This window comes from Thalassophryne amazonica, chromosome 3, assembly GCF_902500255.1.
Source record: "Thalassophryne amazonica chromosome 3, fThaAma1.1, whole genome shotgun sequence".
NCBI lineage: Eukaryota > Metazoa > Chordata > Actinopteri > Batrachoidiformes > Batrachoididae > Thalassophryne > Thalassophryne amazonica.
Window position 1 is genome coordinate 131,946,303 of NC_047105.1, and position 123,673 is coordinate 132,069,975.

Sequence of the window (123,673 nt, forward strand, 5' to 3'; positions counted from 1 at the left end):
TCAGCTGCTGTGGTCATAGGTCACGTAGGCACTTAGATTTACATGTATTCATTTCACTTAAACATACTGAGCTATTTTTCACAGCCGAAATAAGAATCAGCTAGAAAAGGCACAGATGTAGTTTATACAGTAGAAATTACAATCTGGCTTGAAGCAAAAAAGCATAAGATTATATTCAATACAAAAAAGTGCTTTCAAAGGTTTGAGAAGAACAATTAACAGAACAGAACAAGAAGAAGATGTATAATGTGGTATTTATTAAAGCATGGGTTGCTGTGGTGGATTCAAAGTCACAAGGTATAATAAGAGAGGTTTCCAGGGCGTGCTGTCAGGGACCACTGCAGTAATCTCTCTGCTTCCTTGTTAACTTACTGCTGGTGAACTAATGCCTTTGGTGCTGCTATCTCCAGCCAACTGATTCTGCTGTGTTTCTCTCCGTCTGTGTTACTGCCTCTGGGTTTCCAGAGGCTGGCGCTGCTCCCAGAGGAGCAGCAGACTACCCTGGCATTGGCATCTGATGTCTGCTATCAGAAGTGTTTAAGAGCTGAAACTCGAGACACTGCACTAAGATGGACCCTTTACAGTATATATTGAAAGCCAAGGCGGCTCTGTGTGTGTAACTTCTTCGATAAAACAGAAACTGGGGAGAACTAACAATTGGGTATGCTTATGTACTTTGGGTCAAGGATGAACGTCGCAAAAATGAAAAGTTGATAGGACTAATATTTTTGGAGAAATCAGGGATATTAGGTAACAACAGTGAACAATGGATGTTAATATCGCCACTCGTAGAGCGCAAAACTCCGCCAACACTAGTTTCCAATTCCACAAATTTTTACCATGGAAAAAAAATTCAAAGCTTAAGTCCTGTTAGAAATGACTTTTCATAAAATATAGATTAATGGACTGCATTTATACAACCCCTGGCAAAAATTATGGAATCACCGGCCTGTTCATTCAGTTGTTTAATTTTGTAGAAAAAAAGCAGATCACAGACATGACACAAAACTAAAGTCATTTCAAATGGCAACTTTCTGGCTTTAAGAAACACTATAAGAAATCAGGACAAAAAATTGTGGCGGTCAGTAACGGTTACTTTTTTAGACCAAGCAGAGGGGAAAAAAAATATGGAATCACTCAATTCTGAGGAATAAATTATGCAATCATGAAAAACAAAAGAACGCTCCAACACATCACTAGTATTTTGTTGCACCACCTCTGGCTTTTATAACAGCTTGCAGTCTTTGAGGCATGGACTTAATGAGTGACAAACAGTACTCTTCATCAATCTGGCTCCAACTTTCTCTGATTGCTGTTGCCAGATCAGCTTTGCAGGTTGGAGCGTTGTCATGGACCATTTTCTTCAACTTCCACCAAAGATTTTCAATTGGCTTAAGATCCGGACTATTTGCAGGCCATGACATTGACCCTATGTGTCTTTTTGCAAGGAATGCTTTCACAGTTTTTGCTCTATGGCAAGATGCATTATCATCTTGAAAAATGATTTCATCATCCCCAAACATCCTTTCAATTGATGGAATAAGAAAAGTGTCTAAAATATCAACGTAAACATCTGCATTTATTGATGATGTAATGACAGCCATTTCCCCAGTGCCTTTACCTGACATGCAGCCCCATATCATCAATGACTGTGGAAATTTACATGTTCTCTTCAGGCAGTCATCTTTATAAATCTCATTGGAACGGCACCAAACAAAAGTTCCAGCATCATCACCTTGCCCAATGCAGGTTTGAGATTCATCACTGAATATGACTTTCATCCAGTCATCCACAGTCCACGATTGCTTTTCCTTAGCCCATTTAACCTTGTTTTTTTCTGTTTAGGTGTTAATGATGGCTTTTGTTTAGCTTTTCTGTATGGAAATCCCTTTTCCTTTAGGCGGTTTCTTACAGTTCGGCCACAGACGTTGACTCCAGTTTCCTCCCATTCGTTCCTCATTTGTTTTGTTGTGCATTTTCGATTTTTGAGACATATTGCTTTAAGTTTTCTGTCTTGACGCTTTGATGTCTTCCTTGTCTACCAGTATGTTTGCCTTTAACAACCTTCCCATGTTGTTTGTATTTGGTCCAGAGTTTAGACACAGCTGACTGTGAACAACTAACATCTTTTGCAACATTGCGTGATGATTTACCCTCTTTTAAGAGTTTGATAATCCTCTCCTTTGTTTCAATTGACATCTTGTGTTGGAGCCATGATTCATGTCAGTCCACTTGGTGCAACAGCTCTCCAAGGTATGATCACTCCTTTTTAGATGCAGACTAATGAACAGATCTGATTTGATGCAGGTGTTAGTTTTGAGGATGAAAATTTACAGGGTGATTCCATAATTTATTCCTCAGAATTGAGTGATTCCATATTTTTTTCCCTCTGCTTGGTCTAAAAAAGTAACCGTTACTGACTGCCACAATTTTTTTTCTTGATTTCTTATAGTGTTTCTTAAAGCCAGAAAGTTGCCATTTGAAATGACTTTAGTTTTGTGTCATGTCTGTGAGCTGCTTTTTTTCTATAAAATTAAACAACTGAATGAACATCCTCTGAGGCCGGTGATTCCATAATTATTGCCAGGGGTTGTATAGCACTTTTCCATCTGCATCAGACGCTCAAAGCGATTTACAAATAATGCCTCACACTCACCCCAGTGTGAGGGTGCTGCCATACAAGGTGCTCACTACACACCAGGAGCAACTAGGGGATTAACGACCTTGCCCAAGAGCCTTTAGTAATTTTCCGGTCAGGCTGGGATTTGAACCAAGGATCCCCTGGTCTCAAGCCCAACGCTTAACCACTAGACCACCACTTCCCCCTGAGCTGACACTGAACCTCATGCAGTGACATCACCAGGGGCCCTGGTTGCCCTTTGACATTCACTCTATCCTTTTACATGTTCTTGGTGAATTCATCTCAGTCTGCTGCATAAATATTTCCTTTTTTGCTGTCAATCACCAAAGCTGATTGAGGGGGACGCTCCAGTGTACAGCCAGTCTTCTGGACAAGTGCTGAAGTAAGTAAGTAAGTAAGTAAACTTTATTTATATAGCACTTTTCACAGACCAGGGTCACAAAGTGCTTCACATGATAAAATCAATAAATACAAAATAACACATACAAACATTTAAAAGAAAATCAAGCTAAAATGCAATTTTAAAAAGGTGAGTCTTAAGTTGCTTTTTAAAAACATCGACAGAGTCTATCGAGCGAAGGGAGCAGGGAAGCTCATTCCAAAGGCGTGGCGCCACGGAAGTCTTTTGAAATAAATAGATATAATGGTCCATGATTACAAAATTTCAGCAATGTTGCAGATCAATGGCACATTCAACCAGGGTGATCCTGTCATGGAGTCAGGGAACAGACAGTGAAAGTGCAGACCGTCCCTGCTGTGAACATGTTGTTACAGTTGAGTTGGCCAAGGAGATAAAGTTGCATAACTCTGGGCTGGTATGGTTTGAGCACTGAACACTGATGGATCTGAGCTAAATCCACGTAAACAAAGGATCCACTGTTGCCCTGAAGTCGCGTGACCATATCAGGTTTTATGCAGTTTGAGTAACTGCTCTGCTCAAATGCACAGCAGAACTGAGATGAACAAAATCATTGCACAGGCAGCCAAAATGCTTCTTTTAATCGCGTGATGGTTGAACTGAGGAATCAAGGTGCAGTTCCCATATCTTACCTATTGGTGGCTTTAATGCACCACTTCTTTTATCAGCTGCCAATAAACCACATTAAAAGAAATATACAAAGTCCACTTTTCTTTGATAATCTTCATAGGGTCTTCTTTTCCTTGTTTCTTCAAAAATGCTTTTACATTCACCACTGTCCATCGCCAAACACCATCCAAACTCATCCTTGTGTCATCCATTTCCATCAGTTTTGTTGATCAACAAAATTCAGATTCAGATCAGGGGGGCTACTCCTCCCAGTGACTACCTTCCAAGTATCTCTATCATTGCTCACATGAGCACTGAAGTCTACCAATAGAATTAAAGAGTCCCCACCAGGAACCTTTTACAGGATCTCACTGAAAGTGTCTAAGAAGGCAGGGTACTCTGAACTGCTGTTTGCTGCATATGCACAAATAACAGATTCCTCACTGCAACATGAAGTTGCATTGAAGTAGCCCCCACGGTCACTGAGGAAAACTCCAAAATAACATTAAAACAGTCATGGGCTAAACAACTATACTGTTCTAGATGAGCAACCAAAGCAGGTGGATCCACCAACATGCGCACAGAGATCTAAAGAGAGGGTCGGAGCTTGCCCTTCTGTTTCCAGATCCAGATCTCCACTCGGACACGCAGCAGAGACACACCCCAATGCTGACTGTTGGAACATGGAGGAGGATGCAGACACTGGTCCAGCAGTAAGCAGATTTCAGCCTTGGAGAACACCAGGAGTACAGGTTGATACACTTTCCACCCAAAGTCCAAAAGACCTTTTTCATTTGTTTTTTGAAACTGACACTCTCACTCATTACTCACTCATTTTCAACCGCTGTCCTGGGTTCAGGTTGTGGGGGCAACAGCTCCAGCGACAGAAAGAACCAGCAGGGGACCCCAGACTTCCCTTTCCCAGTGCCACATTGACCACCTCTGACTGGGGGATCCTGAGGCATTCCCAGGCCAATGTGGAGATATAATCTCTCCACCTAGTCCTGGGTCTTCCCCAGGGTCTCCTCCCAGATGGACGTGCCTGGAACACCTCCCTTGGGAGGCACCCAGGAGGCATCCTTACCAGATGCCTGAACCACCTCAGCTGGCTCCTTTCAATGTGAAGGAGCAGCGACTCTACTCCGAGCTCCCTGCGGATGACCGAACTTCTCACCCTATCTCTATGGGAGACACCAGTCACCCTCCTGAGGAAGCCCATTTCGGCCACTTGTACCCACAATCTAGTTATTTCGGTCATGACCCAACCCTCATGACCATAGGTGAGAGTAGGAACGAAGATTGACCAGTAGATCGAGAGCTTCGCCTTTTGGGTCAGCTCCCTTTTCATCACAACAGTATGGTAGAGTGAATGCAATACCACCCCTGTTGCGCTGATTTTCCGGCCAATCTCATGCTCCATCGTACTCTCACTCATGAACAAGACCCCGAGGTACTTGAACTCCTTCACTTGGGGCAAGGCTGTATTCCCTACACGGAGTACCTGTGTAGGTCATTGTAACTGACACAATTAGAACAATTTGCACCAACACCAATAAAATTGCTGCAAAAAACAAGGCATTAAGGAAAAACAACTGGGCAGACACTGAAATGGAAGATCTGTACAAATTTTTTGGACTTCTGAAATATACATGGCATTGGTGTTACTGCCAAGTCTCCAGGACTACTAGAAACAAAATATTTTGTCTGTGCCCTTTCCAGCTAAAGTAATGTCCAGAGATTTAGATAGATATTCTGGAACATCCACCTAAGTGATCCAGATGAGGATGTAGAAAATGATAGAAAAAAGGGAGCAGCAGGTCATGACAAACTGTTTTGAGTCAGGCCTCTTTATGATGACATCCTCAGTGCCTGCCAGGCTTATTACCACTGGAGGAGGGAACTGGCAGTGGATGAAAGGATGGCGGGGACAAAGGCAAAAACTGGAATGACTCAATATTTGAAGGACAAGCCAACAAAATGGGGCATGAAACTTTTTGTGTTGGCTGTTTCAAGTAATGGCTACACACTTCACCATTTACAGTGGCAAGACTGTGACCACAAGTGAGCACGGGCTGTCGTACGATGTGGTCATGAACCTGATCCAGCCATCCTCGCTTGGTACTGGGTACCACATTTACATGGACAATTTTTACATGAGTCCCAAGATATTCATGGACCTGGCTAACATGAAGTTTGGGGAATGTGGCATATACAGGGAGAACAGACGACGATGCCCCAGAGGGAGGGCAAATGCTCTCACAAAAAAATGAAAGAGGCACTATAAGATGGATAAAAGAGGGGTCTCTGGTGTTTGTAAAGTGGATGCGTCATGAACAGTATAGTTGTTTAGCCCATCACGCGTTTTCATGTGAGACACTGCGGAGAAGGATGAAGGATGCAAAGGATGGACGCTGGACGGTGAAAGACATTCCCTGTCCTACCCCAGTACTGGCTTATAATAAAAACATGGGTGGAGTCGACCTTTGTGAACAGCTCATTCAGTATTACTCCACCCACTACTACACTGGTACAGCACAATGTTGCTGCACTTCCTTGACATTACATCATGAGATCAGCAGTGTCAAGCAAGTGCAGCCCATGACACACAAGGACTTTATGGTGGAGCTGGTGTGTCAACTGTGTGGCACAGACAAAACAGGTGTCCCACAGAACAGGAGCCAGAACCACGTTCCGGTGCCAATTGTGACAGGCACAGATCCTCACCAAAAGGCCACAAAGGCAGATTGAGGTGCCAACAGTGCCCTCATGTGGGCAACAAGAGAGTGACACACCGTGGAAGTGTCAGGGCTGTGATGTGCCCCTCTGTGTTGTGTTGGACAGGAATTGTTACCTCCGCCAAGGAGGTTATGTTTTCGGTCGCGTTTGTTTGATGGCTGTCGGCAGGATAACTCAAAAGGTTTTGAACGGATTTTGATGAAATTTTGTGGCGTGGTTGGAAATAACAAGAGGAACAAGTGATTAAATTTTAGTGGTGTTCCGGATCACGATCCGGATCCAGGAATTTTTTAAAGGATTCTTCACCATCTCTTTGCAGATGATACAAACCTGTTTTGCTCAGGAGAAAATCTCCAACAATTATTATCTGATTTAGGAACTGAAATGATAAAGTTAAAGAGATTGTTATATGGCTGGGGGGGGGGCCTGGCTGCCGGTTTGTTTGTCTTTTTGTTTTCCTCCCAGGTGGCGTGCATTTGGGACTGAGTGGCTGTGTTGCTGAGGCTGTCAGGACCTCACCCTGATCACCTGCGACTCGTCAGGACTCACAGCTGAGGTGCATCTGGATGGATTGGAACATGTTGGCATTTAAGACTGGAGTGCACAGTGTGTATTTGCCAGAGACTCGACCTTGTGACCAGACGGGTGAGATCGTCGTCTTGGGAGCCATCTCATCAGCAGCGGATGCTGAGAAACGTCCAGGTTTGATGCACGGTCTGTGAAAGAGGAGGGGGTGAGGTCTCATGCTCGTCAGCACACTTCCTGAGGTACGTTAGATTTTGTGACTAACAGTTATACAGTCAGTAAATGTGGTGTCCCTCACACCTTATTGTATTGAGCTGTTTGTTAGTCATGTATCAGCTTCCACTGCGGTGGAGTTTTATGAACTGGATGTTCCATGCCCGCAGGTTGGAAGCTGATCAGCAATCAAGCCAGGAAGTGTTTGCTGTTTGTACACCTTTAAGTGTTCTGTGTGTAGAGTGTGGACTCACATAATGGTTCCTTCTTTCACAGACTCGGTTGTTGCGGCCACCTGGGGGGTGTCGGCGGGGTCCTTGGGTCCGAAACAGCTTCTGGCTCCGGACCGTTAGCGCTGCTGGGAGCGCACCACGCCAGACCGCACCTTTTTGTATTATCACTGTTATGTATTAAATTCAGTTAGCCTTTGTACCGTGCTCTGCTTATTTCATACTGGGTCCTTCAAACGCTGGTCGGTTCTCCGAGCTGCGTCCGACACATAACAGAGATGGTTTGATATTAACAAATTATCATTAAATTTGTCTAAAATTAAATTATTTGGAAATTATAAAAAAGACATACAAATTCAGTTAAATATACAAGGGGTAAACATATAACATGTCAAAGAGAATAGGTTTTTAGGTGTCATTATTGATGAAAGAATTAATTTAAAAGCTCATATTCAACATATTCAAAACAAGGTATCAAAGAGTATTGCAGTATTAAATAAAGCAAAGCATGTTCTTGATTGCAGAGCACTCCATACTCTGTATTGTTCATTGGTTGCACCCTACCTGACTTACTGTGCTGACGTTTGGGCCAACAGTTATAAAACCACATTGCAACCATTATTCATTCTTCAAAAAAGAGCATTAAGAACAATTCATAATGCGGGTTATCGAGACCACACCAACCCATTGTTCATTAAATCTCAAATATTAAAACTACACAATATGATTTTGTTCAAGACTGTTCAATTAATGTACAAGATGAAAAATAAACAAGTGCCCTTTAGAATTCAAGAATTGTTTATGGAGAGAGTGGGAAAATATAATTTACGAGGCTTGTATCATTTTAAAATTGCTGGCGCTCAGACAACCGGGAAAGGTTTCTGTGTCTCCATGTGTGGCCCTCGAATATGGAATAACCTGACAGAAGAACTCAAACAATGTCCAAATATCAATCAGTTTAAAAACCAATATAAAGACATGATGTTCTCAAGATAAGTATCTGCTGAAGAAGGTTGAGTTTTGTGTGTTGCCAAATTGTAAATGTAAATTTGTTCGGTAGGATTCGGATTGTGTCCTTTAAGGTGACGAGATTGAAGTGGTTGAAAATGGGAGTGGGAATAGTTGGGTTTTTTACTTCCCCCCCACTCCTTTCAGACTAGATAATTTTATTTTTTGGTTAAAGGGGTAGGCGTTAGAAAGCTTTGCTTCTGCCTATATATACCCTTTCAGGCACACGTATGTATTGTTAATCCATTTTCTTCTTCATTGTTGTTTTTTGTTGTTTTGGACTGTGTGTGCTGAATAAATTTATTCATTCATTCATTCATCAGATCCAGATGGACCAGTGCATCTGGAGATCCTGGACACTTTCCTGCAGAAATGATCAACATTATTGAAGTCCCCCTTTTCCTGTCCTCAATTACACCTTCCACCTCCAAGAAAAAAAAATTGAAAAAAATTGAAATTTAATTTATTTATTTAAATAAAAAATAAATAAAAATTCATATCTAAATTTGCATCATAACCTGAAGTTAGTCTGGAAGCTTCACCACCCTAATCTGAAACCCGTGTGTAAAAGTTTTAAATGCCTAGAATGGAAAAATTAAAAGTCCATCAGAGTACATTTTTTAAGTTGGGTGCAGACCATAGAGTTGGATATAGTGAAGCTAGAGGGCGGAGTCATGCCTGGCCATGTGCTGACAAGGAGCATGGGCCGCCATTATTAAAGAGGGCAAAAAGCGATGTTTGAACATTGCTTTTCACATTGCTTGCTTTGAAGATTTTTACGATGATGGCGGCCACACCCCCATATAGGCACGGCAGCTTTACATTAGCGGCATAGGAATTGCACACTCTGGCTTCGCTATATTACACTCTATGGTGCAGACACAGAACTGATTAGGGTGCCATCTGGGAGGGGCAGGTGAGGTACAGTGCATCAAGAAAGTATTCACAGCAATTCACTTTTCCACATTTTATGTTACAGTCTTATTCCAAAATGGAGTAAATTATTTTTTCCCTCAAAATTCTACTCACAACACCCCATAATGTCAACATAAAAGTTTTTTTTTTTTGCAAATTTATTAAAATAAAATACAAAGAAATCACATTTACATAGGCATTCACACCCTTTGCTCAATACTTTGTTGATGCACCTATTTGCAGCCTCATGTCTTCTTGAATATGCTGCCACAAGCTTGGTGCACCAATCTTTGGGCAGTGTTGCCAATTGGTCTTTGCAGCACCTCTCAGCTCCATCAGGTTGGATGTGGAGCGTCTGTGCACAGCCATTTTCAGATCTCTCCAGAGATGTTTAATTGGATTCAGGTCTGGGCTCTGGCTGGGTCACTCAAGGACATTCACAGAGTTGTCCTGAAGCCACTCCTTTGATATCTTGACTGTGTGGTTAGGGTCATTACCATGCTGAATGATGAACCATCGCCCCAGTCTGAGGTCAAGAGTGCTCTGGAGCAGGTTTTCATCCACGATGTCTCTGTACACTGCTGCATTCATCTTTCCCTCAATCCTGACTAGTCTCCCAGTTCTTGCTGCTGAAAAACATCCCCACAGCATGATGCTGCCACCACCATGCTTCACTGTAGGGATGGTGCCTGGTTTCTTCCAAACATGACACCTGGCATTCACGCCAAAGAGTTCAGAGGTCTACAGACAATTCATTTGACTTCATGCTTGGTTTGTTTCTAACATGCACTGTCAACTGTGGGACCTTATATGCAGACAGGTGTGTGTCTTTCCAAATCATGTCCAAACAACTGAATTTACCCCAGGTGTACTGCAATTCAGCAACATCTGAAGGATGATCAGTGGAAACAGGATGTACCTGAGCTCAATTTTGAGCTTGATAGCAAAGACTGTGAATACTTATGTACATGTGATTTGAGTTTTTTTTCTCAATTTTTAATAAATTTGCAAACATAAAAAAAAGTTTTTCACATTGTCATTATGGGGTATTGTGTGTAGAATTTTGAGTAGAAAAAAAAAAGATTTCATCCATTTTGGAATAAGGCCATAACATAAAATGTGGAAAAAGTGAAGTGCTGTGAATACTTTCTGGATGCATTGCAACTACCAAGTACTGTTTTCTTTGTAACACCATCATTCTTATCTCAGTGTACTCCCTCTCCTTACAGACGGGAAAAAAATGGACAGCGTTATGTTCCAGATGGTTTGTGCTTATCTGCAGCTGATTTCAAATGGAATCCAACATGAAACGCTGACATGGCATCTCGCTGGAGTTTGGATGCACAGGCTCTGTATAACTGATTAACACTGCTGGCAGAGAAACAGACGGGTTAACTCATCCATCAACCACGGGCGCCGTTGCCAGGGTTACGACCTCATGCCCTTTAAACTCTCCTTTACTGATCACATTTGGAGTGCTTTTAGTCTCATCGCTGAAGATAAAACTTTATTTGAATCAACATAACATCAGTTGGTTTCTCTTCAGACTGAACTAAACTGTTAATGTGGGAAGAAGAGACAACCAAATAAAAATGAAGACAAATAAAACCAGCCTTCAAAGTGACGCGTGTTCAGCCTGCACATTTCAACCTTTGTTAAAAGACGCTCAGATCTCGTTCACACCTTCACCATAGTGCCAAACTAATTCTTCACATGCTGAATATGTGAGAAAACAGTGCACAGACCCCCTGCTAAACTGGATGTAAAGAAAGATCATTTCTACACTCAAGATGAACCACTTCTCAGCTCATCTGACACGACATTTACAGCTTGTATTCAATAAATGCATTTTCACTTTCAATGTTTCAAAGAACCAGATGATACAATATCAACAACTATATTAAAATATACGTACATCAAAATATTAAGCAACACAACAAATCTGCTTGTCCTTCTGAGATACCCTGTTGACTGACAAACAGGAGAGAAGACGTTGGCCTGCTCAACGGAAGTATAACCAAATAAATGAATATATTATTTTGCAGCAACATCCAGGTGAGAGTTCCACTTGTCTGCATTTAGCATCAATCAACAAAGTAGCAAAGCAACAACACTCAGCGTTGGAGCTTCAGACAACCGACCATGATCACTGGAATAGTTTACTTGTATATCATTATGTCCTCTCATCTAAAGTAAGAAGCTTGAAAAATAAAGTCCCACCTTTCTAAAAATGATTCCCTTCATATGGCCCTTTGGGGGCTCCACAGCAAAGTAATCTCAGAAGCTGGGAATAATTAATTTTTGAAGAGTGCATGCAAGGTTTTTGCATTGAAAAAAAAAATGAAGATTAAAATGAACCTGACTCTTGCTGCATTCAATATGTACTAACAAACTGATGAAATATTAAAACCAATGTAAATTAACCAGTGGTATTTGTTGAAAACCCACCTTTAAATAGTGTCATGACTTTAACATAAACCTTTGTGTCCTGTTATTAAACAGATGGTATGGGGTTATGACCCCATACCCACCTTTTGACAATTTTTTTTAAAGCCGAATTTGGTCCATTCTTCATATCATTTGACCTGTAGTGCAGCAAATAACAGAATATTTACAGGGGAATCCTTCAAATGGTGATACAAGCACAAAATTTGGCAAAAGTACACCTTAGATATTACTCTTGAGAAAAACAAAGGGCCACTTGAATTTTCAATAGGCGACCACGTAGGGGTCAATTGAAGAATTACATAGGGGTCAAAATATACAAATGCTCCAGTCATATTGAAAATTATACCACATTATTTGTTTGATTGCAAAAATTCCAAAAAGGTATAGTCTGGACTATCTATGACTGAATTCTATAGAGTTATGGTGTAAACACAACAAGAATGGTGGCAAAGTTCAGTTTCAGTTTGTACAGTTGTCAAAAGTTAGAGTTGCTCCAATTTTGTTCAAAGGTGATGCAAATTATTGGTTGCGTTAATGGGGTAGCAAAAAGGAATAGTTTGCACCATGTATCATGCTTAGTTATCACATTAGGGGGAAACATATGTCACATGTGGAGTTCCACAAGGTTCTGTGCTAGGACCAATTTTATTCACTTTATACATGCTTCCCTTAGGCAGTATTATTAGACGGCATTGCTTAAATTTTCATTGTTACGCAGATGATACCCAGCTTTATCTATCCATGAGGCCAAAGGACACACACCAATTAGCTAAACTGCAGGATTGTTTTACAGACATAAAGACATGGATGACCTCTAATTTCCTGCTTTTAAACTCAGATAAAACTGAAGTTATTGTACTTGCCCCCCCACAAATCTTAGAAACATGGTGTCTAACCAGATCCTTACTCTGGATGGCATTACCCTGACCTCTACTAATACTGTGAGAAATCTTGGAGTCATTTTTGATCAGGATATGTCATTCAAAGCGCATATTAAACAAATATGTAGGACTGCTTTTTTGTATTTACGCAATATCTCTAAAATTAGAAAGGTCTTGTCTCAGAGTGATGCTGAAAAACTAATTCATGCATTTATTTCCTCTAGGCTGGACTATTGTAATTCATTATTATCAGGTTGTCCTAAAAGTTCCCTGAAAAGCCTTCAGTTAATTCAAAATGCTGCAGCTAGAGTACTAACGGGGACTAGAAGGAGAGAGCATATCTCACCTATATTGGCCTCTCGTCATTGGCTTCCTGTTAATTCTAGTATAGAATTTAAAATTCTTCTTCTTACTTATAAGGTTTTGAATAATCAGGTCCCATCTTATCTTAGGGACCTCATAGTACCATATCACCCCAATAGAGCGCTTCGCTCTCAGACTGCAGGCTTACTTGTAGTTCCTAGGGTTTGTACAACCCCTGGCAAAAATTATGGAATCACCGGCCTCAGAGGATGTTCATTCAGTTGTTTAATTTTGTAGAAAAAAAGCAGATCACAGACATGACACAAAACTAAAGTCATTTCAAATGGCAACTTTCTGGCTTTAAGAAACACTATAAGAAATCAAGAAAAAAGATTGTGGCAGTCAGTAACGGTTACTTTTTTAGACCAAGCAGAGGAAAAAAATATGGAATCACTCAATTCTGAGGAAAAAATTATGGAATCACCCTGTAAATTCTCATCCCCCAAATTAACACCTGCATCAAATCAGATCTGCTCATTGACATTGACCCTATGTGTCTTTTTGCAAGGAATGTTTTTGCAGTTTTTGCTCTATCTTGAAAAATGATTTCATCATCCCCAAACATCCTTTCAATTGTCCAAAATATCAACATAAACTTGTGCATTTATTGATGATGTAATGACAGCCATCTCCCCAGTGCCTTTACCTGACATGCAGCCCCATATCATCAATGACTGTGGAAATTTACATGTTCTCTTCAGGCAGTCATCTTTATAAATCTCATTGGAAAGGCACCAAACAAAAGTTCCAGCATCATCACCTTGCCCAATGCAGATTTGAGATTCATCACTGAATATGACTTTCATCCAGTCATCCACAGTCCACAATTGCTTTTCCTTAGCCCATTGTAACCTTGTTTTTTTCTGTTTAGGTGTTAATGATGCCTTTCGTTTAGCTTTTCTGTATGTAAATCCCATTTCCTTTAGGCGGTTTCTTACAGTTCGGTCACAGACATTGACTCGTTTCCTCCCATTCGTTCCTCATTTGTTTTGTTGTACATTTTTCAATTTTTGAGACATATTGCTTTAAGTTTTCTGTCTTGACGCTTTGTCTTCCTTGGTCTACCAGTATGTTTGCCTTTAACAACCTTCCCATGTTGTTTGTATTTGGTCCAGAGTTTAGACACAGCTGACTGTGAACAACCAACATCTTTTGCAACATTGCGTGATGATTTACTCTCTTTTAAGAGTTTGATAATCCTCTCCTTTGTTTCAATTGACATCTCTCGTGTTGGAGCCATGATTCATGTCAGTCCACTTGGTGCAACAGCTCTCCAAGGTGTGTTCACTCCTTTTTAGATGCAGACTAACAAGCAGATCTGATATGATGCAGGTGTTAGTTTTGAGTGATTCCATATTTTTTTCCTCTGCTTGGTCTAAAAAAGTAACCGTTACTGACTGCCACAATCTTTTTTTCTTGATTTCTTATAGTGTTTCTTAAAGTTAGAAAGTTGCCATTTGAAATGACTTTAGTTTTGTGTCATGTCTGTGATCTGCTTTTTTTCTACAAAATTAAACAACTGAATGAACATCCTCTGAGGCCGGTGATTCCATAATTTTTGCCAGGGGTTGTAAGAGTAGAATGGGAGGCAGAGCCTTCAGCTTTCAGGCTCCTCTCCTGTGGAACCAGCTCCCAATTCAGATCAGGGAGACAGACACCCTCTCTACTTTTAAGATTAGGCTTAAAACTTTCCTTTTTGCTAAAGCTTATAGTTAGGGCTGGATCAGGTGACCCTGAACCATCCCTTAGTTATGCTGCTATAGACTTAGACTGCTGGGGGGTTCCCATGATGCACTGTTTCTTTCTCTTTTTGCTCTGTATGCACCACTCTGCATTTAATCATTAGTGATTGATCTCTGCTCCCCTCCACAGCATGTTTTTTTCCTGATTCTTTCCCCTCAGCCCCAACCAGTCCCAGCAGAAGACTGCCCCTCCCTGAGCCTGGTTCTGCTGGAGGTTTCTTCCTGTTAAAAGGGAGTTTTTCCTTCCCACTGTCGCCAAGTGCTTGTTCACAGGGGGTCGTTTTGACCGTTGGGGTTTTTCCGTAATTATTGTATGGCCTTGCCTTACAATATAAGGCGCCTTGGGGCAACTGTTTGTTGTGATTTGGCGCTATATAAATAAAATTGATTGATTGATTGACATGTCATGGAATTCAATGGATGTCAACATTTGACCTTTACTTTAGAGACCAAGCATTCAACTCAGTCAAACCTATTCTATTTATTAATCGAAGTAGCTCAATCAACAATTTGCACCATTTTTTACTAACATTGGAGCAACTGTAACTTTTGACCCCTGTAAAAACTGAAATTGACCCTTGTCATTATTCTTGTTGTTTTTACCCCATAACTCCATAACATTCAGTTATAGATAGTCCAAACTACACCTTTTTGGAATCTTTATTATCAGACAAATTTCAATATGATTGAAGCATTTTCATATTTTAACCCCTGTGTAATTTTTCAATTGGCCCCTACATGGCCACCTATTGAAAATTCAAGTGGCCCGTTGGTTTTTTTTTTTCAAAAGAGCAATGTCTAAAGAGAATTTGTGCTGGATTTGGTGCTTGTATCACCATGTGAAGTATTGTTTCAGTTATTTGCTGAATTACTGGTTATTAAGGCCCAGAATGTCCCATAGGTTGTGTTCACCTTTTCATGAATGTGAATTTGTTTTGGCACATAACACACCATTTGAAAGTCAAATGAAATGACATCACGGACTTCTCAAGTTTTTAAATGACACATATATTCAATTTTTTTTAACCTTACCCTATTATAAACTTTAATTAGAAACGCACTGCATATGACGCCCCAATGCTCTCGATGGTTGTTTCACCGCCAGAAGTTTAGCATGCGTGACGCCCTCTAGAGTCTAGTCCAGCAACACAAATTACAGCCTCCAAAATGACATGAAAATTTAATACCTTCCTCAAACACATTCAATAAAAAAAAGAGAAACATGACTATCCTAATAAAGTGTATTGTGTTTTATTTTTTGTTTTTTTACACCACTGTTGTAATATACTGCATTAGGTTCAAGTGTACCTATTAAATTAAAATCATTAAAAACATTTCCAGTGTATGTGTCAGAGTGGTTCAATTTCACTCTGTTTAGATTTTCCAGTGTCTGGTTTTTGCAGATCACTGTGGTCGGTACTGATCACTCACTCACATGGCAAAATCATTTGTTTTACACCTAGTTGCTGAGGCGTCCAGTCCAGCGTGTACCCTGCCTCTCACCCCGTGACTGCTGGGATAGGCTCCAGCCTGTGTGAGGCAGGTTCTTAGTGCAAACAGACACCTGAGTTCCTGAATTCACCTGGATTAATGTGAACAGAGGAAATGTGTGTTTTTTTTTTTTTTTTTTTTTTTTTGCCAAGCTCTGGTGACAGATATCCTGAGGTCGAATTTAAGCTTTCGTCAAACAAACAGGTGAACGCTCTATGTGCAGCACTGTAACAGGCAAACATAAACAAAAGAAAAACACCCTCTGGTCAAAACGTCAAGCGTACACATCTTTATCCATCACTTCAGCTTTGCCTCCAGGAAGTTCTGGATCTGCTGTAAGTTCTCATCCTGCTGGCCCAGAGTCTCCAGCAACATGCCCATAGGTGACCTCTTCAGTCCAGCACATTCCAGCTTGCTCTCCAGTTTGTTCTTCATGTTCCGAAGGCGGAATGACGCGTGTGCAAATATCACTGAAACAAAGGGAATACTGTGTTGGCAAACTACATGCAAAACAAGCTCAGACAGATAATTAAACTATAAAAACACGACTCCAACAATCTTAAGTGATTCATTCTGTGACATGTGTCAAGGGATTAATTTTGTAACACTTCAAATTTCCTGATCCCACTCTCAAAGACTTTTATTAGGTCAGAAAAGTTACAGATGTGTATCAGCACTTCACCTATATTAGGGAAATAGTTTTTTTTTTTTCCTTTTTTTTTGAAAATGCATGTATGAAAAATATTTCTGCTGTCATCATCACTTCTCGTTCTACTCAATGACAACATGTCACTGTAGAAGGTTGTATGCTCTATGGCCATGAGGCAAGCTTAAACACTTGTTTCTCTCAGGTTCATCTCGTCAGGGTCCCACCGCAAAATGTTCCACATCCAGTCAACAACCAAAGAACTGAGGAAAAAAAAAAAAAAAAAAACTACAGGTGCTTCTTCAAGATCAGTTTTCTAAAATGCTCTTTGATGCTGCCTGAAACGTGCTGGGTATCACCACATAAGCGTCCTACAAGTGTCACAGGACATCAACCTCATGCTACATGCTACAAGCTAATTGACTTCATGTTTCTAAGCTACAACATCCTGAGGCCACCGGGATGTGACCTGTGACCTCTGTTGCACCTCTTCTAGCCTCATCTCTACAACCCCAAATCAGAAAAAGTTAAAATGATGTGGGAAAACAAACACAGTGATCCTAACATCTACTTTGACTTCTATTTCACTGTACACAGCTGTTTTATGATTGGCTGGTGGAGCTCTAAACAGCTATGATGTCTGTCCCCGTGTTTATATATTGCATTGAAATGTCAAAAGTGTTTGTTACTTTGAGGTATTAGTTTGTTTATGGACTCCAATAAATGAAAACAAACTAGGGAGATTTTTATGTTGTTGTTTTTCATTTAGTTGCCTGGACAGAAAACGTGCCACACGGTCAAAATGTCTGAGCTGACATTTCCTCACAAGGCAACTGATTCCTCATTGCAACTCATCTGTCTGCTGAAAGGACGGCTCATTTAACACAACACCAATTCCAAACTGGATCAAAAACTCATCACGTTCTCTCTTGCTCACACACACACACACAAATGTATTTGGTAAATGTAAAAATAAATAAATATAATAATAATTATATATATATAAAATGGCTGAGTGGATCCTTGTCATTTGATTGGTCGCTTGTATATGTCACGTGACATGGATTATTTGCACCATTTGCCATTGTGTTTCATTTACTGTGCAATAGCTCTTTTTTAGCGTGCAATTTTGGTGCTATATGAAATGTGCTATTGCACGCCCCGACCACCGTGCATGCTCACACTACCGAGGGCGGCGTTTAGCTAAATGTGGCAGCGTTCGTTTTGCTGGCAGACGGTGATTTGAAGGAGCAAATTGACACTGCTAATTTCTCTAACACACACAAACAAAAACAAATTCACCACACCATAAGCCGTCTGGAGGCATGAAAAACTGTTAGGATTAAAAGCTGGACAAATTTCTGACACGATTTTTGGCTGGAGTTAGGAAAGCAGACGGCAGTCGGCATCACGGACTACATCGTCAGAGTTGTTTTTTGTAGGTTGACTCATAAATTTTGGACTCCTATTTAAAGTTTGTGTTGGAGTCTTGATGTCAAAGCACCAGTGATGCATACCAAAATGTAAGTCCCTTTTCTGTTGTTTATAAATGAATAAAATATCAAATGACAAGAATCTATTTTAGGTGTTATATAAAACAAATAATGAATGCATTCTTTCAATGGAACACGTGTTCCATTGAACTCAAACATTCATTATTTGTAGAATATAGACAGATAGGTACAAAATTAATATTTGTGTGAATTAAGTTGAAACTGTGGCCATTTATACAAGTAGCTCAAACAGTATTTTACAGTGCCAAAGCTGGTGGATGTCTGAACATTACTGTGGATGTGTCAAATTCTGTGAAAGGATTAAAGTTATCATGATTTCACTGCTAAAATGTGACCTTGCAGTGTTTTGAACTTACAGGTCAGAGTGACTGCTGACACGAACACTGTGACACTCCCCAGCACAGAAAGCAACACATAGCCAGCCGCCACCACACCGATCGCACACACTGTGGGCCTCTGCCTGTTAAAGGTGCAAATTACTGTCCTGGTCTCACTGGCGCACAGTGATCCCGCGTAGATGCCCAATACCAGAGACAAGGCTGTGAACATCCTCACAGGGTTCAGGAAGCTGCAAGACATCAGGCAGCTACTTTAATCATGACTCACTGGCCCCACCAAGTGGCTTCATGCCCTCTGTACAACAACACAAACATCATCATGGACAATTTTAAAGGACAAACTTTATTAATCCCGAAGGAAATTGTTTTGCCAGAGTGCAGAAACAGTAAACACTACTTTTTTTGTTTTCTTTTTGAACAGTGATAACAATGCGTCCAACATGTTTATGCAAAATGACTGAAAGACACTTGCACAAGATGTTGACAGTACTGCACATAGCTCTGAGCAACTGAATAACTGATCGTTGTGTATCCATCCTGCAGAATACAGTCTGATTGCTACAGGTAGGAAGAACCTCCTGTGGTGTTCTGCGGTGCACCTCAGTGGCCTCAGTCTTTGGCTGAAGGTGCTCTGACAGGACATCTGTGTGGTGTGCAGGGGGCGGAGGTGTTATCCTGGATGGTGAGCAGTTTTTTCACCATCCTTCTCTCCAACACCTCCATCCATCACAGACTCCAGCTCCCCCCGAGGACAGAGCCAGCCCTCCTAATGAGCTTGTTAAGTTTGTTTGAATTTGAATTGAATTCATTTATTGATCCGGTACACAGATGAGCAACAACAAAGACAATAACAAAACATAAAAGGAATAATGTACGGAGAACCCATGTGACCGAAAGGGTGAAAGCAGAAGCAAAGCTTATAAGCACCCTCCCCTTATACCATTAAAAATAAAGAATATATACATATAGGTATATACTCATGCCAACTATACAAAAAAAAAAAAAAGAAAAAGAAAAAGAAAGAACTTAATCAATCACTGAAATTTCAAAGCAACCAAACAAGTAATAGTGAACAATGACAAAAATGGTAAACCTAATCCTTCAAACTATAACAAGTAAATACACGTATGTTCTTTTTTTAAAAGCCTTTTAAAACCAACCAATGTACCAAGTATTTTAATATTATCAGGACAATTATTCCAAATATTAACACCCCTGATGGAAACACAATGACTTAACAGTAGTATGGATCTTCAATTTCTCAAATAATAATGTTCATCTCAAACTGTAGCTGGAATCCCTAATTTTAAACAGATCCTGGACATGTAGAGGCAAAAGCTTATTTTTGATTTTATACGTAATCTGTATTGTAATCAACCAAGTCCCAGAATTTTTAAATTTGCAGACAAGCAAATAACGGATTTGTTGGCTCTTGATATGGTTTATTACTGATAATTCTTAGAGCTTTCTTTTGTAACAGAAAAACTGGTTTAGTATTAGTTCTATATGTATTTCCCCAAATCTTGACACAATATTTCATATATGGAACAAGGAATGGATAATACAAAGTAGTTAATGTATGTTGGGAGAGGAAGTCCTGGGTTTTATGCAGAATTGCAATGGCTTTTGACATTTTAGATTTAACATAATTAATATGTGTTTTCCAACTTAATCTATCGTCAATATAAACACAAAGAAATTTTGTATCTGTTACAATTTCAGTTTCAATATCATGTAATAATAGATTTTTGCTTAAGTTCCTGGACTTATTCCCAAATATGATACACTTAGTTTTACTAAAATGGAGCAATAATTTATTTAAATTGAACCATTGTTTAAATTTATGTAATTCGTTCTCCATCTTGTCCAGGAGCTTTCCCAAATGATCCCCACTACAAAACATAGTCGTATCAACCACAAATAAAATACAACTTACGGACTTGCAAACCAAACATATATCATAATATACAAAAGAAACACCAATGGCCCAAGGACTGAACCCTAGGGCACCCCACAAGTAATCTTCAAGAACTCGGAATTTGTCCCACCAATGTGGACACACTGATACCTATTGTCTAAGTAGCTTGCTATCCAGTCAATTGCAAATCCCCTGATACCATACTTCTGTAATTTGTCCAGTAGCAAGGTATGATCTATAGTATCAAATGCTTTCTGTAAATAAAATAAAATAAAATAAACCTACAGTATATTGCTTATTTTCAATCACGTTGGAAATTTGATCGACAAAATCCATTACAGCCAATGAAGTAGTACAATTCTTTCTAAAACCGTATTGCTGCTCGGTAAGGACATGATGTTTAGTTAAAAAAAAATAATTTAACCTAATTACTAAATTATTATTTAGTATAAGACCACAGAGCTGTGGTCTTATACACCTCTCTGCAGCTTCTCTCCCCCTGCCATCCCCTCATTACCCCATCCCCGTAGAGACGGTGCCTGCTCCCAGACCACCAATAACCAGCAAAAATCTATTTAAGCAAAAAAATTCAAAAAGAAAAAATAATATAGCACCTTCAACTGCACCACAGACTAAAACAGTTAAATGTGGTCTATTAAACATTAGGTCTCTCTCTTCTAAGTCCCTGTTGGTAAATTATATAATAATTGATCAATGTATTGATTTATTCTGCCTAACAGAAACCTGGTTACAGCAGGATGAATATGTTAGTTTAAATGAGTCAACACCCCCGAGTCACACTAACTGTCAGAATGCTCGTAGTACGGGCCGGGGTGGAGGATTAGCAGCAATCTTCCATTCCATCTTATTAATTAATCAAAAACCTAGACAGAGCTTAATTCATTTGAAAGCTTGTCTCTTAGTCTTTTCCATCCAAATTGGAAGTCCCAAAAACCAGTTTTATTTGTTATTATCTATCGTCCACCTGGTCGTTACTGTGAGTTTCTCTGTGAATTTTCAGACCTTTTGTCTGACTTAGTGCTTAGCTCAGATAAGATAATTATAGTGGGCGATTTTTAACATCCACACAGATGCTGAGAATGACAGCCTCAACACTGCATTTAATCTATTATTAGACTCTATTGGCTTTGCTCAAAAAGTAAATGAGTCCACCCACCACTTTAATCATATCATAGATCTTGTTTTGACTTATGGTATGGAAATAGAAGATTTAACAGTATTCCCTGAAAACTCCCTTCTGTCTAATCATTTTTTAATAACATTTACATTTACCCTGATGGACTACCCTGCAGTGGGGAATAAGTTTCATTACACTAGAAGTCTTTCAGAAAGCGCTGTAACTAGGTTTAAGGATATGATTCCTTCTTTATGTTCTCTAATGTCATATACCAACACAGAGCAGAGTAGCTACCTAAACTCTGTAAGTGAGTTAGAGTATCTCGTCAATAGTTTTACATCCTCATTGAAGACAACTTTGGATGCTGTAGCTCCTCTGAAAAAGAGAGCTTTAAATCAGAAGTGTCTGACTCCGTGGTATAACTCACAAACTCGTAGCTTAAAGCAGATAACCCGTAAGTTGGAGAGGAAATGGCGTCTCACTAATTTAGAAGATCTTCACTTAGCCTGGAAAAAGAGTTTGTTGCTCTATAAAAAAGCCCTCCGTAAAGCTAGGACATCTTTCTACTCATCACTAATTGAAGAAAATAAGAACAACCCCAGGTTTCTTTTCAGCACTGTAGCCAGGCTGACAAGAGTCAGAGCTCTATTGAGCTGAGTATTCCATTAACTTTAACTAGTAATGACTTCATGACTTTCTTTGCTAACAAATTTTGACTATTAGAGAAAAAATTACTCATAACCATCCCAAAGATGTATCGTTATCTTTGGCTGCTTTCAGTGATGCCGGTATTTGGTTAGACTCTTTCTCTCCGATTGTTCTGTCTGAGTTATTTTCATTAGTTACTTCTTCCAAACCATCAACATGTTTATTAGACCCCATTCCTGCCAGGCTGCTCAAGGAAGTCCTACCATTATTTAATGCTTCAATCTTAAATATGATCAACTTATCTTTGTTAGTTGGCTATGTACCACAGGCTTTTAAGGTGGCAGTAATTAAACCATTACTTAAAAAGCCATCACTTGACCCAGCTATCTTAGCTAATTATAGGCCAATCTCCAACCTTCCTTTTCTCTCAAAGATTCTTGAGAGGGTAGTTGTAAAACAGCTAACTGATCACCTGCAGAGGAATGGTCTATTTGAAGAGGTTCAGTCAGGTTTTAGAATTCATCATAGTACAGAAACAGCATTAGTGAAGGTTACAAATGATCATCTTATGGCTTCGGACAGTGGACTTATCTCTGTGCTTGTTCTGTTGGACCTCAGTGCTGCTTTTGATACTGTTGACCATAAAATTTTATTACAGAGATTAGAGCATGTCATAGGTATTAAAGGCACTGCGCTGCGGTGGTTTGAATCATATTTGTCTAATAGATTACAGTTTGTTCATGTAAATGGGGAATCTTCTTCACAGACTAAAGTTAATTATGGAGTTCCACAAGGTTCTGTGCTAGGACCAATTTTATTCACTTTATACATGCTTCCCTTAGGCAGTATTATTAGACGGTATTGCTTAAATTTTCATTGTTACGCAGATGATACCCAGCTTTATCTATCCATGAAGCCAGAGGACACACACAAATTAGCTAAACTGCAGGATTGTCTTACAGACATAAAGACATGGATGACCTCAAATTTCCTGCTTTTAAACTCAGATAAAACTGAAGTTATTGTACTTGGCCCCACAAATCTTAGAAGCATGGTGTCTAACCAGATCTTTACTCTGGATGGCATTTCCCTGACCTCTAGTGATACTGTGAGAAATCTTGGAGTCATTTTTGATCAGGATATGTCATTCAAAGCGCATATTAAACAAATATGTAGGACTGCCTTTTGCATTTACGCAATATCTCTAAAATCAGAAAGGTCTTGTCTCAGAGTGATGCTGAAAAACTAATTTATGCATTTATTTCCTCTAGGCTGGACTATTGTAATTCATTATTATCAGGTTGTCCTAAAAGTTCCCTAAAAAGCCTTCAGTTAATTCAAAATGCTGCAGCTAGAGTACTGACTGGGACTAGCAGGAGAGAGCATATCTCACCCGTGTTGGCCTCTCTTCATTGGCTTCCTGTTAATTCTAGAATAGAATTTAAAATTCTTCTTCTTACTTATAAGGTTTTGAATAATCAGGTCCCATCTTATCTTAGGGACCTCGTAGTACCATATTACCCCATTAGAGCGCTTCGCTCTCAGACTGCAGGCTTACTTGTAGTTCCTAGGGTTTGTAAGAGTAGAATGGGAGGCAGAGCCTTCAGCTTTCAGGCTCCTCTCCTGTGGAACCAGCTCCCAATTCAGATCAGGGAGACAGATACCCTCTCTACTTTTAAGATTAGGCTTAAAACTTTCCTTTTCGCTAAGGCTTATAGTTAGGGCTGGATCAGGTGACCCTGGACTATCCCTTAGTTATGCTGCTTTAGACGTAGACTGCGGGGGGGTTCCCATGGTGCACTGTTTCTTTCTCTTTTGCTCTTTATGCATCACTCCGCATTTAATCATTAGTGATCGATCTCTGCCCCCCTCCACAGCATGTCTTTTTCCTGGTTCTTTCCCTCAGCCCCAACCAGTCTCAGCAGAAGACTGCCCCTCCCTGAGCCTGGTTCTGCTGGAGGTTTCTTCCTGTTAAAAGGGAGTTTTTCCTTCCCACTGTAGCCAAGTGCTTGCTCACAGGGGGTCGTTTTGACCGTTGGGGTTTTTCATAATTGTTGTATGGCCTTGCCTTATAATATAAAGCGCCTTGGGGCAACTGTTTGTTGTGATTTGGCGCTATATAAAAATAAAGTTGATTGATTGATTGATTATTAAATACCTTTTCCAAAATTTTAGAAAACTGTGGTAAGAACGAGATTGGCCTATAATCATGGCCTGTTCATGCCAGCTGCCTTCAGTCTGCTGCCCCAGCACACTACAGCATAGAAAGATGATGCTGGAGACCACCACATCATACTAGAATCTGAAGCACTCTGCCAATAAAAACACTTGGAGAAACGTAAAGATATTTGTTTCTCAAATGTGAGGAAATGCTGGTTTCCTTGACCTCCAAAGCAGGCCTGTATAAAATTCTGAAATTTAGAATTGTAATTCTGCCTCCTGTTGCTACCTCAGTTCAAAGATCAAATGAAAATCAAGGACTGAATTGAAATTCAAGAGTCATTTTCAGTTCAGTTTTGAATTTTGAGCAGCCCTGCTCTAAAGACGCGACATGTTCATTGGCTTTCAGCACAATTCCTCAAACTAATGAGAATCGGATTCTTTCATGAGATATCGTTTCCTGTGAGGTTTACTATTCAGAAGTGTACATTAAAGTCATAATAACACAATCAAAACTAAGACACCCCCCCCCCCCAAGATTAATTAAAGGAAAAAGGGGGAACTATAACTATGAGGACAAACCCTTTTATCAACCAAAAATAAAGCAACTTTTTTTGTCTGTTTAATCTCCTGTAGATTTGTCTGCCACCTGTTGGATGGTTGGTGGATGCTGGATTGATGATTGATTAGTTGAAGCTGTGCTTGAATGTCAGACTGTTTCAGCACAGAAATGTACAAATTCAAAGAAACAAACCCTTGTTTTCTGATTAATTCACAGCTCTTACATTCTAAAACTCAAAACGGTCAAACCACCACACGAGCCAGCAGAAAGAACATCCTGAATCCAAAACCAAAAATCAGCACTAACTGCAGCAATACTCACTTGAAATTTAATGCAGACTTACTGAAATGTGATGAATACTGAAGCTTAATCAAGGATTTCGTTTTCAAGATTAAATCCATTTTAAGAATTGGGAGTCGCTGCAACAGATGGGAATTTTAAGGTTCGGCAAATTTCAATTACATTTGGGGAAAAAGATAAAAAATAATCCAAGACCTAAGAGACCAGGAACTTAGACTGGTACAAGATGGTGATGAATGCTGTAAGGAAACAGCAATGTCTGAATCAGACGAGAGCAACGTTCATCAACCTTCAGTCCAAATGAGATGAGCTGTGCTTGAGGAGAGCTGTGGAGGCGCCATAAGACCGAGTGTCAAATGAAAGCAGGTGAAAGAAACACTGTTTCTGTGGCTTACAAGTAAGAAGACAAGAAATTTATGTTTTAAATGTATTTATGATTAATAATACAGAACCATAAATTAATAATTGAAGAACTTCATCGATTTCATAAAGATTTTCATTCTGCCTCTTACTCTAAAAAGGAGTCTGCTGCATTATTTGAGAATATAAAACCTTACATTCCATCTCTCAGCACAGACTTTGAGATGTATGAACTGGATACTGCAAGCAAACTTATTTCAGGAAAGAGTTCACTGAAAAATTACAGACAGATATATTGAATCTATCCTTTTGCTCTAAAATGCTTTTAAAAAGTGGTTTCATGGCAGCTTGTGGATTTTCTTGCAGGAAATAACCTCTTTGAGTTTCTGCAATCCACATTTAGAATGCACCACTCCACAGAGACAGCACTTACTAAAGTGATTAATGATCTTCTGCTTGCAATAGTCTCAGATACTGCCACAGTGATGTTATTGTTAGATCTTAGTGCTGTGTTAAAATTTGGGCTGATCATCACACATTGTATTATTGGACAGAACTGAAAATTATTTTGGGATTACTGACAATGTTCTCATGTGGTTGTCATCTTATCTTGTCATGATCAGTGTGCCTTGTATAAAAATGTACTTAAAATCTTGTTTAAATAAAATATTGGGTACTGTCAGATACTGGGACATTTTGGAATTACTTTTCATTGCCATGCTGATGACACTCAATTGTACATGCCAGTAAGTGCTAATAATCTCACACATACTGAGACTTTAGAGGACTGCCTGGCTTCAGTGAAAACTGGATGTCTTAGTGCAGCAGATAAGAGAATATTTAGAGTGGAATCCTGCAAATGGTGATAAAAGCATCAAATTCGTCAAAAATACTCCTCAGACAATCCTCTTTTGAAAAAAACGATTGGCCACTTGAATTTTCAATCGGTGGTCAGGTAGGGATCAATTGATGAATTACACAGAGGTCAAAATTAAAAGATGCTCCAATCATATTGAAAAATATTCCACATTATTTGCCTGATCATAAAGATTCCAAAAATGTATAGTTTGGACTATCTGAGACTGAATTCTATGGTGTTACGAGATAAAAATAGCAAGAATGGTGACAAAGGTCAGTTTAATTTTGTACAGGGGTCAAAGTTAAAGTTGCTCTAATTCTGGTAAAAAGTGATGCAAATTACTAATTGAGTTAACACGGTTTTAAAAAAGAATAGTTTGGACCATGTATCATCCTTACTTATCACGTTACAGGGTAACATATGTCACATGTCATAGAATCCAATAGACGTAGACCTTGTTTGAACTTTACTTTGGAGACCAAGCATTCAACACTGTCAACACTATTCCATTTATTAATCCTATTAGCTCAACCAAAAATTTGCATCACTTTTTACCAAAATTGGAGCAACTTTAACTTTTGACCCCTGTACAAAATGAAACTGACCTTTGTCACCATTATTGCTGTTTTTATCCCGTAACTCAATAGAATTCAGTCACAGATAGTCCAAACTATACCTTTTTGGAATCTTTATGATCAGGCAAATAATGTGGAATATTTTTCAATATGATTGGAGCATCTTTTAATTTTGACATCTGTGTAATTCTTCAATTGACCCCCACCTGACCACCGATTGAAAAGACAAGTGGCCAATCGTTTTTTTTCAAAAGAGGCGTGTTTAAGGAGTATTTATGCCGAATTTGATGCTTTTATCACCATTTGCATGATTGTTTCCGTTATTTGCTGCACTATCTAGCAACTTCTTAATTTTAAATTCTGACAAGACCAAGATGATGGTCATTGGTCCTGTGAGACACAGGTATTAGTATGACCAGCTAACTTTAACCTTGGACTCATGTGTTACATCGCAGCAATAAACTGAAAAATCTTGGGGGTGACATTGATCTAGATGTCCTTTGCCCTACATATTAGAGAAATCACTAAGACTGCTTTCTATCACCTCCTTAATATTACGAGGATTTCACCTGTTCTGCCTATTGCTGATGCAGAGACATTGATTCAGATCAGATTAGATTACTGCAAAGTCTATTTCCGTTTACTGCAGTCCAGCATCTGACTCCAACTGGTTCAGAATGCTGCTGCTGGGGTTCTGACTAGGAACAGAAAGTTTGACCATATTACCCCAATTCTGGCCTCCCTTCACTGGCTTCCTGTCCATGTGAGGTGAGATTTTTAAGATTTTGTTCCGAATATACAAAATCCTCCATAGACTAACACCTCCCTGCATGGCCAAGCTAATTAAACCTTATGTAGCGGCCCACACTCTGCATTCTCATGAGGCAGGATTACTGTGTGTTACAAAGGTTAAAAAGAAGTCAGCAGGCCACAGAGCTTTCTAGAATCATGCACCTTTTCTGTGCAAGAATCTGCCTGCTGAAATAAAACAGTCAATCACTGGAGACATTCAAATCAAGATTCGGCTCATCTGTTTTCTCTTTCATAGGAATAAGATAACTAGCATTGTTCTGAAGTAATTTTTCCCTCTCCATCCTAATTTTGTTCCTAATAACAGAGCAGGTCTCAGTCTCATCATATCTACATTCTGGGACTATTAGTGAAGTAAAGGACGAGCTGACGACAATCATATTAGCATCCTGTCTGCAATTCTTTTGGTTTCCTGCTGAAAAAAAAAGTGTTTTGTGTATCATTAATTCCGGCTGATTGATTTTGTTCACTCCTTCTCTGTTTGAGGTGCGATCATTGGACCCTTTTGTGGATGGACAGAATCAACCTTAGTGATGATTTAGCCAGCAGATTCTGACTGTATTAAAAATGCTTGCCTACACTGGTGTACACCTAATAAATTACGCAGCTGTCACACCTTGACGATTTAGTCAGCGTATATGGACAGCCCCTTTTCCATCAAGCAGTCCGGGTCGGTACTCCACAGTATGGTACGGGTTGTAACAGTTAGTCTGGCTTAGTTTGCATTTCCACCACTAGCAGAACCCTTTTGCTTGGCGGGTGGAACACTTAAATTTTGACAAGCTCATCATCCAGCATGCCTACACTGTCGCGCGGCATCTCTTCTCCACACAGAGGCAAAATAGAGTAATTTAACATTATTTTATTTTTGTTTTGGTGGATCATGGGATTTTTTTTTCATTGGGTGCAGAATGCTGATGAGTCGACTGATGTCTGTGGTAAACGCTGCCGTGAATGAATGAGGCACTGTGATTCTTTCAACTTTTAAAGCATCCCGTCCGATCAGACCACGACAGATTGGTCCCCCAACTCCCCCCATGTGGTCTGAACAGATGGGGAGACCGATCAGACCCAACATCCTCAGGCTGAAAAACACACCTGGAGCAGAAAAACCACTGAGGGACTTGCTTTAAAATGCTACGTTTCTTTAGCCACAACAAGGAATTAAAGTATTTTCAGACATTGTTTTCCAAAATCAGGATACTTTATGTGGATAAGTTTTCATCAGGCTGTGATGATGAATCTGACTGAAATGAACAGGTAAGATTAAGACTTCATATTTACTCAGTGTGTGAATGGTTTTAATATTTGAAGCAGTCTGTTTGCATGAGGACTGCAGCTTTCAGCCAATCAATGGACAGCATCAATGGACGTATTTCAACTTATGAGTAAATTACAAAAAATGTGTGTCACATACAACTTATGTATGGCATGTGTGGAATGTATGAGCCATACTCTGGCATATGTCGAAAAATATTGCGCATGCTCAAAATTTTTTGAGGTACTCACCGTATATCAGCATGTTTCAATGGGCTCTTAACTTATACAAACGTATGCCAGCGTTTTCAATACAGTTGGCATACACTGGATAAATCGTCATGGTGTGACGGGGTGTTTGGATGGTAATTGCTGAAGGCCTATAATATTTCTGTTTGTGTTTTGCATGTTTGAAAAGTCTTTATCATACTTTGTTTATTTGATCTTTGTTATTGTTACTATGGCCGGAGCAGCTGGTCATCCCCCCCCCCCCCCCCTCCCCGTCTGGTCTGCTTGAGGTTTCTTTAGCAAATTACACCGGAGAGAGAGTTTTTCCTCTGTTGCCTATGTGCTTGCTCAGGGGGTTTGGTAAGGTTAACTGTACACTTGTAAAGTGCCTTGGGGCGACTTATGTTGTGAGTGGGTGCTATATAAATAACGTGAATTGAATTGAAAGCTCCTGGACAGGGTAGTCAAACTTTTACAAATTCTTTAGAAAGATCTTCAATTCAGTTTTCAATTTATTTCATTTATACAGCACTAAATCACAACAAAGTTGCCTCAAGGTGCTTCACACAAGTAAAGTCTAACCTTACCAACCCCTAGACCAAGAACACAAGCGACAGTGGTAAGGAAAAACTTCCTCTGATGATATTGAGGAAGAAACCTATAGCAGACCAGACTCAGAGGGGTGACCACTGCTTAGGGCCATTCTAACAATTACAAGGTCTGCAAGTTTTACAAAGCTGAAGAAACAGAAAATCAAACAAATAATAAGATAAAGAAGATGAGAAGTCCATGCAGGTGTTAGCACCACAGGCAGGGGTCATCCAGCGTTCCTCACGCCGTCAGTGTAGTGGGCCTGTTCCCGCGACAGTCACTTTAAGATGCAGACTGCAGCATCTGCTTCAGGTATTGTATCTCATGATCAGCCCGGCCCCTCGCGGTTTGGATCCGTCAATCCTGCAATCCTATGTGACATCGCCTGTACCTCGGAAAGAGAGAAAAAGAGCTTAAGGAATTATTTAACTATTTTTTCAGAAAGAATGATCTCTTTTTTAGAGTTGTCTCAGAATGCAAATATCTTTATGAATACTTGTCTTGTCTACCATTTAATTTGACCCCAGACAGAAGACAGAATAGAACTGCCTCATTTATTTATTTGACTTTTCTCATTTTTTCCCCTTCTTGACTTTCATTGTTACCCCTCTATTAGTACAAAGGGGCACAATGAGCCCTTATTAAATCACTATTATTGTTTGTTCTGTACTATACTGTGCCTTTTGACAGAACTGCTCATTCTCAAATTGTATTTTTCTGAAGAATTTTTATGCTTGGAATTTTTAATTTCGTTTTGTAAAACAAACAAACAAACCGCACCAAACTAAACACCGAACATTTCGTGTACTTGCCTGGCAATAAAGAAAGCAACGACAGCCGCTGTCAGATAGTTGGTCTGATAGTAAAGAAGATTACTGACGACTCTCTTATTCCATCTGGACAAATCGTTCATATCAGGTCTGGAAAATCTTTGGAATCCTGAAAAAAAAATCGCTCCATGACCTAAGAGGCGTCAACTCCACTTGAACCATCGGCCTCCTGCTCCGCTAAAGACACGAGCGTCCAAACACAGTCTGTGTTTGTTTGTTTGTCTGTCTCTGTTTGTGTTCCGCTTTAACCAGCTGACTCCTGATCCGTGTCATGTGACCTGACCGCAGCGTTTGAAAAAACGCGAGAGCGGACATCATCATCACGAAACCAGCCAGTCGCTCCGGTCGCCATCTTGGGACAGGAATCGGCTTACCTTCATTCAGAGAGATTGTTTGTTTTAAATCGTTATTGATCAAAAATAACTCCGAAATATTTACATAAAAAAGTTCAAGGGGACCACACCAAACAGTATTTAATATGAGCCATTTATATACAGATGCAAAATTAAATAAAATACAATAAAATATTTAAATTTTGTTAAAATAAGTAGAACAAAACAACATCCTTCAGGAATAAATAAAAATGTTTATATACATGAGTGTTTTTCATTGTATCTCTATTTTGAGAGTTGTCAATGTGTTAAGATCGAAATTTAAGTCTGAAAGAAAAAAAAACTTAAATTTGGTTTCTTGTTGCTACGTATATATACATTTGTGGATATGTTGTAGTCTGTCTGTCTTCTGTCCTTGTCTTATGCTCTGCCTGTTGTTTGTTGTGTTTTCCTTTATTTCAAACTTAACCATTTCTTAACTATCAGTTTAGTTTTCATTCACTGGCCCTTGGTTTTGTACCCAGTCAGGTTTTTAGCTCTGTAATTACATCTGCCAAGGACGTAATAAAATTACCTGTTTATTTGTCTGTCTGTCTGTCTTTTAGCAGGATTACATCAAAAATACTGCACAGATTTTGACGAAATTTTCACCACAGATAGATATTAGACCATGTAAGAACCCTTTAAATTTTGGAGTTGATCCGGATCCAGATTGAAGGATCAAGTTTCACTTTCTATAAACTTTGAAGGATTACGTCAAAACTACTTCACGTATTCTCACCACATTTTCATCACAGATACATATTAGGCCATGGAAGACACCATTAAATTTTGGAGGTGATCTGGATTCTGTACCAAAATTTTACTTTATATACACGTTGAAGGATTACATCAAAACTACTTCACAGGTTCTCGCCAAATTTGTACCACAGATGGAAGACTCTATTGAATTTTGGACGTGATCCAGATCTGGATTCTGGATCAAGATTCACTTTATACAAGCTTTGAAGTATTACGTCAAAACTACTTCACAGATTTGCACCAAATTTTCACCATGGATACATATTAGGCCATGGAAGACTCCATTAAATGTTGGAGGTGATCCAGATCTGGATTCTGGATCAAGAATCACTGTATATACGCGTTGAAGGATTATGTCAAAACTGCATCACAGATTTTGATGAAATTTTCAACACAGATACATATTAGGCCATGGAAGACTCCATTAAATTTTGGAGGTGATCTCAATCCGGATCCGGATTCTAGATCAAGATTTCTCTTTATATAGGCTTTGAAGGATTATGTCAAATCTACTTCATGGATTCTTACCAAATTTGCACCACAAATAGATATTAGGGCATGGAAGACTCCATTAAATTTTGGAGGTGATCTGGATCGGCAGACGTTAGAAATCAAGAGATTGCTCTGGTTATTTATAGTTTTGTTTTAGGTACTGCTCACACCAGGGTTCTTTTTGGTTTGATGATTCACTGTGTTTGTCAGAGGGCCCCTGTCTGTATTTGTACAGGTGGTCCTCTCACCTGGTGTTCTTCACAGCTGTTCCTCATCACAGTCACCTCACCTGTTGTGTCTCATCTCATTACATGCCACAATTTAAGTTTGTCACTGGTCTCACTTATGGCCCCTTCACACATGGCACAAATGAGGCCGAATGGCACACAAAGAAGGATTCAAATGGTACTCGTGAAAAATTGTAGCCGCACTCGAATGTCTCGTACAGCAGTCATCACAACCATTCACCACAGCACATGCACCCCACATTCGCGTCACACTCGTGCTAGAAACCCATTCTAACGTTGGTCAAGATGAGGTTGTACTGTCATCTGACCATGGTTGCAACGTTTGTGTAACATGTCATACGCAGGTCGGACCACTCGGGCTGCAGTCGAGGGGCTGCACAATTGATCGGCCATGTCGAACTCTGGCTGAATGTCGTGATCGAGCCAGCCTTCACACCAGTGGCTGAATGAGGGCGAATAGCGGGTGCATGCCCATTCGACCCACACTCAGCCACAGTTGAGGTGCCACACACAAAATTCCAACAGCAGTCATGGGGGACTTAGAAAATGCGGGCCCATTTGCATGGCCAGCACAAATGTAGTGCCCATGGTCCCACTGTCGAGGTGCGGTCGAGGTGGCTGTAGGTAGCAAGTGTTTTTCTTGGAATGCTGTGTTCTTTTTCAGCCATACATATCGCCCCTTATTTTGTCCAAATAGCTCAATTTTAGTTTAATCAGTCCACAGCACCATATTCCAAAATGAAGTTGGCTTAAATAATTGGTTTAAATAATTATTGCACACTTTCTGTAAATCCTAGAAACTTCATTTCACTTCTCAAATATCATTGTGTTTGTCTGCTATATGACATCCATCCATCCATTTTCTTCCGCTTTATCTGGAGTCGGGTCGCGGGGGCAGCAGCTCAAGCAAAGCCGCCCAGACCTCCCGATCCACACACATCTCCCCCAGCTCCTCCGGGGGAACCCCAAGGCGTTCCAAAGCCAGCCAAGAGATGTAGTCCCTCCAGCGTGTCCTGGGTCTTCCCCGGGGTCTCCTCCCAATGGGACGTGCCCGGAACATCTCTCCAGCGAGGTGTCCAGGGGGCATCCTGAAAAGATGCCTGAGCCACCTCAACTGACTCCTTTCGACGTGGAGGAGCAGCGGCTCAACTCCGAGCTCCTCCCGAGTGACCGAGCTCCTCACCCTATCTCTAAGGGAGCGCCCAGCACCCTGCGGAGGAAACTCATCTCGGCCGCTTGTACTCGCGATCTCGTTCTTTCAGTCATGAGCCAAATCTCATAACCATAGGTGAGGAACGGAACGTAGATCGATCGGTAAATCGAGAGCTTTGCCCCCCTACTCAGCTCTCTCTTCACCACGACGGTCCGATACAGCGACCGCATCACTGCAGATGCTGCATCGATCCATCTATTGATCTCACGCTCCATCCATCTCTCACTCGTGAACAAGACCCCGAGATACTTAAACTCCTCCACTTGAGGCAAGGATGCTCCACCGACCTGAAGAAGGCAAAGCACCTTTTTCCGGTCGAGAACCATGGCTTCGGATTTGGAGGTGCTGATTTTCATCCCGGACGCTTCACACTCAGCTGCAAACCGCCCCAGTGCACGCTGAAGGTCCTGATTTGACGAAGCCAACAGAACCACATCGTCCGCAAACAGCAGAGACGAGATTCTGTGGTTCCCAAACCAGACCCCCTCTACACCCTGGCTGCGCCTAGAAATTCTGTCCATAAAAATAATGAACAGAACCGGTGACAAAGGGCAGCCCTGGTGGAGGCCAACGTGCACTGGAAACAGGTTTGACTTACTACCGGCAATGCGAACCAAGTTCCTGCTGCGGTCGTACAGGGACCGGATAGCCCTTAGCAAAGGACCCCGGACCCTGTACTCCCGGAGCACTCCCCACAGGGTGCCCCGAGGGACACGGTTGAACACCTTCTCCAGATCCACAAAACACGTGGACTGGTTGGGCGAATTCCCATGAACCCTCGAGCACCCGATGGAGCGTGTAGAGCTGGTCCAGTGTGCCGCAACCAGGACGAAAACCACACTGCTCCTCCTGAATCCGAGGTTCGACCATCGGTCAAATTCTCCTCTCCAGTACTCTGGAATAGACCTTACTGGGGAGGCTGAGGAGTGCGATCCCCCTATAGTTGGAACACACCCTCCGGTCCCCCTTCTTAAACAGAGGGACCACCACCCCGGTCTGCCAATCCAGAGGCACTGTCCCCGATCACCACGCGATGTTGCAGAGGCGTGTCAGCCAAGACAGTCCCACAACATCCAGAGACTTAAGGTACTCAGGACAGATTTCATCCACCCCAGGAGCCTTGCCACCGAGGAGCTTTCTAACCACCTCAGTGACTTCGGCCTGGGTAATGGATGAGTCCGCCTCTGAGTCCCCAGTTTCTGCTTCCTCTTCGGAAGACGTGACGATGGGATTGAGGAGATCCTCGTAGTACTCCTTCCACCTCCCGACAACATCCCCAGTCAGGGTCAACAGCTCCCCACCCGCACCATAAACAGTGCTGGTGGAGAGCTGCTTCCGCCTCCTGATGCGTCGGATGGTTTGCCAGAATCTCTTCGAGGCCGATCTCTTTGCATTGCTATATGATATATTTAACTTAAATTGCTGATCCAAACAACCAATGATTTATAAAGGAAAATCTTGGAAACTATCAGAGGTGCTCAAACTTTTGCATACAACTGTATGTCAAAAACGGCAAATCTCAGTGGAAATCCATAATGCACAAACTCCACGTGAGACAACACCATCCACAGGGGCTGCTGAAGCAGTAACAGAGAAAGATTTTTTCTTGTCACCTCTGTGGCCTGGGCACATTTTAAGCCATGCAACAGACATAGTAGAGAAGCTTGAATTCAGTTGTCCAGGAAACCACCTGGAAACATGCAACAGACTCCGGCAACAGGCTGCCCTCCTGTGTAAAGGGGGCCTGACTTTGGAAATGAGAGAAACTCAGAGGACCTGGAGATAACCCATGTGAAAACAGGAAGAACATGCAAACTCCACACAGAAAATATCAGGTGGGATGCGATCCCACAACCTTCTTCCTGTGAGGCAACAATGCCACCCACTGTTCAGTTCCATTAATATTTATTTTTTGTTTTTGCAACTCTGATGCTACAGAACAGAAAGAACTCCATAATAGAGTTGAAGAAATACTCAAAGAAAACACTGACCGTGACACAATTTTTCCAAGCTAAAATGACATTCCTTAAGCAAGTCACGTCCCACCTATATCATCGACCCAATCGACTTCATCTTTCCCAACTACTCCTCCTCCTTTGTGGTTGACTCCCCACAGTTTCTTCTGCCTGCCATGTCTCTGTCTCAGCTGTTAGTTCCAGAGTTACTCACAGTAACATTCCCAGACTTATCATCTACAGACCAATCGCAATGTACAGCGCAACAGATCCAGAAGGAAACATAAAACAACCACTCAAGAAACCTGCCCTAAGTCAGCAGCAGCACTTGACGTGCTCTCACTGGAGAAAGTTTCAGCTTTCGTGAGAGTACTGAAGGACACCACGACTGTGTCTTTGGTTCATGGTTCTGAGGGGCCGAGGATTAGTGCTCCCACTTTGTGCACTTCCTATTCCCAAGGGCTCACCTGGCCGCCCTCACAATGATGGTGTCCTGCTGGCCGCACAGCCATCCTTCAGACTTCTGATGTATGACTGTTGTTTTTGGTAGTTTATTTAGGTTTGTTTTAGGTGCTACTCACTCCAGGTTTTTTGTGGTTTGTGTTTCACACTATTAGTTAGTCCCTGTGTGTGTTTGTAAGTGTGGTCCTGTCACTTGGCGTTCCTCACAGCTATTTCTCATCACTGTTACCTCAAGTGTTACATGCCATCTCCTTATGTGTCACTATTTAAGTTTGTCAGTGTTTTGCATTAGTTTTGCTGGATTATTCTGCTTCTGTTTGTTTTTATTAATTCTGTGTTTGACCATCTGTCCTGTCCTGGTGCTGTGTTTTTTCTGACCACTGTCGCCTGTGTGCTTGCTCTGGGGGTTAGTAAGGTTAGACCTTACTTGTGTGAAGCACCTTGAGGTAACCTGTTGTGATTTGGTGCTATACAAATGAAATTAATTGAAATTAATTCAATTGAACTGACACAAAGTTAGTGGTGTGAGTTCTGTCAGTCACAGTCTCTCTGTGACATGAAAGAATTCTGCTGTTATGAATGAGGGTGAATGTTGATCTATTACTGTACTGGGGAGAGAGAGCACACAAAAAGAGGAGTCAAGGGTGCAATGTATTAAAATTTTACAAGTGCTTGAATACAATTGGAACTGCTGCTACTACTACTACTACTACTACTACTACCAATAATAATAAATACATAAATAAGATTAATAACAAGTACATATATTTATGTGACACTTTCCATCCATATATACAAGTCCCCCTTCAAACTGTAATGTCGTGCAGCATGTTAATGGAACCTGTGGTTTGGATTCTTGTTGCAGTTTGTATCCAGTGAATGTAGCTGATTGGTATCGACTTGGGTTGTGGCTCTTGGTGTTGCTGTGGATCTCAAAAGTGAACCAATTCTTCTCCCAAGGTGGTGGACAAAAGTACTGTGGAGAAGCTTTTGCATCTGCCCACACCCTTTCGGTCACAGAGGTTCACTGTGAAATTGTCCTATTTGCAAGTTATTTGTTATTGTTGAGTCTGTGTGCCGAATAAATTCATTCATTCATTCATTCATTCATTCATTCAAAGAGCTTGATATTCACTCTAGTAATTTTGTTCATATCTATGGCGTGGCTTCTTCTGCACAGACAGTTAGAGGTATCGATAAACAATACAGTGGTGAAGCACCACCACCAAGTGATAAAAACATGAACTTTTTTAAACTACATTTTAAATCAACAGGTCGTGGGTTCAAACCCCGGTCAGAACACACATCCAGTAAAGGGTCCCCAGGCTGGACATATGCTACTCCCACAGCCTAGCTTGAAATCATGAGCGAGAGACAAATAAATAAAGCCATATTGGCCCAGATGTTGCCTGGATTAACAAGATCTGTGTCAGTTGTTGAGGAACCAGGACACACTAATGGGAAATGGGTTACTGGACCAAGACATACAAGAACTGAGATAAGGAACTGATGGAATGCTACTATGACAGCAGACCAATACACACACACACACACACACACACACACACACACACACACACACACACACACACACACACACACACACACACACACACACACACACACACACACACACACACAATTTACACTGGGATACCAATAAAATAAAATAAAAGTACAACAAATTGAACAGAGAACAATAAGATCTCAATAAATTAAAATACATAGTAACTGTATCCCTGTAGAAGTGTAGATGATAACAAATTTAGCACCACGTTTTGGACAAGAAAATAATGGACTAGAAGATAATCTCATCTTTTGGACCAGAAATCACATTAAAAATAAATATAAATAAAAAGGTGGCGTTCCTCTTCCCTTAGCTGACTGAATAAACTTAACTTTAACTGTCTTTTAAAACTTGCTTTGTTGCTAATCGACTGCAAGATCTATATTTTATATAAGATATATTTTAGCTGAATAGTTCCAGATGTGGGATAAGTGGGTTATATCTTGATCTTTCAACCTAACCGGTAGTTTGCGAACCTTCACAGCAATAACAGCTCGGCACCGATGAAGCATTTTCATTGTGAGAACAGAGTGACTTTGTGAGCGATAATCTGGGCAGCTACAAAATGTAAGTGTAGCGGGCACTTGGGGACTCACTAGATAATATTAATGAGTTATTAATATAAGGTTTGACAGAAAGATGAAGTTGGGCTATCAGAAGACTAAGTTCAACTTTGGCAGCTGGTGAACAGTGATTAAAGACAATACACAAATAATTTAGATTGGTGCAATTACCGTGTATTGTGAAAAGAAATTACAAAGCATTAGAGGGAGGAGAAAAAAAAAGAAATATTTACAACTGCAGAAGCTGAACCAGGTTTATGATCTAAGTGCACTTTAAGTATTTCTCGAGTTGAACGTGATGCCAAGCAACATTGAATGGTCACACAAAATAATAATCCCAGAAGGTTCTACAAGTCCGTCCGAGTGCAAACCCACGGGGGTTAAGTGAGCAAGTTGAGTTTATGAATTGTCCATGTTATTGTCCACAGGGAAAGGTTGTGAATGGATAAGCGCTCAGATGGGTTGAGAATAGTGGGGGGGGGGGGGGGGGGGGCTATGACAGCCCCTACCAGACCATTGGCAAAGATGCTGCTTGTTAAGAAGTCCTAGGCTCCCAGCTGTTGTTTCTTCAGCTCACCATCCTTCTCCAAAGAGAACCACCTGGTCAGTTCCTCAGGCAAACCACACACGATGGCGGCACGGACTCTCTGCAGTGCAGTAGACATGTCTGTACAAGCTGTCGACCCGGCCTCCCATCCCATCCCCCCATCTGATGGGAAGCTTGTGAGGGTAAATAGACTGCATTTATATAGCGCTTTTCCATCTGCATCAGATGCTAAAAGCGCTTTACAATAATGCCTCACATTCACCCCGATGCAAGGTTGCTGCCATACAAGGTGCTCACTACACACTGGGAGCAACTAGGGGATTAAGGACCTTGCCCAAGGGCCCTTAGTGATTTTCCAGTCAGGCTGGGATTTGAAGCAAGGATTCTCTGGTCTGACGCCCTATGCTCAACCACTAGACCCCCCCCCAGTACAAAGTAACATGAGCTAAGAAACTGAAATGTGTTTCATTTAGCAAAACACTTCAGTTTATATGTTGAACAGATGTTCTGAGCATAAGAATAACTGTACTGGAACGTCACAGTCATAACTGATTTTCAAAAAAGACAACTTGAAAAGTCACAAATGCAATTAGGAATTTTTAAACTACAAGTTATTTTTACAGAATGACATTCTCTTTGTTCTAGCTAAAGGAAAGAATAAGGAATTGTAATGTGTTCTACTGTAAATTTTGTGTCTGCATGTGATTTTTAATTATGTAACATTATAGAAGTGCATTTCATTTAGTGCTGCAGCTTTTCTTATTGCTGCTGTGTGCAGTAACCATGAAATAAAGAACCATATGGGATCCATGTGTAGCTATTCATCATTTCTAATGCTACTTCCCAATACAACATGTTAAGCTGTAGCGAACTGGTATGGGTCTTGAGTGGGAGTTATAAATGACATGATGTAACTTCTAAGTCGTTTTCAAAACACTTCAACACCGGTGTGAGTGCAGCACGCCGGTAGTCACTGAAACTGACTATGGGGGATTTCTTGGGTAGAAGGACTATGGTGGAGGTATTCAGGCATGAACGGACAGCAGTCTGTATCAGGGGCCAGTTTGAAGATTTTGGTTAAAATGCCAGTAAGCTGGTCTGAACAGTCTTTCATCACCCGTCACGAAGCGCCGTCTGTGGGCAGGTTAAGTACAGGCTGTCCAGTGCGCAATTGGTCAAGCATGGTCATGTGACTGACGCTGCATGAGCACGTAGGGCGTTACTCATGTAAAAGGTGTTACAGAGGGTGAATTAATATGATGTTTATAATTATTTTTATAGAGAAAGAATGATTAGTATTAATATTAGTGAAGATAGAAATAATATAGCAATAATTGTAGTTTTCTCTGGGCCCCTCCCCAATCGGACCGGGAGTGACATGTTTAGCCGCATGTTCTCCTTGAATTGCTGGCTGTCTGAGTGGTGTCCAAAAAATGAGGTGGGCTTCATAGATAATTGGCAAAGCTTCTGGGGAAAACCTGGTCTTGTTAGGAGAGACGGCATCCATCCCACTTTGGATGGAGCAGCTCTCATTTCTAGAAATCTGGCCAATTTTCTTAAATCTTCCAAACCGTGACTATCCAGGGTTGGGACCAGGAAGCAGAGTTGTAGTCTTACACACCTCTCTGCAGCTTCTCTCCCCCTGCCATCCCCTCATTACCCCATCCCTGTAGAGATGGTGCCTGCTCCCAGACCACCAATAACCAGCAAAAATCTATTTAAGCATAAAAATTCAAAAAGAAAAAATAATATAGCACCTTCAACTGCACCACAGACTAAAACAGTTAAATGTGGTCTATTAAACATTAGGTCTCTCTCTTCTAAGTCCCTGTTAGTAAATGATATAATAATTGATCAACATATTGATTTATTCTGCCTTACAGAAACCTGGTTACAGCAGGATGAATATGTTAGTTTAAATGAGTCAACACCCCCGAGTCACACTAACTGCCAGAACGCTCGTAGCACGGGCCGAGGCGGAGGATTAGCAGCAATCTTCCATTCCAGCTTATTAATTAATCAAAAACCCAGACAGAGCTTTAATTCATTTGAAAGCTTGACTCTTAGTCTTGTCCATCCAAATTGGAAGCATCAAAAACCAGTTTTATTTGTTATTATCTATCGTCCTGCTGGTCGTTACTGTGAGTTTCTCTGTGAATTTTCAGAACTTTTGTCTGACTTAGTGCTTAGCTCAGATAAGATAATTATAGTGGGCGATTTTAACATCCACACAGATGCTGAGAATGACAGCCTCAACACTGCATTTAATCTATTATTAGACTCAACTGGCTTTGCTCAAAATGTAAATGAGTCCACCCACCACTTTAGTCATATCCTAGATCTTGTTCTGACTTATGCTATGGAAATTGAAGACTTAACAGTATTCCCTGAAAACTCCCTTCTGTCTGATCATTTCTTAATAACATTTACATTTACTCTGATGGACTACCCAGCAGTGGGGAATAAGTTTCATTACACTAGAAGTCTTTCAGAAAGTGCTGTAACTAGGTTTAAGGATATGATTCCTTCTTTATGTTCTCTAATGCCATATACCAACACAGTGCAGAGTAGCTACCTAAACTCTGTGAGATAGAGTATCAATCAATCAATTTTTTATATAGCGCCAAATCACAACAAACAGTTGCCCCAAGGCGCTTTATATTGTAAGGCAAGGCCATACAATAATTATGTAAAACCCCAACGGTCAAAACGACCCCCTGTGAGCAAGCACTTGGCTACAGTGGGAAGGAAAAACTCCCTTTTAACAGGAAGAAACCTCCAGCAGAACCAGGCTCAGGGAGGGGCAGTCTTCTGCTGGGACGGGTTGGGGCTGAGGGAGAGAACCAGGAAAAAGACATGCTGTGGAGGAGAGCAGAGATCAATCACTAATGATTAAATGCAGAGTGGTGCATACAGAGCAAAAAGAGAAAGAAACAGTGCATCATGGGAACCCCCCAGCAGTCTAAGTCTATAGCAGCATAACTAAGGGATGGTTCAGGGTCACCTGATCCAGCCCTAACTATAAGCTTTAGCAAAAAGGAAAGTTTTAAGCCTAATCTTAAAAGTAGAGAGGGTGTCTGTCTCCCTGATCTGAATTGGGAGCTGGTTCCACAGGAGAGGAGCCTGAAAGCTGAAGGCTCTGCCTCCCATTCTACTCTTACAAACCCTAGGAACTACAAGTAAGCCTGCAGTCTGAGAGCGAAGCGCTCTATTGGGGTGATATGGTACTACGAGGTCCCTAAGATAAGATGGGACCTGATTATTCAAGACCTTATAAGTAAGAAGAAGAATTTTAATTTCTATTCTAGAATTAACAGGAAGCCAATGAAGAGAGGCCAATATGGGTGAGATATGCTCTCTCCTTCTAGTCCCCGTCAGTACTCTAGCTGCAGCATTTTGAATTAACTGAAGGCTTTTTAGGGAACTTTTAGGACAACCTGATAATAATGAATTACAGTAGTCCAGCCTAGAGGAAATAAATGCATGAATTAGTTTTTCAGCATCACTCTGAGACAAGACCTTTCTGATTTTAGAGATATTGCGTAAATGCAAAAAAGCAGTCCTACATATTTGTTTAATATGCGCTTTGAATGACATATCCTGATCAAAAATGACTCCAAGATTTCTCACAGTATTACTAGAGGTCAGGGTAATGCCATCCAGAGTAAGGATCTGGTTAGACACCATGTTTCTAAGATTTGTGGGGCCAAGTACAATAACTTCAGTTTTATCTGAGTTTAAAAGCAGGAAATTAGAGGTCATCCATGTCTTTATGTCTGTAAGACAATCCTGCAGTTTAGCTAATTGGTGTGTGTCCTCTGGCTTCATGGATAGATAAAGCTGGGTATCATCTGCGTAACAATGAAAATTTAAGCAATACCGTCTAATAATACTGCCTAAGGGAAGCATGTATAAAGTGAATAAAATTGGTCCTAGCACAGAACCTTGTGGAACTCCATAATTAACTTTAGTCTGTGAAGAAGATTCCCCATTTACATGAACAAATTGTAATCTATTAGACAAATATGATTCAAACCACCGCAGCGCAGTGCCTTTAATACCTATGGCATGCTCTAATCTCTGTAATAAAATTTTATGGTCAACAGTATCAAAAGCAGCACTGAGGTCTAACAGAACAAGCACAGAGATGAGTCCACTGTCCGAGGCCATAAGAAGATCATTTGTAACCTTCACTAATGCTGTTTCTGTACTATGATGAATTCTAAAACCTGACTGAAACTCTTCAAATAGACCATTAGTATCTCGTCAATAGTTTTACATCCTCATTGAAGACAACTTTGGATGCTGTAGCTCCTCTGAAAAAGAGAGCTTTAAATCAGAAGTGCCTGACTCCGTGGTATAACTCACAAACTCGCAGCTTAAAGCAGATAACCTGTAAGTTGGAGAAGAAATGGCGTCTCACTAATTTAGAAGATCTTCACTTAGCCTGGAAAAAGAGTCTGTTGCTCTATAAAAAAGCCCTCCGTAAAGCTAGGACATCTTACTACTCATCACTAATTGAAGAAAATAAGAACAACCCCAGGTTTCTTTTCAGCACTGTAGCCAGGCTGACAAAGAGTCAGAGGTCTACTGAGCCTTTAACTTCCTTTAACTTTAACTAGTAATGACTTCATGACTTTCTTTGCTAATAAAATTTTAACTATTAGAGAAAAAATTACTCATAACCATCCCAAAGACGTATCGTTATCTTTGGCTGCTTTCAGTGATGCCGGTATTTGGTTAGACTCTTTCTCTCAGTGCTGCTTTTGATACTGTTGACCATAAAATTTTATTACAGAGATTAGAGCATGCCATAGGTATTAAAGGCACTGCGCTGCGGTGGTTTGAATCATATTTATCTAATAGATTACAATTTGTTCATGTAAATGGGGAATCTTCTTCACAGACTAAGGTTAATTATGGAGTTCCACAAGGTTCTGTGCTAGGACCAATTTTATTCACTTTATACATGCTTCCCTTAGGCAGTATTATTAGATGGCATTGCTTAAATTTTCATTGTTACGCAGATGATACCCAGCTTTATCTATCCATGAAGCCAGAGGACACACACCAATTAGCTAAACTGCAGGATTGTCTTACAGACATAAGGACATGGATGACCTCTAATTTCCTGCTTTTAAACTCAGATAAAACTGAAGTTATTGTACTTGGCCCCACAAATCTTAGAAACATGGTGTCTAACCAGATCCTTACTCTGGATGGCATTACCCTGACCTCTAGTAATACTGTGAGAAATCTTGGAGTCATTTTTGATCAGGATATGTCATTCAAAGCGCATATTAAACAAATATGTAAGACTGCTTTTTTGCATTTACGCAATATCTCTAAAATTAGAAAGGTCTTGTCTCAGAGTGATGCTGAAAAACTAATTCATGCATTTATTTCCTCTAGGCTGGACTATTGTAATTCATTATTATCAGGTTGTCCTAAAAGTTCCCTGAAAAGCCTTCAGTTAATTCAAAATGCTGCAGCTAGAGTACTGACGGGGACTAGAAGGAGAGAGCATATCTCACCCATATTGGCCTCTCTTCATTGGCTTCCTGTTAATTCTAGAATAGAATTTAAAATTCTTCTTCTTACTTATAAGGTTTTGAATAATCAGGTCCCATCTTATCTTAGGGACCTCATAGTACCATATCACCCCAATAGAGCGCTTCGCTCTCAGACTGCAGGCTTACTTGTAGTTCCTAGGGTTTGTAAGAGTAGAATGGGAGGCAGAGCCTTCAGCTTTCAGGCTCCTCTCCTGTGGAACCAGCTCCCAGTTCAGATCAGGGAGACAGACACCCTCTCTACTTTTAAGATTAGGCTTAAAACTTTCCTTTTTGCTAAAGCTTATAGTTAGGGCTGGATCAGGTGACCCTGAACCATCCCTTAGTTATGCTGCTATAGGCTTAGACTGCAGGAGGGTTCCCATGATGCACTGAGTGTTTCTTTCTCTTTTTGCTCTGTATGCACCACTCTGAATTTAATCATTAGTGATTGATCTCTGCTTCCCTCCACAGCATGTCTTTTTCCTGGTTCTCTCCCTCAGCCCCAACCCGTCCCAGCAGAAGACTGCCCCTCCCTGAGCCTGGTTCTGCTGGAGGTTTCTTCCTGTTAAAAGGGAGTTTTCCTTCCCACTGTCGCCAAGTGCTTGCTCACAGGGGGTCGTTTTGACCATTGGGGTTTTTACGTAATTATTGTATGGCCTTGCCTTACAATATAAAGCGCCTTGGGGCAACTGTTTTGGCGCTATATAAATAAAATTGATTGAAAATTGATTGATAATTACTATTGAATATATTTATATTTTTAATTATACATAAACACTGGAAATTTTAGGCTCGCTAAATTATTCAGATTAATTGATCAAAACCTTTAACCATATTTTGTGATGTTCGATATTGTTGATTCCCAGCAGAATACTGGAGTTTATAATACCTGTGAATGAAGCGCTGGCTGCAGAGCAAAAGACCGGAAATGAAGAACCCCTAGTCCTCTCGCGCATGTCCAGCACAACCTCAGCCCCTAAGATCAGGAGTTGTCTTTGTCTGCGTAACATTTTGTCAAGAAGACCGCAATGCATTGTAAAAGCAAAACATTATTTTCACTGATTGAAACATAACTATTTTGCCTTCAAACATTAACTTAAGGTATGATTTAAAACAAGAAACTGGTGACTATGTGTAAGAATATCTTAATTCAGTGTTTTAATCATTTGTTCAGACTGTTAATGAATACAGGCCCGGATCCAGACTGGTTTGGACCGATGCAGTTGCATCGGTCAATTTTTTTTACGCATCGTTCATCATTGGTAAAAAATAAATAAAAAACTTGAATAATCCCGAATAGTGCCGAACATGTCCCTGCAGTGAACACAGCTTTGGTTTTCATGTCAACCTATAGTCCGTAAATTATACAAATTGTTCCCAGTTTTCCCAGTCATACGGACGTACAAATAAAGTCAGATATTCAGGGTTTGGTCTGTAATCAACCGTTTCTGCAGCACAACTCCACTTTGAAGCGTGAACCATTGAAGCAATGCTTCGATTCAATGGCTCATGGCTCTTTGATTTGCTGCTCTTCAGAAGCGGTAAGTCGGCTTCTTAACTCCTCTCAAAGCCATTAAAATACCGTGAGTCACTTTTGTGTGTATTAAAGTCACTAACTGGGACTCTTGTCTTGTTGCAGTCAAGAAACGAAAATAGTCCTCCGTTCTGTTGACACAGCTCCAAACGCTACGTGGCCGAGACAGAGTCCGCTCGGAATGAATAACTTCAAAAGGAATTGCCGCTTTAAATAAAATGACACCTCTTACAAACATTGTAATACAGACAAGAAATTACAATTGACTAAAACGTTTTTTTCCTCCCAAAATGAAACGTGCTGTACATCCTGACGTGCAGCACAGCAGCTGCAAGAGAATGAGCTCAGATATATGGAAAGACATTTATGCCAATAATGTCTGAAAGGAAATGCTTTTGACAAAAACTACAGATTTTGTTTATTCCTATTTATGTCCAGAGATCAAGGATCCACCATGTAGAGTTTATTATGTCCAGAGTTTAAAGATCCAGTGACCAATTTCATATTTATTTACTTTAAGACTCAATAAAATGTTGTTCAATTTCAATTTAATCAGCTCACAAAGTGCCAAATCACAACAAAATCTAAATATATGAAAACAAATACATCACAATTGTACACATATCGCAATTGTGACGTATTTGTTTTAGTATATTTAGTCATGGACATGATGAATATTGTTACCTGCTGGACTATTTTTAATGTTGAGTGGTATCATTGGAAAATGTCTTCTTTGAACTGTCTGTATCTCAATATATTATTATTAAGAATATATGCAATCATATTTTTATTGATTTTATCAACTGAAAAAAAAAATCATATATAGATTCAGGTATAAATGAAAGAATTTGGCAATAAATTTGATCCTGTTTACAGTCAATTTTTGTTATAGTGTTGTTTTTCATATTTATACAAATAAGAAGTGTTCACTATTGTCCATGAAGTATAATAAATATATTAAAAGAAGTGTGACAGTGTATGTTGCACACAAATAAAAGAATGAAGATTATTGAATAAAACGTGTACGATTTTTATTTTATCATTGGGCAAAAATGCATCTGTCAGATTTTCACTCTGGATCCAGCCCTGGAATATATTTGTTTTTTTATTAATGAACATGTGTAATCTGTAGAAGCTTAGTCTACGAAATAAACCTTTTTGATCAATTGAATATTTGTTTGTTTGTATGCGTTTTTGCACGTGGCTTGCATTGACATGTTTGTGGAGACGTTTGCAAAGAGTCATTTATTATAATATGTATATGTCACATACATGACCATATCATTTAGGTCCTTCAGACTTTTTTTGAGTAAATGATTCGGTGGAGCTTGAGCATGACTAAAATCTTTCTGGGCCCCTCCCCCCCAGAACCCCCACCTTTTATTTTATTTATTTATTTGCCATTCAACATCTGGGGGAGCTCTGCCCCCCAGACCCCCCGCCTTTTATATATATATATATATATATATATATATATATATATATATACTTTTTTTTTTGCCTTTCAGCTTCTGCCCTCCCAGAACCCCCCCTTTATTTTTTTGTTTTCCTTTCAGCTTCTAGACCCCCACCTTTTTAAGCATTTTCTTTTTTTTGCCTACAATATGACAAAATAATCATATTGTAATACTGTCATATCAATCAATCAATCAATCAATTTTTTTTTATATAGCGCCAAATCACAACAAACAGTTGCCCCAAGGCGCTTTATATTGTAAGGCAAGGCCATACAATAATTATGTAAAACCCCAACGGTCAAAACGACCCCCTGTGAGCAAGCACTTGGCTACAGTGGGAAGGAAAAACTCCCTTTTAACAGGAAGAAACCTCCAGCAGAACCAGGCTCAGGGAGGGGCAGTCTTCTGCTGAGACTGGTTGGGGCTGAGGGAGAGATCATATCAATATGATATACGATATGACTATGATTTCACACAAAGTGCAGCAACAGTGAAAATTAAACATTCTTAAACAAAACAGTAATAATACCATTTTTCACTCATCATAAGCTTAGGATACAGTTCCCTCCAAAAGTATTGGAACACTTGGTATTTCACACATATTATATTAGAAAGATTAAAAAAAGAAAATAAGATTATAAAATCAAACCTTCACTGTGCCTTGTGATAGTCACTACAATGATGTCTCAAAGATGGCGGCTGCATTTCTTGCGTCTCAGCAACCAATGCGGTCTACTCTTCTTTATAATGTCTATGTTCTTCCAAGATGGCGGTCTTATTGTGAGTCCTTTTGCAGTGCTGTCAGGGCAGCTGCTGAAAAATCTGTTCCAAAGAGGAAGCAGAGGAAAAAAAAGAAAATCATACCTTGGTGGAATAAAGCCTGTGCTGATGCTGTCACAGCACGCAATAACGCATATAGAAAACTTAGGAAGTACCCAACTGACCCTAATGTCATTGAGTTTCAAAGGTATAGAGCTAAGGCAAGAAGGGTCATTAAGCAGGCAAAGAAAGAGAGTTGGCAGAAGTACTGTGGTACCTTGGGATCCCAAACTTCAATTAAACAAGTGTGGGGCATGATCCATCGTATGGCCGGCATCAATAGAGGGGTATCTATCCCTGTTTTGAAAGAGGGAGCTGCAGTGGCCGTAGGGAACAATGAAAAGGCTGAGCTCCTAGGGAAGACTTTCCAAAGTGTGCACAGCAAAGATAATATCAGCGGTGAAGCTATGAGTATTAGGAATACTCGGCTGGCACAAGAAAGCTTTAAGTTAAATTATAGTGAAGATAACAGTGATCCTACTAACCTTTTCTTCTCTATGAAGGAGCTCACAAGGGCTAAAAGGAAAGGAAACCACACAGCACCTGGAAAGGATGGACTGGGGTATGAACTCTTTCAGCATTTGAATGATGACATGTTAGATGAGATGTTGTGTCTAATCAACACTGTGTGGGGGGACAGATGGCTTCCTCGGGACTGGAGGCATGCTGTGATTGTGCCCATCTTAAAGCCAGGTAAAGAGGCGAGTAATCCTCTGTCATACAGGCCTATTGCTTTAACTCCTGTTTTGTGTAAGATCATGGAGAGGATGGTAACGGATAGACTAGTTTATAAACTGGAAAAGGGAGGGTATTTTACTCCCGCCCAAAATGGCTTTAGGCAGGGCAAGGCCACTATGGACTCAGTGGTAGTCCTGGACAGTGAAATAAAAAAGGCATTAGCTAACCGGGAATCTGTTTTAGCTGTGTTTTTAGATATCGAAAAAGCATACGATATGCTCTGGAAAGAGGGACTTCTCTTTAAACTATTCGATGCAGGGGTTACTGGCAGAATGTTTAATTGGATCAAAAACTTCTTGAGTGAGCGCAGTATAGAGGTCTGTGTTGGGGGGTGTTTCTCCTCATCATTTAATGTGGACAATGGGACGCCACAGGGCAGTGTCATTAGCCCAGTTCTGTTCAATATCATGATCAATGATATGCTTGAAGCGGTGGGAGAGAGCTTTGGAAAGTCTCTGTTTGCAGACGATGGTGCTCTTTGGAAAAGAGGTAGAAATGTTAAATTCCTCTTCTGTCAGATACAGTCTGCATTGGATAAAGTACAATGCTGGGCAGTCAAGTGGGGCTTTAGACTGTCTGTGTCCAAGTCTAAATTTGTCATCTTTGGCAATCACAGCTTAAAAACTGTATGGTGAACTTATTGAGAGAGTGCAAGTGTTCAAATTTCTTGGTATATGGCTGGATGAAAAATTGACATATGGAGAGCATGTACAGAAAATAGTGGGTAAGTGTTGCAAGATTATAAATATTTTGAGATGTCTCACAGGCTCATCCTGGGATGCAGATAGGGAAATGCAGTTAATGATTTATCGGGCGATGATCCGTTCTATCTTTGACTACGGGTGTGTGGTGTATGGTTCTGCTGCTCAGTCAGTACTGGCAAAGTTAGATGTTGTCCAGGCTAGAGCCTTGAGACTTTGCACTGGGGCCATGAGGACAACACCAATTCCGGCTCTGTTAGTGGAGGCGGGAGAGATTCCTCTGAGCCTGCGTAGGAAAAAGTTGGCCTTTAATTATATTGTTAAATTAAAGGGGTCTGGTAGTTCACTCATCTCAACTACTGTGCTAAATGATTGTTGGGAATTTAGTCAGGGTGTGAGTAAGACTGTAAAGAAACCCTATTTGCATTGCGTAAAGAATCATATCCAGGAACTTCCCTTTTATAACAAGGGAATTGTGCCCCCTGTGCTCTGGCCCCAGATTCCTCCTTGGCTTTGGCGTGAGCCAAATATTGATCTGACAATAAGTCATTTGTTAAAGAATGGGTCCAAGGAAAGCTTGGCATCTCATGTGAGTCTCCATCTTGGAAATAATTGGAATGGTGTAATTAGAATATTCACAGATGATTCTAAGGACCCAAATAGTAACAAGGTTGGTTTTGGGTTTTATATGTTGTGTGGGCCGCCAGAAGAGGAGGTACTGCTGGCCCACCACCAGAGGGCGCCCTGCCTGAAGTGCGGGCTTCAGGCACGAGAGGGCGCTGCCGCCACGGACACAGCCGGGGGTGACAGCTGTCACTCATTATCTCTTGACAGCTGTCACCCATCTACACTTCATCATCCCACTCCATAAAGACCGGACGTCATCTCCACCTCGTTGCCGAGATATCGTCTACCTTAGGAGGTAACCTTCTCAGCCTGCATATCCAGATAAGTGGTTACTCAGCCACTGCATGAGTGTGTGTTAGAGGTGGAGGTGGAATTCCCACCGTTGTTGTTACTGGGTGTTCACACACCCACATCTGATTGTCTCTGCTCCTCGCCAGCAGTACCAGATCCGACACGCGGAGACAGTGGCCACCTGGGGTGTTCGGGATTTGGCGGCTCCAGTATTCTCCAGGTTCGGTGGCGGAGGAAATCGTGTGGTTCCGGTTCTTCTCAGGACAGACGTCCTCTATCCTCGAGCCTGCCCACACGTCACCTTTTCTAATTGACTATTGTACATATTCTGTAATCTGCTGTGTTTGGTTGTGCTTTTCACAACAGTAAAGTGTTCATATTTGACTCTTCCATTGTCCGTTCATTTACGCCCCCTGTTGTGGGTCCGTGTCACTACACTTTCACAACATTATGTACCCCATCTTGACCTTCAACAGAGTCACCGCCTTCCGGACGGCCTGTCTATCTTCTCAGCTGAATGAACTGCAATTTTGTGGGCGTTGTGGTGGCTTGAGGAAAGTGGAGTCAAGAGTGCAGTGATTTGCACTGACTCTTTGTCATCTATGATGGCCCTGGAAGGAGGTGAGGGTTGTAAAACTCGACCAGACATTATTGGTGAAATTTTGATTACAATATACAGGTTAGAGGTGGTGGGTTTTGACGTGGCTTTTCTGTGGGTGCCGGCTCATGTTGGAGTTGAAGGCAATGAAATTGCAGATGGCCTCGCTAAGGCAAGCTTAAAAGAAGTGAGTGTTCATTTTAAAGTGCCTTTTGGGAGAACTGAGTGTCGCTCTCTTGTTATGGATGCCATAGGAAAGCAGTGGCAGCAAATGTGGGATGCTGAAATTAGGGGAAGGAAGTCATATGGTATTGTTCCTTCAGTTAATGGCACCATTATAAGATCTGGCCTCTCTCGGCAGGATGATGTCAAGCTGACACGTCTCCGGCTGGGCCATTGTGGGTTGGCTAGTGGATTGTTTCTCATTGGAAAACACAAAGATGGCCTTTGTGAATTTTGTGATGTCCCTGAAACCGTGACTCATTTTATTTTGCATTGTCCTGCTTATGGAGAGCAAAGAAAAGATATGTTCTGTGTGCTTACATCATTGGGAATTAACACCTTTTCCCTAAGGACCATTCTAGGTCAAGGAGTTTCCCCTAAAGAGAGGGCAATGGCAGTGATAAACTTTCTGAGGAGCACAGGGTGCTATAATAAAGTGTAGGGCAGATAATTCATTGTGTTTTCTAGGTGCACATTCTGACAAGTGGGGGGCAGCAATGCACTAGCCGTGCCTAGTCTGCCGGAAATAAAAAGAAGAAGAAGAAGAAGATGGCGGTCGCATTTCTTGCGACTCGGCAACCAACGCGGCGTCTACTCCCTTTTGTAATGTCTATGTTCGTCTGCCGTCGGTTTGTGGCTTTTTAACGACAGTCCGGTTGGCGAATTTGCGAAACGTAGTATGGTAGGGGAAGGTTCCGCCCTTTTCGCCTCTGATTGACTAGAAGGTGAACAGCAGAAGAACCTACACCTATCATTGTACGTTTAGCAAATTCGCCCGCCGGTTTGTGGCCTTTTCTCCACAAGGGCTGAATTTTTGTGCCATTTCCGGTTTGTGCCTCCGTCTACCATACAGCGAGCTTCGTGCCGCTCCGCTCGTTAGCATCTGGTTAAGGACAGCAGAGGAAAATTAGTCACTGGGATAACTCTGGCTCTTTTATAGTTATTGTTGCTTTATCTGTTGATTAATGAGTGCCATCCCTATCAAATTATTAAAATAAATAATCACGTGTCTGTAATCAGAAGATTCTTTGCATCTATCAGGAGTGATATATCTTAGACGATCTTTGGCTGCGTTACTTCTTTAAACCCCGCCTCCTGTTGGTGACGAAGGGTCACGGTATTGGTCAGTAGCCGCGTGGTATCGAAGTACTTCCTGTGTGAAATCTACTGTGCGGAGTTCTGTGTTTTTGGTGAGCCGAGAAGAGGTTGTTGTGTGTACCGAGTTGTGTTCTGTGCCCGTATGTGGGTCAGAACTTTGTCTGCTGGAGTGTTCTGGAGAAGCGGAATCTCCTGGAGGAGCTTGTTCACCATGCGGCTGCAGTCCACCGAGTTCCAGTCCGTGTTCACCGACGGACTAAAAGCGCTGGCAGGTCAGAAACATTCTCACTCTGTAATCCATTTGTTTCCCTCTTCGCCTTTTGCACGTCATTTACAACTAAAAGGCGCGCGTAAGAGCCCGAGGCAGGTGAATTCAGTAAAATTTTCGGTCTGTTCCTGGCACTCTGCGGAACACTTCGCCACAGCGACATCTAGTGATTTGCAGCCAGTCTGCCCTGCGTCACCCTGATCCCATCAGGTCTCAGAAGTTACTGTGGGGCCCGGCTAGTACTTGGATGGGAGACCTCTTGGGAACGGCACATGACTCCCTGCCCCCCCCGGTACTTGTTCCTGGTTCCGGTGATCAATCAATCAATTTTTTTTATATAGCGCCAAATCACAACAAACAGTTGCCCCAAGGCGCCTTATATTGTAAGGCAAGGCCATACAATAATTATGTAAAACCCCAACGGTCAAAACGACCCCCTGTGAGCAAGCACTTGGCTACAGTGGGAAGGAAAAACTCCCTTTTAACAGGAAGAAACCTCCAGCAGAACCAGGCTCAGGGAGGGGCAGTCTTCTGCTGGGACTGGTTGGGGCTGAGGGAGAGAACCAGGAAAAAGACATGCTGTGGAGGGGAGCAGAGATCAGTCACTAATGATTAAATGCAGAGTGATGCATACAGAGCAAAAGAGAAAGAAACAGTGCATCGTGGGAACCCCCCAGCAGTCTACGTCTATAGCAGCATAACTAAGGGATGGTTCAGGGTCACTTGATCCAGCCCTAACTATAAGCTTTAGCAAAAAGGAAAGTTTTAAGCCTAATCTTAAAAGTAGAGAGGGTGTCTGTCTCCCTGATCTGAATTGGGAGCTGGTTCCACAGGAGAGGAGCCTGAAAGCTGAAGGCTCTGCCTCCCATTCTACTCTTACAAACCCTAGGAACTACAAGTAAGCCTGCAGTCTGAGAGCGAAGCGCTCTATTGGGGTGATATGGTACTACGAGGTCCCTAAGATAAGATGGGACCTGATTATTCAAAGCCTTATAAGTAAGAAGAAGAATTTTAAATTCTATTCTAGAATTAACAGGAAGCCAATGAAGAGAGGCCAATATGGGTGAGATATGCTCTCTCCTTCTAGTCCCCGTCAGTACTCTAGCTGCAGCATTTTGAATTAACTGAAGGCTTTTCAGGGAACTTTTAGGACAACCTGATAATAATGAATTACAAGAGGAAATAAATGCATGAATTAGTTTTTCAGCATCACTCTGAGACAAGACCTTTCTAATTTTAGAGATATTGCGTAAATGCAAAAAAGCAGTCTTACATATTTGTTTAATATGCGCTTTGAATGACATATCCTGATCAAAAATGACTCCAAGATTTCTCACAGTATTACTAGAGGTCAGGGTAATGCCATCCAGAGTAAGGATCTGGTTAGACACCATGTTTCTAAGATTTGTGGGGCCAAGTACAATAACTTCAGTTTTATCTGAGTTTAAAAGCAGGAAATTAGGTCATTCATGTCCTTATGTCTGTAAGACAATCCTGCAGTTTAGCTAATTGATGTGTGTCCTCTGGCTTCATGGATGGATAAAGCTGGGTATCATCTGCGTAACAATGAAAATTTAAGCAATGCCGTCTAATAATACTGCCTAAGGGAAGCATGTATAAAGTGAATAAAATTGGTCCTAGCACAGAACCTTGTGGAACTCCATAATTAATTTTAGTCTGTGAAGAAGATTCCCCATTTACATGAACAAATTGTAATCTATTAGATAAATATGATTCAAACCACCGCAGCGCAGTGCCTTTAATACCTATGGCATGCTCTAATCTCTGTAATAAAATTTTATGGTCAACAGTATCAAAAGCAGCACTGAGGTCTAACAGAACAAGCACAGAGATGAGTCCACTGTCTGAGGCCATAAGATGATCATTTGTAACCTTCACTAATGCTGTTTCTGTACTATGATGAATTCTAAAACCTGACTGAAACTCTTCAAATAGACCATTCCTCTGCAGATGATCAGTTAGCTGTTTTACAACTACCCTTTCAAGAATTTTTGATTAATTAATAAGCTGGAATGGAAGATTGCTGCTAATCCTCCGCCTCGGCCCGTGCTACGAGCGTTCTGGCAGTTAGTGTGACTCGGGGGTGTTGACTCATTTAAACTAACATATTCATCCTGCTGTAACCAGGTTTCTGTAAGGCAGAATAAATCAATATGTTGATCACTTATTATATCATTTACTAACAGGGACTTAGAAGAGAGAGACCTAATGTTTAATAGACCACATTTAACTGTTTTAGTCTGTGGTGCAGTTGAAGGTGCTATATTATTTTTTCTTTTTGAATTTTTATGCTTAAATAGATTTTTGCTGGTTATTGGTGGTCTGGGAGCAGGCACCGTCTCTACGGGGATGGGGTAATGAGGGGATGGCAGGGGGAGAGAAGCTGCAGAGAGGTGTGTAAGACTACAACTCTGCTTCCTTGTCCCAACCCTGGATAGTCACGGTTTGGAGGATTTAAGAAAATTGGCCAGATTTCTAGAAATGAGAGCTGCTCCATCCAAAGTGGGAAGTATGTCGTCTCTCCTAACAAGACCAGGTTTTCCCCAGAAGCTTTGCCAATTATCTATGAAGCCCACCTCATTTTTTGGACACCACTCAGACAGCCAGCAATTCAGGGAGAACATGCGGCTAAACATGTCACTCCCGGTCCGATTGGGGAGGGGCCCAGAGAAAACTACAGAGTCCGACATTGTTTTTGCAAAGTTACACACCGATTCAATGTTAATTTTAGTGACCTCCGATTGGCGTAACCAGGTGTCATTACTGCTGACGTGAATTACAATCTTACCAAATTTATGCTTAGCCTTAGCCAGCAGTTTCAAATTTCCTTCAGTGTCGCCTGCTCTGGCCCCCGGAAGACAATTGACTATGGTTGCTGGTGTCGCTAACTTCACATTTCTCAAAACAGAGTCGCCAATAACCAGAGTTTGATCCTCGGCGGGTGTGTCGTCGAGTGGGGAAAAATGGTTACAAATGTGAACGGGTTGGCGGTGTACACGGGGCTTCTGTTTAGAGCTACGTTTCCTCCTCACAGTCACCCAGTCGGCCTGCTTTCCCGGCTGCTCGGGATCTGCCAGAGGGAAACTAACGGCGGCTAAGCTACCTTGGTCCGCACCGACTACAGGGGCCTGGCTAGCTGTAGAATTTTCCACGGTGCGGAGCCGAGTCTCCAATTCGCCCAGCCTGGCCTCCAAAGCTACGAATAAGCTACACTTATTACAAGTACCATTACTGCTAAAGGAGGCAGAGGAATAACTAAACATTTCACACCCAGAGCAGAAAAGTGCGGGAGAGACAGGAGAAGCCGCCATGCTAAACCGGCTAAGAGCTAGTAGCTGCGCTAAGCTAGCGGATTCCTAAAAACACACAAAGTGAATAATGTGTAAATAATTTAGAGGTGATTCAGCAGAGGGAGTGCTTTAGTTAAGGCACGTGAAGATTACACTGTGAAACAAATCGTTATCTAGGTAACTAGATCAATCTAACTGCGCAGATTAAACAGCTAACAGATACAGAAAAACACAGCTGTGCTCCGGAACAGGAAGTGATACAATACCGCAGTGAGAGCCAACCACTGCGGTAGTAAAAAGTAACTGGCAACACTTTGAGGAGCATTTTGCACAAAAAGTAGTACTTCAGGTCCTATCTATAATCGTAAAGGTTAAATGTACCCAAAAACCTTTAAAAAGTTAAGCTTAGAGAATTAATGTAATCATATGTGTGGTCACTGTGTTCTCTCGATCTACAACTAGACAGTTTGAAAGTTTTGAACAAGGTGATAAACAAAGACAATGCTGGAGGCAGATATTTAGATTTATTTTTACATTATTAAATCAAAATAAAAGCTTAAAACAGACGCGTGCGTGCGCTGATCCAAAATGCTGGAAGAGCATCAAGTTATGTGGACATCACTGAAGTAGTTCCTCAGACTCATCTCAGAGCCTCCTGAGAGACAGACACCGAGACATTAGCATGCAAAAAGAGGCTCAGCATTAATATATCCGATAAACTCTCCATCTTTCACTTTCATGGGCATCATAATTTTCATTTGTAATAGTTCATGCCAGTATACCCCCGTTTTAAGTGAGCCCCACCTACCACCAGAACTGTCTTCCTTCTTTCTTTCATTCTGTGTCCAGCCATCTGACAAATTCGTCCACTTCACTGGAAACAATTGACAGACAAGAAAATCTCAGTTGGCTTGAGAAAAATATTGGTACAACTTAAGAGTTCATTCAGTAACACTATTACTTCCAGGTAATAAGAACTTCTATTAGTAAACATGTTAAAAGATTATAGTGCATTGTTTAATCTAAAAAAACACAAACTTTACCCTTACCTTTGATGGTAAAGTGGATCACGGAAGTACATATATTTATTGATTGAAAAGTTGCACAAAACATACAGTTCATTTACATAACTGAACAAAAATTTGCCAGGGGGTAACAATAATAAAAATAAATAAATAAAATGACAAATTAAGTACAGTTCATACAGTGTGTCCATGCTGATAATGTTTTTACAGCCTTTGTATTTGTACGGGGTTCAATACTGTTCATATAAATTTCCAATTTCTTATAAAAGATAAAGAATTTTTTTTTTTTTTTTGAATTTACATTTAATGTGTATGTAAAACTTTGCCATAATAATGAGTAGATTAATAATATAAACTTCATTTTCTATTGTATTTTGCAGAAGTGGGTTGTTATGAAATGGGTAATGTCTTTCTAAAAGCTCTTGGTAAATGAGCAATGCCAAAAAAGATGTGGTACAGTTTCTGGGAGAGAGGAACAAAATGAACAATATCTATCTATATCTTTTTGAAATCTGCTCAACAAATGTTTTGCAGGGTAGAATTTCTTTAGTTTTGTTTGTTATGAAATATTTGAGGTAATGCCCATTTTTTTTTTTAATGTACCCGACCCTTTCAAACCCAGAAGCAACTGATTTTCTAGTTGCCAGGTAGGATGTGAAAATCTTCTGACTGCTTCCAGCAGTTTTCTCTTGGATGTTGTGTATCTCTTGCGCTGCCCACTACAGTGTGGGATGTTGCATGCTGCACATGGCTTCAGAGACTTGTGGGGTTTGATTGGTTTAGATGCTAGTACAGGAGGCGTTGTTTGAGGTATGCAGGATGCCACTTGAAGCGAAGCACCATGGATGGAGCCTGCGGCTGTGTCAGCAGCACCAGGTGTACAGGTGCTGCTGATGCTCTAGGTGGGTCGTAAGTGGCCGCAGCAGACTCGCGCTGAAGGGGCTAATTGTTGTACAAAAGCTTCAGATATCTGTCACTGAGATAGATGATGACTGGAGTGCAGTTTGAAGCAGAAACGAGGTGATAATCAGTGACGCATGCACAGTGAAGGCAGGGCGGACTGATTTTTAGGGGGGGATCGTTTGGTAGGTGACACAGGTTCACCTGGTCTGGCTCTTTCACATCCAACCTCTGCTTCCCAGCACTCCTGGAACCAGAAATTCACAGTTAAAAAGTATTCTTTTATGTTAATTTTGTAGCACCAAGGGACACATGCAATTTTGTCTGATCTCGGAAGATGATGAGGCAAAAGGGACTGGGGGGGGGGGTAGTAGTAAAAAAGGGGGAAAGGGGGAAGAGAGAAAACAAGACGAAGAGAAAAAAATAGATAATTCAGCTTAAAAAAGCAGTCTCAGGCTGCTAACCGTGGATGGAAGACGGATGATAAACCATAGTGTACTCCAAAATCAAGTTTAGGGTTGCATACCGAGAACCGGTTCTTTTCAGGTATCGTTAATAATTGATTTGATCCACCGACATCAATAGTCTTTTTGTTTAACGATTCCCTTATCGGTCCTTCAGAGCAGCTGTTGTTTTTGAGGGTGTTTGTCGGAAAAATGTTCAATCCTCTACGTTGATTACAGACCCTGCAGGGGCTCTGTAATCAACTGTTTCTGCAGTGCGACTCCACTTTGAAGCGTGAATCAATAAAGCAGTGCTTCGATCCACTGGCTAGTTGGTTCTTTGATTCGCTGCTCTTCAGAAGCAGCAAGTCCGCTTCTTAACCCCTCTCAAAGCCATTAAAATATCGTGAGTCACTTTTGTGTGAATTAAAGTCACTAACTGGGACTCTTGTCTTGTTGCAGTCAGGAAACGAGAATCGTCCTCCGTTCCATTGACACAGCTCCAAACACTGTGCGGCTCTCTGCCGAGACAGAGTCCGGTCAGAATCAGTAACTTCAAAACTAATTGCTGCTTTAAATAAAATGACACCTCTTTCCAAATGCTGTAATACAGACAGTAAACTGCAATAGACTACAATGTTTTTGTTTTCCTCCCAAAATGAGACGTCCTGCATTCTTTATGAATTACATCCTGACGTGCAGCACAGCTGTAAGAGCTCAGCTCAGACGTATAGACATTCATGCCAATAATGTCTGAAAGGAAATGCTTTTGACAAAAACTACAGATTTTGTTTATTTCTATTTATGTCCAGAGATCAAGGAGCCACCATGTAGAGTTTATTATGTCCAGAGTTTAAGGATCCAGTGACCAGTTTCATATTTATTTACTTTAAGTCTCAATAAAATGTTGTTGACTTAGAAAACCTGTAAAGCCTACTTTTAGTACACAGAAAATTCACAAGAGGTATCGATAAGGGAATCATTATGGAACCAGATCGATAAACGGAATCGATAATGGTATCTAACAATTAAAATCTTACCAATAACCATCCCTAATCATGTTTTCATAAAATTAAAGATGAGTTTGCATCGCCTTGATGCAAATTCTACCAAAGGTACTGTTACTCCAGGATGATACAGGACCAGACAGTTGCCAAGATTGTTTGTGGAATGTCACAAATTAAAATATAGACATCTGATTCTACTGGGTCTGTCCATATAAAAGATTTTAGTAATTTGTCTACCACTTTTTCACTGTTGTTACATAAATATGGAAAGTTAAAAGAGATTACAGGTGAGCTAGTAGAATTCTTCCATGTTAATTTTGCCATGCACTATACACTGGCACATGCTGTCTTTCCATTGTTTGTGTATCAAGAAATTCAGTACAACAGCATTTTGTTTCATGCTAGGCTGGTTGTTATCAGTTGGAAGGTCAGATTTTGTGTGTTTGGCATTTCAGATGTGTTTGCAAAGCACCAATATGAGGTGAGGATAGCAGGGGGTGCTGTGCGGGACCTGCTGTCTGGAAAGCGACCAGAGGATGTGGACTTTGCGACCACAGCTACACCAGAGGAGATGAAGGACATGTTCCAAAGTGCTGGAATCCGGATGATCAACAATAAGGGAGAGAAGCACGGCACCATTACAGCAAGAGTAAGTGACTGTACAATAATAATGATCACACAGTCTCACCAAGCCTGAGGTGCCATTGTTTCAAACTGCAAATATGAGGTCTATTAGAAAAGTATCCGACCTTATTTTTTTCAAAAACCATATGGATTTGAATCATGTGTGATTGCGTCAGACAAGCTTGAACCCTCGTGCGCATGCGTGAGTTTTTCCACGCCTGTCGGTTGCGTCATTCGCCTGTGAGCAGGCTTTGAGTGAGGAGTGGTCCACCCCCTCGGTGGATTTTCATTGTCAGGAAATGGTGGAATGATTTGGGCTTTTTTTCCATCAGAATTTTTTCAGAAACTGTTAGAGACTGGCACCTGGAAACCATTCTAAAAATTTATCTGGCTTTCGGTGAAAATTTTACAGGCTTCACAGAGAATAAAGACTGTTACTACAGTTTTAAGGACGGCTTTAAGGACGCTCGGCGCGCCGCGCTCCGTGCCGCCATCGAGAGACACAAATCACCGGATCATTTCTAAACGGATGGCTCTGTGGATCTGGACCGTCGTGTGCACTTTCTCTGGTTATCACAAGAGCTGGACATCAACCATTTTCCGGCAGATTTCACTTTTAACAAGAGATTTTGTCATGGAAAGCCGAGCGGAGGCTTCGCGCGTCACGATGGATTCGCTACTGGAGCGAGACAAAACCACCTCCGTTTTGGTCTCACAGGACGGCTTTGAGATGGCGTTCAGACAGCTGTCGGTGGCTTTTCCATCGAGTGATTATCCGAGAAATTGTGGATGTGCCTGGACATGCCAGAACATGTCCCGTGAGGCTTCATCACGGCGTTGCTGTGCACCATGCGGCACCGCCGCGCGCGCTAAGCCTCCGCTCCTCTTTCCATGACAAAAACTCCTGTAACAGTGGAATGTGCCATTCATTTCCAAACTGGACGCTGTGTTTTATCCGGGACGTCATCTGACTAGCACAGGAATTGTGAAAAGACGTGGACATCATCACTTTGTCGGCACATTGAGACAGACGTGCGGAGGAATTCCGCGCGTCGTGGCGGTATTCCATATTTTTTCCCCTCTGCTTGGTCTAAAAAAGTAACCGTTACTGACTGCCACAATTTTTTTTCCTGATTTCTTATAGTGTTTCTTAAAGCCAGAAAGTTGTCATTTGAAATGACTTTAGTTTTGTGTCATGTCTGTGATCTGCTTTTTTTCTACAAAATTAAACAACTGAATGAACATCCTCAGAGGCCGGTGATTCCATAATTTTTGCCCGGGGTTGTATATAGAGATAAACTGACTTTCAATGCTGTGATTTATTGCCTTTTATAAAGACAATGACCATGTTTGGGATTTTATTTTTTATTTTTATTTTTTTGTGCATTGGTTTTGGGTTTGAGAATGCAACTCCATGAGTGGTTTATGCAGCTTTAAGAGTTTATAAATATATAATATAGAGATAAACTGTGACTTCTAATACTGCAATTTACTGCTTTTTATAAAGATGATGGCAGTGTTTGAGGCTTTATTTTGTATTTATTTCTCATGCATTCATTTTTGGGATGGGTGTCGATAAGATTTTATCGATACCATTATCGATTCCGCTTATCAATCCAATTCCTTATCGATTCCCTTATCGATACCTCTTGTGAATTTTTTTGTGTACTAAAAGTAGGCTTTACAGGTTTTCTATGTCAGCGGGTCAAAGAGCTTTTTCTTATCATGCACCCGCTCTGTGGAACGGTCTTCCTGCGACCGTGAGGCAGGCAGTGTCCATGGACATTTTTAAGTCAAGACTTAAAGCCTGTTTTTTAGAGGTGCACCGATCGATCGGCCACCGATCATTATCGGCCGATCACGCCTTGATCGGTGATCGGCAAAATGCGCCGATCAAAAGGACCGATCACAACAGTGCAGGCAGTAGCGCAGGGAGCGCTTGGTGTGTTTGTCAGGAAAATGATAATTTCTCTACATTGATTACAGACCCTGCAGCGGGTCCGTGATCAACTTTTCTGCAGCGCGGCTTTGCTCTGAACCTAGAACCAATCGAACCAGTGGTTCGCAGATTGAAGCAATGCTTCGAGCCTTTTGCTTCGTTTATACTTTCTTTCTTTCGCTTAATTTTCCCCTGCTAAAACCCTAAAGAGCATACGTGTGTGAGTATTATTTACTTTTTTGTATGTTAAACCGACCTGTTATGGTCTTCTGAAACAGTTGATAGATGTATTTTATAACTTAAAAACGGGAGCGATGCTAACACGTTAGCATGTCTACGGCATTTTCAGTGTTAAAAGTTAGCATTACGCATTTGCAGCTGTCATCATGTTCGGGTGCATTTGTTTTCAAATTGTAATATTTCTTCTGTTTCTTCTGTTTATATATTAATTTATTATTATTTTGGGCATGATCCAAATATGTACTTGATCGGTATCGGCCTTGATCGGTATCGGCCGATCAAAATTTCGGTGATCGGCCTAAAAAAATCCTGATTGGTGCACCTCTACTATTTTTATTCTCTTTCTTGTAAATAGTTTTTATTTTTTTTCTGTTTTATTCTTTTACTTCTGGTTTTAATTATGTATTTGAATTTTTAAATTTTTATTTTATTTAAATTTTTTTATGTTGAACTGTTCTCTGTGAGGCGCCTTGAGACGGCTTTTGTTGTGATTTGGCACTTTATAAGCCAATTAAATTGAAATTGAACAACATTTTATTGAGTCTTCAAGTAAATAAATATGAAATTGGTCAGTGGATCCTTAAACTCTACATGGTGGATCCTTGATCTCTGGACATAAATAAAAATAAACAAAATCTCTAGTTTTTGTCAAAAGCATTTCCTTTCAGACATTATTGGCATGAATGTCTTTCCATACATCTGAGCTGATTCTCTTGCAGCTGGCTGTGCTGCACGTCAGGATGTAATTCATAAAGAACACAGGACGTCTCATTTTGGGAGGGTAAAAAACGTTTTAGTCGATTGTAGTTTCTTGTCTGTAGTACAGCGTTTGTAAGAGGTGTCATTTTATTTAAAGCGGCAATTCGTTTTGAAGTTATTAATTCCGACCGGACTCTCTCAGCAGAGAGCCACTCAGCGTTTGGAGCTGTGCCAACGGAAGGGAGGACGATTCTCATTTCTTGACTGCCCCAAGACATGAGTCCCAGTTAGTAACTTTAATCCACACAAAAGTGACACAATATTTTAATGGCTTTGAGAGGAGTTAAGAAACGGACTTGCCGTTTCTGAAGAGTAGTGAATCAAAGAACCAATGAGCTAGTGGATCAAAGCATTGATTCATTAGTTCACGCTTCATAGTGGTGTCGCGCTGCAGAATTGGTTGATTACAGAGCCCCTGCAGGGTCTGTAATCAACGTAGAGGAATGAACATTTTCCAGACAAACACCCTCAAAAACAACGGCTGCTCTAAAGGACTGATAAGGGAATTGTTAAGCAAAAAGACTCTTGAGATCGGTGGATTGAATCATTTCTTAACGATACTCGAAAAGAACCGTTTCTCGATACTCAACCCTAGTTCGTTTTGTGTTTGTGAACGCAGCTCCGTTAACGGTTTATAAATATATAATATTGAGATAAACTCACTTCTAATACTGCGATTTACTCCTTTTGTTAAAGATGATGACATTGTTTGGGGTTTTATTTTTTATTTATTTATTTTTCGTGCATTCATTTTGTGTGTTTGAACCAACAGCCCCTGCGGAAATTAAACTTGAAACTGGCTTATCAGTAGGCTGACATATGTGGCCGCGACCGAGTCAGTACTAAAAGTTAGCGGTTTGAGGTAACTTCTGCTCAATTTTTGAGCGGCTTATTCTTTATAAAAGTTAACTTTTCAGTTAGCTTTGCACTGTATATATTATAATAGCCAAGTGGTCTCTGCGTGTGTGTATGGCTTTGACCATGCAAAAACCAGGGAGAGCTGACATTTGCCATTTGGTACTTATGTATTTTGGGTCAAGGATGAGCGCTGTAAAAACAGAAAGTTGATAGGACACACATTTTTGGAGAAATTAGCAATTTTAGCTGAACAGTTGATAATGGACATTGTGCTGCAATGCACCTTGGGAGTTCGGGGTTTTGAGGTTTTAAATGTTATTGTGGTTCATGTTAGTTTAACAGTGTTGTTAGTGTTGTTGATTTATTGTGTTTTTGTAGTTCAGTTGGTTTCGTCAGTTTAGTTAACCATCTGGAGTCGTTTGACGCGAATACATGCCAAAAGTTGCATAACCACATTCAGCGGTCCGCCCATCAAATTCCCCACACTTTAAGTTTCAGTTTGAATGTTTGATGAAGTGCAGATTTCAACCTACATACCACTTTTTAAATTTTGTTGAGACCCAGTAAAAGTTGAATATTGATTACTAATTTTCACCAGGCATTTTGCTGAATTATTATGGTAATGTGTGGAGCGCCGCTCCCTTGATCAGGGCGCGATCGGGTGGATTTTCTCACTTTCCTTCTCTCTGTTTGGAGAATTTACAATGGGAAAAGAAAAAACATTATTTTTCCCATTATCCTTTGGTGGAAAAGCCAATACATTTGGTAGGAAAAGACACAGTCAATCAAAGCCTCTCTGTTCTGACCGCTTTAACCAGTGGTGCGCTTGCGAACAGGTTCCCCCCCTCCCACTCTGGGGCATTTACAGTTGGAAAAGGAAAACCATGATTTCCCCTTTTATCTTTTGGTATGAGAGGCACGTCCAAAGCTGAACGTGCATGAACATCAGACCGTTTTGATACCTCTAGCTGCTGGAGTTCTTCCCCTTTACGATTGGTGGGAACGCATGACGGCAATGTGCACTGACCCCGGCACTCCCCACATGGGTCCGTCGAGATGTCACTCAAATTAAAGAGAGAAAAAATAGCCTCCAAGCACCCAATACTGCCTCCTCATGGAGACAGGAGGACGTGTCAGGTCTGTGACATGTCAAACACAAGTAAGAAAAGTCTTGATTTGGACAGGAATTGTTTTTCCGAGTGGCACAAATATAATTTGTGTGGCATCTTATTGTTTTGTAAATAGCTGTTAAAAAAAAAACGCCTGAAGCATTTGCTGAATTTTTGGTGTAAATAGTTATATATAACTGTTTCCTACATTTGAACATATGTTTTTGAAATTTACAATTTATGTTTGCATTCTAAGTTATAAAAATAGCTTGTTAAACATATTTGTGGTTTTCACAGTGAAAACGGCAAAAACATTTATATTCAGATATAAGGTTTCAGTGCAGATTTCGGTTCACTGTGAAATGTGGCATGTCAGAATGAAAGAAAAACTGTAAAGTCACATACGTGAGGTTATGCTGACAAAAAGATACCAAACAAGGCAAAGCAAACTTTTTTTTTTAAAGCTAAATTATGAAGGTAAAACCAAAAGTAGTCAAAACGGCCAACCATACCCTGGACTCCAGAGGATTTAGTGTTTTGTTACTCATGTTGTCTCATGTTGGTACCATGAGTGAAATGTTTAGTGGTTTTAATGTTTTCCACCAGTGTCGCTATTCGGCTGCTGTCTCATCCATGAAATTTAACACTAATTCATGTAAAATGTTCATTTCTAAGTTGGTGGCATTTTTTTCAATTGGGGCACAGTGAATATTCGTCTGAGCCTGTACATTTTTAGTAGGTTAGTGCTTGAAAAAATACTTGTCAAATTATAAAGCAGGTTAAGCCTCAGAATGCGTAACTGTATTAGATCTGAATTTCATCAATTTTTTTTTTTTTTTGTACTGCAGCATTGAATGTCTGTTTTACTTTGTCATGTCCCAAATCAGGGTGGATTCATTGTTGGGCTCATATTTAAGTATATTTTCCTTAACCGCAATCCAAGGAACAGTTGCCTTAACCGGTACTGTCAGGTTTGCTTAACCCTCTGGGGCCGACGCCATCATATACGATGGCTAAGACCAAGCTTTACTAAATTATAAATAACTTTTTAATGATATTAGATAGAAACGTACTTTTTTTTTTTTTTTGCTGAAAACTTAACTCCGCGGACTTTCGAGCCAGCCATCGGCCATCTTTGTACTCCTCATACAAGCTGTGTGATGCAGTGTGAGTGTCCAAACAGAATTGGTTCACCGTCGCATGATTTTCCAAAATCTAATCGTAGGGCAGATTCACCTCACGTGAAAAGCCAAAGATTGTTTTCAGGAGTGATATGTTACTAGTTGGCCCATTTGAATAGCCCCCTGGGTGCTCCAGTGAGTACATACTGTTGGGCTCCAAATGCGCCCTGCACCATTATGCACAGCGATCAGTGAAAGCAGATGGAGAGCCTCTAATGACAATCTCACTTGCTCAAACAAAGAGTATGAAACTATCAGGATTGCTCCACAAGTTTGCATGTGAATGTTACTGAATAACTCTGTTGCTTTTACCATGAAGACAAAAAAATGCATAGACCATTTTGTATATATTGTTCAAAATGTGCATTTGTGTTTATTGTTTGAACCTTTTTGTTGTACAGTCTTTCACACAAGACCTCAAATTACCTTTATAAAATGTCAAAACAGTTGTTTATTATAGTTTGCTGTGTGTTTTGAATAAATGTGTGGAAAATGATTTTTCGCTTTACTTTGTCCTTCCTTATTTTTATTGTAAACCTTTATTACACTTATAAAACACAACAAAAGCAAATATATTATGAAAGCACAGGTTGTCCTGAAAAAAAGAGACATAAATCTTGATTGTGGGATGCAGGGAGAGCTGTTAATAGCAATAATAAAACATTTATGCCAGGGGAGTGAACTGTCCAAAAAATGCCCTTGGACCCCAGAGAGTTAATCCCCCCCCCCCCCCCCCCCCCCCCCCAATCCAAAAACAAATATCATTATCCTCCCAACAGTCTGAAAAAAATCCATTTTTGTTGGTGTCCTGGAAAATCCACTCCGTTCCCACCTAATGTAGTGGCTCCCCCTGGATGGAAACGTGGAAACCAGCAGATTTAATCCTTGCTGACACATTTATGTAAACCTCTTTTCTTGTGCAAGTAGGCACATGGTGAAGTGGCCTGCATTTTCTGTTGCATTTTCATTTATAACTGAAATCAGGTAAGTATGCTTTTTCATTTACACTCTGTTACTTGTAGCCATTTCCATGGAAACCTAAGAGTGACTTTTTAAAGAAGTAAAAGAGGACCTTAGGGACATCAATGGGAATCGTCAAGTTTTGCCTCACTGCATGGTTGCTATGACCCATATACTTAAAAAACACTCCACTCTGTTACCTCCACTCCGTCACCAGCATATTCCACTCCATTACTAAATTCCTCCACTCTGTTATGAAGGCCATGGTGGACATAATTACTGTGTGTTTCCAACATTATGAATGTCTGAGTATCTTCAACAGAAATGACAGAACCATAAAAGATGTGGTTACATGTGCATATCATTGTACTTTCATTTTTGTCTGAAAAAGTAACGGCATGGAAAGGCCATGTAAATAAAAGATAAGATAAGAAAGCCTTTATTCATCCCTCAATGGGGAAATTTCAGTGTCACATCGCAGCATAGAACAGTAGGAGTAGACAGGAGGGCATGCAATAAAACAAACAAGCATCTCTTAAAAACAAGAACTAAAAAAGTACTGAGTGCCGGGTAAAGCTAAGGCTACCACTGTTCAGTTCAGTGCTGCACTGCCGGGATGATATACACTGTCAGGATGTGAGAGTGATCAGATAAAATGACTGAACGATAAGTTACTCTGATATTTACAATATGGACAGGTTAAAATATAAGTAATATATGTAATATGTAATGTAATGTAATATATGTAAAGTGACTTGAGTGCACCATAAGTTAAATTATTGCACCTAATAAATACAACAGGTAATTAATGACCTGGTGGCTATGGTTACCACAGTACTAGCATTGTTCATTGTACATTCTGACAGCAGCCGGGAGAAACGATCTGCGGAATCTCTTCCTCACACAGCGAGGGTGGATGAGTCTTTCACTGAAACTCCTCTCCAGAGCAGACAGAACGTCCAGCAACTGGCAAAAATTGCCAGTTGTGAAAAGAACAGGAGAAATCCAGCTCTGCTGGTATACTGGTTGTACTCTGCAGGGCCTAACCTCTCTAAATAGTAAATGGACTGCATTTATATAGTGGTTTTCCATCTGCATCAGATGCCCCAAAGCGCTTTACAATTATGCCTCACATTCACACAAACACACACACACACTGATGTCAGGGAGCTGCCATGCAAGGCGCTCACTACAGACAGGGAGCCCAAGGGTCCTTAGTGGTTTTCCAGTCAGGCTGGGATTTGAACCGAGGATCCTCTGGTCCCAAGCCCAGTGTTTAACCACTAGACCATCATCTCCCCTGTCTACCAGAGTTTATTCAGGTAGATCATTCTGCAACTTTTTTAATCAGTCATTTGTGATGTCCTAGTGAAATAAAAAAAACAACAAAAAAAAAACACCCATATCAGTACATTTCATTTTTAGGTTCATGTTTTGAAAGAAAAAGTTAAATTAACCGAGTTCGTCTATGGTCCCAATGTTTCTGACTGAATGATCCATTCACTGTCTCGCTGTTTCGTCTTTTTGCCTCAGACACGGACACAGAGTGGAACTGGAGTGACAGTCTGGAAATGATGAAATGTTAGTGACTTACAGAAACAAATAAGCGCGTGTCTGTAATCGTACTGTGCAGAGTCAAGCTGTGTATTCTGCGTGCGTTCTGTGAACCGAACCATCGTGTGTGTACCATACGGTTCAGTACAAATACATGTACACACTCCTACATAATGCACACCGTAAATTTCACTGCACATCACCTCAAATACACCATACCCACAGTGAAGTTTGGAGGTGGGATCGTCATGGTGTGGGGCTGCTGTGCAGCATGCGGCACTGGCAAACGTTACATAATTTAAGGAAGAATGAATGGAAAACTGTACAGACACATTCTTGATTAAAAAAAAAAAAAAAATAAAAAAAATCTACCAGGATGTTGAAAATGAAATGAGGGTAGACACTTCAGCAAGACAGTGATCCCAAACACACAGCCAAGGAAACTCCTCAGTTGATTTCAGAGAATGAAACTAAATCAAACTAAACTAAATCACCAGACTTGAATCCAGTAAACATCTATGGAAAAAAAACTAAAGATGAGCTCATAAAAGAGATCCATGGAACCTTCACGATTTTATGGCTATGTGGAAGAATGGGCCAAGGAGGCGTGTTGAATCTGTCATTAAGGCTTTTGTCCCAAGTATTAAATAAATTTCAGTAAGCGTGTTCAATACTTTTTCCCTGTCATTCCGTTTTTATTACATATAACTTAATTTCTGTACTTTGTTTCTTTGCATGTATGGATTAGTTGGGTTGTTACTGACATCTGGTGAAAATTTCATGTCAGTGGCACCAAGAAATATGTTTACCAAGAAAATGGTGACATGTTCAGTACTCATTTTACCTGCTGTAAATAACTTAACCATGGGTGACATCACTGTATGAACAAAACTGCTGAGCTCCATCTGACGGGGATGATGGGAGGCTGCCTGAACCACCACAACAACACTGCAGCTCAGCCTGTGTGCTGTTTAATTATAAATCAGCCATCCAAAGGTGACAAAGTTTCTTGAAATACCATTATGTCATAATGTTCTTTTTGTTGGCACACTATCATGCAAAACACAAAAGATTTTCTGGATGAAAATAAGTTCAAAGTGGGTAGATGTATAACTGTATGACACTGGTGAATTTATGCTTCTTTTAGTTTATCATGTTTCATTCCTATTGGAAGCAGCAGTAATGAGCTTCATTTTGATATCACATGTGTCGTGTTGTCTTTATTGTGGCAGTAGTCTTGGTGAAGGATATAATGTCCTGATATGTCACCACAAGGCCAATGCAAAAAATGGCAAAATCAGTGGAAGGGTACCTGCGTTTGAACCCCATTAACACGAGTACGGTCCAGTTTTTGCTGTTAATTTATGATTTAACATTTCAGATGTGAATACTTCTGCCAATACCAAGAAGTTGTGATTTGCTCTTTTTTTATGGAAGCACATTATCATGCAACATTAATCAGGTTTCCATGGTGAAAGTAAGTTCACAGTGGGTGGGCATGAAAATAGATCATTATTAACTTATCTATATTATACTATATAAAATCTTTGGAAATGCGGCTAGATGTTAAAGTGGGTATTTTGTATGCCCTCTCTGAGTGCCTTCTAGTAAATAGAAATTGTGATGTAGAGATATTTTATCTCATAGTTATGACTTGAAGTCAAAATATTTACTGTATAATGATTACCGTTAAATTAAAATATTTCAAAATATGTTGTAACTATTATTTTAAAAAGCTGTATATGGAAATTAAGTAGGCATTATACCTGACCTGACAAACATTTAGTCAAATGGAACAGTTGGGGGGAAAATGTCAGTTATTTTTATTTATTTTATTTATTTTTAAACCAAGGTGTCACTGTACTTATGTCTGCAACTGTAGTACTGTGAGTATCAGTATGGCAGTGGTTTTCAAACTGTGGAGCGTGCCCCCTGGGGGGCACCAGAGTTCTTAGGGGGGCGCAAAAAAATAACTGTAAACACTGTTAACCAACAAAAAAAGAAGGGGGGGTGGGTGTGGAAGGAAAAAAGAAAACATTGTTAGCTAACATGCCAGGAGAAAAATGGATATATTTTTAGTGCGTAAATCTACCAGTGAGAAGACAAGAGTTTTGGGCAACCAAAAACAAAGAGGACAATCTTCATTTCCTCTCCACAGTGCATCCTCGCATCAGCCACCTGTGTGCGTCAAAGAGCCAGACTCATTGCTCTCATTGAACAAGAGGTGAGACTAGATAAATATGCATAAAAGTTTAAGTAATATTATTTGTTAAAATGTGTTAGTTATGTCAAAGACATTTAAAAACAGAGATGTTTAAATGTTAAAAGATGTTTAAAATATGATAAAAGATAAAATAGAAGAATAGAAAGTTTTTAAAAACACATTTAAAATGTTTGAAAAGGGTGTAAAATGTGTGAAAGAATAGAAAGTTCTTTAGACAGTTCCTTAAAAACACATGACTATATTTAAAATGTGTTTAACATGTAAAAGAATCAAAAGAAACACACAAAGATGTTGAAATTGTGTGTATGTGTGTTAGTTGGGGGGAGCGCAGCTATTCATTTGTTCTCTGGGGGGGCTCACTCTCCCATTGAAAACCCCTGCAGTGTGGTATTTGACTGTTCTTTTAAAAGCACAGTTGTATCATAATACATCACATTTTGTTTGAGTCTCTGCACTTTAATACTTCTCTTGTTTCCCATTTTTCCTCCTTGTTAAAGATAAAACATCTGGTCTGTTGTCCTCGCTGCAGTAAGCTGCAAAAGTTGAATATTTTTAACTTGATGGGAATTGTCATCGTGATGTGTGGCTGCTGTAATCAGCCTCTCATTGAAAACAACAGAACATTTGGTTTATCGTCTTCTGCTTACAGCTGACACGTAAACACAGCATTACTTATAGTTTTGAGATAAACACAACCACCTATAAAAAAAAATGAGCCATTATTTTTCTTCTTCCTTAAACATCACAGAGTGATACTGTGCGTGTGTCCGTCCCTTCTGTGTTTGAGTGTTTCATCCAAAGTACCGTGTGTTTAGTTTCTAGTACTCTCTCATGTTTACAGCTGAACAATGAGAACTTTGAGGTGACCACACTGCGGGTGGACGTTCAGACTGATGGGCGCCATGCTGAGGTTGAGTTCACCACTGACTGGGAGAAGGACGCCGAGCGGAGAGACCTCACCATCAACTCCATGTTTTTAGGTAACAGCAAATGTTTGCTCGTTAACAAGCCGACAGAAAAGTCTTTTTGGGAGTTGATACCACAATTGGTATTTCAGTAAGAAGGTACACATAAATAGGTGTCATCATGGGAGAGTGCGTGTAAATGGTATGAAAACTTGTAGAAAATGATGTGAGAACTTGTACAAGTGCTCAATTTGACACATTTATTTTCGTATTTCAGCTGTTGTAAAGTTGTCTGTCTGGACGATCCTTGAGGTCTGTTAGAATGACTGTTTCAAATGAATGGTTACTTGGCGAGACTCAGAGGTGTACGGTAACACACTGAAACACTCAGTCAGACTAACAACTGTACTGCCTTAAAACATTCGCAGCAGAGGACCCCTCAGCTGCATTCAAGCACACAGCAGGTGTGAATATTGATTGGAGCTCCACACCAACAATCACAATACATACGTTAAAAACTGGTGGTTATTGATCCAGAAAAATAATTCCAGGCAATTATACCTATGATGTTTGATGACTGGGCGTTCAACTTAGCACAAACGGTTACATCCTCAGGATTGACCGGTTGCGGCACATTGACATGATGAGCATGACTTCTGTTAAACGCTCACTCACAGACCACTGTCAGGTGAACGAGGGCGGCTGACAGATGCTTGCTCACGGGCCAGATAGCGTAGCAGCTACTGTGTCTGGCGTTGACGGCTCTCTTGTGTGTGTATGTGTGCATGCTGTCCTGAGAGGAATACGCAGCAATGAAAACGTGGTTTGCAGTTTCACTGATTTGGGCATTCTATCAATAATCAAGTAGAATTGATATGATAATGAAGCACTGAAAAGAGCTCTGAGTGGACAGACTGATGGAGTAGTGTTTCATGTGGTAAAAGTGGTGGTGTGACGGATAAATGGCTGTTTTCGGAGGTGAGGATGAGCTGGTTTTCTGCCCAACTGACATCCAGGGTTCAAGGTGATTCTGTAGTGTGGTGGATGCAGAACATGTTCCTAGACCTGACCTGACATGGCCACCAGGGCTGTGCAAAATTCAGAATTGAATTGAAAAGGACTCTTGAATTTCAATTCATTTCTTGAATTTCAGTTGAATTTTGAATTGAGGTTGCAGAATTACAAGTTTAAAATTCTGAATTTTGCAGATCCCTGATGGCCACCAGGATGATAATTCACATTTTTGGCAAAATTCTTTGCATTTTGTTGTTTTTCCTCTTACAGGACTTGATGGCACATTATATGACTATTTCAATGGATATGAAGACCTGCAGAACCGTAAAGTTCGGTTTGTTGGCAGTGCTGAGCACAGGATTCAGGAAGACTACCTGAGAATACTACGCTACCTTCGGTGAGCTGATCCTGATCTTTTTGTACTCTGCACTAAACTGAATACGCAAAATCTTTCTATAGGAGTGGGGACAGTAGTTTTGTTTGTCTTGTTTAAATGACAAAAAAAACCTACCAAACAAACATGTGACCTGATCCCTCTGTCACTCCAGGTTCTATGGCAGGGTAGCTTTGGAGTCTGATGACCATGAGACACAGACACTAGATGCCATCAGAAAAAATGGACACGGATTGGCGGCTATATCAGGAGAACGGATTTGGGTTGAACTAAAGAAGATTGTGGTTGGTAACCATGCTGACAAACTTCTGGAGTTGATATACAGCCTGGGACTGGCCCAGTATATCGGTGAGTCTGAGAGAGATAAGATAAGATCAACTTCATTTATCCTGAAGGAAATTATTTTGCCAGAGCACAGAAACAGTAAATGGTGTTGTCCAGGATACTGAGCAGCTTCCTCAGCATCCTCCTCTCAGTCACCTCCACCACAGACTCAAGCTCAACCCCCCATGACAGAGCCAGTTCTCCCGATGAGCTTTGTGAGTCTGTTCATGTCAGCTGCCTTCAGCCTGCTGCCCCAGCACACTACAGCATAGAAGATGATGCTGGAGACCACCGAGTGATGAAACATCTGCAACATATTTCTACAGACATTGAAAGATCTGAGCCTCCTGAGGAAGTACAGTTGGCGCTGACCTTTCTTTTTCACACTATCTGTATTTACAGTCCAGTGTGTTTGCAGCACGGTGGTTTAGTGGTTAGCACTGTTGCCTCACAGCAAGAAGGTCATGGGTTTGATTCCCACCTGTGGCCTTTCTGTGTGGAGTTTGCATGTTCTCCCAATGTTTGTGTGGGTTTCCTCTGGGTGCTCCAGTTTCCTCCCACATTTAAAGACATGCAGGTTAGGTGAATTGGAAACTTTATAACTGTCCAGGTCTCCCTTGCAAAAGAGATCTCAATCTCAGTGAGACTAACCTGGTAAAATAAAGGTTAAATTTAACAGAAAACAGTCTCTTGCGTTTACATGTGCTTCAGAAGAAATTCTTCACAGTACAAGCTTTGCATTTTGTATCTCCAGTTATACAGCTTCATGATGAAGTGGTATAGAGGAGGATTTTCTTAAAAAGATCTGGAAGTTTAGCTACAAAATGCCACATGGTACATCTGAGATGCAAACCTAGATTTGATCTGTTTTGGTGAAAGAAAATCCTTCTCCGCTCTACTCCACTGGGTTGTTGGGTGTCTTGGTGGCTTTCCTCACTCTTCTTCTTGCACAATCACTCAGATTTTAGGAACTGTCTACTCCATGCAGATTTGCCATAGAGTGCCATACTGTTTGTATTTCTTCATAATTGATATAAATAAAGTTCAAAGACATATTCAATGGCAGCTTCACCATCAGAGAGCCTCGTCCACAACGACCACAAAAGAATCCAAGCTGTCATTGATGTTAAAGGGGGCAACACACTGTGTTAAGAACAGGGTAATGTAAACTTCTGATCAGGGTTATTTGGGTCTCTCTGTTATTTTAAAAAACGTAAGCACAGTTGTTTAACAATAAATGGCTTCACCCAAACACTAACCATGAGTGGAAAAAAGTTTTTGTGTTGTCATTTATATTCTCTGAGAAATGCTCCCCCCAAAAAATAATAGTGCTACCATGGTATGTAAACTTACGAACACCACTTTATATATTCTCTATCTGCAAGCTTTGACAGAGCTTTAAGGGCTGTGGAACAGTTGTGCTCATGCCTACATCCATGCTGTTTCACAGGCTTACCCCCCGATGGTGACATTGAGGAGATGAAGCATGTGTGGCAGAATGCCAAAGCCCACTCTCCCAAACCTATGACCATCGTGGCTGCTCTGTGTCACAGCACAGCTGACGTGGAGAAGATGGACCTTCGACTGAAGGTGTCCAGGGAGGAGAAATCTCTGGCCCTGTTTCTCAACAAGTTCAGACGGGAGCTTCGGAAGAGCCCAGATGAGAGGGACTGCCTGAAACCCTTCACCGACTTTATCATTGATGTAAGTTTTGTTTCTGCTTCTTTGACGTTGTGCTGAATGTCTCCTCAGAGTCCTGCATGTTTTCTGTGTTTACCTGCTGCAGCTGATGAGTTACGTCTGGTGTATCCTAGCCCCTGATTGGCTGGGCACAGCTGCCTTGGTTAATGAGCAGTGATGGTTGTAAAACATAGACAGCAGGTGATCAGAGTGAAGTTCATTTAACTTATAAGCTGTTCAACTGTTCTTCCATAATTTTTGTGGCCTTAACAGTCGGCTGTTACACTGTATCCTGTTTGCATGTTCCCCCCGTGTTGCTCCGGCTTCTTCCCACATCCAAAGACATGCAGATTAGGTGACTTGGAAACTTTAAATTGACTGTATGTGTGTGCGCGTGCATGTATGGTTGTCTGCATGTGGCTCTGAAACAGACTGGCATCCTGTCCAGGGTGTACTCCGTCTCGTGCTGGGAGAGGCTCCAGTCCTCCCATGACCCTCAAACGAAGTAAGGGGGTATAGAAAATGGATAGATGGATGTTCAAGAAGATGAGTGTAGACACGACAGACAACTCTGGAGTTGTGTGTTTGTGATCCTTAATAGTTGTCTTGGTGGCTTCCCTCAGGAGTCATCTTGTTACATAGACTAATTATTTGTATTTAGTTTGTCCAATTACATGGACTTTGAAGAATGAAGGCACAATGTATACAACCCCTGGCAAAAATTATGGAATCACCGGCCTCGGAGGATGTTCATTCAGTTGTTTAATTTTGTAAAAAAAAAAAGCAGATCACAGACATGACACAAAACTAAAGTCATTTCAAATGGCAACTTTCTGGCTTTAAGAAACACTATAAGAAATCAGGAAAAACAATTGTGGCAGTCAGTAACGGTTACTTTTTTAGACCAAGCAGAGGGAAAAAAATTATGGAATCACTCAATTCTGAGGAAAAAATTATGGAATCATGAAAAACAAATGAATGCTCCAACACATCACTAGTATTTTGTTGCACCACCTCTGGCTTTTATAACAGCTTGCAGGCTCTGAGGCATGGAGTTAATGAGTGACAAACAGTACTCTTCATCAATCTGGCTCCAACTTTCTCTGATTGCTGTTGCCAGATCAGCTTTGCAGGTTGGAGCCTTGTCATGGACCATTTTCGTCAACTTCCACCAAAGATTTTCAATTGGATTAAGATCCGGACTATTTGCAGGCCATGACATTGACACTATGTGACTTTTTGCAAGGAATGTTTTCACAGTTTTTGCTCTATGGCAAGATGCATTATCATCTTAAAAAATGATTTAATCATCCCCAAACGTCCTTTCAATTGATGGGATAAGAAAAGTGTCCAAAATATCAAAACTTGTGCATTTATTGATGATGTAATGACAGCCATCTCCCCAGTGCCTTTACCTGACATGCAACCTCATATCATCAATGACTGTGGAAATTTACATGTTCTCTTCAGGCAGTCATCTTTATAAATCTCATTGGAACGGCACCAAACAAAAGTTCCAGCATCATCACCTTGCCCAATGCAGATTCGAGATTCATCACTGAATATGACTTTCATCCAGTCATCCACAGTCCACAATTGCTTTTCCTTAGCCCATTGTAACCTTGTTTTTTTTTCTGTTTAGGTGTTAATGATGGCTTTCTTTTAGCTTTTCTGTATGTAAATCGCATTTCCTTTAGGCGGTTTCTTACAGTTCGGTCACAGACGTTGACTCCAGTTTCCTCCCATCTGTTCATTTGTTTTGTTGTGCATTTTCGATTTTTGAGACATATTGCTTTAAGTACCCACCCAGAAACCAAATGTTCTTTGAATGTTCATTGAACGTTTGCATGAGAACGTTTGCAAACGTGGCATGAACACTGCATGAACATCATATGAACAAAGAATGAGGACAGGTAATGTTTGCATGCGAACATTCAATGAACATTATACAAACGTTCACAAGTGTTCACAAACACCAAATGAACAGTTGCAGCAGAACATTAAATGAACATTTGTAGTGTTCGCATGCGAACATTACCTGTCCTCATTCTTTGTTCATATGTTCATGCAATGTTCTTGCTCAATTACCTACAATTTTTGTGGTTGTTCCTATTGAGAACTAAAAAAAAAAATAAGTAAAACAAACTTTATAAATGTTTTAAAATTCAATAGGTTTTATTTCAATAGTGACTTGCAATGTGGAATTATATTGTGGAACATATACAATAAGTAATGGACAAACTTTTGAAATCACTTAATTGATAAAGGAATTCATCTTTACAGAATTAAACATCATTGCTCAAAAAGCACATAAAATGAAAAATTTTCAACGTTACAAAACATTTCTTAAGCAGTAAACCACAAACGCTACTCCAAAAAAATGTTCAGATATAAGAATAACTCTTCTAGAATTAATAATGAACCTTAAAAAAAAAAAATAAATAATTCATCTATTTATCTACATACAACCAATAATACACATTTTAGGAGCAAAAATAAATTCAACTTAAACATAAATCACCACTTGAAACAAAAACTACAACAATCTTTTAGACATCTACATACAATTAATAAAAGTCATACTTAAGAGCAAAACTGGACAGTTTTAACACAAACATTACTATCAATAAATTCCCTGAGAAAATTCCTATGGAAGTTTTTAATCGCAGATTTGAAGACTCAGTATGACATTAGTCAGATTAGTCAGTTAGCGAAACTGAACAGTTTAACACAAACATATTACAATCAAATTTCCTGAGGAAATTCACGATGAAAAAAATATACAAAAATAATACAAAATTATTAATTGAAATTAATGTTTAATCCCCAAATAAAAAAGGTTCTCTGGAGGTAAAATTAAATTTAATCAAAAATATTCCATGTACAATGCAAATTAAGTAATGCTACTAATCTGACCATAAGCTTTGATATTATAGAACATAAACCCCGATATCATATAAAATACCCTCAGCCGTATGTGCAGTCTTCTTAATAATTATTTAATTGGAATCTATATGTATACAGGTGGGGCCAAAAGTTTACATACCCTGGCAGAAGTTTAGTTTTTTTTTTTTTTGGCCATTTTTCAGAGAATATGAATAATAACAAACTTTTTTTTCGCTCATGGTTCATGGTTGGGTGAAGCCATTTACCGGCAAACAACAGTGTTTACTCTTTTCAAATCATAATGACAACACAAACTACTCAAATTAACCTGATCAAAAGATTACATACCCCTCTTCTTAATACCATGTACTGCCTGTCTTTTGTGGTGGTTGTGGATGAGGCTCTCTGAGGGTAAAGCTGCCACTGAATGGTTTAGACTTTATTTACATCAATTATGAAGAATACAAACAATATGGCACTCTATGGTAAATCTGCATGAACAGTTCTGAAAAACTGAGTGAGTGTGCAAGAAGAAGAAGAGTGAGGAAAGCCATCAAGACACCCAGACAACCCAGAAGTTATAGGCTTACGTGGCTGTGATTGGAGAAATTATGCACAGTTCAAGCTTTGCATTTTGTATCACCAGTTATCCATCTTCATGATGAAGTTGTATAGAGGAGGATTTTCTTAAAAAAGAAGACCTGAACCTTTAGCTACAAATTGCCAGAAGATACACCTGAGATGCCTGGATTTGATCTGTTTTGGTGAAAGAAAATCCTTCTGTGCTCTACTCCACTATGAAGCTAAGATTAGTGATGCAAAATGCAAAGCTTGCACTGTGCACAATTTCTCCAGTCACAGCCACGTAAGCCTATTAACTTCTCCTAAGTTGTCTGGGTGTCTTGGTGGCTCCTTGTAAATCACTGCAGAGGTGTTATCAGGTTGTGAAAACAGTGTTTTCAAAGTGTTTTTCAGTAGCTTTTACATAATATATGATGGACATGTTACATTTACACAGAAATGAAGCTGTTTTGAAGTGGATTCTGCCATGTTGGATTCGCAGCCAGAGACCAGACGTCACGGTGCCTCTCTACTGTGACTGCCGCCCCCCCCCCCCAAAAAAAACAGATTTGCAAGATTGTTAGTTCTTCAAACCTGTAATCTGGGTCAGGAAAAAGTTCAGGATGGTCCCGTCTATACTTCTTTGATTCTGCTCGGACAGGACATCTTCGGATTATGGCACAATTGTAGAAATAATGGTAGTACTGTCCATTGATGTGATTTTTATTGCAGTTGCCATGACAACTCTAAATTTGTGGCACGTCCCTGGCAATTGACAGTTCCTGACTTGTCCTGGCTGCCAAAGATAAACAGGAGCCGTAGCGTTCAAGCCGCCCCTGACAATGACTGTTACTGTATACTTCCCTTGTTCCATTCCAGGGGTGTATGCAGTTAAGGTATTGATTAGGGCATTCCTCTGGTGCCTGGTTCCCTCGTCCTCACCATCAAGTCTGTCATTAGTACTCTTGAGCTGCAAGTTGAAAATTTCCTTTGTTAGTCATAAGCAATTATATACATTTTTCTGTTCAGATATTGTATAATTTGAGCTACATGGTCATAACTGGTATTCAACTCAGCACCTTATTGGACAGGCCCTATATTTTTAACAAGCTGTTTATATTGCTTCCAGAATTTTCTCAATTTAGTTATCAATTAGGTATACCACACAGGTGAAAGCAGATCAGACAAAAATGATTAATCCTCTGTACCCACTGTTATGTGTAAAGGACTTTTCACACCACATGCTTTGGAAGCATCAGAGGCGCCACAAATCGGTCTAGAAAGTATTTTCAATGAAACGCGTTGCTTTTTAGAGGCGTCTGAAGCGTCACGTCAAAAGCCGAGCTAAACCATCGCTTCTGCCGGGAGTGTGCACATTCCTGCTTGTCAACAGGCTGACGTGGTAAAAGTTCAACCCAATCCAACTTTTGCCGCTCTGAACTGTGACAAAGCTTCACACTGTCCAAAAGAAACAATGTGTCGGGTCCAAACATGGAAGACTAGCGGCAGAAACCACTGATGCCTACAAAACAGGAAGGTGTCACAGGACTGCTCATTTATACAGAGCAGTTTTCTGAAGAAAAATCCTTGCAAATTTTTTTTTAAACCTCAAAATTAATTTGACTGCTGTATTAAAGCTTTTTCGTGGTTCACCGACGCACATACAACATGGCGATCACTCAGCTTTCCTCTGGAGAAAGAAAGAGAGAAAAAAAAACATCTGAGCAAAAGTCTCCGCCCCCTTGCCACATGGAACGCGTCGGGGGTGTGGGAGGCGTTGACGCGACGCGTTGCCTGATGCGTATAAAGCATGCAATGTGAAAGGCTTTAGTTACCGTATTTCCATAAATACAGCATGTTTCATAATATACTGTGTAAAAAATGAAACAGCAAAACTTTATTAAGGTGATGAGGATCTAACAAACAGAAAACACATTAACTCACTTCTTTGAGTGACTTTACTGGAAGGCCCATTACTTCCAGGCACTGCTTGGAATTGGTTCAAGCCCACACTTCTGGTTTAGCTGGCCATTCTTCAGATGATCATCTTAGCAGCGTCCACATTGTTCTCTCTCCTGGTATGTCTGGGAACCGACACTTTCAGGGACAGTCCAAGGATGCAGTGCACCAACTCTGTCATTTAGCTGTTTGATACTGTGAATGATGTCATTCTGTTTCTCCTGGAACACAAAATGTATATAGATCCATATGTTACAACCTTAATACAGAAGTTCTCACTTTACATTAAATCCTATGCTTCACAAAGGATTAAACCAATGCTGTTGACCTCTCATCTTCAGCACGGACAAATCTGTGAATGAACTGAGTGATGAAAGTAAGTAGGTAAGTAAGTCCCTTCAGCTGCTCCCTTGTTTGCACTCGGGGTCGCCACAGCAAATCTGAGGTGGATCTGCATGTTGAATTGGCACAGGTTTTACGCCGGATGCCCTTCCTGATGCAACTCCACATTACATGGAGAAAGCATTACATGGAGAGCCCGGAACCTTTTGCACTGAAACCAAGCGCATTAACCACTTGGCCACCACTCAGTGATGAAAGTGAGCCATGGAGGAAAAAAACAACAAAAAAAAAACAAACAAACTTGAAAGATCTTGGCAAGGCCCTGATGGTTGGTCAGGTGGTTGTCCCCCAGAAAAATGTGAAATCTCAAATGCATTCTGGTTAGTGCTGTAGGTATCAATTATTTTAGCAGTCAAGTATTCTATCGATTATTCTGGCGATTAATCGAGTAATCGGATAAAAAGTACTTTTGTGTTTTAAACATCAATGGGCTGTCTATAAACAATGACACAATGTCACTGTCATTTTGCTGAAATGGCGATGGGATGTAGCCTTCTATTTTGTTTTGTCCAATTTGTAAAAATTAACCAAGTTTTTTTTTTTTTTTTTTAAATAAAGGGTCCCCTGGGTCCCTGCGTGATTTTTTTTATCCCTCTTTCTCTTCAGCAGATGCATTTCAGCTGGAGGTTGAACATGCAGCATCGCAGTCAGTTTTTTATTATTTAAGTTACCGTGTTCGTGAAGTGTTGTGTGTTGCCCAAAAACGCATCATTAAAAAGTGAAACACTCAGTGCAAGTCTGAGGTAAACACAGAAGAAAGAGTGGACTTCTGCTGTTTGTCAATGTAGCTGGGGACAGAGCTGTGACTCGCCCGGTCTGAGAGCTCCTCACGCTGGGCAGAGAGAGACAGCAGCTGGCCACCGGGTCAATAGTCCCTCCCCACGTAGAGCAGAAAAATAGACAAACACACTGCTTCGCTTTAAATGCACAGTAAGTCTATTTCAGATGATCAGTATGGACCATCTTTCTCTTAAAAGGCTTTATTTTACTCTGTGTCACGTTGGAAAGCGGTAGCTATCGTTGCTAATTTGATTAGCTGTTATGCTCGCCTTTTTTTTTTTTCTGCGGATGTTGCAGCGCCACACACAGGCCTGACATATGTGCTACAACATTAAACGAAGCTTCGAGGCACAGAATTTGCCTCGAATAATTCGATTACAAAAAATGTTTAAGTTACTCGACTCATCGTTTCAGCCCTAATTCTGGTGCTTTCTCAGGTCTATTTACCCACCAAAAGAATCTCAATTTTTTTTTTTTTGGACAGATCACTTTTCCCACACCAGATAAGGTGGTAAACCTCAGTAGTATAGCATACAAGTCCTCCTGTTTCAAGTGTATGGTACCATAGACAGTATGCACACACTATGCAAATGAAACATTATGCAAGGGACATAGAAACTGAGTTTTTATAAAAGGAATTCTGTAACTTTATATCAGCAATAAATAAACATGTCAATTAAGTAACAAGACCTGTAAATTATTTCTTTAAATAAGGAAAGTTAGTATATACAACTTCATTACTGGCAGATTTTACTGTATTTTCAAATTATATCCCAAATAGAACAGAATATTTCTTGCCAGAAATTTTGAATATTTTGCTTGCTGAATGTGAATTTTTAGAATCTTCTGGCACAAGACACTGAACAATCTTATTTAACCATTATAGTACAAACCTCTGGATAAGGATCAGGCTGATGTGAATCAACTGCAGACACACACTCAACCGACTGGTCAGATGGAGGATTCAGTGATTTAACAACTCTTAAGGCAGCAGGCATGGTTACTGTGGTGGGGAACAAACAATGATCGAAAATATTATCAAACTTATCTTTATAAAGTCTCTTTCTGGGCACTGACATTACTTAAACTTAAACTTAAAGACAGAGTATATATATTAGTCATGGTCATAAAAAGTTATGTATATTTTAAATTTAGCATTTATTTAAGCAAATTAGTCCCTTTGAGATTGAGACCTCTTTTATAAGTGAGACCTGGACAATTATAAAGTTTCCAATTCACCCAACCTGCATGTCCTTGGAAGTGAGATGCCCACACACACCTTACTGACACCTTTAGGCTTCTGGCTTAATATCAGAATAAATTAAAACATGGACAAAATATGAATTAGGCCTGTGCCTCTCTGTGGCTAACGTTAGCTCCGTGCTAGTCAAAAATGTGCTGGTTTGGTTCTCATTAGTCCATGTCTGGCATAATCAAGCTTCAAGCAAGTTCTGTCTTTTCTGTCTAAAATGGGTTTGTGCTCACATCAGGTTCCATTACCTCGTGATGACTGTAGGAAGGCCTCGCCATTTGAAGCTAGCTGCTAACTCGTGGTTGTGTTGGTTTTCTGTGATCCAGTCGATGATCATCCAGCGTTAGTCTCCTCTTCTGCTCTCAGTGGTCTCTTAATCGTAGTATAGAGACTGAACAGGCAAATTAACGTCTTGAACATAAACTTTTATTTGCCAAAAGAGAACGGAGAGCATGCAGTACTGTTAGTTAGCCAAGTCGTGTTCTTCTTCTTCTTCTTCTTTGTTAAACAGCGGGTTTTAACCCAACTCGGTGCACCACTGCCACCAACTGTTTGGTGGAGAGCACTACAAGCTTTTTTTTTTTTTTTTTTTTTTACCAGAATGAGAATGTTGCATTTTACATTCAGAAATGATTGTATCCAGGTGTTATAATGTGTACAATGTACATGTTTTACCCTGGATAATTAAAATATCATGCCTCACTGAAAACATGAATTGAGCAGCTGAAATTAAAGGAATCAGAAAGGAAGAAATATGTTATGGTAATAATTCCCACCAAACACTGTTAGACTGTGACGTGTGACTATTCATCTCATGTTCAGCATGTTTGTTTAAAAACATGTCTGATAATGTTTGAACTGCAAGTTGTGAAGTGACCAGTAAAAAATATTATTTGTCTATGAGCTGTTTTATTTAAATGTCAATGTTTCCTGCTCATGCATGTTGAAAACATTATGTTGTAAATCAATTTTAATACCTTTAATGTATTTTTCCTTATTTCCAAAAATGCTAAAGATATTATGCTTTTAGAAAATATGGCAAAATGTATGTAACTCAGGTCTGTGGGACTTCTGGATAATAAGCTGCCATTGCAGTCTGTTTCCATAAAAAAACATATTTCAGTAGCTGACAATCACAGTCTGTAGTGATGTAAATTTTTTATTGCAAAAATAATATTCCAATTAACAGAGTGCATGTTTATGCAAGTTGCCCCAAGACATGTTTCTGAGTTAGCTCTGTCAGTTTATCACAGTAATCTTGAAATTATACGAGGGTAGGCTGAAAAGTTCTAAGGCTCACTATAATGCAGTTAATGCATTACTCCTTCATGGGGAGCCTTAGAACTTTTCAGCCTACTCTCGTATATTCAGTAGGTCTGAATAAATCATAAATCGACATATTATTGGTTACCATGAGTGTTGAAATCATTTCCTATTGTTCATTCTACCTATGTTTGCACCCATAATTTAAATGGAGTCCAACATTAACTTTCTGTAGGCAGTAAATGATATTTAATGTTTTCCTGTAATATGAAATTTTACAAAATAATTGTAATAATTAAATAATAATTTAATTTATACTTTTATTTAGAGGCAAGCTTTACACATACAACATGAACATTATGTGAATGTTCGCAAACACACTGAACATTAAGCATACATTCTATAAACATTTGATTGATTTTTGCAAATGTTTGCTTACATGTTTGTCTAATGTTTGCTTTCATGCAAACATTAGACAAACATCACAAACATTATATGAACATTTGCAAACTTGCTGAACAGTAAATTAACATTCTATGAACGTTCACTTGATGTTCGCAAATTTTCGCTTCCATGCAAACATTAGACAAACATCACGAACATTACATGAACGTTTGCAAACTTGCTGAACAGTAAACAAACATTATATGAACATTTGTTTGATGTTTGCAAATGTTTGCTTCCGGGTGGGTTTTCTGTCTTGACTCTTTGATGTCTTCCTTGGTCTACCAGTATGTTTGCCTTTAACAACCTTCCCATGTTGTTTGTATTTGGTCCAGAGTTTAGACACAGCTGACTGTGAACAACCAACATCTTTTGCAACAATGCGTGATGATTTACCCTCTTTTAAGAGTTTGATAATCCTCTCCTTTGTTTCAATTGACATCTCTCCTGTTGAAGCCATGATTCATGTCAGTCCATTTGGAGCTCTCCAAGGTGTGATCACTCCTTTTTAGATGCAGACTAATGAGCAGATCTGATTTGATGCAGGTGTTAGTTTTGGAGATGAAAATTTACAGGGTGATTCCATAATTTATTCCTCAGAATTGAGTGAGTCCATATTTTTTTCCCTCTGCTTGGTCTAAAAAAGTAACCGTTCCTGACCGCCACAATTTTTTTTTCCTGATTTCTTATAGTGTTTCTTAAAGCCAGGAAGTTGCCATTTGAAATGACTTTAGTTTTGTGTCATGTCTTGTGATCTGCTTTTTTTTCTACAAAATTAAACAACTGAATGAACATCCTACGAGGCCGGTGATTCCATAATTATTGCCAGGGGTTGTATAAAATGGTTTTATTTCTGAAATAGTTAATGCTATCCAGGGTTTAGGGCACATGGGGCCCCGGAAACAAAATGAATTTTGTATGTAATGATACTGTATGTGGAACATTCATGCCAAATCTGATGCTTGCATCACCAAGTGAACAATTCTGGCCAAAAATCATACTTATCTGCTCCACTATTGAAGATGAGAGAGTGACTGAGCAATTCCAGTTCAAAAAACACCTATTGTTTAAATATAACCATGTGTGAGATTATGTGGAATTATGTCACATACCTCTTACATAATTGATTATACATTTATAGACTCCCACCACCACCCATATCAGCAACCAGTTTATTTATAAAACATTACCACTGTCAAAACCACAATTACCAATATCACAAACCAATGTATATTTTGTGTTGCCGAATCACAACATGCCATGAGATATGGTGAACATCCTACGAGGCCGGTGATTCCATAATTATTGCCAGGGGTTGTATAAAATGGTTTTATTTCTGAAATAGTTAATGCTAGCCAGGGTTTAGGGCACATGAGGCCCCGGAAACAAAATGAATTTTGTATCTAATGATACATTTTCAGCATCTCCTGGAAGAAAAAAAATCTCAAATGAAAGGCATATTTAAATGATCCTAGATTCAACCTTTCATTTGAACTGTCAATGATAATGTTGAAATAACAGAATACGACGTAGAAGTAGGACCTGGTATGATTTACCTTTTAATTGTAAACCAAATTATGCATCAACTCAGAACAATTAAACTACATGAAATTCATGAAGACTGAAAAGACTGTTAAAGCATTTAAAAAAAACCACAGCTAAAGCTTGAAGAATATTTTGAAAATCAGAACTTTAAATTCAAGCCAGCGCCAATTCCCTGGATTCCTGTCCTTATTAAACTTTTTTCAAACAGTGTTTCTTGCCATCTTCCCTCTCTGATGTCGCTCTGTGACACAGACATGCTGCAAAATTGTTCTTTTAAAAACTTGATGGCTCTAAAAGTATGCGATGTCGATATGCTACTTTTAGCTTAAAGAGCAGCGTCTTGCAGTAGGCATGCAGCATCGCTGTAGCAACCAACCAGTCCCGCTTTACAACAACAGTCGTAACAGCCACGCTTTGAGAGAGGCATTTTTGCTCCGCAGAATTCCATGGATCTGATCTGTTATACAGATCAGTGTGCACAGATTTATAAAACTTGCACAATATCATAAAAAAGAACGCTTTGCGATAGGCAGTTTAAAAACTCGGTGACGATTACAGACTAAAACACTAGCAACCCCCCACCCCCATGATGAAATCTGCAGAATTCCTTGGATCCCCTGAGCTTTCACAGCTCTGCTCTGTGGAGAGGACAACCTTCCAGATGGACAACCGTCTCTGCAGCAATCCACCAATCAGGCCTGTATGGTAGAGTGGCCAGATGGAAGCCACTCCTTTGTAAAAAGGCACATGACAGCCCATCTGGAGTTTGCCAAAAGGCACCTGAAGGACTCAGACCATGAGAAACAAAATCCTATGGTCTGATGTTTTTTTTTTTTTTTTTTTTTTTGAAGAAGAAGAAGCCAGGCACCATCTCTACAGTAAAGCATGGTGGTGGCAGCATCATGTTGTGGGACTGTTTTTCAGCGGCAGGAACTGGGACACTAGTCAGGATTGAGGGATAATGAATGCAGCAATGTACAGAGACATCTTTCAGCAGGACAGTGACCCTAAGCACACAGCCGAGATATCAAAGGAGTGGCTTCAGGATGACTCTGAATGTCCTTGAGTGGCCCAGCCAGAGCCCAGAACTGAATCCAATTGAACATCTCTGGAGACATCTGAAAATGGCTGTGTACTAACAGTCCCTATCCAACCTGATGGAGCTTGAGAGGTGCTGCAAAGAGGAATGGGCAATATTGCCTCCAATGATAGGTGCACCAAGTTTGTGGCATCATATTCAAAAAGACTTGAGGCTGTAATTGCTGCCAAAGGTGCATAGACAAAGTATTGAACAAAGGGTGTCAGTACTTATGTACGTGTGATTCCTTAATTTTTTGTTTTTAATAAATTTTCAAAAATTTCAAAAACTTTTTGATGTCATTATGGGGTGTTGTGAGTAGAAGTTTGAAGGTAAAAATGAATTTACTCCATTTTGGAATAAGGCTGTAACATAACAAAATGTGGAAAAAGTGAAGCGCTGTGAATAGAAGCACTGTTGAAGCTATAATTAATGTAAATTGATGTTATTCTGTCAGCCATAATAACAAAAAATAAACTGTTTTGCGTGATGGTAACACACTCACCGATGACAGATGAGTTTCACAGGGGTTTTGAACGCAGCATTGATGGACGCCGCAGTCCGCGCTTTTCACAGTTGTGTATGATTTAAATGCGTAACATGCTGTGCACACCCAGAAACCATAAAGACTGCACTGAGAGCTCTGGTTTGTGAAAAATACTGATTTTTACATGAGATCTGTAGGAGATGTGGTGGAGCAATTTTTTCAATCTGACTGAAAGCGTGTCAGAATGGGCGGGGCCTAACTCAACAATGGCATTCAGAGGCAGATCAAACGGTCTGGAACACTCTGTACCGGGTAGACACGGGCAGAAAAACCCCCACCTCTTCTGGTTTGGCAGTGCGTCACCCAAATCACCCTCATGAACAAACCGCCCCTGAATGTAAGACTGGCTGTTTAAAATAAAAACTCATAGTTTTATAAAATGTCAGATTGGATTTTGATTTGCTGCAAAATGAATGTGATGGTCAATAACAAGTTAAAATCTGTCAAACAAGGACTGAATCTATGACACATGAACAGTGAGCTGTTTGAAGGTTGTGGTTTTTCCTTTTTAATTTGGTTCTCTCTCTCTCTCGTGTGTTAAGAGTCGGGAGGTGGGCGTCCAGAGTAAAGTGTGTGAGCTGCTGAAGTATCAGGGTGAAGAGAAGCTGCTGGCGGAGCTCTCCACGTGGTCCATCCCTCTGTTCCCCGTCAGCGGCCACGACCTGCGCCGGCTGGGCGTTATGTCAGGCACAGAGATCGGCGCTGCTTTGCAGAATCTCCGTGACGTCTGGAAGAAAAGTGGATATAAAATGGACAAAGACACATTGCTTAGTTACTTAAAGTCCTAACGTGATCTGTGGCTGAGCAGAGGCGTTTATCCGCGTTCTGTGTGTGACGTCTACAATGATGCAGTTTGAACAAGTACTCAGGTGAACACGTACAGCTCAAAAACCGCTGCTGCAGCACTCTGGGTGATCTTCATAAACTACGATTGGGTACAAATTACAAATCCAAATCTGAAACAAATTGTTTTTTGCTTGGTTCATTTTCATATTTTGACATTGAAAATGTCCTTCTGGATCAGACCAGCTTCCTGAAGACTGATTGGGTCACTGGGGTGTTCACGGTGTCATGCAGGACAGGAAGTGATGTCATGGCTGCTGCAGGTGGATCTGGCGGTGGTGTTGATGTGTAGTTGCATGTGGTCACTGCGTGGAGTCCTCGTACCTTCTGCTGCTGTGTGACGTTCACTAACAAGACGACAGTCATTGTTTCACTGTTGTTTCAAAGAAACTGAACGGTCACTCAAGTTTCTGTCACAGTGATTTAAACTGGTATTTAATGTGGCCCCTCCCCTCTGGAAGAATTGGCCACAGGCCTGAATGTAAACATGAATTGTGAAATGGGTAAATCTATCAAGAGTACTCAGTATCTAAGGAAAGCTTTAAGCAGAAGGACTCGGTACCCAAAATCAATGTCGAATCAAAGTCTTCCCAAGATACTGTTCCCATTCCACTGGATGTTTTATGAGTGCAATTTTATTTTAAATGACCACATGCTGGTTTTGGTTCACCTGCTTCCCTCTGTATACCCTGAGATCACAGCTGATTCTGTGGATGAACATTACTTCTATTTTTCTCTCCTTCTTTTGCTTGTTTTTTATGATGGGCACTTAAAATTTTCACTTCATCACAGTGAATAAATTTAAAATTCTCCCCCCAGCCAACAAGTTGAAAAGGGATTTTATTGGAGTGAGTTATCTTTACCATTTGTACTCAGTCGGTCCGTCCATCTGTCCATCCTAAAGGAAGTGAAACTGTAAAATAAACTGCTGAACACAGTTAGGATTCAGCTGTGTATTAGTCTCCTGTGAGGTAGTCATGTGTTAGTATTTCGCAGTACTTTATGTGGTTATGCTGATCACTTGCACCACAGAGATTAATATGATGAGAGGGAACACTGGAGTTCAGTGACGGGCACCTCAGGCCGTCAGCTGTGGGAGGAAATGAATGATGTCACACAATATAAACGCAAACATGTTTGCTGCTTAAACCACCAAAGTTTGAGATGGGCGGCGGGGGGGGCAGCCAGTCATCCAACCATCCAACCATCCAACCTATGACATGTCTACCATATCTCATGGCATGTTGTGATTCGGCAACACAAAATATACATTGGTTTGTGATATTGGTAATTGTGGTTTTGACAGTGGTAATGTTTTATAAATGAAGTGGTTGCTGATATGGGTGGTGGTGGGAGTCTATAAATGTATAATCAATTATGTAAGAGGTATGTGACATAATTCCACATAATCTCATACATGGTTATATTTAAACAATAGGTGTTTTTTGAGCTGGAATTGCTCATTCACTCGCTCATCTTCAATAGTGGAGCAGATAAGTATGATTTTTGGCCAGAATTGTTCACTTGGTGATGCAAGCATCAGATTTGGCATGAATGTTCCACATACAGTAGTGTTCAGAATAATAGTAGTGCTATGTGACAAAGGATTAATCCAGGTTTTGAGTAGATTTCTTATTGTTACATGGGAAACAAGGTACCAGTAGATTCTCAAAATTCCAACAAGACCAAGCATTCATGATATGCACACTCTTAAGGCTATGAAATTGGGCTATTAGTAATAAAGTAGAAAAGGGGGTGTTCACAATAATAGTAGTGTGGCATTCAGTCCGTGAGTTCGACAATTTTGTGGAACAAACAGGTGTGAATCAGGTGTCCCCTATGTAAGTATGAAGCCAGCACCTGTTGAATATGCTTTTCTTTTTGAAAGCCTGAGGACAATGGGACGTTCAAGACGTTGTTCAGAAGAACAGCGTAGTTTGATTAAAAAGTTGATTGGAGAGGGGAAAACTTATATGCGGGTGCAAAAAATTATAGGCTGGTCATCTACAATGATCTCCAATGCTTTAAAATGGACAAAAAAAAAACAAAAACGCATGGAACAAAACGGAAAACAACCATCAAAATGGATACAACCCCTGGCAATAATTATGGAATCACCGGCCTCCGAGGATGTTCATTCAGTTGTTTAATTTTGTAGAAAAAAAGCAGATCACAGACATGACACAAAACTAAAGTAATTTCAAATGGCAACTTTCTTTCTGGCAGTCAGTAACGGTTACTTTTTTAGACCAAGCAGAAGGAAAAAAAAATATGGACTCACTCAGTTCTGAGGAATAAATTATGGAATCACCCTGTAAATTTTCATCCCCAAAACTAACACCTGCATCAAATCAGATCTGCTCGTTAGTCTGCATCTAAAAAGGAGTGATCACACCTTGGAGAGCTGTTGCACCAAGTAGACTGAAATGAATCATGGCTCCAACACGAGAGATAAGAGGGTGAATCATCACGCAATGTTACAAAAGATGTTGGTTGTTCACAGCCAGCTGTGTCTAAACTCTGGACCAAATACAAACAACATGGGAAGGTTGTTAAAGGCAAACATAGTGGTAGACCAAGGAAGACATCAAAGTGTCAAGACAGAAAACTTAAAGCAATATGTCTCAAAAATTGAAAATGCACAACAAAACAAATGAGGAACGAATGGGAGGAAACTGGAGTCAACATCTGTGACCAAACTAAGAAACCACCTAAAGGAAATGGGATTTACAGAAAAGCTAAAAGAAAGCCATCATTAACACCTAAACAGGAAAAACAAGGTTACAATGGGCTAAGGAAAAGCAATCATGGACTGTGGATGACTGGATGAAAGTCATATTCAGTGATGAATCTCGAATCTGCATTGGGCAAGGTGATTATGCTGGAACTTTTGTTTGGTGCCGTTCCAATGAGATTTATCAATCAATCAATCAATTTTTTTATATAGCGCCAAATCACAACAAACAGTTGCCCCAAGGCGCTTTATATTGTAAGGCAAGGCCATACAATAATTATGTAAAACCCCAACGGTCAAAACGACCCCCTGTGAGCAAGCACTTGGCTACAGTGGGAAGGAAAAACTCCCTTTTAACAGGAAGAAACCTCCAGCAGAACCAGGCTCAGGGAGGGGCAGTCTTCTGCTGGGACTGGTTGGGGGCTGAGGGAGAGAACCAGGAAAAAGACATGCTGTGGAGGGGAGCAGAGATCGATCACTAATGATTAAATGCAGAGTGGTGCATACAGAGCAAAAAGAGAAAGAAACAGTGCATCATGGGAACCCCCCAGCAGTCTACGTCTATAGCAGCATAACTAAGGGATGGTTCAGGGTCACCTGATCCAGCCCTAACTATAAGCTTTAGCAAAAAGGAAAGTTTTAAGCCTAATCTTAAAAGTAGAGAGGGTGTCTGTCTCCCTGATCTGAATTGGGAGCTGGTTCCACAGGAGAGGAGCCTGAAAGCTGAAGGCTCTGCCTCCCATTCTACTCTTACAAACCCTAGGAACTACAAGCGAAGCGCTCTATTGGGGTGATATGGTACTACGAGGTCCCTAAGATAAGATGGGACCTGATTATTCAAAACCTTATAAGTAAGAAGAAGAATTTTAAATTCTATTCTAGAATTAACAGGAAGCCAATGAAGAGAGGCCAATATGGGTGAGATATGCTCTCTCCTTCTAGTCCCCGTCAGTACTCTAGCTGCAGCATTTTGAATTAACTGAAGGCTTTTTAGGGAACTTTTAGGACAACCTGATAATAATGAATTACAATAGTCCAGCCTAGAGGAAATAAATGCATGAATTAGTTTTTCAGCATCACTCTGAGACAAGACCTTTCTGATTTTAGAGATATTGTGTAAATGCAAAAAAGCAGTCCTACATATTTGTTTAATATGCGCTTTGAATGACATATCCTGATCAAAAATGACTCCAAGATTTCTCACAGTATTACTAGAGGTCAGGGTAATGCCATCCAGAGTAAGGATCTGGTTAGACACCATGTTTCTAAGATTTGTGGGGCCTAGTACAATAACTTCAGTTTTATCTGAGTTTAAAAGCAGGAAATTAGAGGTCATCCATGTCTTTATGTCTGTAAGACAATCCTGCAGTTTAGCTAATTGGTGTGTGTCCTCTGGCTTCATGGATAGATAAAGCTGGGTATCATCTGCGTAACAATGAAAATTTAAGCAATACCGTCTAATAATACTGCCTAAGGGAAGCATATATAAAGTGAATAAAATTGGTCCTAGCACAGAACCTTGTGGAACTCCATAATTAACTTTAGTCTGTGAAGAAGATTCCCCATTTACATGAACAAATTGTAATCTATTAGACAAATATGATTCAAACCACCGCAGCGCAGTGCCTTTAATACCTATGGCATGCTCTAATCTCTGTAATAAAATTTTATGGTCAACAGTATCAAAAGCAGCACTGAGGTCTAACAGAACAAGCACAGAGATGAGTCCACTGTCCGAGGCCATAAGAAGATCATTTGTAACCTTCACTAATGCTGTTTCTGTACTATGATGAATTCTAAAACCTGACTGAAACTCTTCAAATAGACCATTCCTCTGCAGATGATCAGTTAGCTGTTTTACAACTACCTTTTCAAGAATTTTTGAGAGAAAAGGAAGGTTGGAGATTGGCCTATAATTAGCTAAGATAGCTGGGTCAAGTGATGGCTTTTTAAGTAATGGTTTAATTACTGCCACCTTAAAAGCCTGTGGTACATAGCCAACTAACAAAGATAGATTGATCATATTTAAGATCGAAGCATTAAATAATGGTAGGGCTTCCTTGAGCAGCCTGGTAGGAATGGGGTCTAATAAACATGTTGATGGTTTGGATGAAGTAACTAATGAAAATAACTCAGACAGAACAATCGGAGAGAAAGAGTCTAACCAAATACCGGCATCACTGAAAGCAGCCAAAGATAACGATACGTCTTTGGGATGGTTATGAGTAATTTTTTCTCTAATAGTTAAAATTTTGTTAGCAAAGAAAGTCATGAAGTCATTACTAGTTAAAGTTAATGGAATACTCAGCTCAATAGAGCTCTGACTCTTTGTCAGCCTGGCTACAGTGCTGAAAAGAAACCTGGGGTTGTTCTTATTTTCTTCAATTAGTGATGAGTAGAAAGATGTCCTAGCTTTACGGAGGGCTTTTTTATAGAGCAACAGACTCTTTTTCCAGGCTAAGCGAAGATCTTCTAAATTAGTGAGACGCCATTTCCTCTCCAACTTACGGGTTATCTGCTTTAAGCTACGAGTTTGTGAGTTATACCACGGAGTCAGACACTTCTGATTTAAAGCTCTCTTTTTCAGAGGAGCTACAGCATCCAAAGTTGTCTTCAATGAGGATGTAAAACTATTGACGAGATACTCTATCTCCCTTACAGAGTTTAGGTAGCTACTCTGCACTGTGTTGTTATATGGCATTAGAGAACATAAAGAAGGAATCATATCCTTAAACCTAGTTACAGCGCTTTCTGAAAGACTTCTAGTGTAATGAAACTTATTCCCTACTGCTGGGTAGTCCATCAGAGTAAATGTAAATGTTATTAAGAAATGATCAGACAGAAGGGAGTTTTCAGGGAATACTGTTAAGTCTTCTATTTCCATACCATAAGTCAGAACAAGATCTAAGATATGATTAAAGTGGTGGGTGGACTCATTTACTTTTTGAGCAAAGCCAATAGAGTCTAATAATAGATTAAATGCAGTGTTGAGGCTGTCATTCTCAGCATCTGTGTGGATGTTAAAATCGCCCACTATAATTATCTTATCTGAGCTAAGCACTAAGTCAGACAAAAGGTCTGAAAATTCACAGAGAAACTCACAGTAACGACCAGGTGGACGATAGATAATAACAAATAAAACTGGTTTTTGGGACTTCCAATTTGGATGGACAAGACTAAGAGACAAGCTTTCAAATGAATTAAAGCTCTGTCTGGGTTTTTGATTAATTAATAAGCTGGAATGGAAGATTGCTGCTAATCCTCCGCCCCGGCCCGTGCTACGAGCATTCTGACAGTTAGTGTGACTCGGGGGTGTTGACTCATTTAAACTAACATATTCATCCTGCTGTAACCAGGTTTCTGTTAGGCAGAATAAATCAATATGTTGATCAATTATTATATCATTTACCAACAGGGACTTAGAAGAGAGAGACCTAATGTTTAATAGACCACATTTAACTGTTTTAGTCTGTGGTGCAGTTGAAGGTGCTATATTATTTTTTCTTTTTGAATTTTTATGCTTAAATAGATTTTTGCTGGTTATTGGTAGTCTGGGAGCAGGCACCGTCTCTACGGGGATGGGGTAATGAGGGGATGGCAGGGGGAGAGAAGCTGCAGAGAGGTGTGTAAGACTACAACTCTGCTTCCTGGTCCCAACCCTGGATAGTCATGGTTTGGAGGATTTAAGAAAATTGGCCAGATTTGTAGAAATGAGAGCTGCTCCATCCAAAGTGGGATGGATGCCGTCTCTCCTAACAAGACCAGGTTTTCCCCAGAAGCTTTGCCAATTATCTATGAAGCCCACCTCATTTTTTGGACACCACTCAGACAGCCAGCAATTCAAGGAGAACATGCGGCTAAACATGTCACTCCCGGTCCGATTGGGGAGGGGCCCAGAGAAAACTACAGAGTCCGACATTGTTTTTGCAAAGTTACACACCGATTTAATGTTAATTTTAGTGACCTCCGATTGGCGTAACCGGGTGTCATTACTGCCGACGTGAATTACAATCTTACCAAATTTACGCTTAGCCTTAGCCAGCAGTTTCAAATTTCCTTCAATGTCGCCTGCTCTGGCCCCCGGAAGACAATTGACTATGGTTGCTGGTGTCGCTAACTTCACATTTCTCAAAACAGAGTCGCCAATAACCAGAGTTTGATCCTCGGCGGGTGTGTCGTCGAGTGGGGAAAAACGGTTAGAGATGTGAACGGGTTGGCGGTGTACACGGGGCTTCTGTTTAGGGCTACGCTTCCTCCTCACAGTCACCCAGTCAGCCTGCTTTCCCGGCTGCTCGGGATCTGCCAGGGGGGAACTAACGGCGGCTAAGCTACCTTGGTCCGCACCGACTACAGGGGCCTGGCTAACTGTAGAATTTTCCACGGTGCGGAGCCGAGTCTCCAATTCGCCCAGCCTGGCCTCCAAAGCTACGAATAAGCTACACTTATTACAAGTACCGTTACTGCTAAAGGAGGCAGAGGAATAACTAAACATTTCACACCCAGAGCAGAAAAGTGCGGGAGAGACAGGAGAAGCCGCCATGCTAAATCGGCTAAGAGCTAGTAGCTACGCTAAGCTAGCGGATTCCTAAAACACGCAAAGTGAATAATGTGTAAATAATTTAGAGGTGATTCAGCAGAAGGAGTGCTTTAGTTAAGGCACGTAAAGATTACACTGGGAAACAAATCGTAATCTAGATAACTAGATCAATCTAACTGCGCAGATTAAACAGCTAACAGATACAGAAAAACACCGCTGTGCTCCGGAACAGGAAGTGATACAATACCGCAGTGAGAGCCAACCACCAGTAGAGGCAAGCATTTATAAAGATGACTGCCTGAAGAGAACATGTAAATTTCCACAGTCATTGATGATATGGGGCTGCATGTCAGGTAAAGGCACTGGGGAGATGGCTGTCATTACATCATCAATAAATGCACAAGTTTACGTTGCTATTTTGGACACTTATCCCATCAATTGAAAGGATGTTTGGGGATGATGAAATAATCTTTCAAGATGGTAATGCATCTTGCCATAGAGCAAAAACTGTGAAAACATTCCTTGCAAAAAGACACATAGGGTCAATGTCATGGCCTGCAAATAGTCCGGATCTTAATCCAATTGAAAATCTTTGGTGGAAGTTGAAGAAAATGGTCCATGACAAGGCTCCAACCTGCAAAGCTGATCTGGTAACAGCAATCAGAGAAAGTTGGAGCCAGATTGATGAAGAGTACTGTTTGTCACTCATTAAGTCCATGCCTCAGAGACTGCAAGCTGTTATAAAAGCCAGAGGTGGTGCAACAAAATACTAGTGATGTGTTGGAGCATTCTTTTGTTTTTCATGATTCCATAATTTTTTCCTCAGAATTGAATGATTCCATATTTTTTTCCCCTCTACTTGGTCTAAAAAAGTAACCGTTACTGACTGCCACAATTTTTTTTCCTTATTTCTTATAGTGTTTCTTAAAGCCAGAAAGTTGCCATTTGAAATGACTTTAGTTTTGTGTCATGTCTGTGATCTGCTTTTTTTCTACAAAATTAAACAACTGAATGAACATCCTCCGAGGCCGGTGATTCCATAATTATTGCCAGGGGTTGTAGAAGAATAACCAGAATGGCAAAGACTCACCCATTGATCAGCTCCAGGATGATCAAAGACAGTCTGGAGTTACCTGTAAGTGCTGTGACAGTTAGACGCCTGTGTGAATCAAATTTATTTGCAAGAATCCCCCACAAAGTCCCTCTGTTAAATAAAAGACGTGCAGAAGAAGTTACAATTTGCCAAAGAACACATCAACTGGTCTAAAGAGAAATGGAGGAATATTTTGTGGACTGATGAGAGTAAAATTGTTCTTTTTGGGTCCAAGGGCCGCAGACAGTTTGTGAGACGACCCCCAAACTCTGAATTCAAGCCACAGTTCACAGTGAAGACAGTGAAGTATGGTGGTGCAAGCATCATGATATGGGCATGTTTCTCCTACTATGGTGTTGGGCCTATATATCGCATACCAGGTATCATGGATCAGTTTGGATATGTCAAAATACTTGAAGAGGTCAGGTTGCCTTATGCTGAAGAGGACATGCCCTTGAAATGGGTGTTTCAACAAGACAGTGACCCGAAGCACACTAGTAACCAAGCAAAATCTTGGTTCCAAACCAACAAAATTAATGCCTCACAGATGTGAAGAAATCATGAAAAACTGGTTATACAACTAAATACTAGTTTAGTGATTCACAGGATTGCTAAAAAAGCAGTTTCAACATAATAGTTTTGAGTTTGTAGTGTCAGCAGCAGATGCTGCTATTATTGTGAACACCCCCTTTTCTACTTTTTTTTTTACTAATAGCCCAATTTCATAGCCTTAAGAGTGTGCATATCATGAATGCTTGGTCTTGTTGGATTTGTGAGAATCCACTGGTACCTTGTTTCCTATGTAACAATAAGAAATATACTAAAAACCTGGATTAATCTTTTTAGTCACATAGCACTACTATTATTCTGAACACTACTGTAAATCAGTGTTTGAGAAAAAAGTGCTGGCCACTTGAAAATCCAATATGGCAGCTGAGTAGGGGGTCAGTGAAGCATTGCACAGGGGTCAAAATTTAACAATGCTCCAATCTTATTGAAAAGTATAACACATTATTTGTCAGATCATAAATATTCCAAAAATGTATAGTTTGGACTATCTATGATTGAATGTTCTGGAGTTACGGGGTAAAAACAGCAAGAATGGTGACAAAGGTCAGTTTCAGTTTGTACAGGGGTCAAAAGTTAAAGTTGCTCCAATTTTTGTAAAATGTGATGCAAATTATTGGTTTAGTTAATAGGATTTTAAAAAGGAATAGTTTGCACCATGTGTCATGCTCAGTTGTCATGTTACAGGGCAACATACGTCACATGCCATAGAATCCAATGGACGTTGACATTGTTTTGACATTTACTTTGCAAACCAAGCATTCAACACAGTCAAAACGATTTGATTTATTAATCCTGTTAGTTCAACCAGTAATTTGCACCACCTTTTATTAAAATTGGAGCAACTTTAACTTTTGACTCCTGTACAAACTAAAATTGACCTTTGTCACCATTCTTGCTGATTTTATCCCATAACTCCAGAACATTCAGTCATACATCATCCAAACTATACCTTTGTGGAATCTTTGTGATCATACTCGTACACATAATGTGGTATAGCTTTCAATATGATTGGAGCATTTTTTAAATTTTGACCTCTGTGTAATTCTTCACTGACCCCTACTTGGTCGCCTATTTGGATTTTCAAGTGGCCTGCACTTTTTTCTCAAACACTGCTTTATGAAGAGCATTCATGCCTTTCATGTCTGTTGCTTGTATCACCAAGTGAAGGATTGTTTCAGTTATCTGCTGCACTACAACAACTTATCTGGGTTCTGGTCACGGTGGAGCTGTATACAAATAATGTTTAGGAGTTCAATGGTAAGAATATTTCACGAGGTGAAAGATGGAACGTTCCATTCAACGAGGCGAAGATCGAACAGGAACAAGCAGACAACAAACATTTCATCTTTCACCGAATGAATATTCTTTTCTTTGAACAAATTATTTATATATAACAGCAAAAAAATGTGATATTTTATTCATTTCTGAATGAGAAAAGGGACTGTGTGTGCATTGCTGATCCTTTGACAAGGTTCCAAACAGTCCAACATGAATTTTAAGTAGCAGTCCAATCCAATCCAAAATTTTCAGTATTGCAAAAACAGTCAGTTCAAAAATCGTAGTGATGTAGTACAAAGATGACGCCCTGCAAACTTTGTGTACACTGCTGTCTGCTCTTAGCTTTTTTCAGTGAAAATTTGCAACAGAAATTTGTCACACTCCTCACTGGACAGTGGTTCCATTTCACCTAGACACGTCTCAGACAGCTTACGGCGTGGCAGATGTTTCTTTTCTTTTGTGTTGAAAGCATGAGCAGCAACAATAAGTTGCTAAGTGCTGTAGCTGCCAGTGTGCGGTGGTTGTAGCGTGCAATGGTACAGTTAATATGGAACCAAAATTGTACACTGTGGAGCACAAAAGATACAACAGATGTTTCCATATTGACCCCAGTGTAGCGGCATGCACACCTGAAACATTTTGACTGAATCTGTGCCACAGAGATCATCCAGTGTGACTGGACTTCAACAATTTAATCCAGTCATATGTTTTAAGGACATCAAATGAATCTGTCCGTCATAAAGGTTTATTTTTCAGGATCAGAGGGCATAAAGTGAGTAAAAATTAAAAACATTGAAAACAGAATACAGACACATAAAAACAGAATAAAAGTTGGTTAGTTATTATCTGGTATATTACAGTATGTGCTGTCTGAGTGCTCTTCCGGTTTTTAGATTGAATGAATTTTCACAATAGATCATGAATTGTCTCTGTTCTTTTCATGAATCAAGTAGAACTAAATTAGTCATTTACACTTTTCTCTCTTTTATTATAAATAACATTAATGTTTCATGTTTTTATTTGCTCCACTGGAACTGAATTTATTTGATTCAATGATCTTTTATGACTTCTGTGACACCCTCTTTGTAACATGAAGCTGTGATGTCCACCTCATGACCACAGTGTGTGCAGGGCTTAACACATAAACGTCATATTAATTTAAGCTCAAATGGATTCTGGAATCATTTCTGCCACAAACCTCAAAGAGAAAAGCCAGAAACACAACAGCATAAATTAAAAACTGAACACTCCACCGAGGTGAGGCTCTACATTTAACAATGTTTCAAAATAAAATATACAGACAAAGTAGTGCAAAATAATAATGAAGTTGATGCAATAGTTTGTCCAGCACAAAACACATCATCATCATCATCATTGAGGAGGTGACGGTCTAGTGGTTAAGGTGTTGGGCTTGAGTCCAGAAGATCATGGGTTCAAATCCCCACCTGACTGGAAAATCACTAAGGGCCCTTGGGCAAGGCCTTTAATCCCCTATTGCTCCCGGTGTGTAGTGAGCGCCTTGTATGGCAGCACCCTGACATCGGGGTGAATGTGAGGCGTAAAGCGCTTTGAGCGTCTGATGCAGATGGAAAAGCGCGATATAAATGCAGTCCATTTATCATCAGGTACAGAAACATTTCTGCTGCTTTGGAGGTCCCATTGAGCACAACGGCCTCCATCATCTGTAAATGGAAGAAGTTCAGATCCACCAGGACTCTTCCTAGAGCTGGCCACCCATCTAAACTGAATGATCAGGGGAGAAAGACCTTAGTCAGGGAGGTGACCAAAAACCTGATGGCCCCTCTGTCAGAGCTCCAGCATTACTCTGGGGAGAGAGTAGAACCTTGCAGAAGGACAACCATCTCTACAGCAATCCACCAATCAGGCCTGTATGGTAGAGTGGTCAGACGGAAGCCACTCCTTAGTATAAGTCACATGGCAGCCCACCTGGAGTTTGACAAAAGGCACCTAAAGGCCTCTCAGACCATGAGAAACAAAATTCTCTGGTTTGATGAGACAAAGATTGAACTCTCTGGTATGAATGCCAGGCGTCATGTTTGGAGGAAACCAGGCACTATCCCTATAGTGAAGCATGGTGGTGGCAGCATCCAGCCCAGTCTCACTTTTTTTTCGTGCTCCCATGAAGAAATGAGTCAAATTGATGTTTTTTTTTTTTTTTTTTTTTAACTCACTACTACTAACCCTACTCCTACCCCCAACCCCAACCCTGACCTTAACCATAACCTAATCCTACTCCTTCCCCTCACCCTAACCATAACCACCCCCAGCCCCCCGCTTCACTTTTAATTTTGTGCAGCCAACACAGAATGAATTAGAATGAATTTGTGGTGCCGTAACAAAAATGAGGCACTTTTCGTCACAATATCACAAGCCAGTAGATTAATGTATATTTCGTGCTGCTGAATCACGACTTGCTGTGAGACCATGTTGCAGCATCATGCTTTGGGGATGTTTTTCAGCGGCAGGAACTGGGAGACTAGTCAGGATTGAGGGAAAGATGAATGCAGCAATGTACAGAGACATCCTGGATGAAACCCTGCTCCAGAGCACTCTTGACCTCAGACTGGGGCAACGGTTCATCTTTCAGCAGGACAATGACCCAAAGTACACAGCCAAGATATCAATCAATCAATCAATCAATTTTTTTATATAGCGCCAAATCACAACAAACAGTTGCCCCAAGGCGCTTTATATTGTAAGGCAAGGCCATACAATAATTATGTAAAACCCCAATGGTCAAAACGACCCCCTGTGAGCAAGCACTTGGCTACAGTGGGAAGGAAAAACTCCCTTTTAACAGGAAGAAACCTCCAGCAGAACCAGGCTCAGGGAGGGGCAGTCTTCTGCTGGGACTGGTTGGGGCTGAGGGAGAGAACCAGGAAAAAGACATGCTGTGGAAGAGAGCAGAGATCAATCACTAATGATTAAATGCAGAGTGGTGCATACAGAGCAAAAAGAGAAAGAAACAGTGCATCATGGGAACCCCCCAGCAGTCTACGTCTATAGCAGCATAACTAAGGGATGGTTCAGGGTCACCTGATCCAGCCCTAACTATAAGCTTTAGCAAAAAGGAAAGTTTTAAGCCTAATCTTAAAAGTAGAGAGGGTGTCTGTCTCCCTGATCTGAATTGGGAGCTGGTTCCACAGGAGTGGAGCCTGAAAGCTGAAGGCTCTGCCTCCCATTCTACTCTTACAAACCCTAGGAACTACAAGTAAGCCTGCAGTCTGAGAGCGAAGCGCTCTATTGGGGTGATATGGTACTACGAGGTCCCTAAGATAAGATGAGACCTGATTATTCAAAACCTTATAAGTAAGAAGAAGAATTTTAAATTCTATTCTAGAATTAACAGGAAGCCAATGAAGAGAGGCCAATATGGGTGAGATATGCTCTCTCCTTCTAGTCCCCATCAGTACTCTAGCTGCAGCATTTTGAATTAACTGAAGGCTTTTTAGGGAACTTTTAGGACAACCTGATAATAATGAATTACAATAGTCCAGCCTAGAGGAAATAAATGCATGAATTAGTTTTTCAGCATCACTCTGAGACAAGACCTTTCTGATTTTAGAGATATTGCGTAAATGCAAAAAAGCAGTCCTACATATTTGTTTAATATGCGCTTTGAATGACATATCCTGATCAAAAATGACTCCAAGATTTCTCACAGTATTACTAGAGGTCAGGGTAATGCCATCCAGAGTAAGGATCTGGTTAGACACCATGTTTCTAAGATTTGTGGGGCCAAGTACAATAACTTCAGTTTTATCTGAGTTTAAAAGCAGGAAATTAGAGGTCATCCATGTCTTTATGTCTGTAAGACAATCCTGCAGTTTAGCTAATTGGTGTGTGTCCCCTGGCTTCATGGATAGATAAAGCTGGGTATCATCTGCGTAACAATGAAAATTTAAGCAATACCGTCTAATAATACTGCCTAAGGGAAGCATGTATAAAGTGAATAAAATTGGTCCTAGCACAGAACCTTGTGGAACTCCATAATTAACTTTAGTCTGTGAAGAAGATTCCCCATTTACATGAACAAATTGTAATCTATTAGAAAAATATGATTCAAACCACCGCAGCGCAGTGCCTTTAATACCTATGGCATGCTCTAATCTCTGTAATAAAATTTTATGGTCAACAGTATCAAAAGCAGCACTGAGGTCTAACAGAACAAGCACAGAGATGAGTCCACTGTCCGAGGCCATAAGAAGATCATTTGTAACCTTCACTAATGCTGTTTCTGTACTATGATGAATTCTAAAACCTGACTGAAACTCTTCAAATAGACCATTCCTCTGCAGATGATCAGTTAGCTGTTTTACAACTACCCTTTCAAGAATTTTTGAGAGAAAAGGAAGGTTGGAGATTGGCCTATAATTAGCTAAGATAGCTGGGTCAAGTGATGGCTTTTTAAGTAATGGTTTAATTATCAAAGGAGTGGCTTTAGGATAACTCTGTGAATGTCCTTGAGTGGTCCAGCCAGAGCCCAGACCTGAATCTGATTGAACATCTCTGGAGAGATCTGAAAATGGCTGTGCACCGACGCTCCCCATCCAACCTGATGGAGTTTGAGAGGTGCTGCAAAGAGGAATGGACAAAACTGCACCAGGTGCACCAAGCTTGTGGCATCATATTCAAGAAGACTTGAGGCTGTAATTGCTGCCAAAGGTGCATCAACAAAGGGTTTCAATACTTATGTACATGTGATGTCTTAGTTTTTATTTTTAATAAATTTGCAAAATGTCAATAAAAAATTTTCATGTTGTCACTATGGGGTGTTGTGAGTAGAAGTTTTTGGGGAAAAAAAAATAATTACATCCATTCTGGAATAAGGCTGTAATATAACAAAATGTGGAAAAAGTGAAGTGCTGTGAATACTTTCCAGATGTGCTGGATGCAGTAGCCAGGCAGCACCAGGACCCTAAAGACATCACTAATCACCTCTGTCCAGCAACCACATGAGCTCTTCCCAGGCATCTCTCAATGTCAAAGGCTGAGGACCTACAGACATGTATGTCACTGCTGAGCGAAGTCAATGTCTACAAGTTCTACACTTTCACCACATCCAGATGCTGTTCTGATAGTTGAGCCCAGGAAGTCATTAAAAGCCTGGATCTTAGTCTTGATCCAGGACATTCACAAACCCAGACACTCTTCCTCACTCAGCTTCTCGAGTGCTGCAGTCAGAGTAACCACTGATTCCTCAAAGATCACAGCATCATCCGTGAAGTCAAGGTCAGTAAACCTTTCCTTGTCAACAAAAGCACCTACGTCGCTGTTTTCCACAACCATACCAACACCCAGTCCATACAGTCATTGATTTTTTTGTTTAATGAGCTCTTATGTAAGTTTTATTTTGTTTTAAGATGTTTTCCAGTTGGATGGATGTGTGTGTGCATTTAATGCTCTGTCTCAGAGAAAATCATGCGGGGGTGGTTGGATGACCAACTCACGATTTTTATGAAACTTTCACCATATACCCTTCAAGTAGTTTGAATAGGAATGCCAAAGTTAGTTTTTCCATCAGGCAAAATTTTACTTGAATTTTGGTCAGTTCAAAATTTGATGTCAAAATGGCCTCAGATTGTGTTACATTAAAAATATAGTAAAAATGGCCAACTTTGACATATCCATTCTCAATTCTCAATGGGTAGATAGAAAAAGTGAGTGTGATTTCTCATATGGGGTGCCAGTGACATTCAAAAACCACTGTTCGTTCTGTGGCATGTTTCCTTATAGTTCTGTAATTGACACTTCTTGAATCCTATAGGGGAGCACTTTCAAGGCCAAATCTGGATGCGCAGGAAATTTCATAAATCAGTCAATTTTTTTATATTTTATTTCAGCAAATAAGATGTTCTTTCCTATGTTTCCAGTACGCATAATCGATTTAATGGTTATTTTGGTAATTAGAAGTTAAGGTCATTGATAAAGATCAAGGTCATTCTCAAATTTTGCAATTTTTTACATATCTTTTGTGCTTAACAGGACACTTTAGCACCTGAAATGATAAAATTTAGTTTGTGACAACATCAATTGATAGAACACATTGTTAGCATATGGTTAATCGCTAACATGCACAGTTTTAAGTCGCTTTGCATTCCGTGAGGTTATCAAATCGAGCATTCTAAACGCAATGTTTCTGTGAAGGCTCACAGTTGTCCAGGTGGTTTCCATAGTAGAGAAGCTTGAATCTTCAACTACCGAGAGGCAGACTGCTATAGGCTAGTGACAAAACAGTTGCTCTAATTAGCACCTATTGTGAGTAATGATGGGACTGACACCTCTCCTGATGGCTCTCCTGGCGACTCTTCTGATGACGTGAATGACTCATTACCATTAACAAAAGACTGAAACTGCTTTGACCTGAGTACCCCATTGTAAACAGGGGACAAAGCATGTCTCAGACCCCTCCCCGGTTAAGGCTGGGTTTCAGGTGTTTCACATACAATGCCTCGTTCACTCCTCGCTCAAACCATTTCCTTTCTCTGGCTAAGATTTTAACTTCCTTGTCCTCAAACGTGTGGTTAGTGTCTAAGGTGGAGATGAACTGCAGACTGAGGTCCACCGGCGCCCTCTCTGTGGTGCTGGTATAGCCTTTTGTGTAATGGCTGTTAGTCTCACCTATGTACTGTTCCTTACAGTTTTCCTGATATCTGATAGAATACACTACATTGCTCTGTTTGTAACTAGGGATCTTGTCCTTAGGGTGAACTAATTGCTGTCTCAAGGTGTTAACAGGTTTAAAGTAAACTGGGATTTTGTACTGTCTGAAGAGCCTCTGTAGTTTTTCCCCTACTCCTGCTAAATAAGGGAGAGGCACTCCTCTTCTTCTTGGCTCCGTCTCCTGTCTGTCTGGTCTCTTTGTTCTTTGGGACTTCTGCACTTTATCCAGGGACCATCGTGGGTACCCACATACTGTGAGGGCTTTCCGGACATGTTATTGTGCTTTAGCCCTTCCCTCTGTAGTTGTGGGCACCTGTAGGGCTTTGTGTTGAAGAGTCCTGATCACCCCAAGCTTGTGTTCAAGGGGGTGGTTTGAGCCAAAGAGCAGATTTGGTCACACTGGTCACATTTGAACTCACACTGACCAATATCTGTTATCTATATCTGTTAGGTCTCCCTAAACCAATATTTGTAAGTGCTCCCAAGCCTCCTATGTGATCTACATTGGTGAACAAATTTTGTATGTCCAATGTGACAAGGTGAGTATCCTTGTTTAAACTGTTAACTGTTTTTAAAATATTGATCATGTCAATAGAGTCTCTGACATAAGAGGGCAGGGTCACAACAGTTGGTTTTATGAAAAAAAATCTACAAAACTTGAAATATTTTCAGTCAGGGAGCCTATAGCTTAAACTATTGGTCTACCTGGGGGTTCTTTGAATCTTTGTGTATTTTTGGTAACATATAAAATACAGGAATTTTGGGATCAGTAGCTGTCATATATTCAGCTTCGTTTTTGTGATTTTTCCAATGAATTTTGCAGTAGATAATCAACTTCAACTTCATATTGTGATGTTGGATCAGCCTTTAATTTTAGATAGCAAGTGGAGTCTAAAAGCTGGCGTTCTGCTTCCTTCACATAACCTGCTCTCTTCAATTTGCATATAGCGCTGCCTTTATTGGCTGGTTTTATTACTATATTAGTCTTTTTGTAGCTCTAGCATTGCTCTTTTTATTACTATTTAAGAGAATTTTTGTTGCTCTAGGATTACTTCCCATTCTTTTTTGGATAAATTGTTGTAGATTTTATATTCTTTTCTTTTCTTTTAGTGTTCAGAATAATAGTAGTGCTATGTGACTAAAAAGATTAATTCAGGTTTTGAGTATATTTCTTATTGTTACATGGGAAACAAGGTACCAGTAGATTCAGTAGATTCTCACAAATCCAACAAGACCGATTATTCATGATATGCACACTCTTAAGGCTATGAAATTGGGCTATTAGTAAAAAAAAAGTAGAAAACAAGTAAAGTGATGTGATAGAGCCTTCTCCTACCGTGGTCCGACTCTTTGGAACGATCTACCTGCTGTTATTCGGCAGTCTGACACGGTGGAGATTTTTAAATCAAGACTGAAGACCCACTTTTTTAGACTGTCTTATCATTAATTTAATCTGTTTGTGTTTGCTTTGTAATTTCTTTTTATTCTACTGTGTTTTATATTTTTATTGTGCTTTTCTTTCTTTTAATTATCTCATGCTTTTGCAAGTAATTATTCAATCTTTTTACAAAAAATTTTTCTAGTATTTTCGAAAATTGTGGTAAAAGTGAAATAGGTCTGTAATTGGAAAAAGTGTGTTTGTCCCCGGTTTTAAACGTAGGTATTACTTTTGCTATCTTCATCTGAGAAGGAAATTTACCAGAACTTAATGATATATTACAAATATAGCTGAAAGGTTTCGCTATACAATCAATAATTTAAAAAAAAAAAGCCATATCAAAATTATTAAAATCCTTTGTTTTCTTACTTTTGGAATTATGCACCAGATCAATTATCTCTTCTTCATTGGTTGCACCAACAAACATTGACATAGATTTATTAAATGTTATCTTATTTTCAAAAAAATTAGTGCTCGTTGAGTCGATATTACTAGCTAGTTTTTTCCCCACATTGACAAAAAATTCGTTAAAATGGTCAGCAATAGACTCATTGTCTTCAATCACTGTATTATTCAAGAGAAAAAAGAAGGATAATCTCTAACATTTTTACTCTTTTTTATTATTTCATTTAAAATGTTCCATGTATTTTTTATATTATTCTTGTTTTTAACGAGTAGCTCGCTATAGTATTTTTTCTTACTAAATCTCATAATATAAATTAGTTTATTCTTATAAATTTTATATTTTCTTTCAGCTTCCTTTGTTCTTAATTTTATAAATTGTTTATACAATAAATTCTTCTTTTTACATGCTCTCTGAAGTCCCTTAGTTATCCATGGTTTATTGCCGTATCGATTAGTGTATATTTTGTCAACAAGAGGACAATGTTTATCATATAACTTAGAAATAGAGGAAATGAAACCATCATAGGATACATCAACATCATCAACATAAACTTCATTCCAATTCTGACGTAGTAAATCCTCCCTTAAATTGTCAATGGCTATTGGTGTTACTTTTCTACTCAACCTATTAAAATCCTTTCGAAACACTCGACCATGTAATGCAAAAACAGTGAATACTGGCAGGTGATCAGTAATATCACTTACCAGTAGTCCCGCACTGAGCTTACCGGATATAACATTTGTTAGAATATTATCAATAAGGGTTGTTGAGTTCGAAGTTATTCTGCTTGGATGAATAATAGTCGGGAATAACCCCATACAATATATGGAATTTATAAATGAAGTAGTTTGTGGATGATTGTGAGGATTTAGAAAATCAATATTAAAATCACCACAAATAAATAAATGTGCATTCTTATTAATTTTGTTGTACATTCCCATAATTATTTGTTCAAAGGTATCAATATTTGCTCCAGGAGCTCTGTATATGCAACTAACAACCGTATTATTTGAATTTATAGATGTAATTTTGACCGTAACACATTCCATGATATTATCAACTGTAAAAGACATATTATTAAGTAGTTTACAATTATAATCAGACCTTACATATAATGCCACGCCCCCGCCTCTTCTCATCTGTCTATTAACCAGAAACAATTGATAACCATCCAGTTGTACTAAATCTTGACTGACCTCAGATAACCATGTAAATGTATTATTGAAAAATCTCCATCATTGATTATGTAATCATTGAATTGTTCTTCCGTAAAATAATTACAATGTCTCTCAATATTGTCACTAAAAAAAGAATCTGGGTCAGATTCCAATCCAAAATGGCGAGAGGTAGAATGACTATGATTAAATGTTTCCAGGCAGAGCTCCTTGGCAGAAATAAACTGATTGACCATGATTATTTTACTTTATGCAGATTTTCCTCCATCGTCACAATCATCCAATACATTTCTTTATTAAGTATTATTTCACAACTTACATCAATTAAACTCACTAAGGTCATATTCATCTTTAATCCATAAGGTTTTCGCTTCTTCAGGTGTTCCATTTAATTTAATGTAAACTTTACAATTAAATGTCCATGTGGCCTGTATCTTATTTTGTTTTCTTAAAAGTCGTGCCTGTCTTGCTAAGTCTGAGTTCTTTCTGGTCAAGTATTCATTAATGTATACATTTGTTCCTCTTAAATTCTTTGCTTGTTTTAGAATTGCAATCTTCTGTTTCCTGCTTGTAAGCCTCAGTAATATAACTCTAGATTGTTTTTTTTCCTCTCCGCGGTAAAAGGTGACTACTTTCAACATCATTGGAATTTATTATAATTCCTTTGTCCTTCAAAAATGAAATCACCTGTTCCTCCACAGAGAGGTTATCCATTTCAGCTGGCTCCTCTCCTGGGGCCACCGCTCTTGCATAACTTCGAGGCTTAATGTTCAATCCTGTGATGAGGAGGTCATTTGACCTGGTCTGTTGTTCAAGTTCTGCAATTCGATTTTTCCGATTTTTTGTCTTTTTCTTAATTTGCCTTTTGTAATTTGGCAACTTGCTTTGTTAATTCCAATATTTTTTGTTGTTGTTGTGAAATGATTTTTAGTTGTTCAGCCACTTCTGTAATAGGCGTCATTTGTGCTGACATCTCATTTAGCATTTTTCTGATGTCCTCAAGTTCTTCCTCCATAAACGCAGTACCTTTTTTTGGAGCCATGGGTGAAGGGCCCTAAAAGCGGGCCGACTACGCCCACAGCAGGGGCTCCAGCAGGCAACAGCCGCAGATGCAATAGGCCTCAAAACAGGCCGACGCGGCGCAAACAACCCTCGAAGGCAGGCCAGCAAACAACAACAGCGGATCTCCAATTCACAACAACAATTTGTGTTGTGAATTGTGTGAAGCGCCTTGGGGCGACTTTGTTGTGAGTTGGCACTATATAAATTAATAAATTGAAATTGAATTGATTAAATTGTGAGAGAGAACTGCTCAACCAAGGCTTGATTACGGTGGAAAATCCAGTAAAACGGGCTCAGGGGGTAACCAAAAACAGAGAATTTACAAGGAGACCTGGGTGAAAACTTAGCTAAACTACAATAAGGGAGATGGAGCCATTTCAAACAAAAATGTAACTGGTGCATGGTCCAGAAACATAAAGGTACACAGAAAAACAAAATTAAAGAAAACATTGTCAAACCCCTACAGACAAAAGTCCTGAGACCAACCAAAAAGGTACTGACTGGAGAGAAAATAATGTTTTTCTGGCAGACACAACAGGCAGAATACTAATTCAAGAACCATTATTATGAAAAAAGGCAAACAAACAGTCCTACCAGCGGAGGTGTCTTCATTCTTCTTCCGGTACTCTAAGTTCAGTGGGAGGATGAAGAGCTGGTGTGGTCAACTTGACTGGATCTCCTGGAAACGGGTGTGGCACAGGTTCTCCCACAGACATCTGCGATGACTTTGGAGGTGGTCGCGTAGCGGGTGATTCAGCACATGAAGTGGTGACATTTTCCAGAAGTCCTTTTGGTAGTTCGGAAGGCGAGGGCAGTGATTCCTGTGGAATGAGAACTGCTGGTAGCTGAGGTGATGTGTGCGTCTTCAGAGTTTCTGCTGGGGATTCAGCCAGTGTGGACTGTAGAAGAATTTTTAGGTCCTTATTTGAACTATGATGAACTATCAAGTGTCCTGATCTGAACTAGATGTCCTCTGGTTGAACTAGCAGGTGTTCAACCCAAAAAAAGGCTCTATTAGTCATTTGGTCTGTCAGGTACTTTCCAAGGCCTCTTAGGTACTTTCCAAGTTGGCTGATATTCCAGCAGTGATGAGCCCGCAGGCCAGGTGCAGTGGGCCTCAGGCCAGCTGCACCTGTGGCAGAAGGTGTTTTTTTTTTTTAAATCAGTTGTAAATCCTTCAAGTTTTAATGGGAGTGTTTGTCACATTGAAATAATGACCTAACACCTGCTTAGGGTTCACTAGAGGACGCTTCCAATAGAAAACCATGTCTTGGGAATAAAATAAATTAAAAAAGTCAAAGAAGGAGCGATGCCCGCGGGTCTCCAATATATAGATGAGCGCGGTCGTCGCATATTCAGTCTCTCTAGAGGACTCAGTTTGTATAAGCTCTGTGTCGAAGGCTTAAATAAACTTAAAAACTCTGTGCATTTTATCTTGCTTAAGGCTGAATTATTCCAAAGTGTTGTGTCCTTTTCTTGCAAACCACTTGCAATTAGGTTGTGTTATCTAAAGAAGACATCCTGAGACGACCAAAAAGAAGGACCACGATAGAACTTGGCGAGCCAGCTTCAGGAGGGTCCAGGGGCATTCCGGCAGCCTGGGATGGTCCAGCTCATTCCTCTAGACCGTAAATAACAGTGATCACGACTAAAAGGTAAGCAGAAACCTTTTATAACTTCTGCACGATCTGGAGGAGTGAGTCTGGATTTCCGCCCAAGTTGACAGGTGATATTTTTTTAATTGCCTCTTACCCAAAAGAACCTGGACTAAGAAAATTGACAAGAGACTAAAAAGATAAGATTGAAAATTATCAGGCCTTGTAGATAAAATGCTCAGAAGGTGTGTGTGTTCCCGGGAAAAAGAATGTCTGTGTGAGTGAAAGGTCAGGAATGTTCATGAACTCTGGTGCGGAAAAGAGTGCATGGAGAACTAACCTGGATGCTTGGGGAATAATTGGTGTTGAAATTCGTTACTAACGTGCCGGCTGATAGCATGCGCTGTAGGGGTTAGTTTAGGGGAGTATACTGACAAATAGGTACAAGGTAATACAAGGCTATTTAAAGAAAAAAGAGACTGAAGTAAAATAAGTGAGAAAAAAGAGTTTAACAGAGAATAAGTGCAGAGGAAGCACAAGATAAGCGCCTGAGGGGGCGCAATAGAAATACCGTACGTGATAAAGAGATTTAAAGAGAAAAAGTGCAAAGAAGCACTGCTGACAGTAAGTAAAAAGAGCTCAATAAAGGACGTCATTTTTTAAGAAAAGAGAAAAACTATAAAAAATGAAGAGTTAGTGCAGAATACATGAGAATTAATGAAGCAGAAAATAGTGCAGTAAGGCACCAAATACACGCTTGTGGAGCGTGGGAGAAATATAGAAGTGAAGATTAGTGCATACTGAAGAATAAGTAATTAAGTACACAGTAATATGAGTTTTTTATAAGAAAAGAATTGGAAAAAGAGAGTATTTTCAGTGCAAAGGCACATTAAGCTCACGAGGAGCTCAGTAAGTGAAAAAAGGTAGATATAATGTACGCTTGGAGAGCGTAGGAAACATATACAAGTGAGAAGAAAGTGCAGGAAAGCACAGTATACGCACGGAAGGCGCGGTAAGGCGTAGAAATAAATGAAATATTGTATGCTCAGAGAGGAGCTTGTTAAAAATAATATATTAAGCACAGGATACACACGCAAGGCATGGTAAGGCGTAGAAGTAAATGAAATATTGTACGCTCAAAGAGGAGCTTGTTAAAAATAATATACGAGTTGCTGGCAGGGCCGGAGAGCTGTCTAACGTGAAGAAGAGATACATACTCAAACAGAACAAATTGGTGTTAAGTGATTAAAAAGGTTGTTTTAAAGCCACGGAGTGAAGAGTGGCAGAAGTCTAGATAGAGATATATAGAAATTTGTTTTTAATAATTTTTGTGTATAAAGCTTTTGAAGATTGTTGTGTGGGAGAGTGGAGAGTAAGCGGGGAGTTGCAGGCAAGCTGTGAGGGCTTGCAGGCTGGCTGACACACAAGATTAATGTGAAGAGTACGAGGAGGAGGAGGAGACGTTTAGACCCAACAGGAGGACTTAGGAGGTGCATGACAGGTAAAGAGGAAAGTGAGAAACAGAGACAGTGGAGAAAAAGACAGGAGAAGAGACTGCTGTGTAAATACAGAGAAGGTAGATATTATTTCAAAGAAAGAAAACTAATAAACAAACATAGCAGAAAAAGACAAGAGAAGCGGAAAGTGAGAAATTAGAAGGAAAATAGAAAGTGGGGAGCAAAGACATTAGGAAGTGTTAGGGTTGTAAGAGGATTAAAGAAATAAAGTTGGTTATAAATCAAAAGAGTTAAAGCTTAGATTACAGTGAAAAAGCTGACAGACTGATCAATGCTTGGGACAGTCATTGATGGGAGACTTAAGTGATGATGAAATAATACTCCCAGAACATTACTTGACTGACGGAGACATCGAAGCCCAGGGAATCAGGACACATTTTTGGCTGGAAAGGACCTATTTTGACAGTGTAGGAGCAGAACATTGGCAGGACGAACAAGAGATCAATCAGAAATTATGGCAGGTTACAAAGGTAATCAATCTGAAGCAAAAGAAAGAACAATTCCCTCTAATTAATTGGGAGCTGCTGATAAGACGTCTGTGGCATCAGGGTTTAACCCCGTGGCTGGAGCTGCTTTGTGCTGATCCTAATAAAGAAATTAGCATACCATTAAATCATTTAATAACACTACCAACCGATCCAGGTGAAGAACTGTTTCCTAGGTTGACTCTGACTGTGGTCCCAAGGAAGGTTCGGTGGGAAACAGGTAAATTTTCATATTTAGTTAAAGAAAAAGAAGACGGGCAAAACAGTTGGAAATTTAATCCTTTTAAGGGTTTAAAATACAAAACAGGTGTTACAGCCGGCAAGCTATTGGTCTCGATCAGGACAGCCCCTGAGGGACTACCAGAACACCATAGAAACACCTCACATAGCGTTTGTCAGGGTTACATGGGTAACTCTCAAGGTCAAGGTCGGGAAAGTACCCCGCTAGACTTAGTACTAAGAAAGTATCCAGGAAAACGCATTAAGGCCAACCAATGTATGAGAAAGTGGCACAAAAGGTCACATGGGGGCAGGCAATGGCCTTTGGAGGGATCATTTGATCCGGTGATGTGTGAAGCAGTTGCGGTAGAAATACAGAAAAAAGAAATTAAAGATCAGCAGAAGAACGTGAATAACAACAAAAAACGCACTGAAGAAAAACAAGTTTTGGCCTTGTTCAAGCAGGAAGCACAGAGGCTACAGCAGAAAAGAGAAAAATGACAGAGGAAAGATCCAAAGAGACTAAAGCCAGTGCACCGAGCTGGGAAGCAGAGCCACCCCCATATAAACGTCATGATATGGGAAGGACAGCTGGACAATTTGTATTAGGAACTCGTGAAGAGGACCAAGGCATGGATGTGGAGGGCAAATTCACACTGACACTAAAAGCTCGGGAGCCACAAGGAGACAGGTCCTCGGTCTGTCAAATGGATCATACAAGGTCTCCAAGTCCGGAAGTAAGTGGTTGCTCACCACAACCAGCAGGGGGGGCCACATATAACAGTGACACTGAGGCAGACGAGGATAGAGAGAGAGACCTGAAGGCCCCACCTGCACATCGAGGTCCACTGAAAATCGTCCCCTCCCACCATAAGTCAACCGACTGGACCTTCTCAGGCTATAGAGGCTCCAAAGAGTGGCACAAGAGCTTCTGTGACACACTGGATCTGGCCAGAAGAGATAATGAAGAACTAGCTGAGCAACTTCGGCTAGCAAAGGAAAGAATACAAAGACATAGGGACGCCGAGAAAAGAAGAATATTACAACAATCGACGCCCAATCAAGGGAATCACATTATAGAGCCACCCACCCGAAGGATTTCTGGTGAGATCATCATTGAGAGTGCAAAAGAGGCCCGACTCAGGCAAAGACAACAATGTGTAGCCAAAGACATAACGGCTTTAGAACAGGACATAACTAACTTGATGGACCGCCTGGGACCAGTCAGTCACACTCGATCTGGAGTATGGAGCCCCCACAGACGAAGAGGAGAACGAAGACCTCATATGCCCACTGGTGGTCAGAAATGGTCATCATGTGTATACCCCATGGAGCTGGACAGACATGGTGGGGCTGGCCAACAGGCTGCCAGACATCACCCAAGGAGCTGGGAGATGGATAACTGCCTTAGAAGAAGGCACTGCAGGGGTAACCTTGTCTTTAGGTGACATAAAAGCCTTGCTAATGCATGTAATAGGAAAACATGACACTGAAGAATTAGCAGAAAAGGTTGGACTAACACAGATGATGGGCACTAATCAACATGATGAAGTCCCCTTTAATCGCTATAGAAACTCCATGTGGGAAGGACTGAGAAGAAAGTACCCTGAGGTCTTGGATCCCTCTAAATTGGATGATGAGGAGTGGACACCTGAAGAGTGCCCAAAGAAGTTCCTGCACCGATTCCAGAAGAGATGGGCGGAGGAAACAGGAAATGCATGGAACCATTCTCCAGCAACTGAAATCCTGTTTAAAATAACTGTAAAAAAGGCTCTGCCAAATGAGGTTCAGAAAGCCCTAGATGGAGTCGTGGGACTATCGAAAATGAATTGGGCTTTATACTCTGAGCATATTTGTCACCATCTTGAAATCTACAAGAAAGAAAAACAAAAAGAAGAAGATGCAGCAAAATCCCTGACAAAAAAATTGGTGCAGATGCAGTTGAGAGAACTAACCAAAGGCAAGAAAGAAAAAACAAAGACCCAGGCACCAATGATGACCCCTGTTCCTTCTGAGCCGGCAAGCACAGGCCCTACGGCAAACACTGCTGCCACCATACAGGCACCTGTGGTAACAGCCACACAGAGCCCCCAAGGAGCAGCAGGGAGCACTCCTGCAGGAGAAGTCTCAGCACCAGTGGAGCATCACTATCACTACCATAGCACTGGCACACCCAGAAATGGACCCACCTACAGTCATGGGTGGAGAGGAGAGTCACGGAACTTTCAAGGTCAAAGAGGAGGGTGGCGAAGAGGATCTCGCCAACCTTCATTTGGAAGCAGATTCCAAACCTCAGCTCCCAGGAACAGTCAAGCGGGACCGCCTATGGGACCAACACCCCCAATAGGGGATCAACCCTCTAATGAGTGTTGGAGCTGTGGACAACCTGGACATCGAATGAGAAATTGTCCAGCCCGACCTTGGGTTGGACCCTCTGTCTATTGGCAATAGGGGGGCCTAGAGAAGACAGAGGGGGAAACGGTGGCATTGGCTATTTCTATGATACCTAAGGAAGAGCCAACCGTCACCGTTAATATACAAAACAGAGATTTCCCTTTCATGGTGGATACAGGGGCAACATACTCTTGCATAGGGAAAATGGGCGCTCATCTCCCCCTCTCTGGGTCTGTAATTAAGACCATCGGCTTCTCTGGGAAAACTCAAATAATACCTTTTACACGCCCACTTCCTGTAACGATTGCAGGAAAAACAATTGAAACATCCCTGTTATACTCACAAAATACACCTGTGAATTTGCTGGGAAGAGACATTTTATGTAAGCTACAAACCCAGATAGTGTGTACCCATCAAGGACTGCAAATACACTTTCCTGACGAAGCACTCACCAACATTATGGTGCTTATGGACATGGAAAACAAGGTCCGAACTGTGCAACCCATGGTATACTGGCTGAAGTTACAACCAGAAAATTCAAATCTTCAACTAGAATGGGAAAAATGGAAGCCCTGGGCAGAACAACATTATGCAGCAGTATATACACCTAGTTTACCTTTACATGTCACCCTGATGTTCGATACCAAACAAGAACAGACTGACTATGCATGCTGCTGGGATGCATTGATGAATCAACTGCTGTTTCACATAACCACCACAGACATTTATTTAGGCCCCCAAGGGGCCGCAGCTTCTGTCAAGCTAACTTCAGCTGAACAACAATGGTATCAAGTGCCGAATGCCACGCCTCATGTGACCCTTTTAGTCTCAGAAAAGTACGAATCCCATGACCTAGGTCCAATGGTAAAGACAGCCTCAGAAGTTGAAGAAAACATTGGCAAAACATGGAAAGTCCACAAGTACATCTGTCGAAAGACCAGCAGTTTATACGAATTAACTTAAAAGTAAATGATGAGGCTATAGCTCAAAAAGTGGAGCTCAATCCTAGACCAGAAGGACAGATGGTGTTATCGGCCCAACAAGAGAAATTGTTAGAGCAAATACCACCAGTGGTGTGGTCCAAAAGCAAAACAGATGTAGGACTAGTAAAAACAGCCTTACCAGTAAAAATAAAAGTAAAACCGGGAGCAAAACTGCCTCACCAAAGGCAGTATCCATTAAAACCTCAGGCTATTGAAGGCATAAAACCAGTAATTAACGGACTAATGGCAGCTGGAATTTTAATAAAAACTGCAAGCCCATGCAATACTCCTATCTATCCTATCCCTAAAAACAATACCAAACAGTATCGGCTGGTACATGATCTGCGTCCTATCAATGCAATAATAGAAATGGATGCACCTATAGTACCTGATCTGCATACTATACTATCAAGCATCCCTGCTGGAGCAAAATGGTACACAGTAATCGATCTGTGTTCAGCCTATTTCACTGTGCCTGTGCACCCAGATTCACAACATTTGTTTGCATTCACATTTCTGGGACAACAGCTAACGTATACACGGCTACCTCAGGGACTGAACCTGTCCCCAGCCATCTTTAACAAAGTCCTGGCTGAAGATTTACAACACCTTGACATACGCAGTACATTGGTGCAATATATGGATGATCTCCTTATTGCATCAGAGACTCAAGAACAGTGTGAAAAAGATTCATTAATTGTATTGCATGCATTGGCAGATGGAGGTCATAAAGTAAGTAAGGACAAATTGCAGTTCTGCAAACAACAAGTAGAATACTTGGGAAGACAGTTGTGTGGGACCACGCGATGTATAGCCCCAAGCCAAGTGGAGGCTATAATCAAGGCTCCCAAACCCCAAACAGTGGGACAGATGCTTTCATTCCTTGGGATGGCAGGGTACAGTCGGCCGTGGATTTGTGATTATGCTATAAAAACTGCACCTTTGCGTGCCATGATTAGAGCAGTGGGGCAAACAAGCAATGCAGCTCTCCTCGTCTGGACAGATGAGGCAACGGGAGCTTTTGAGGCCCTAAAAACAGACATGCAATCTGCTCCCGCGTTAGGTAACCCAGATTATGGGAAACCTTTCCATTTGTATGTTACTGAAAAAGCTGGTTATGCTTGTGCTGTACTAATGCAGGAAACAAACGAAGGAAAACAACCATTGGCCTATTATAGTACAAAGCTTGACAACATTGAAACAGGATTGCCACCATGCTATCAGGGTCTAGCAGCAGCTGCCTTTGCATTTCAAAAAGCATCATCCATAATCATGGGACATGCAGTAACGTTGTACACGTCGCATCAGTTACATGCCCTGCTAACCAGTCAACGTTTTGTCTTAACACAAGCTAGACGCACTGGATATGAAGTTGTGTTGTCCGCTCCAGAAATAACAATACAACGTTGTCACACGGTGAATCCCGCCACCAAATTGACCACACCGTTAGATGGTACTCCACATAACTGTGTGGCAGAGACAGAGAAATTTTTGAGAGCCAGAGAACATTTGTATAATCACGCCATAGATGCAGATCTAACCCTGTTCGTGGACGGCTCATGCTTTCGGGATGCCGCGGGATTGCATGTGGGTATGGGGATTGTTAAACTAAACATGGATGGCGAGACCTTTGAATTACTGGAGTCCCAAGGAATTGATCAGCCTTGTTCAGCCCAACTGGCAGAAATCAAAGCCTTAACTATGGCTTGCCAGATAGCTAAAGATCAACGTGTTAATATCTACACAGACTCAGACTACGCTTATGGCGTATGTCATGTACATGCAAACATTTGGAAACAAAGGGGATTCCTGAGAGCAGATGGCACCCCTGTCACTCATGGAGAAGCGATTTCCCAACTGTTACAAGCTCTCCAATTACCGTCTGAGGTAGCCATCATTAAATGTGCAGGTCATCAAAAGAATAATAACATCATAGCTCAAGGTAACAACCTAGCAGATGACGCAGCTCGCAAAGGAGCACAAGGGGAAAATATGTTTCCCCTGTTAACCATCCAAGATTGTGCCCCACTGGTTTCACTTGACGCACTGATAGTGGCTCAAAGTAGGGCCAGTGGAGAAGAAAAACGAATGTGGGTTAAACGAGGCGCTATTGAGACACGTAGTCAGGGGCCAGCGGACAAGCTGTGGCGCAGTAGTCATGGACATTTTGTGTTACCCACCAATTTATTACGTTATGCAATCATTTGGGCCCACGGACCTGATCATTGTTCGCGAGTCCAAATTATGAACAAACTAAAAGCTGTCTGGTGGCCACCATATATGGCAGCTACAGTGGACCGTTTGTTGAATGAGTGTGAGGTATGTGCCCAGTACAATGTCCGGAAATCATTCACAGCCCCTTTAGCCCACATTCCGGTCCCTGATGGGCCATTCAGACATCTTATGATGGATTTCATAGACATGGGAACTGAAAACCGAGTTAAACGAATGAGATATGTTTTGGTAGTGATATGCAGGTTCAGCCGATGGATTGAGGCAGTAGCCTCTGCAAATCAAGACCATAAAACGGTAGCCAAATTCTTGTGCCGAGACGTCTTTCCAAGATTTGGCATTCCAGATACTATCTCATCTGACAACGGTAGGGCTTTTGTAGCCAAGGTTACACAAGAAACATTCAAACAATTGGGTATCAAACAGAAATTTGGGTGTGTTTATCACCCCCAATCAAATGGGGCGGTGGAACGGGCTAATGGCATTTTAAAGAACAAACTAGCAAAAATTATAGCAGACAGCAATGGCAAACTAACCTGGCTGGATGCGTTGCCGCTTGCTCTATTGTCAATGCGCTCACAAACTAACCGACTAACCCATTTGACACCATTTGAAGCTCTTACAGGTCGGCCGATGCCTATTCCATACCTGAGAGGACCCTACGAAGGACCATCGCTGGAGCAGCTACAAGACGAATGGCATAATTATCTGAGACAGTTAACCCAAATACACAAAACTATCTTTTTGCAGGTCAAAGGTGCTACAGAAGATAGAGAAGCAGCGATTCCACTCGAAAATCAGACCATCCAGCCTGGTGATCTGGTTTACGTCAAAGTGTTCAAAAAGAAGTGGGACAGGCCCCGCCGAGAAGGTCCTTTTAAAGTTATTCTTGCCTCACATACAGCAGTCAAAGTAGACGGTAAGGACACTTGGTTCCATTTAAACCACTGCTGTAGGGTTGGTGGCCCAGCGCCCCTGCGGCTTCGGCAAGCTCGTCTTGGCAGAGCCGCCGGGCCAAGGGGGGAAGCAAGAGAAGCCAGAGACCCTACGGCAGCACCGAGGGACGGCCACGCCTCCCTGCAGCCAGAAACAGCACCAAGGGAAGGCCACGCCTCCCTGCAGCCAGGTGAACACCGGCCAAGGCGCTCACAGAGACTGATTGAACAAAGACGACGCACAGCTTCAGAGAGTAGTGGATCCCTGCCAGATAGAGCAGCGACAGACTCAGATGCAGACTCAGAAACAACTGGAGACGCAGGCCAACAGACAGACAGAGATACAGACCGACAGATAGACAGGCCACAGGAGAAATCAGACTCGGACAGCAACTCAGTAGATTTACCGACAGAAGAACCGCAGGAAGTACAACCCAGACAAAGCACAGATACACCACACATCCCTAGTGACAGCTCATCTAGTGACGGCTCACTCAGTAGCACATCTAGTAGCACATCTCAACAGTCACCAGAACAATGATTAAGGAATTAGTCAAGGGATTGTCCATACTACTGGTGGTCAGTATGGGAGAAAATAGACATCCAAAACATACAACGGACTGTGCCGTGGCCATGGCCGCAATAGCAACTAAACAAGGCATTCTAAAACAGGAAAAACATATAATTTGGTATACATTAAATCAAAAGCCTAAGAGAGAAAACTGACCCACCTTTCGTCAAAAAAGTGACAGCTGCCAATCAAAATCGGCCACGTCACTAAGCCCCGCCCCCTCTATGACGTCATAGCCAATCAGAATCGATGACGTCACTATGTCCCGCCCCTAAGCCCCTCCCCTAGTCCCGCCTCCAAGCCCCGCCCCTTATGACGTCACAGCCAATCATAATCGATGACGTCATTATGCCCCGCCCCTAAGCCCCGCCCCTGATCCCGCCTCCGAGCCCCCCGCCCCTTATGACGTCACATCCAATCAGAGTCGATGACGTCAGTATGTCCCGCCCCTAAGCCCCGCCCCCGGCTCCTCCCCTAGTTCCGCCCCTGGCTCCTCCCCTAGCCCCACCCCCAAGCTCCTCCCCTAACCCCGGCCAAGCACCGCCTCCAAGCCATACCTCCCCTCCCACCCAGGGTCTAATATTTTAATGTCATTTTATTTCATGAATTAAAGAATGATTAAAAATACCTAGATCTTTTTAATGTATTAAAGAATTAACTAATTCTGAAATAATTAAACATAAATCACTGTCTATTATTTAATGCCCCTTTAATATCTTTAATTCTTAAATTATTACGTTTCCTTTTCTGTTTTTTAATTCGTAAATTAAAGAAGGGGAACAAATACCCGTCTCTCTCGGCTGTAAGTCTTTGCAGCAAGACGGTCAAATACCCACGCATAGAGCCGCTCGCGGAAACATGACCCCACGGCTGTAAAACCTGTTGCAGACGCTGTGTCTGTGTGAGTGCGTGTGTGTGTGCGTGTGTGTGTGTGTGTGTGTGTGTGTGTGTGTGGCGGGACACCCGCTGAGCGGAGATGCTGCCCCGAGGTGATGAACCCGAAGAACAATAAACAATGCTCCTTATCACTCACGCCAGATGATGTTTTCTTTTAAGATATTAGCCGATCGATCATGGGGCGCGGGACACCCGCTGAGCGGAGATGCTGCCCCGAGCCTGAACAATAAACAATGCTCCTTATCACTTACGCCAAACGGTGTTTTTAGAGCAAAAGGTAAGGAATTACGCCCCGCGGACGAAGAAGGGTTTAAAAATCCCCTTTCGACGATAGAGTGACATACAGCATTCACCATGGCGAGACGAACTCTGATCCTCCGCTACATCTGCGAGACCCCGGTTAACATCACCATGACAACAGAAGGCTCGCTTGCCCCAAAAAAAGCGAGAATGTACGTCAGCCGTCTGAGCCAGCCGATACCGGAGGAAGATCTGACGTACAGCCTGGAGGGGCACGAACGTTTAACTTACACGTTCGACCCGTATTATGCCCAAGTAAGTTTCTTCACTCTGGCCGAGGGTGAGACTGCCACTCGAGGAACCCCACGGGTGGCGCTTACTTCCGCCGATTGGGGTGTCTTCTCCGCGGCGGCGGGCTCGATGATTCGCGACACGGTCAACCCTGAACCTCCAGGAGATCGGACGCCGGAAAAGAAGAAAACACGCTTCCAACTCACCTGGCTCAGCGCCCAGGGGCCTCGCTATAGGGTGATATTCCAGCGTGGACCTCCTGACACTGTCTCTGAGGGTGAAATTAAGTTGGAGCGGGTTAGTGCCAGCGGCCACGTCAGAAGCGTCACAGCTGCGGCTGAGAGCTGGCATGAGATGTTCAACACCTGCAACGACAGGATTACGGGCCTCTTTACAAGGTGCCTGGCCTGGAGGGACGTTATCGAAGTCCGAAAAAACTTGGCCCCTCTTTTTACTTAAAAAAAAAAAATAAAAAAATAAAATAAAAAAAATAAAAAAATAAAAAAACTCTGACGTAGCTCCTCCCCGCATGCACGGGGATTTCTATAAAAACCAGGGGACCACATCTCATTCAAGCATCGGACGACGAACCAGCATGAGCTCCTCAACCTCTCCCATTGCAGCGGCCGACGACATTGCTTGTGACTGCGCGCTCGACTGTGGAAGAGACCGGCCCTCCCTGAGCCAGGCTTCACGGACCCGCGGTGGGTACGAGAGCCCGTGGGGAGTTCAGCTCGAGGCGGTCTGGGGCGAGATCCATCCTTCTCACGCGCTCTCCAGCCCGGGAGGCGTGGGGTCTCTTCCCGCTGTCACGGAGGCCGCGAGTCCGCGGGAGGTACAAGACCTCGAGCCGGCTGAGAAATACGCCACATCTTTCGCATCTGACCGGCCAGACGGGTTCCTGTCAGAGGAATTCCTGAAAACGGTGAAAGTCGGCGTGGCACACTTACTTTTGGCTGTGATCAAAAGTTACAGACAAAAACTCTGTTACGGGTGTGAGATCGATCACCCCAGCCAGCGCCAGCACGAGTGCCTGGACCCGTTAAATGAATATTTCTTTACCGGACATTTTGAGAGATTAATGGTGAGATTCTGGAGACCGACCTTCATCCCGGCTGTGGTAAAGCTCCTAGCCCAGCGCTTCCTCAACCCATCGGCTGCGAGGGTTCAGGGGGCGGTAGAAAACATCCTCACTGAGCTGAAATACACTGATAATTTTGAAGCAAAGATCAACGAACTGTACACATGATTCGGTGAAGACGCAGATCTCGACCTGGAGGGGATGGT

At 40.8% G+C, this 123,673-nt stretch overlaps 1 protein-coding gene and 1 pseudogene across 3 annotated transcripts; one reads left to right on the top strand and one right to left on the bottom strand.

Moving 5' to 3' along the window:
• Positions 1-15,646: 15,646 nt before the first annotated feature.
• LOC117507627 lies at positions 15,647-31,141 on the bottom strand (annotated as a pseudogene).
• A 21,139-nt stretch (positions 31,142-52,280) lies between these two features.
• trnt1 (tRNA nucleotidyl transferase, CCA-adding, 1) lies at positions 52,281-97,672 on the top strand. Of its 3 annotated transcripts, none has more exons than XM_034167450.1 (8): positions 52,281-53,043; positions 60,181-60,374; positions 72,015-72,153; positions 73,363-73,489; positions 73,641-73,834; positions 75,261-75,514; positions 88,750-88,996; positions 97,662-97,672. In XM_034167450.1, the coding sequence occupies exons 1-7, from the start codon at positions 52,914-52,916 to the stop codon at positions 88,993-88,995; spliced, it is 1,284 nt and encodes a 427-aa protein (XP_034023341.1). In that variant the 5' UTR covers positions 52,281-52,913; the 3' UTR covers position 88,996; positions 97,662-97,672. The 3 variants fall into 3 exon arrangements, with proteins under 3 accessions (XP_034023341.1, XP_034023342.1, XP_034023340.1); XM_034167451.1 differs by lacking the exon at positions 97,662-97,672 and adding an exon at positions 89,033-89,975 and having other exon boundaries at positions 88,750-88,995; XM_034167449.1 differs by lacking the exon at positions 97,662-97,672 and having other exon boundaries at positions 52,282-53,043; positions 88,750-89,024.
• Positions 97,673-123,673: the final 26,001 nt, after the last annotated feature.

Coding starts and splice junctions, on each gene's coding strand:
- trnt1 (XM_034167450.1), top strand. CDS start 52,914: ATGTGGGTCAGAACTTTGTCTGCTGGAGTGTTCTGGAGAAGCGGAATC. Junction 53,044..60,180: donor CGGACTAAAAGCGCTGGCAG/GTCAGAAACATT, acceptor TTGGCATTTCAG/ATGTGTTTGCAAAGCACCAA. Junction 75,515..88,749: donor TCACCGACTTTATCATTGAT/GTAAGTTTTGTT, acceptor TCGTGTGTTAAG/AGTCGGGAGGTGGGCGTCCA.